The sequence below is a fragment of the Paramisgurnus dabryanus genome, chromosome 22, assembly GCF_030506205.2.
Source record: "Paramisgurnus dabryanus chromosome 22, PD_genome_1.1, whole genome shotgun sequence".
Taxonomy (NCBI): Eukaryota; Metazoa; Chordata; class Actinopteri; order Cypriniformes; family Cobitidae; genus Paramisgurnus; species Paramisgurnus dabryanus.
The window spans coordinates 8,678,418-8,822,596 of NC_133358.1; the positions used below are offsets into that span (position 1 = coordinate 8,678,418).

General features: G+C 37.9%; 3 protein-coding genes and 1 long non-coding RNA gene across 4 annotated transcripts; 3 read left to right on the plus strand and 1 right to left on the minus strand.

The window, feature by feature from the left end:
* Positions 1-51,296: 51,296 nt before the first annotated feature.
* Positions 51,297-54,437, plus strand: LOC141281446 (uncharacterized). Its single transcript, XR_012335792.1, has 2 exons — positions 51,297-51,903; positions 53,772-54,437. It is a non-coding gene; the product is annotated as an uncharacterized lncRNA (long non-coding RNA).
* On the minus strand, positions 53,342-55,651 carry LOC141281445 (uncharacterized). The gene is made up of 2 exons (XM_073813220.1): positions 55,358-55,651; positions 53,342-54,758 (listed from the first exon to the last, which is right to left on the minus strand). The coding sequence occupies exons 1-2, from the start codon at positions 55,590-55,592 to the stop codon at positions 53,533-53,535; spliced, it is 1,461 nt and encodes a 486-aa protein (XP_073669321.1). The 5' UTR covers positions 55,593-55,651; the 3' UTR covers positions 53,342-53,532.
* A 13,141-nt stretch (positions 55,652-68,792) lies between these two features.
* agtr1b (angiotensin II receptor, type 1b) lies at positions 68,793-93,155 on the plus strand. The gene is made up of 2 exons (XM_065294713.2): positions 68,793-68,992; positions 89,551-93,155. The coding sequence occupies exon 2, from the start codon at positions 89,627-89,629 to the stop codon at positions 90,614-90,616; it is 990 nt and encodes a 329-aa protein (XP_065150785.1). The 5' UTR covers positions 68,793-68,992; positions 89,551-89,626; the 3' UTR covers positions 90,617-93,155.
* Positions 93,156-93,306: 151 nt separating this feature from the next.
* On the plus strand, positions 93,307-103,797 carry cpb1 (carboxypeptidase B1 (tissue)). Its single transcript, XM_065294711.2, has 11 exons — positions 93,307-93,444; positions 93,548-93,623; positions 96,530-96,654; positions 96,766-96,865; positions 96,949-97,050; positions 97,249-97,353; positions 97,430-97,540; positions 97,628-97,715; positions 98,105-98,307; positions 103,254-103,338; positions 103,551-103,797. The coding sequence occupies exons 1-11, from the start codon at positions 93,380-93,382 to the stop codon at positions 103,733-103,735; spliced, it is 1,245 nt and encodes a 414-aa protein (XP_065150783.1). The 5' UTR covers positions 93,307-93,379; the 3' UTR covers positions 103,736-103,797.
* The last annotated feature ends 40,382 nt before the right edge of the window (positions 103,798-144,179 follow it).

Consider the following 144,179-nt stretch of genomic DNA (forward strand, 5'->3'; position numbering starts at 1 on the left):
AGTTAAGATATTATTACGTTTACAGGCTGGTGTTTTTGTTGTCATATTTAAAATATAATTCTATTATAATCCTGTTTGAAATTTGTATACAAAGAGAGTAGCCTATATATTTTAGCTTTTGAATCGTGTTTGTGTTGTGTTTTTGCACACTTGGATGCCTTGATGACAGGGAAATAAAATAATGACATTCATCTCTCCTTTCATTCATTTCATGAAGCCTCTAGTACTTTCTTTATTTTCAGGTAAACTAAAACTGGTTGCAAAGCTGGAGAGTTTTTGACTGAGTTAATAATTTAGCACGAGTATGGCTATATTACCCAACATCAGCTCACATTGTCTATTATCAAAGGCGAGTCCAGGAATCGTAAATTCAATATGATACAAAAATTAAGTGTTTTTTACCGTATTTATCGAATCTTGCTCTTCCAACAAACTCCGCGTGATAGGTGGATGACATTAGAACAGCGCGAGAGCGTTTTGAAATCAAACTCCTCCGTATGATTTCCCGAATATTTCTCACGGTACTTTGATGTCATGTGCGTTTCGGTTCTTGCATTGCTGCGTGAAGTTGAGAGAACGTCCCTGCCGTTGCCTTATTCATTGTTTTTATATGGGAAGAATGTTTTATTTTCAGCGTGAGAACTGGCTGAAATGCGTGTGTCTCACGCCGATGCGTGAGACTTGAGTTGTTTGCATCTAACGTTCTAGAAATGTTAATACACACAGACAGCAATAAACAAAAGCTGTGCATGCTCTCCTCACGTCGTTCTTGTAAAATAATAATAATAAGTAAGGTTAACATTAAGCATACCGCTTCGGTTCAATGCCGGCTCGACGCTCGAGGGGGATCCTCCCTGTTCTGCGCACCGTGTCGTGCATGTGTGGGCGCGCCGCTAGCGCTGTGAACTAGTGATCGTCCCTAAAGAGATTGTCCAATGAAAGGTCAATACGTCATCAAGTGACTAATTTTATTTACGGCTAAATTATTTTTTATTAATTTTACTAATAGTTAGATTGGGCAGGCCTTCACAAAAGGGCATTTAATTACAAAAAAATGCCTTGACAAAAAGGGCACTTTGGTCATCCAGGGGTAAAGGGGCAGGGGCAGGGGCAGGTGCTTGGGCACCCCCCCCCCCTCTGCACGTGCCTGATGATCGTCAAAGTCTGCAAAACAATGCTTCAAAAGTTGTATTTCATTTGGTTTAAAAAAAAACTTTGCTGTTTGTTAACTGTAAATGAACCCTGCTGCTATATTGTTTTTAATTTTATTTATTGTTTTATAAAATATCAAGTTAATATTTGTCATTTTCTTTAATAATTTAATAATTAACCACAAAAAATATGTCACGTGTAAAATGTGTGGTTGAGCAACTGTACACATGTACAGTATGTGTGCATCATGGTAGTAAAACCCCTTTCTGTATCAAACCTCTAATCAAGGTTTATTTATTAAAGGCACACCATTGAACTTTTTGGTCAGTAGGGGGTGCTAGACATGTATTTTTCATGTTTAGCGCCCCTAGAGGCCACAAGCGCCGCAGCACTGTCGCAAACGAAAAGAAGACAACTCTTTAGATCACAAAGTGTGCCTTCCAGCATGTCATGTGTCATATAATTTCATGGGATTTATATTCTTCAAACACCAAATTGCATAGCTCACGTTTACAAGCCAGTTGTAACGGTGGTCGCTTGGTTAAAGTTTATATTTAAAAAAATATTGCACTAAAGGGGAATCGAACCTGGATCGCCGTGTCGTAGGTCCATGACGCTACCACGGGGCCACAATGTCACGTGATATAAGTCTCTCTACTACTACTAGTACAAAAGCATGAGGGCCAAGTCAGCATCGGTCAGAAACCCCTCCTCCTCCTCTAGGTTCACGCCAGCGAGCGAACGCTGGCCCAATATAATTGATCCTCGTCCTACTTTTTATTCTGTCACTCTCCCCTTTTCTCTTTCTAGTCTCCTCCGACAAAACCTTGGGTTTCTTTTTCTTAGTTGCTGCTTCGGCCATGACAAAAACATCAGTGGCGTATGCCATAAAGCAGATTTTCGTGGTTTTTTGTTTTGTGCTCGGGTTACTACCCGAAACCCCAAGTTTAAAAGTACGAGTAAAAGCGATACAGACACCGTCAGGCTATGGTGGACATGTCATTCAACCTATTTTAAGTCGATGTACCATCACAAGGGTCTTGAAAATATATTATAAAGGTTGAAAAACTTCAAAGTGTCACTTTAAGGAATGAAAGTGTTCCCGTAGCTCAATAGGTAGAGCTTTACAGAAGCAACACAACATGGGTTTGGTTCACAGTGAACACACCTAATGTGTAACTCGCTTGGACAAAAGCCTCTGCAAAATGCAAAAAACGTGAAATTAGAGTATGTATTTTTTTCAGTATGTGTGTTTCCTGGGTTCAAACCCATTACCTTTTGTGCTGCTAACACAATGCTTTTCCTCTGAGCTAAACGGTTTTGAAATATTAATGTACAAATGTAGAATTAAAAATGTAATAAAATCCCAGCCCATCGTCTAAGTGAATACATCTGTTCTCTGCTGTAAATTACATCTTACACAATACAGAGACAGAAGAATGTTTGACAGAGAAGATCGTTTGCTATTAAAGTTCACCATAAACCATACAACCCCAGAATCGTTCTCATTCTTGAGAAAGACATAGCATCAATACTGTTGTGTGTTTCTGACCCAGGTCACTGAAGCTACAGTACAAATCCTCTTTCCTTCACAAACCGAGTGGAATGGCTGAGAGAAATCCGAACGAGCCGCAGTAAAACCTGAGCATCCGAGCTTGCTCCAGCCTTAACGATACTCAGTAGGGCCTCCTATGGTGCGAGTCCATATTTATGTTGGCAATATATGCAACAGAATTAAGCTTGTAAAACCTCGTGGCCACACAAAGCTCTCATTAACTTGGAGGGGCCTCCGTTCACCATGACCTCGCTTATTTATGTTTTGTGGATAGAGACGAAAACCGTCCTCGCTTTTAGACGTTCTCTTCTGCTTTCAAACAATATTTTTCTTTCATGCGTCACTTTGTACCCGCAATCAATAGACTGAAATTTATAGCTGCAAAATAAGCCCTTTTATTTGGATTGCAACAGAGTGATGCTGTGTCAATATTACAGGGATTGTTTTTCAGCTGTGCAATATTTTCATTTTTGGGAGCACACGAAAGAGATCACAGCTTTGTTGTCTGTTGTCTATAACACAATGACCCACTGTGTAACAATACATAAAAGCAATAAATATATTACACCCTGGACCTAATAAAGCAGTACTGTTTGTTTTCTATTAAATCTTAATTGACACATTTGTAATAATGGCACAATTTTTCCCAGAAAATTATGTCAATTGCTGATGTCATACTGGGAAATGCTGTGTCCTGGTTTGTTTACATCATGAACAATGAAATGTGTTCATGCTGCAAGTGCATTTAAATTCACCATCGTGACGCTAATGATCATTATGAAATGAAAAGTGAGGCCAAGCTCTTTAAGTGAGAGAAGGCACAGATGAGTAAATGAGACTCGTACAAACATTGCCCTTTGGCCCTGATATATAGACTGCCTGCAGTAACTGAAGATGGAGAGTTTAAAGTGCAAAGGTCAAATTTAATAGCATTGTGTCAGTTTAATTCCTCCGTTTTATCTCAAGGCAGATACATGTTTTGTTTTACATAATGTAAACAAACTTAATGCTTTCTGTTGTCGATGTGTGCGTGTTTTCTCATTGTATTGTATATGTATATTTATATGTGTGTGTGTGTATATATATTTCATATTCTGGGAAACATACATACTTTTATAGCTCATGGCAGTTGCTTCAATGCATTTAGGGGTGTGGTCCTGGTCAAGACAATCTTCTGAACTCTAAACTGAATGTCAGAATGGGAAAGAAAGGTGATTTAAGCAATTTTGAGCATGGCATGGTTGATGGTGCCAGAGTATTTCACAATCTGCTCAGTTACTGGGATTTTCACGCACAACCATTTCTAGGGTTTACAAAGAATGGTGTGAAAAGGGAAAAACATCCAGTATGCGGCAGTCCTGTGGGCGAAAATGCTTTGTTGATGTTAGAGGTCAGAGGAGAATGGGCCGACTGATTCAAGCTGATAGAAGAGCAACTTTGACTGAAATAACCACTCGTTACAACCGAGGTATGCAGCAAAGCATTTGTGAAGCCACAACACGCACAACCTTGAGGGGGATGGGCTACAACAGCAGAAGACCCCACCGGGTACCACTCATCTCCACTACAAATAGGGAAAAAAGGCTACAATTTGCACAAGCTCACCAAAATTAGACATTTGAAGACTTTAAAAATGTTGCCTGGTCTGATGAGTCTCGATATCTGTTGAGACATTCAGATGGTAGAGTCAGAATTGGCGTAAACAGAATGAGAACATGGATCCATCATGCCTTGTTACCACTGTGCAGGCTGGTGGTGGTGGTGTAATGGTTTGGGGGATGTTTTCTTGGCACACTTTAGGCCCCTTAGTGCCAACTGGGCATCATTTGAATGCCACGGCCTACCTGAGCATTGTTTCTGACCGTGTCCATCCCTTTATGACCACCATGCACCCATCCTATGATGGCTACTTTCAGCAAGATAATGCACCATGTCACAAAGCTCAAATCATTTTAAATTGGTTTCTTGAGTTCACTGTACTAAAATGGCCCCCACAGTCACCAGATCTCAACCCAGTAGAGCATCTTTGGGATGTGGTGGAACGGGAGCTTCGTGCCCTGGATGTGCATCCCACAAATTTCCGTCAACTGCAAGATGCTATCCTATCAATATGGGCCAACATTTCTAAAGAATGCTTTCAGCACCTTGTTGAATCAATGCCACGTAGAATTAAGGCAGCTCTGAATGCGAAAAGGGGGCAAACACAGTATGAGTATGGTGTTCCTAATAATCCTTTAGGTGAGTGTATATATATAGTGTGAGGGAAATAAGTATTGAATGTGTCAAATTTTTTTAAGTACATTTATTTCCAATGAGATTATTCACAAAAATGTTCACCAGACATCAGTATTAACTTAAGAAATCAACAAATATAAAGAATTCACAACATTAAAGTTCATAAATAAAGTTATGTGCAATAAAGTTGAATAACACAGGAAAACAGTATTGAACACGTTAAGAAAAAGCAAGTCACCAAAGCGAGAAACCAGCTGAAATCCAAAAGTATTTAGAAAGTTATTATTTTTTCTATCTGTGCAAATTATTGTCAGCTGGGTTAGTAAATTGATGAGCTATAAAAAGGCTTTTCGTTAACCAAGGTGTCACACAAGAAACATCTCATGATGGGTAAACACAAACAGCACTCCCAAGACCTTTGCAACCTTGTTGTTGCAAAACATATTAATGGATTCGGATACATGTGTATTTCAAAACATCTGAATCTTCATGTAAGCACCACTGGGGCCATTATCTGCAAGTGGAAGCAACATCACTCTATAATCAACCGGCCACGCACAGGAGTTCCTCGAAAGATTTCTGACCAGGAAGTCAGGAGAATAGTCAAAAGAGTAGCCCATAACCCAAGGACAACTCGGAAAGAACTCGGAAAGACTTGGAGGCAGCAGGTACCATTGTCACAGAGAAAACAATCGGCAATGCACTCCACCATCATGGCCTCTATGCACACCCTGCAAGACTTCATTACTGAAGAAAAGGCATGTTAAAGCTCATTTAAACTTTGCGGCAACTCATTTGGACAAGCCCGTGAGATACTGGGAGAATGTAGTCAGATTAGAGCAAAATTGAACTTTTTGGCTGTCCTGCTAGACACCATGTTTGGAGAAAAAATGTCACTGCATATCACCCTAAAAACACCATTCCAACAGTGAAGTTTGGAGGTGAAAGCATCATGGTGTGGGTCTGTTTTTCATCGCATGGTACTGGGAGACTTCATGTAATAATAATCTCTTTACCGGGAGACTCTTGAGAAGAATCTGCTGCCAACCCACCAGGATGATGAAGACGTGGTTGGACCTTCCAGCAGGACAATGATCTTAAGCATACAGCAAAGTAAAATCTTTCAATTAGTTTCAGAGAAAGAAAATCAATGGCCAAGTTAATCACCTGACTTAAATCCAATTGAACAATTTTTAACATTTTGTAAAATTTTTATAGCTCATCAGTTTATTAACTCGGCTGATATTAATTTGCACAGATAGGAAAATAATTACTTTCTAAGGTTCCTTGCCTCGGTGACTTTCTTTTTCTTAACGTGTTCAATACTTTTTTCTTGTCATTCAACTTTATTGCACACAACTTTCTTTAAGGACTTAAATGTTGTGAATTCTTTACATTTGTTAATTTCTTGAGGTAAAGAGATAGTTCGGCCAAAAATGATATTAAACCCATGATTTACTCAACCCGAAGCTGTCCGAGTTGCATATGTCCATCATTTTTCAGACAAACACATTTTCAGTAATTTTAGAAAATGTTTTAGATCTTTCAGTTAATTAAATGTGAAGTTACAGGGTCCACGTCCTTCAAGTCCAAAAAATGTGCATCCCTCCTTCACAAATTAAATCCAAACGGCTCTAAGATTATAAACAAAGGCCTTTATAAACGAAAAAAAACTTTATAAACGAAAATAACTAGCATCCGGTAACACCGCCATCTTAGTCGCGTCCGCATTCAAGATCAGAGCTTTACGCAGCTTACGAGGTTTCTCTGCTGCTGCTCTGTGCCCCCGCCCTCCGAATTTGTCATAAGTCACTAAGAAAAGTGCGTACACTACGCTAATACTCTCTCCTGAATACAGAGGAGTCTAAGATGGCGGCGCTGCAAGAAGCTAGTTATTTTCGTTTATAAAGTTTTAAATATGGATATTTCTACAACAAAACCATGCAGATTACCCTCAGAAGACCTTTGTTTATCATCCTGAAGCCGTTTGGATTTCTTTGGGGAAGGATAAATGCAAATTTTTGGGACTTGAAGGACATGGACCCTGTAACTTTACTGTTTAGCAGCTGAAAGATATAAGACATTTTCTAAAATAACTGAGAATGTGTTTGTCTGAAAAATAATGGACATATGCATCTCGGACGGCTTCGGGGCGAGTAAATCATGGGTTTAATATCATTTTTGGCCGAACTATCACTTTAATACTGAGGGGCAACCTTCCAATCTCTCTGAGACACCTCAGCAATATATATATATATATATATATATATATATATATATATATGGCCATAAACATCCATCTGACACCAATATACACAGACAACCAATTAAAACACTGTTTAAACAATAAAACGCTTCAAATAGCAAGTATGATTCCTGGGTGAGCAGCTTCTGTGTAAGATCACATCATCATATTTAATATTATTATCAATTTTCCTAGTAAATAAGTTGGCAGATTGCTTGCTGAGCAGAGGTTTCTCATTAAAGCATTTAATGGGGTCTTTGTTCATGATCTTAATGAGCAGTTACCAGCAGAACACTGGGAAGGAGCTGACCTACAACGTGTTAACAATTAACCTCTTCCTCCGCGTAACATCCCATCATCACAATGTTTGTGTAATGAGATGGATTTTGTCTGAAAACCTGCAAACATAAACAGGTAACACCTGGAAGCTGTCTTTTTAGTCTTTGACTGAAATTTGAGCAAGTATAATATCACTCTTTCAAAACATTTATTATCACATCTTGTTATAGGAGGAGAGATTGTGCTTTTTGTTATATTTATTTTTACTCAGAGAGGACTAGTTACTGCATTTAGCATCCATTATTAAACAATGAGAATATACAGATACAAAATAAATATAATGGAAATACCACACAAAATGCATTTGTTGCCCCATGAGTATTTTAAACGTTTCTTTTTTAAGTAATTCTTTAGTGTAATATCGTGGGATCCTTTAAATAGAGAAAAATGGTTTGAAGTTCAATCTCCACCTCTCAATCACATGATGTACCTGAGCCCACAGTCTGTATTTCACAGTACAACTCCATCCAATCTGGACATCTGTGTCTCTCAGATCACATGACCTGCAGCGGCCCCAATCCAAAAACAACTGTGATCTGTGAAAACGCTACCCGGTGTCTTCCACATACACACACATACACTGACACACACTTACTCACCTCCAAACAGAGCACTCAGCATCAGCGGGCGGTATCAGCGCCCCTCGTAAAACAAACACAGACGTCTCACTGAGCGTTTTACCTGCCCGCCTCTGCAAAAACAGCAGAAATACAGAGGAGAACTGAAAACATTTGCTCCTTCCCACAGGGAGCGAAACGGGCATAAAACGGAGACTATTGTCAAATAAAAATCTGTTATAAAGTCACAAAATAAAATTTTACATAGTGTTGATACTTAACATAGTTCATTTAAGAGGTGTAGGTCCCCCAAATATCAATTTATTTGTAATATCGTTTATTCAGACACATATATGCAAAAAAAAAAAACTGAAAGTAGTGATGCTGCTAACTATAGTACCTCAAAGATACATGTTGATACCAAATGTTTACATATCTGTACCAAAATGGTAAATATTAGGACCTTTTAAGGGGACCCCCCATAATCTTTCACATAATTTCGAACACTGTATTTGCTTCACTTTTGGTGTGCAAACACCTTTACTAGATAGCAAAACGAAGGTCCACACTATCAAGTAGGGCTGGCAAAAAATAAATTGCGATTAATCGTTTTGTTTTTTTACGTGGTCAATTCAAAGTCGATTCTCAAAGGCCACCAATGCGTTTTTTATTTATTTATTTCCGCAAAAATTGAACGTAAGATTAGCGTTAATCTAATTGGTAGTCTTCTCCACTAGATGTCACCCTCTTTTTTGTCTTGCGCGATGTTACCAAGGAGCGAGAGACGAGTCTGTCATTCATTTATTCAGTGCTTAAAATGACGGTTTCAGGTGCTTCATCAACAATGATGTCACCTTCACATAAAACATCAGAGGTATGGAACCATTTTAGATTTCGCAAGCAAGACGACGATGATAGTGTTGTGGTTCTTTTTTTAAATTTATTTATTACCACTTGTAAACTTCTGTTCACTGTTATTTTTTATAAATATTATATTTGTATTAAATCTATATTTTTTGAGTTGAATCGAGATTTGAGTATAAAAACCGGCTAGAGAATCGTATTAAAAAAAAATCTAACCAAGAACTTAAATCGAATCGATAGATTGTAAATCAAAATCGAATTAATCTGGAACATCTGAATCGATACCCAGCCGTATTATCAAGTACACTGTTTGAAAGTGTATTATTAAGTTTTTCTAATTAATTTGTGTAAATAACAATAACAATGTTTTTTTAATACTTAATGCAAAATGTCCTGATTGTATTATAATAAATAGACTGAGAAATAAATAATACAGATGTTTGCTCTATTTCTAAAACAACAGATCTAATGGTGTTATGTTATATTATTAATTATGCATATGATTAAAAATATATTTCCAACTCCATTTCCATACATGAAATTATTACTGTCAAAAAAATGTGTCTTGACTAGATTTTAAATACTGCAAATTATGAGAAACTTGAAGCTTAGCAATCTGCAGTTAGAGACGAAGCAGCTTCACTAATAAGTACAAGCACACAAAAGAAGCTTTGCAAACAATAGCCTGTCAAATATGGAAAATTAGTTTCACATTATTAAATGAACCAAGTCAAATCAAAAGAGAAATGTCATTTAATTATCCCAATCTTTTTCTAATTTATCCCAGAATGCCACGGTGTCCAGCTGCGACATTCCTGACAGGCGGAGAACGTTATAGCCTCAGTAGCTTCCCGTCTTCACAAACCGGAGGAGGGCAGATATATAGAGAGAGGCAATATATTTCCAATTTGGCATTGAAAACACAGTTTACAAAAATGTTCGAGTTTCAAATTAGAGACAAACAGACAACCGATTTACAGCACGGCATGACGCAAGCAGATTGCTCTTAGTGAGATTTGCCATCGCTATGGCTGGTTAATATTTTAGAGCTGTTTACCTTGGCTCTCTGCCAGGCAACTTTAGACTGGAGAAATTTGAAAACAGGCTCCTATTGTTACAACATCTACGCTCTCAAAACAAAACTACATTTCTTTTGTTTAAGTGATGCTATCAGGAGAAGCTGTCGTTAAATGAAGAACCGTCTGAGATGTTGGATGCCGACAGGACCAGCGGATTGGAGGTGGGACACAGTTGTGCTCATGCTAGGGGCATTTGATTGGCCTGCCAGGATGTCAGTGGGAAACTCTGATTTTAATTTCCATTACTGGTGTTACAGCTGTGAACTGCATGACATAACTTTACTACCTGTGCAGGCCCTTCAAATAACCAGGAATATTTTCTTTAATAATTTCCTTTTATATTTTCTTGCAATTTGGGGGAAATAGACAAAGAGATACATCTTTAATTCTGTAGCTCAACTGGTTTAATAATTGCGTTTTGCAATGTAAAGGTCATGGGTTCAGGTCCCAACGAGGACACATATTGATGAAAAAATCTATAAACTGAATGCACTGTAAGTCACTTTGGATAAAAGCCGTCTGCCAAATGCATAAATTAAATTAAGTCCAGGCCATCATTTTACAATCTGCCATATGATACACAGGGATTAATGGCTGAGGCTGAAAAAATAACTCAGGCTTGGTCAATGCCTTTTAGGCATCACTTAGGGCACTGTTTTTTGGCATGCATGTACTCCGCTGCATTAATTTGTTTGCCTTTGTCAGATCAAGACATTTTTAATTATTTGCATTTGTAGACGTAGAAATCATTTATTAGGTATTAGAGTTTAAAATTTATTTTAGGGCAGATATACCACCCCAGCCCTACATCTACCCGATTTTCAACAACATGAAATATAACAGGCACAAAAAATGACAGAAATCAAGGTACAAAAAAATAGTCCCTGGGATGGTCCCCTTTAGAAAGGCCCCATTATGTACCTTTGAGGAACCACTGTGTGTCTTTAAGGTAGTAAAATGCATCCATTATGTACAAAGGTATACTTTATGGAAGGAATCACTGTCCAATGACAGTTTTTCTACCTTTTTTATGAGATTGTCCAGTCAAACCAATTTATTGCAAAACCTGGCCAAAAATCTTTAAGCGGTGAACGACAATTGACTGAATAACCTAGAATGACTGTGTTAAACAGTGTAATGTAAATACAGTTATTCTGGCTGTAAAAGAGAACCTATTACATTGCTAAAAAACAATGTTATTTTGTGTATTTGGTATAATACATAGTTTGCGTGGTTTTAAAACATTATTTTTCACATACTGTACCGTAAATTGTTGTTCCTCTATGCCCTGAATCTAATCCAGAAAATGCAGATGACAAGCTGATCGTTCAACTTTGCCAGCACGGCTTGAGCAGAACATAACAGACGGGTAAGGTAAGGATACCAAACATTAAAACCATGTCTGCATTTGTGATCAGAAACAACAAACAACAAGTGTTACTTTGCACTGAATAAAACATGGTTAGGGATGCTCATATCAGTTAATTTTCCCGACCGACAAGCTTCTGAAGCGAACATTAACCGTTAACTTATAAGATTTTAATATGAAATTGTCATTGAGTAAAAATACAGTTGACAGTTGTCTGTGAACTAAAAAAAAAAAAAAAAATTATTTGAACGTGCAAACAGCAGCGACAGATCAACAACCGAACCAGGATTCATTCATTATCAGATATTCACGCAACATTACCTTATTAAAAAGCACACGATGGGTCCAGAGGATTAATATCCAAAAAGGGCAGATTGTCTCTGTTTCATCTACCACAGTGGTCATTTCTAAAGCAGGACGCTTTTCAGAAAGTTTTGCTTTTGCGTCGTCTTTCTCCGTTTGTGCAAAAAGAGAGATGTTTATGTTCAGGGTCAGAGGCCATCAGCGAACGTCTGCCCGATGTGCGCTAGACCGAGACGGACCGCGTCATCTTGCGTTTCAGCTTCCAAACACGCATACAAATGATTTCTCATACAAATGATTACTTTATCAGACCGTCAGGGCAGCAATAATTTGTGTCATTTACAGGAAATTCACAAATTAATGATAGAAAAATAGCGAAATGTCTGTCGGCTCATGACGACACGCACCATGTATTAACAAATATTTTTTTCTTTTAACTGATAACGTTAATCGGTCATAAATTCTTACCTTCAATTAACGGTTAAACGGTCAATGTGAACATCACTACAGTCAGTAGTAAATTCATTAAATATGAAAACATAACTACTTACAGGCTATATTTCAGAAGTGGGCGAAATTATGATAATGGCCACCATGTCCACGTCAACAGGCCGAGGAAGTATACTGTTGCCTACAATCTGATTTAAGTTGGAGACGATTACTCATGTGATCATTTACTTTGGGATTTGTACATTTGCATATCGTTAACATGTACTAATACACACTTACACAATAAAGCATGTGTAAAGTAAATTAAAATGTCTTTAAAATAGCTAATAAAACAAATACACCCACCTAAAGGATTATTAGGAACACCTGTTCAATTTCTCATTAATGCAATTATCTTATCAACCAATCACATGGCAGTTGCTTCAATGCATTTAGGGGTGTGTCCTGAACTCCAAACTGAATGTCAGAATGGGACATTTTTGAGCGTGGCATGGTTGTTGGTGCCAGACGGGCCAGTTTGGGTATTTCACAATCTGCTCAGGTACTGAGATTTTCACACACAATCATTTCTGGGGTTTACAAAGAATGGTGTGAAAAGGGTAAAACATCCAGTATGTGGCAGTCCTTTGGGCGAAAATGCCTTGTTGATGCTAGAAGTCAGAGGAGAATGAACCGACTGATTCAAGCTGATAGAAGAGCAACTTTGACTGAAATAACCACTCGTTACAACCGAGGTATGCAGCAAAGCATTTGTGAAGCCACAACACGCACAACCTTGAGGCGAATGGGCTACAACAGCAGAAGACCCCACTGGGTACTACTCATCTCCACTACAAATAGGAAAAAGAGGCAACAATTTGCATGAGCTCACCAAAAGTGACCAGTTGAAGACTGGAAAAATGTTGCCTGGTCTGATGAGTCTCAATTTCTGTTGAGACATTCAGATGGTAGAGTCAGAATTTGGCGTAAGAATGAGAACATGGATCCATCATGCCTTGTTACCATTGTACAGGCTGGTGGTGATGTAATGGTGTGGGGGGTGTTTTCTTGGCACACTTTAAGCCCCTTAGTGCGAATTGGGCATCGTTTAAATGCCACGGCCTCCATGAGCATTATTTCTGACCATGTCCATCCCTTTATGACCACCATGTACCCATCCTCTGATGGTTACTTCCAGCAGGATAATGCACCATGTCACAAAGCTCGAATCATTTCTAATTGGTTTCTTGAACATGACAATGAGTTCACTGTACTAAAATGGGCCCCACAGTCACCAGATCTCAACCCAATAGAGCATCTTTGGGATGTGGTGGAACAGGAGTTTCATGCCCTGGATATGCATCGCACAAATCTCCATCAACTGCAAGATGCTGTCCTATCAATATGGGCCAACATTTCTACAGAATGCATTCAGCACCTTGTTGAATCAATGCCATGTAGAATTAAGGCAGTTCTGAAGACAAAAGGGGGTCAAACACAGTATAAGTATGGTGTTCCTAATAATCCTTTAGGTGAGTGTATGTAATAATGGTCAAATTATACATCAGTATATGTAATTAATAAGGTATTCCAATCTGTGCTATATTGTGGAATAATTAATGGCTCAAGGGCTGCAAGGCATTACATGATGAAGCCGACCCAATACAACCCCTTCAGACTTATACACGATACAGCCCAGCCTCTAGTACCTTATTACTTTTATAAAACACTTACCACCACACAATACAAGTATTAAACCGAAACAAATTAGTGCAAGTAAAATCACTTAGTTTTTCCACAGCTGGAAAAATAATCCCCGACTGACTGTGACAACAACAGAATGTTTTACATGTGTTTACATTGCTATGGGTGCTACGCAAGGATACACAAAATTGTTGGGTGCAACGGTCATAGCTCAGAATCAAGGACTGGAACTAAACATTTTGTAAAATTCCATTATGATGGTGAAATTTCCATGCGCGATGTGTCTTGTATTGACTCCAAAGGTTTTCATTGAAAACAAACAAGTACTGAACCCTGCACATAAAAAACATGATGCAAAAGGGGTATTTTATGCTTTTAAAAGGGAACACCTAATGTAGTGGCACTAAACAAGCGTCAATGTGTGATGAGTTGGGAATGAGAACATTCAGAATTGGTATAGTACAGAAGCAAAAAAATAAATGCCATTAGTGCAAGTGCGTAGGTAGGTAGGTAGTAGGGATGTGCATTTATGTCATTTTTTTTTTATTTTGTTTAATCCATAGGTCTGAAAAAACGAGTACTCGATTAACTGGGGGCGGGGCAATCAAAGGGCATACACATCATGGTGAAAATGAAAATACTAAAATAAAACTTTATCTATCTGCATAAAATGCAAGACTTCAACTAAGTTTTTAACTTAGTTATGTACAAAAAGTTTAACTCCCTTTGTGAATGTGCACCATAAACCGCGCACTTTTAAACACGTCCAAGCTTCATTAAATTAGGCATCTTTAAGTGTTTTGCTATTATTTTAGCGATTAGCTGTGTCGTGTTGTCCTCTTACCTGTTCTCAGTCAAGATGTAATGTTAATGCTCATATGGCTCTGTGGTATCTCTTGACATTTGATGTTTAAATATGAGATGATAACCCATTGGACTTTTGATGGCGCTTTACATTTTGCACCTGACTGACTGTATTTCCGAAAATCAAGGCATCCTTTTAAACCATAGTGCCTCAGTGATGTGAGGTGTGGCCGGCTTCATGGGATCGGCAGGCTGCCGCCCATTGCGCGGATCGGCGGGTTGCGCGGATTTATCTGTTTGTTTTTGAATTATGCATGGTAAAGTTACTGATGTCATAAGATGGCCTGCATAGCTCAATACGACGTCAAACACGCATCTCCAAACCCAGTCTTTACTACCACATGCGCTTGTAACGCTAACATCTAAATGCCGCCATATCCACAAAGTCATAATTTTCCAAAAAATGGTGATGAAATATGAAAACTAAACTCAGTTTGTCAAGATTTTTATGCTTAGACTAGGGTATTAGTGTTATAAATACATAAAAACACTGTGGTCCCCCCATGGGCTCATGACCTGTTAGAAAATGACTCACACTATGTCAGTCTTTTCCCAAAATGATGATGATAATAACAACTACACTCTTAGAGCTTTCAAACGATATATAGTTTGTCATGATTAGATACGAACTCCTTTGCAAAACATTGAAGCAGTAGTAGGCGTCCCGTTGGTGGAACAGTGACATTTAGCAGGATTATCAATGTTTTAGGCGCACTCTTATAATAAATTAATCAATTACTCTCCCTACATAATTTATTTTTAAAAAACACTGAAAATATCTGTATTCTAGAGGCTTAGACCTTTCCAAAGATAAACATTTACATCCAAAATATTAAAGGAAAGTCAGGTGTTTCTCAGAAGGAATGGTGACAGTTAAGAGGTAACAATAATCGATCGCCTTCAGAACTGCCTTAATTCTACCTCGCCCATCTGCCTCAAGGTTGTGCGTGTTGTGGCTTCACAAATGCTTTTCTGTTGTAACGAGTGGTTATTTCAGTCAAAGTTGCTCTTCTATCAGCTTGAATCAATCGGCCTATTCTCCTCTGACCTCTAGCATCAACAAGGCATTTTCACCCACAGGACTGCCGCATACTGGATGTTTTTCCCTTTTCACATCATTCTTTGTAAACCCTAGAAATGGTTGTGCGTGAAAATCCCAGTAACTGAGCAGATTGTGAAATACTCAGACCGGCCCGTCTGGCACCAACAACCATGCAACGCTCAAAATTGCTTAAATCACCATTCTTTCCGATTCTGACTTTCAGTTTGGAGTTCAGGAGATTGTCTTGACCAGGACCACACCCCTAAATGCATTGAAGAAACTGGCATGTGATTGGTTGATTAGATAATTGCATTAATGAAAAATTTAACAGATGTAAATAATCCTTTAGGTGAGTGTAGATATATTATACATAAATTCAACATATAAATCAGTAGGTATAAATACTGTTTTATTCCAATTAAAAAGGGAAAAATCAGCCCATGTTTGATTTAAAAATAGTCCCTGCAGATGAAGGCAAGAACAGTAATATATGGATGGGTTGGGTGCTTCAGGGTCTGGAGGAAAGAATTAATTCATTAGCACAGTTCAACTTGGCTAATAAATTAGCACTAAGATTTTATTACGTCTCGCACAGAGGGCACAATATCACATGCACTTTAGAGCGGCTGTTTGTTAAAATGTTGTATTTTATTACAACCCCTCTAATTTACTACCGACAAGCCTGCAAGCCACCCAGCTACCGTGTATGTGTGTGTGTATGTGTGTGTGTGCTGCGTGTCGCTGGAACTTTTCCATGCATCATAATCGTTTGCTAATTCACTATGCTAATTAAGTAATTAATTCTAGAACAGGAGATCAGATGCAGCAAACTAAATAAATAAAGAATTAAAGTGCTGTGTGTAACCGCCGGGCTGCCATTTCAGTCAAGCATTAGATGAAACTCTGGCTTTGCTTGCCCAAGGCCAATAGCCCTTGTTGTGAACAGACACACAAATGGAGTGTGTGTTTGATGATATATTCTGTTCACTTTGTAATTAGTGGTGTTACTATAGCAAGCATCACAAATGCTTTTACTTTTACTTAGGTTTAGGGATGAATAGGCAAATCTGAATCTGAATATTGAAATAAACAGTAGCAACCACTCCTAACCTGCTAACCAAACAACTGTACAACAGGGCATAGCATTCGCATTGCAAAACACCACCCTGAAAATCACACCTTTGTATCAGTTTTTCACGGGCACATTTACATCCTCTGTGGGGGCACCATGTTGGAGACCACTGATTTCACATATACAATTTCTCATGTCATGAATTAAATTCTCTAGAAATTGAGCTACAGGTAAACTATTAATATCAAACTATGAATTCAACCACTAGATGGCAGCAGTGAGTGCTCTAAATGTGCATTTTCAAGACTGGAAACGATTTTTAAGATACTGGCTAGTTTAAGGTCAGTGAAAGGTTTGCAATGGTACATAAAGTCCTCAGAGATTGTTTACTACGCATACGTTTATCTTAAGTGAGTCTGTAAAAATTGCATCAAGGGAGACCAACAGCAACCCCACAACTGGTCATGTAAACATCCGCACTGATCTGATCACAGGAGGAGATCTAACAACTGAAGGGAGTATTTGCATGTGATTACATAATAGTGGGAAATGCATAACATTTGCTATTTGCGTCACACATTGGCCCAAAAATTGAATAAATGAACGTCAATTCATTAAGCCAATATCATACCAACCAAAATTTATTTTAAATAAAGTACAAGTACTTTTATTCAAACTCTTAAAAAAATAAAATTTGAAAACAACAGTTAAACTATAAAAGTGAAAATTAAAACTACGTTCTGATCAAAAGCATAACTGGAACACGTCCACTATGAACAATCCTTGTTTATTCTGCTAGGACACCTGTGTGAATTCAATGTGACTCGCATCTAAAAAGACATTAAAATGGCTCTGAGAAAGCAAAACTGCATAATACTGCAAAAATTCATGAAATCAATCATCTGCACCCTTTCCAACAAACATATTTAATCTGTTTGCACTGTAGTTTATATTTTACAAATTGCATTTGTGCCTGTTTGTGTCTGGCCTTCTGCTTTCCCTGAAGCAGCGCTATTAAATGTTATTTATCACTATTCACCTGTGTCCAGAAGTGATCTTGTTTTGCAACTGATACACCAGGTCTAAGTAAAGAGGCACAGAGATAAAACTGTGTGTGTGCGTGTGCGTGAGAGAGAGAGAGAGCGAGAGCGAGAGCGAGAGCGAGAGAGAGAGAGAGAGAGAGAGAGAGAGAGAGGTAATGCACTCATCTCATTTTCCTGCTTGACACAAATTTCTCTCTGTGGTGTTTTTAACTCACTCCCATACGGTTCTCCAACATCTTAAATTATTACTATTGTATATCTCACTGTTTCTCATATCAGTAAATAAATCCCAGTATTCACATTTCCCACCAGAAAATTGTTCTGTTGAAAAAAATCCTGTTGATAAATGTATTTCACAGCTGATTCTCAGCTTAGCGACTTTTTTCAAAGTAAATGTAGAAGCCATTCTAGGATCTTCTCACATTATTCCAGCTTATCAGACAATATTGAAATATTTCAAAAGGTCCTAACTGAGCGGTTTTAATGAACAGCTTCAGTAAAAATTCTGCCTTAATACATGTGTCTATTAAACCACAGAGATTAAACCAAAAGCAACTTTGGCTGGTAATGAAAAACTTCATAAAAAGTGGAGAATAAAAGTGAAGAAACCAGGATTGGTTGGATGGGGGCAGTTCTCATCTGCACATACAACAAAAGGGACATAAGAGATCAAATTTACTGTTCCTTATGACTTAAAAGTTCTTGTAAAATTAATTTTTAGCTGTAGTCGTTCTTCAAAGGCTGAAAGCTGTCAAATTTTATATACAGGATCCCAGACTTGAAGTACTTATTATGTGGTCTAGGTCTTAAAAATTCTTGAGACCAGTGGATATTGACTACAACATTTTCAGATATTAGGTAAAAATAAATACTGCATATAGGTATAAAATACAAATCTTTGTAATTTGTGAAACCTCTTGTGGCCAATAATGCTTGTTCTGGGTCTAGCCAAAAAAGCCAAAATTTTATATGAGATTAAATCGGAATGTTTAATTTCTACTATGTTTTAAAACCATACAATTATAATATAAATATTTAATCTGATTGCTGTAAGAGCTTCATGTTTGTTTTGTTTGATACTGTAACAAAACTCAACCATTTATCTTTAATTTAACGTCTGTGACGTCAAATAAACCGTTCTGGTCCACAGTCAGAGCAACATCAATGCAGCTTTACTGTGAAAGCGTGGGAAAGGCCAGTAAGTTTCTTATAGAGTGTTTCTTCTTAATGAACTGTATTTTCGGCATATCTGTATACTGTAGCTAAATCACAAACAAAACTTTAGCCAAACATGCATAACAGATCATGAAATAAACCAGTGTCTCCAGCAAATATTGCAAAACATTACATTATCCCTCATGACATGTAACTAGATGTTTTACTGTCATTACTGTTATTTTGTGGCATTTGTTCTCGAAGATTAAAAAAAAATTCAGTTACCATAAGATTTAAAGATTCCCGTATTTGGCTTTGAATTATAAAGAGATTGTTCTTATGTCAAAACATTTTGGTTTGGTTATGCAACCGCAGATGTCATATAACACAGGTCAGTATCAATGTTATAAATTCACTATGGTTAAAATTATGGTTTTAAGTGAAAACAGCAATGCTTTTGGTCTCTGATTCAGAAGTGCAGCCATGAAGAAATGGGTTGTAAATAGATTGGACAATTTAGAAATCAAAACACCACTCTGAAACCAGACTTGGCCGGATGGGGGGAGGTTCCCCTCCGGCCATACACCAAAAGGGACAAGGCACTCTTCAGATGTACTATTCTTAATGACGTTGGCGTTTTCAAAAAATTATTTTTAGCTGAAGTCATTCTTCAAATGCTGGAAGCTGCCAAATGTAATACACAGCATCCCAGACTTGCAGTCTTCATCATGGGATCTTGGTCTTACGTACTTTTGAGACCACAAATGCCTATAATAATGACCTTGGACCAGATTCCACATTTTCAATATTTTTATACTTTTTGTAAATAATATCCAGCCAGGAAATATTCTCAAATTTATCTAGAATGTATTACTTACAAGATTCATTTTCTATTGCTTACATACAGTTTCAAAAATTATGGCTATTTTTCTCTAATAGTTTGCCATAGCATCCAAATATGTGCATAATTTATAAAAATTCACAGATAAAGACTTTTCGGATATATGAAGAATGTAACACTACTCTGTAGTTACTCAAGATTAACAAGAGATAAGCGGAAACATTATTGGCTCTCTTACATAAACGGAAAAACAATGCGGGTTTGCTTATCACATACATCAGTGATTCCCAACCAGGGGTAGGCGTACCCCAGGGGGTACGTGAAGAGTTTCCAGGGGGTACGCGAAAAGATTTAGATTTTGCTTTGATCTCTTTTACTTTTAATAAATGTTTGTCCAGTCATTGACCTAAGATTGATTTTTGTGAGGAAAGCAATGTAAAAAGGACTACTTTAAATGTAATTTTAATTTTATCATTAATATTTTTCACCTGTCGTGAGTAAATACGCCGCATGCTCCAAAACGCAATAGCGATGTTCAACTCAAGAACAATCTGACTATTTTCAATGAACCTGAATAGTTTCTAAAGACACAAAATGTATTAACTATAAATAATGTTCAAATAATGATATTCATTCCCGCTGCCTTTGCATTTTCAAATGAAGCAAAAATATATTTGCATTGTTTTTGGCTAACATATTTGATGTCTTTTGTATTTATAGTGAATGTCTTAACACATTTTATTTCTCTTTATATTTGAACATAATTATTTAACTTATTTGCACATTTTAATTATCAGTAACTTAAATTAAGATTTTAGTAAATTTAGGGCATTTACTAAAAAGGACGTTAGAGCTCAATTCCAAACTTGCGACAATTTGCGTGTGATTTACTACAAAGGCGCAAATAAAATACACAGGCACAATAATGACATAAGCACATTTTCATAATGACCATTGCAATTTACTAAGAGCACCGCAAATTAGTAGAGGGTCACAAATAAGAGAACTTGGCAGGACATCGCAATGAAAATGCGGACTGCGGAGTGTGAAATTCCAGCTAAAAGTACACTAAGAACCAGAGGACGAAAGATGAAGGGTTAAAAGAAGTTTTGAAATACCTGATTTGACTTCTCCTCGTGACTTCTCCTACTCTTTTCTCCAGCAAATTAAACATAGCATGGCAAATTATATATATATATATATATATATATATATATATATATATATATATATATATATATATATATATATATATATATATATATTTCAGTGTTTCCCATACATAGGCTCTACTTGGGCGCTGCGCCCAGGTAAATTGCGACCCGCCCAGGTAAAAAAAAAATCACTTTACGAATTTCCGTATTTTCTGAACTCGACTGGATGACCCGTGTTTTGGAGAGAGAGAGAGAGAGCGCGTGGAAGAGAGAGCGCGAGAGAGAGAGCGCGAGAGAGAGAGCGCGAGAGAGAGGTGGGGGTCGGGTGACCGTGAAGATGATGCACGCGTCATAAACTCATCATCCAGCGCGGCAAACTGGATCAACTGCAGCAGCACATACGGAGCAGCCAGGGAACACACTGCGACCAAAATGGTCGCATATGCTTATGTGCATATGTGTTTATAGCATGTAAGTTGGCTTCATTTTGCGTGCAAGCACGTTGTGTCTCTCCGGTTGAGTGTCCGTTCACGTGCTCTCTGTTTCTCAATGAATTGGGCGCGACGCGAAGCAACCTCAGTGTCACATTGTATCCTTTCATGTTTCTGAACTTGAGCAGAGTTTTACCATTAGAGGTCTTTCTTCACTGAGGACGCGGGACCCGTACGGTTCCGGGTTTACATTTTAAATGGTCTGGGTCGGTCCTAGTTCATTACTTCGGGTCCCAAGTCTGATTAATATTGTGTGTAAAACCCGAGTCGATCGGAGAACGGCCGTGAGCGCTACCGCGCTAAAGCTCGAGTGCTGTTTTAGCGTGCCTCCGGTTTCTATGGCGATAGCAACTGGCTCTTGTCACGACCACGCACCGCTTCATTTTCTTTATCCCATTTTTTAATAATCTTACTATTAATAGACAATATCTTTACTAAAATCTAAACAGTTTGCACAGAGATTGTAGCAAAAAGCAGTGCTAATACTGAATGAGCAAAGCTCTAGCTGACTCAGGATATAAAAAACGCAAAGCTGTAATGTAAAGTCTGTCATCGGGACAGCAAGTAGACTTTTAAATCTGAAATAATTAGTGGATTAAGCTTTTTTTAATCGGCAAAAGAGAAATAGAAAGCAGAAGCAGTAAAAGTGCCTATCTTATAGAAGTTATTAACATTATAACATCAGTCACATTTATAATCTATAGACCTGCACTGTCTATATAGGCTATAGTATACATAATATTGTATATAATTGAGTTTGATAAAAGGGGTCATCAAATTGCTTCATATATCAGTGCAAAAACATAAAGTGTTTTCGTGGTGCTTTGACAAACAGTGTCAGCTTTGTTTATGGCAAAAAAAGTTTGGGGTGGTTAGATTAATGAACTATAATGTGAAATTAATATGAATGTTTTATAAATCAAAGTATTGCGTTGTGTCACACATTATTGGTTCTTTGTTACATGTACAGTAGACCATTTTTTGTCGGTGGATAATAATGATTGCCCTTTTCACCGGCTACCACCACAAGTAAATTTCAGATCTGTGGGAAACACTGTATTTTTTTTTTTAAAGTATGTTCCTCTGGCTTATAAATCTGGGCCTTAAAGGGGTCATATGATGATTTTTTTAATTTGTAAAATAAGTCTTTGGCGTTACCAGAGTCCGTATGTGAAGTTTTATCTCAAAACACCCTATAGATAATTAATTATAGTATGTCAAAATTGCCATTTTGTAGGCCTGAGCAAAATGTGCCATTTTTGAGTGTGTCTTTTAAAATGCAAATGAGCTGATAAAATGCAAACACTGATCGCAATGATAGGGGTTTGTTGAAATAAACATGCTTCATCTGTCAGTGCTTTTTACTTCAATGTTTAAAATGAATTAATTAATTAATATTACAAATTATTTGTCTTTAAAACACCACTTTGGATTAGTTTCGATGAAGGGGTACTTGAGCCTTACTGATAGGGCTGTGGGGGTACTTAGGGCTAAAAAGGTTGGGAACCACTGACATACATGAATGTGCAGCAGCACAAAAACGCTTTTAAATATGAAAGATTAAAGGATTGAATGTTAAAAATTAAAGTCTCTTGGACATAAATGAAGATCGATTATGAGACGTTAGAAGACACAAAGAGCAGCTTCACCTGTAGCCTGGTAAGTATATAAATGCTTTGCTTTAAACAAATGCATCTGTTTTTTAATGTTTTCTTTTTTTAAATGCTACCTCACGGATTTATTGTATATGATGACTCTGTACCTGTGGATATGGTGAGATGAGAAACATTTTTAAGTAATGCTTAAAAAAAAACTAATGGTGCTATTCAGGTGCTGAAACGGCTTTCCGCACGTGTGTAAATTCTTTATCTCCTGTTTGTTACAAATAAAGTATTTTTAGAGTACAAACCTTTTCTTACATACTTGTAAATAATTTGATGATATTGGATAGCCAAACATTTAAAGCAATTAAAAGCCTGCTTTTTACTTTCATGACTAAAAGAAAACGTGTTTTAAAGGTTTTAATTAAAAAAATAATAATTTAATACAAGTAAAAAAACAACAATTATTTAACATAATCCTAAACTGGGGATCTTCTTCCTCCGCTTAGTTGTTCAGTTTACAAAGTCCTTCTTCTAAATAGGGCTTAGACATAGCGCCAGCGCAACTGGCTTTTAAAGGGGATGAGAGCTGAGACTCTCATTGGTTTACTGCACATTACGTCCTAAATACTCCCTTTACTCATAAAAAAGGACCAACCCTTTTTGACCATGTGCTCGGCGCACAAATCATTTTTCCCGTCGTTAAAGTGGATTCGGACACGCCCATTTAGACGTTACGCTGTGCGCTTTAGACAATGCGCTGAGATCGATAAAATAGGGCCCTATGTGTTATGTGACCTTTAACCTTTTTTAGTTTTAATCATGTGACCTTTAACCTTTTTTTTTAGTTTAAATCATGTGACCTTTGAGGCATCTTGTAACCACATTAATGTTGCTCTGGTTTGGCTATAGACAAACACTAAACTTTGATTTGACATAAATGATGATTACACTGAGCATTCAGCTTATAACAATTAAAAATCTGGTTCTTTGCTGGTCAGAGTCATTATCTGGACGTTTTTTCTTAAACAGTCTAGTTTTGGTTTGGGTCTTGGAAGATCTAGTCTTGACTTTATCTCTACAAGTTACATTTAGTTGTATTATTATTTGTGAATGAAAACAGCGTCAGTCATGCAACTTGATTTCAAGTTCATCAAGGTCCTTTACATACAAAGGTTTTAATATAATAACTGGAATGCTTTCCTAGGACCAAAGCAAAGTCACTGCTTCTCAGGTATCAAGGGGAAGTATCTTTCTTCTAAAAACACACATACATCACCCTAACTGAAAGCTGGAGGACACAGTCTGTTGAAGCTAGCATCCTAACTCGTGTTTTGTTCATATCAAGAGGTTCTGATTGCGGCGTGTTAAGTCAATTGAAATCTCCGCCTGGTGTCCTGCTGAAGACAAGTAAATCACGACTGTAATTTCTATCAGCACAGACATTCAGATTTTTCAATTTCTCTGTTTTGATGACAGCCAAGAGGAAAAGAAACCAAAAGAAGATTCTCAGATGATAGAAATCACATCTAGAATTATCCTCAACAATGATGCTGTTTGAAGTTTGTTTTGTCACCACTGTTACGCTCATTGTCGACTTTTCTCTAAGCGAGGAGGCACAGTGGGTCCAGCCTTCAGTTATTTGACAAATGAATATATTGTTTAAATAATGTTAGGGCTTGCTGTGATATGGCTGGGGAAGAGAAGAGCGATCTGCCGTTGGTAAAGTGCTCAGCATGCAGACTTCTAAGGTAATGTGATTTCCACATGGCTTGTTTCTACACAGATAGCCGTGTGCGCTGTCCCCCCTTAGCTATCGCAGCAGGCACTGGATCTCTGATTTAATATAAACAATGGACATCTATCAGACAAAATGTTCACAGAGACATTACCAATGTTAGTTGTCCTAAACACATTTGTGATGTGCATTGAAAGGTGTGGAACTGAATGGAAAACAGTGTATAACATACACAAGATGTCCAACATAAAAAATAAAAATAAAAATAATAAAGAGCTCAGATGCAAAATCCACTAAACACCACCTCTGTCAAAAAAACTATAAAATGATTGAATGATCTCTGCATATTACTGCCCTCAGGGCATTCATCATAAACACACCAACGTAGTAGAATCACAGAGTCCTTTATATTGCATAATTTCACTACTTTCTTCCAGATCTTTAAGGAAACATTTAGCCAAGGGTTATCTTCACTCAGCAATTTATTTAATAGACCCATGACCCCAGAGCCACTTGTGTTGAAACTTTCTGGGATATGACGCTTACTATTTTTTTCCATCTAGATTTATAGACTGGATTGCAAAGACATATCAGTGGTTTAATCTGGGCAGAATAGTAGTAATCTTGAAAACATGGTAGAGCCAGCCCCCCCCCCGCCATATCCCCGCCATATTTTATTTTAGAAAAATCCACTGAATAAAGAGTTGGTAGAGCAAACAAAATAGGACTAACTGAACAGCCTTGACGTGTCCCACGATCTAAAGTAAGCTGTTTAGAAAGATCACCATTTACCTTAAAGGCGGAGTGCACAATGTTTGATAGCTAATGTTGATATTTGAAATCACCTAAACAAACTCGTCCCTACCCCAATAGAATCTGGACCGTCTTTTGATAGACCCGCCCCACACATACGCAACCCTGGCAGAAATGTCGTTTAGTAGACACGCCCCTTACTGCTGATTGGCTACAAGTGTGTTTTGGTAGTCAGCTCGACTCCCTTTTCCAAATCGTTTTTTAAAACATTGTGCACTCTGCCTTTAACTCTTGCTTGTGGTTTGTCATATTATGCTGAATCACTAATGAATTGAGTCATGAAATCCAAATCGTTTCATTACTGCAAAAAGATACTTTCAGCTAACCGAGTCAAATGTCTTCTTAGCATCTAGTCCAACTAATAATGCTTTAGTATGTTTAACTATGTGGTTTATAATATGTAGAGAGTGTCTAATAATATCTTGAATTTGTCTTTGCTTGACAAATCCAGTCTGGTCTAAATGAAGAAGTTCTGGGATAATACTGTCCATGCGACGCAGTAAAAAATTTGTAGTCAACGTTTAGGGTCTGAAATTACCACATTTAGTTGTATTTTTACTATCTTTAGTAGGGATGGGAATCGAGAACCGGTTCTACTTAAGAACCGGTTCCCAGTGAATCGATTCCTTTGAACCGTAAGCATGCCTGCTTAACGATTCCGCTTATCGGTTCCGCTCGTTGCAAATGACGACACACACACGCTGTGTTGTTTTGGTTTAGAACGCAGCAAACATTGCATCGAGGCAGAACGATCCAAAGTTTGGTTATATTTTGTGGTGGGCAGAGCGAGGCTTCGCGAAACACTGAAACAGTTGAATCAGTAACTTATATTTCACGCGAACATAAGACAATACGGTCGCGTTGCAGGACTGATCGCGTGTTTGATACACTATACACAACAACACCAGTGAGTCAAGCACCAGCGGAGCTAACGGGACGCCATCTGTTATTATTGCAGAAGGTAATGTGTTATTGTTAATGTAAGCGCCATTTCATTATGTAAACTTTTACTATACGGATAATATCCGGTGTCATTGTCCATCAAATTGCTGACGGCCAGAGTCTGGCTGGCCTCACACTGGCTCAGAAAGATTGCAGAAAGTATCTCTCGTGGACCTCTAGCTACTCCGTTTACAGAGGCAGGGAGGAATAAAATGACCGAGGCGAGGATAAACACATTTCACCGAGCAGTAGAGGCGGACACTACTTAAGTATTTCTACTTAAGAGTACATTTTCAAGTATTTGTATTTTATCAGTGTTTTTGTATTTTTTTGAAAACATACATTCCAAATATTATCATAATTGTAACTCCACTACATTTCATAATTTCAAGTTTTTGGTTTATATTAAATATTTAAGTACATTAAAAATCTAGTAATGTTTTTTACTTTTACTAAAGTAAAAAGTACTTTTACTCAAGAAAAGCAAAAGTACACAATTTTACGTAATTATGTATTAAATAAATTTTAATATGCAATATAAATACACAGTATGATTCTATGCTTTAGAATGTAGTGAACATTTGTTAGTAAAGTAAAGTAATTTTTTTCCAAGACAACACTCTGATAAAGCACAGATGCTTGGAAAATGAAACTAAAATACTCAAGTAGTGTCCCCCTCTGCCGAGCAGTGACTAAGTTTGTGGTAAAGGGTTTGCATCCGTTTGCCACAGTAGATGCCTCTGCATTTCGGTAGGTTAATTTGCTGTATTTTGTCCAGCATCATGTCTTTAAAAGAAAATAACAAATGCATGCATGACCAAAAGTTGCAGGTTTTATGTCAGTCTAGTTCTGTTTTATTAATTCCTAGTCCTATCACATTTACTGGTTGAGAAACACTGCCCTAGACTATAGGTCCCTGGACTTTACTTTAAGAAGTAGCTCACCTACTTTTAAGTTTGTTCATGAGGTTGCTACACATAATGTGTGTATAATCTGTTCTGTGTCTTCTGAACAGATATTAAAGCGAGTTAATACAAACACACAAATTTGTACTTATTCCCTCACCCAATGAGAATCGATAAGGAATCGGATCGATAAGCAACATCGATAATGGAATCGGAATCGTTAAATTCTTATCAATTCCCATCCCTAATCTTTAGGTATAACTTTTATAGCTGCTTCCCTCAACGAAGGGGGATATTGGCCCACCCTTTAATAACGAACTAAATGTGGCGAGTAGCATAGGGATCAGTGATTCTCTAAGGAATTTATACCATTCAGAGGTAAAACCTGGTGACTTATTTACTTTTAACATTTCAATTCACAAGTGTTCAGTTCTTCAACTGTTATTTTTTTTATCTTCTGCAGAGAATGTGGGTTGGTTCAACAAATCGAGATTTTTTGTGGCACTTAAATCTTGATGTGTTTGGAATATAGTTTCTTATAAAATATTTCAAAATTCTGGAGAACTTTATCTGGGCCATACTGTATAATTTTGGCAATAGGATTGCAAGTCCTGTGGACTGAATGGTCTGCTTGTTGTTTATGTAGTCTATATGGCAAAAGTTTCATCGATATACCTCCTACTTCATACTATTTCTGCTTAGTAAATAAAAACGAAACTCTTTTCGTATTTCCTGTATATATATATATATATATATATATATATATATATATATATATATATATATATATATATATATATATATATATATATATATATATATATATATATATATATATATATATATATATATACACTGTTAATTTCACCTTTTCACCTTGTGTCTTTTCAATCAATCTCTTTTATACTTCGGGTCTAAATTTGCAACACTGTAATTTTTTTTTTAATCAATGTAATAATTGCAATAATTTCCCCCGTCATCACGGCCACCTCAAGCGTCCCAGGGTATGTGTGGTAAGACCACACAATTATCATTGCTTTTCCAAAATATGTTTTTTTTTCTATCTTTATCTGTTCCTTCCTAGAATTTATATAGTATATAGTAAAGTGTTGCCTTTACTATATACATTAATATTCAAGAAAAATGGGGTATGGTCAGAGAGATCAACTGTACCTATCTCATAGTTTTTAACCCTATTTCTGTCTTTGCTAAATATGAAGAAATAATCAATTCTAGAATAAACTAAACGAGGAAATGAAAAATGAGAATAAACTCGGCTAGTAGTATTTAGATCTTTCCATACATCCATGACTCCAAGTTCTTTCATGATTGCATTAATTGTCTAACAGGTTTAGACAGAAATAGACTATTCTGATAAGAATCTAATCTTTGGTTTAACCTAACATTAAAATCTCCTTCACAAATTGTAATTCCTTGTGAATTAGTTGACCTTAACTCAAATATATGTTTATAAAAACCATTCCGATCCTAGAGGGGCATATACATAAAGTAAACAATCAGCCATTCTTGCCAGTTAACATAACACATCTACCCTCTTTATAAATGTTTTTTGATAAATATTTAAAATCAATTTGTTTTAAAATTAAATTTGCCACTTGTCTTTTGTGGCCAAATTTATAGAAAGATGAGAAAACATGTTAAAGCCTAACCTACTTAATTCACTGTGTTCTGTTAAACTGAAAGTAGTTTCCTGTAAGAAAGCTGTGAACTTCATCTTTGAGGTTTATTTTCCCAAAATGTTGCTTCTTTTAATTGCTAAGTACTACATTCACTTTAAAGGTTATCACATTAATATTATTTGACATTCTTTCACCAATCACCCAAATTTGGCAGACAACACCTTAACTGCAGCAAACAGCAGTTTAGCATGATCTAACATGATCGAAACATAGACAAACATTATCCCAACATAAACTTTGATGACTTTTAATAAACAGGTATCTGTCCAGACCTCTAGTGAGCCAAAACAGAATGGTTCTGAGGTAAATCCTTCCCCTTTAAACAGAAAATGGTCCCCAGAAAATGGTTTTTGCATCTTGCATTCATGCTACTGTTCGTTATCAACGTTCCGACAGTCTTTACTGGTTTCTTTGTACTAGGCAAGAGTTGAGCATGACATTTTATGTATATTATGTAGACAACAGAGTCATTTAGGAAATATTTTAACCGAATACATTCAATATTCAGGGTTGTACCGATTGGAGCTTATCCTTTTAACTTGACATGCTTTCTAACCACCCGTTTGCCAGGTGAGAGAGCAGAGTGGTGGTGATGGAAAATCCCCATCCCAGTTTATTCCTTTGTTGCTTCTTCCGCTGTACTCTATGTCTTTGTCCCTTCTGGAAAAAAACACTCGCAGTTTGGCCAAAAAGGGGGTTTGAAACCTGATGTTTTTTTTCTCTTTCAGTATTTTCTTTGCCTCAGAATATTCCTTATGCCATCTTAAGACATCGGGTGCATAATCCTGGTCATTGTTTACTCTCTTGTCTTGCCAGAGAAATCCCTTTTTTCTTAATGCAATTTTCAGGATTTCTTCTGTTACATTCTGTAACTGAAAAAGTTTACTATGATTGATCTCGGTGGAATGCTGTCAGGCGGCCGTGTGAGAGATTTTTCTATTTCCGGTTTTACCCACAGCATGTTCTCAACAAAAGTGATCATTGAATGCTATTTATCTTTTGGGATCCCTTAAATCCTGATGTTGTTCCGTCGTAAAACAACCTTCTTGGTCTGTTATCCTCACTTTTAGTTGTGCTTAATGTTTCAAAACTTCTGCAGAATATTTTCAATGTTTTGCGATCTTTACTCCAAGCCCACAATTCGTTCCTCAGCTTCTTCTAGCTGGTTATTGTTGTTTTGAATTTCCTCTTTTAATTCTTGTAGCTGAGTTGAGTTGTCTCTCCTGAAGTCGCACAATTCTTGGAGGATCACAGCTAAGCTAACTGTCTAATCCGGTTCACCGGTGTCTCCCCGCTGTAGCTCAGGGCTATAACGGTTGTCAGTTAAAATCTTATCTAAATCTAAAGTTAATATTCGAGTTTTTGGGCTAATTTTAAATCTTTTTTGGAGAACCAATCTTTCACACATCCATCAGTACGAAGCACCGAAAGCCCTCTGCAAACTACTTTTTTATGGCTGGATAATTGCTTTTTGTGGGATTTTGATCTTGTTGGTGAGCACAGACCTCTGTTAGTCACCAATGTTACCTGAATTTCTCATGTATATATCACATATACCAGTGAATACTAATATCACGTAGTTGACCTTTAGAGATAAGACTGGAGATGGCACCTGTAACCCACGTCACCTTGTCTTTACACTCGCTTAAAAACCAGTCCTTCCAGAGTTTTTTTGTGATTGTTGCTGGCAAAAATCCTTGATTTTGCAGCACGTTTTCTTAAAAAATGCAATGGAATATGCAGCATATTTGTGACCCGCCACGGAAACCAGTGACACAAGTCGGCAGCACAAGTTTCGAGAAAATGAGAAACAACGGGTTTTTTTTGTGATTTTCGTTTTTTTGCAGAATCTGTTAGTTGAGATCACGAAGAAGCCTCTCCATGTTTGAGATAGCAGTTTATGTATATTTAAAAGCGTACATTTTGCGGTTAAAATCGGCTTGTTTTTCCAGAGATTCTAGCGTGCAGCGGGGGGCGTCATTGTCTGTGTGTATATTTACATACTGGATAAGCTTGTGTCCAGAAAGGTAATAAAAACATCATCAAAGTAGTCCATGTTACATCAGTGGGTCAATGAGATTGTGATGAAGCATCGAAAATACAGTTTGGTCCAAAATAGCAAGAATTATGACTTTATTCAGCATTGTCTTCTCTTTCGGCTCGAGCGTGAAGTCACGTGACTGTAGTGAGGCGGCTGCCCTGTTCCTCAAACATGTTTGCTTAGTTTTAGTACTGTAAACGAACAGACTGTAAACGAAGCTTGGGCGCACAAAACTAAAGAAAAATAAAAGAGCTGGGGCAGAACAAATAACAGTCAGCCGCATCAAGGTTATTATAGTTTTGCTTTTTTAAATTAGTTTTTATTTTAGTATCGTTTTCAATTTTGCTTTAAATTTAAGTTTATTTTTAGTTAGTTTCATGAATGGTTTTGTTAGTTTTAGTTTAGTTTTTATTTTGCAAACACATTTCTATTTAGTTTTTATTTATTTAGTTTCAGTTATAGTTTTAGTAATTATAGTTTAGCAGCTAACAGCAGCTGGACTGTCTGACATATTTATCAGTTAAAAGCTCTCTAAGCGAATATGTTCGACGTCACTTATTGTTGATTTTTGGAATCTTTACAAACAAACGGAGCATAGCTAACTCCTCCCCCTCCCCCTCCCTTCCGTGCTTTCGTGAACGCAACCAACCCCCACCCCCAAATCCTTCTTGGCGTTTATTGGCTGTAAAACTTTGTTTTGTTTCATGGTGCAGGTTTGGCCACTGTGTGTATATTGAAGTTTGTAGAGCCTGGGCTGTCTACAGAGATCGCGTTTTTTTACAGTTTGATCAGCGGTCAGGTAGCAAGCAGATAGTGAGGAGATGTGTGCTGTATGTAACAAAAAAATGTTTTATGGTCTAAAACGCATGAATTCGCTTAGAGAACCTTTAACTGAGGTTGCTGTCAGCCTCAGCTAACCTCACATGCATAAAGCACCATCTACAAGTAAAGACTCCTTAAAAGTTTGTAAACATTGAAACGTCTACGGGTGGGCGGGGATTAGTTGGAGGCAAAAAGAGGCGCGGACGCAATGCTGACAAGCGTAAGCTAGGATGTTTATTAAGGAGGAATTTATTAAACATAGATGCAGAAGAAGGTTCGGAACTGTCCGAATATGTAAAGTTACTGACTCTACGTGACAGCAATTTTTTTGTTCTTGTATCTTGTTCTCATTGGAAACATTTTAACCAGGTTTTGGATATTTCATACATATGAAGTATTTTTGGCTGGTTTGGGGAATTTTGTCAAGGCTTTTTGTCTAATGTAACCTATCGCTGTGCTAACTATGATTAGCAATGGGGATTATTTTAAGAGATTATTTAAAGGATGGCACACACATCTATCGCTGTATGTTTGTTTAACCCTCTGGGGTCTAAGGGGTTTTTAGGGCCCTGGAGAAGTTTTGACCTGCACTGACATTTGTGCTTTTTTCAGTTGCTTAAAAACATAATAATGGCAAAAGTCTTATAACACTGCATTCAGCACAAACTGGGCTACTATATTATATGATTAACATGTATGTACATGTTTGTATTTTTGAGAGAAAAATGTTTATGCATGGTTTTTGAAAAAGAAAAAAATTTAAGTGACTGATATAAGTCCACAAAACTCATTTTAAACATGTTTTCCCGAGACTTTTCAAAACAGGATCTAGTAGTCTAGAGTTTTTTCTTTAAAATGATGTGAAAATCATTCTGCTTACTCCTTCACATAACACAATATATTGATTTACAATTTCAAAGTCACTCTTTGGTTAGGAAGGCAATATGCAAGGAGGCTGGAAGCTCTTGAATAATCTGTGATTGACAGCTGAAGAACAAAACAATTGCATAATGAGCTGCATAATGAGCCTTTAGGCAGGAATGTGAAGATGCCATTATTGTTACGTGTTTGTTTGTGAAAGCAACACAAAATAAATGCCTTCACATGCATGATCCTGCTTTAAATAAACTTACTGTGCAGAGATATACGCGAATAAACTGGGTTTTATATGTGTTTAGATGTGTCTTAATACAAAGTGGGTCAAATATGAGGCATTGTGTGTTTGTGTTTGTGTGTGCGTTTGGCCGTTGATCGCGTCTGACGGAAGCACAAAGAAAACATAAGCGCATGGAGATAACTTTTATTTACTAGGCGTTTTATAAGAATACCAAAAAGCGCGTCAAATGAGGCATCGTGTCTTTGTGTGTGCATTTGGACATCGCGTCACACAGACGAAGCACACACACTTGCATATTTTATAAGAATACCACAAAGCGCGTCAAATATGAGGCATTGTGTGTTTGTGTGTGAGTTTGGACATCGATCCCGTCACACTGACGAAGCACACACACTCGCGTCTGTCTGGAGATTTTAGGCGCGAGTAAACAGTTATGTGATGTGCAATCGCATCTTTTATAATGATACCACAAAGCGCTTCAAATATGAGGCATTTTGTGTTTGTGTGTGCGTTTGGACGTCGATCAAGTCACACTCGCATCTGGAGATAACTTTAGTTACAGTCACGAGTAAACAAGTAGATGTCATGTTTCCAGCACTCGGATTAAAACTCAACACAGCAGTGAATGGCTGCAGAGACGGAATGTCCATTGACTGTGGGGTTGACTAATGAATATGGATGATCTCTGCTCTTTTCTTCAATGGAGCGGGGCGTGGCTCATTATAGATAATGAAGCAACAGAAGAAAGACGGTACATCTCTCTCTTCTAATACAGTTAACAACGAATTACAATATTTGTTTTCGATTTCACTTACATCTTCCAAAAGCAGACATTCCAAGCATTATGTAGACATTTATCTTTTGTTTCTATCATAAATATTCGTTAAGTTACAGTTCATTTTTCTGACGTGTTTCTGAAAGGACTTCACTGAGGGAGAGAGAACAAAACGCACATCATGTTTATTTTCTTAATTTTGCGAAAAGCACAACATGCTGTTTTTATTGGGAGTGGACAGAAAAAAACTAGACAATTTAACGTTTTAAATGATGTATAAATCATATCTGTATGTCCAAAATCAGCAGAGTTATCTAAGTCTCTTTGGGGAGTGATCGAAAAATAAAGAGTTTGCGGCGCCCGCGCCGCAGCCGACCCCAGAGTGTTAACATTTAAGCTAGCTAGTGCACTGACGGTTGACTTATCGTCACCTATAAAACAGAAACTTTCTGTTTTGTACTAGATAAGACAACACACCAATACATGTGCATAGATTATTTTACCTGATATGAAGTGTGCACTGCAAACACGAGCATTATTTGCGATCGTCTCCGTCCATTCAACCACAATTGTCTTATTTCTGTGAAGGATCCGGTAAAACTTTCGTTTTTGGCAGCCAAAAACACAAGAAGACGACATTTTAAAGTCAAAACCTCAAACCTTTAGTGCGCCTGAGTTCTTATGTTTTGCCTCCAGCTGGAGCGGTGACGTCGGCGATTAAGGGGTCTATTATAAAGCCTGTTCAGATTTTCCGCCACGGTATGATAGCTTATTAATTACGAAAACGAATACTTATTTTTGATAATTATTACTTTATTTCAGTTAGTTTTTCAAAAACTGTTGCTCGTTTCGTTTTAGTTTTTCATTTATTATGAAATTTTTTAATTTTATTTCAGTTAACAAAAATGTTTTTAGCTTATAGTTTTAGTCTTAGTTTCAGTTTTCGTTTACGAAAATAACCTTGAGCCGCGTCACTGACTTTATGTGGCGCAGCAGTCGGATGACGTCAAAGTACCGCGTAGTTTAATTTTGACTCGCTCTCGCGGTACTTTGACGTCTTGCAGTGCAGCATGAAGTCAAACTCATTTAAGTTACACAGAGATCGTTGAATTCTTTATATAATTGGCTACATGTTTTGTCTATCAATATTTTCCATGAAGTCATTGGCTGATGGAGGAACGAGCGAGCAATTGGTAACATCTCTTAAGGACTTCACATTTTCGACGGTGCTGTTTTTGAATTATCTATTATACTACAGCCCTGTTTCACAAAACTTAATTTACAAACTTTGAAGGCGGGTTCATGTGTTTGACGGAACGTAAATACCGGAGTGTAATCTGATATACCCTTACATGTTACAATGTAAATAATCCTCAGATTGTATATTATATTGTATTACCAGAAGTTCATGCGAAATCTGATGTAAACAATAGACTATATATCTATATTTCACGGATTATACGCATTTGTAAACAAAAATCATTGGATGTTTCATCTGAAACAGACTGGATTCGACTTGTGATCCCCACAAAGGTAAAAATCCTGTTTATTTTTGCATGTTGTCATTCGGACTTCTGTAATAAAATACTACATATGATGCTAGAACATCTGTATCTCAAAACAACTTTACAGGGGGTATGGCTTAGCTAATGAGATGTAAATGAGCCCTATTGTCTCTCCAGCCAGGGAAAAGGGAAAGTGTAAACTTTTTTCTTTCTCAAATTTCTCAGCATTCTCATTCAAATGGCCACAACTTCTCCAAATCTTATCAGATTTCCATGTGTTACACATAGTTGGAAAGCTTAAAAACACTTTCAGAATCTGTGAATAACTCAAAATGCCCCAGATCCGACTTGTGTCCCTACTTTCCGTGACTGGTCACATTTATGCAATGAAATTGCAGGAACTTGCAAAAATTTAGAGAACTTGAAAAAACTGTTTGCAACTTTTCAATGATGTTCAAGTCACATAATCACGTCACTTCATAACGTTCCCATGGCAACAGGGGACATGGCTGCGCTTGTGTGAAGTAAATGCAACACTTTTCAACTTTCTTCTAAGATGATTTTTGCAACGAAAATTTGGGGATTATAAAATCATGCAAGCCCCACATATTTTGTGCACGGAAATCTGCAATTTATGCACCCTTACCCAACTTATAAAACACTAAAGAATCCATGGATTTAAAAACCCTTTTGAAAAAGCTTTGAATATGATCTTTAACAAAAGTCCTTTCCAAAAATGCAATAATCTCACCTTTTTGCTCAAAATATGGTCTTTTTAAAAGGAACCTACCCATATTTGAGAGGTGATTAAAAAGAGAACAAATGAAGATAGTATGAAACTTTTTTTCTGTTGGAAGCAGAGTGTCTGTTCTATATTTGATATATTGTGTGTTTATATACAGTATTTAAAGAAGAATATTTTCTGGAAGGCATTAAACTTTTGTGAAAATCATAAAAATGCTGGCGCTGGCAACTTTTTCTTAAAAATGCTGGCAGGAAAGAGTTAACAAAACAAAGCATAGTAGCAGGAAGCCAACAAATCTTTTATGATGCGATGATGCGGATTACTATAAAACAGGCAAGCCAAGGGAAAATCAGATAACCTGGCTGTGTTAAAACCCTAAGGGGCGGTATCCCGGACACAGCTTATCGTAGTCCTAGACTAAAATGCATGTTTATGCTGCTTCATTTAAACTCATATTATAACCTGACTAATTTTAACATATATATGTCATATTGTTTTGACTCAGTATGCACACCTGGAGTGTTTTTGTAAGGTATGTTTGTAAAAACTCCCTAATATAAATAAGGTCTAGATCACATTAACCACCAGGCAGAACTCATACCATTTCTAAAAGACATTTTGCACAGACAATCACTACTGAACAATGTGTTGTACCACATTGCATGGCGAAGACTCATCTTTAATTGCTCACAGGTTTATTTTTAGTTGAATAGGTAATGAGTTGTGTAATACAGTAGGGGTGCCAGTAATGTGCAATGAATAGATGCAAAACAAGTTCTTCAGAGCTGTTCAGCTTTATGGACTGTGTTTGGCCTTTGAACCTGATTCAGCCCAATGAAGTTTTGTGTTGGGCTTCAGTGACTGTGTATAATGTGCGAGGGAGAGTGTTGTTCGGGTTGGATCTCAGCAGCAGTCCTCCCCTGGTGTAATATCACTGTTGTCCTGGCCTGACACTTCCTTAATCTGTGTATGTGTGTATGTTTAATTAAGTAAAGTGAGCCGAGGATGAAGTCAGGGGCTCTTATTGTGTGTGAGAAGGGAGGGGGTGATAATATTTACTGAGTGGTTCAGTGGGGCTTTCATTAAATTTATCATCAAATGCACTTTTGCCATTCCATCACCATGCCAACCTTGTACAGAAGGGTCTAAAACCAGATCTTAGGTGTATCAGATATGTGGAACTAGGAGTCAAAACACTATAGCCCTTTTCACACAGTAATACTGGTAAGTTACTTAAAAAAAAAAAATATGACACAGTAAATACACAATTGTGCTGTTTACTCAAGCAGTGGCGTTCTTGGTGGTCTTTATTTCAGTAAGAAACCATTCACATAACTCAGTGATGTCATTAAGCATCAGATTTATATACAGTAATTGTTTTGCGTGTTTTATATGTTTGTAAGACTTCACCCAGCGCTTTCTTACAGTGTTGCCATGTTTCCTGTATTGTTTGGTGCTAGGCTGTTTGGTGCTAAGTGATTACGATGATTAAAGTGCACCTATTTCAATGCTAAAAACCATGTTACTTTCTTTATGTATTTGGAATAATATAATGTGTTTGCGTGGTTTATGGTTACAAAAACACATTATTTCCCACATACCAGACATTTTTGTAGCTCCGGAAATGTGATGCTCCTTACCATGTTTGAAAGATTTGCTTACAATGTAATGGTAACAGGAGGAACTATAGTAATGTCGGTCTTTACTACACCCCCAATCCCAGGAAGTAAACTGTTGCATATTGCTTTTCCATATTCTTAACATGTACTAATACACACCTACACACCAAAAGAAATGTAAAATCGTAAATCGGACAATAGGTGCTATTTAAATGTAATAAACTGAGCATGTGCAGATCAATATATTTTTTTTTTCTTTAGTACAAAGCATTTACATTTATTTCAGTTTATTATGGGATTTGGTTCGCTAACTTTTTTCTTACAAGATCTGGCAACACAAGTTAAATGTATACCCCCTTCCCTGTGATGTTGTATACAGAAGAGAGACTTCCCTGATGCATGTTTTAAATACAGTCTTAGGTGGTTAAATGTGTGGCTAAATGTATTCTGACATCATCTGAATATATCAAACATGCATTAATATTCTTCAACTTGGAATCATAGCGAGACAACAAAAAAAAAAAAACGTAGTCTATGCCCATCATACACTACGCAATTTTCAGTAAAAACAGTCAGAACCAATTTCCAAAAAATCGGAAGAGTGAGTAAGCCAGATTGCAAAAAACGGAGCAAAAGTCGTGTAGTGTACCCCAGCCTTGCTGGGGTGCGACTGATGTTTGTATTACCCAGTGCAATCATGGAAATTTTATAGGCACATTTAAAGATGCCGATGTAACTTCTAAATAATCATTGACTTCAGAGATCACACAGCGCAAACACGCGTGCAGACCGCTGGTAGGCAGGATCCATGCGTGTGACCACAGTAGCAGCAGAAGTCGTCACAGAAGAAGAAGCTAAGCAAGTTAACCCACAAACGAAGAAGAAACAGCAACTTGTTGTGTATGATTTGAGAAGACCAGCAATGATGGAAGTAAATAAACAGTGACTTTTGTTGCAGTTTAAGTTAAATCACTCCTCAACTTGGCCATTCTTTGTTTTCACAGTCGCAAACGGAAATACCTATGACACAGGTTTTTTACCTGATGGGAGGGGTTCTGGTGGACCAATCGCAGCGTTTGCGGTCTGCGTAGAACTGACACGCTGTTAAAAATTTTGCGAGGTGAACGTCAGGCTATGCAGAGCTACGCAAAGGCTACGGATAGCCTACGCTGTAGAATTTACGCACGACTATAAATCGGGCTTTAAGTGTCACCAAACTATATTTACAGTAAAAAAAATGGGTACATTATTTGATACTGTAACAGCATTCAAGTTAGATACAGTAAGATTTTCATCATTGATAAATCATGTGTTGCATCATAAAGAATAAAGTGTGGAGGTTGATGTGCTGTACAAACCTTCAAATCTCTATTAAAAATGTATTTTGATTTAAATGACGTGTCTGTTTTGTGGAAGGTCACAACCCACAACTCTGCCCACGGACCTAAAACATTTACAGAATGTTCCAGAAGCACCAATGAAACAGCTGTCAACAGGACACGGGATAATAATAGTTATCCAAGGGAGTCTATGTCTCTAGACAAAGGATTTCCTTTTTGAAAACTCAAATGTCTTCTTCAGGTTTGGTAATGTCATGTTAACTTCACTTTTCAGTTACACAAAATGTGCTCAACTTTTTATTTATAAACTCACAAATATCCAAGAAGACACAATGTTCTTTTGTGCATTTCGAAAACAAAAAATAAAAATATATCCAAGCAATATTATTTTTAATGCTGCTTCACACAATATCAAAGAAAACACCCAAAGATGTTTAGATATGACATGAAAGAAAGTCTTAAGAGGAACCAGGTCTCAGCAGAGAGAGTTCATCCTTCTCTAGTCACATGTTCACACAACTGTGCAAGGGCCAGTTATTAACTTTTCTTTGAAAATGCATAAAAATGGTACAAAATTATGATTATGTGAATATGTATTGAGCATTTTTCGTTCTGGCAAAATATTAAGATTCAGATATTAGGGTCAGATTTAGGGTTTTATTAACACTCAGGGGTCGACTGTATGGTATTTTTGGACTTTTTTAAATTAATTAATTAAATTATAAAATAATTAATTAAATGATAAAATAAAAAATTAAATCGCAAAATATGTCCCAAATTTGAAAATGAAATGCTAAAATAAAAATTAAAACATTATATTAAATTATTTCATTTTCATTTTTAACGTGATGAAGCATCATTCCGGCCAAATTGAAAAATTAAATTAAATTGTTGATTTGACATTTCATTTTCAAAATAATCTTGAGTCAAGACTGACAATATTAAAATAAAAAGGCAAGCTTGAAAAGAAATCTGTAAATACATTTTTTAAAGGCTTTTTATTCATGCTCAAGCAATAATAGGGACAAAATTAAAATGTAAAGTTCAGTTTTAATTTTATGTTCTGTTTTTCTTTTTCATTTTCGTTTTAATTTTCGTGTTCACTTTTATTTTCAACTTGTATGCAAATTCAGTGTTAATCAGTGGGTGGGGCTTACTTGCTTAAAAAAAGGGGATTGGCTGAGGCAGTGTTGCAAACTCAGTGACTGTGTTGCTTGCCAACTTAGCGAACTTATTGCTACATCTAGCGACTTTTAGACCCATTTAGCCAAACTTAGCGACTGTTTGGATGAATCTTAGCTTCACATCTGTACAGATAGGCTACTGTGTCGCTTGTACTGGCCCACGAGTGTCGGGTGTCGCTGTCACGGTGAAATGTGCATCTGGTGTCTCTGTGCATGGAGCTGGGCAGCGAGCAACATTTAGACTGTACGAGCTGATGCGTGGATGAGATTCAAGTACATTGTTTACATTTCAAAGGAGGAACAAACACTAAAAAGTGGCTGGTCCGCTGTTATGTATGTGCGTATTTTCACAAATCTGATCCGGTGAGGCGTCAGTTCAATGAATTGCAGACATACACAAACAGTCACTTACTTTTAAATGAACATTATCTGTGCTGTTTGTACCACCCCACAAGTATCACCCCTATGTGAGTCTTTCGAGGTCTACTCTGTACTGTACTGCACTGGACACAACATAGGCTGCAGTTCTGACCATAGCTGAAGCGTGAAAGACGAGCTACGCACATAAATGTGGTTCGGTGATGTCACGGCATATAGAAATACTATTATTTCATGTTGTTATTGCTGATATAATTTGTTGTTTTAATAATATATAAGATTACTGTTTCCTGGGGTTGTTGTGCTGTTAACAGCCTACCGCGTGATTTTGTTGCTTCTTCACCGCGGTAAAACAAAATCTTGTACCGTCACAGCCCACAAATCAGCGTTACAAATGAGGACCACTTATAAATATGCAGGGTTTAAAAACTGGGCCGAAGCTGAACCCCGTCACAAAGGCTGAAGTCTGCTCCGGTGTGCCTGCTGCAAAAGTAAGTTACTGGTCGCTGTGTATGTCCATTCTCATGAAATGCATACAAATAACACGCAGTGTGATTATCGTGCTATACGCCAAATTTCATTTTTGCGAGCTGATACACCAGTCCTTCCCGGATTTCGGCACATGTATTGCATGATTATCACACTGCGTGATACTGTATGTGTATGCATATGATATGAGAATGACTGACGCCTCACCGGATCAGATGTGTAAAATATTTTAAATGTGACATGTTGTATTGTGTATAGTCTGAAATTGCAATTTAATCTGTTTACTTCACATAGAGAGGAATTTCAGAAGTTTAATAGCTTACTCAGTAATATGTCATGAAACACAAATAAGTATTAGTGATAATATTAGCAAACATTTAACTTCCGTAATACATTCATTGTGAAATTACTTAACAACCAAAAGTCGCTCTAAGCGGGAGGCGAACCAATGATCGCTCCGTCATGGGAGTCGAGCGCTCCCAACCCGCGGGTACGCAGCGCTTTACCCTCTGCGTCAGTCTCTTGATTAGCGCGGGTCGCGGGAGACGAAGCCGTGGGCACGGAGAGTGAACCACGCACGCCCAGAGCGCTCGACCCGCAAGACGGACCAATTGGGACATTAGGGAATGATATTTACTCCGCACCACCTTAATAATAGCTGGCCTCTGTTAAAACAGCGAATAACATCCTCTATAGTCTTAATGCATCACTCGTTTGTATCGCGTTAATGATCGCAAGGTAACGAAAGATCAATAAGTTTATTACCTCATTAGCAGGGTATCATAATTCATTTCAAAGCTTGTCATTTTATTCTTAAGACACAAATTTAAGATATTCTTAAGAAAAAAAGAGAACTTCTTAAGAAATGTTCAAGAATTGCACTTGAGAAAATTTTTACGAACTTCTTATAATTTATCTTAAAAACTTTCTTATTTTTTGTCTTAAGAATGTTTTCGTGAATCCGGCCCCAGCTTCTTTTAATGTTTGTTCCTCCTTTGAAATGTAAACAATCCACGCGTCAGCTCGTACAGTCTAATGTTGCTCGCTGCCCAGCTCCATACACAGAGGGTAGACGCACATTTCACCGTGACAGCGCCACCCGGCACTCGTTGGCCAGTACAATCGACACAGTAGCCTATCTGTACAGATGTGAAGCTAAGATTCATCCAAACAGTCGCTAAGTTTGGCTAAATGGGTCTAAAAGTTGCTAGATGTAGCAATAAGGTCGCTAAGTTGGCAAGCAACACAGTCACTGAGTTGGCAACACTGCTTCAGCCAATCCCCTTTTTTAAGCAAGTAAGCCCCACCCACTGATTAACATTGAATTTGCATACAAGTTGAAAATAAAATTGAACACGAAAATTAAAACGAAAATGAAAAAGAAAAACAGAACATAAAATTAAAACTGAACTTTACATTTTAATTTTGTCCCTATTATTGCTTGGGCATGAATAAAAAGCCTTTTAAAAAATGAATTTACAGATTCCTTTTCAAGCTTACCTTTTTATTTTAATATTGTCAGTCTTGACTCAAGATTATATTGAAAATGAAATGTCAAATCATCAATTTAATTTAATTTTTCAATTTGGCCGGAATGATGCTTCATCACGTTAAAAATGGAAATGAAATAATTTAATATAATGTTTTAATTTTTATTTTAGCATTTCATTTTCAAATTTGGGACATATTTTGCATTTTTTTTTTATTTTATAATTTAATTAATTATTTTATAATTTAATTAATTAATTTAAAAAAGTCCAAAAATACCTTCCATACGACTGCGGAGCTACAACCTCTTCTTTTTTATGCGCAAAGACTCAAATTACTCGGATTTTGGACATACAGATATGATTATGATTTGACATGATACATCATTTAAAACTTTAAACTGTCTAGTTTTTATTGTGTCCACTCCCAATAAAATCAAAATGTTGTGCTTTTCGCTAAATTAAGAAAATAAACATGCCTTTCAAGTCTTTTCAAAAACGCATCACAAAATTAACTGTAACTTAGCAAATACTTGCAACACAAACAAAATATATGTCTACATAATGCTTGGAATGTCTTCTTTTAAATTATGTAAATGAAAGAAGGAGTGGTACCGTCTTTCTTTTGTTATTTCATTACTTGAATTGGTTGAGATCGCCACACCCCCGTGCCATTCAAAAGTAAAATAGTTTGGATAATCCATATGCAAAAGTCTTAGGCCACAACCACCAGACTTCTTATTTTATAAGTTTTAATGTCCATCCATATTTATTTTACCATCTATTTTATTAAGATACAAACAGAAAATACAGGTAATATGTACAAAAAAATTTAATTTTCAGGACTAAATGTCTTCTTTAGGCATCGGCGATGTTTAGTGTGACCTCTCTTGGTACATCTTGAGCGTTTTGGAGCAGAATTAAGTAAAAGACTAATTTCTTAAAAATTTGAATTTCATTTTATTTATGTTTAAGAGATTCTGCTGTATTGCTCAAGTGGAAGGGGAGTTTACCCTAAAAACTTGACACATCAGTTTTCATTTTTATACAGTTTTTAATACTATATACACGTTTTCTGTATTTTCTGGATGTATTCTATTAAAGAGACTGAGAAACAATTATATATGATCACTATAACATTGCAAAAACAATAAATCTAATTGTGGCATGGTGGCCTAAGACTTTTGCACAGTACTTTATATATAAGGAAGAGGTGTCCAGGTTAATAAACCATTGCAAAGCAGTTGTCTCTTTGTTTCTGCAGTTAAAAAGACAAAGGTATAAATCTTTTAAAAGTATTTAAAACAACAGTATGGTTGGTGTTCACTTTCAAATGATAGAAAAGAGATTCCTAAAACAAATGATAAGCAAGCAGGTATTTCTGTGCAAAATAATAAAGCGTGGTGTCAATAAAATCATACATTTCTGAATTTTTCTTGTTATAAATTGATGTTTAAGAAAATTCTATATAAAGCTTAGTTTTTTATCATTTACAGAAACAATCACACATTATATGTCACCTAAATACTTTGATGCGCTAAATCTTAAAATTAAATAAGATCGATGAACTGGCTTTCCAGGTAGAATCACATTTATTATTTTTTAGGTTTAGTTATCAAAAATGTTATATCTTTGTGTGATGTTCTGTACATCATGGCTTTAAATGTTACAAGGAATCTTTTAACAAATGTTTATCCTACTTGCCTTTCATTTTAACTTAAAAAAAGATTAAAATGTATCGTCAGTTTTTTTCTTCGTTCATCACTTGAAAGGCAGTTTTGGTCCCTTTATCAGAAAGTTGTTACTGTGTGCTGCTTGTGGAAGAAAATAAAAGTTAACCATGTGTTGACGTCCTGGTCTTGTCCGTCTCCCAACTCATGCACATACACATAGATGATTCAACTATCAGTCAACTATAGGCAAGATATGACAATTTGATTCAAATGTAAATCCGTAGTTGGGGACACCACTAGTTTTACGCGAATGAGTATAAAACAATCAATTTGTATGAAGAAAAGTCTCAAGAGTGATCACTACCTGCTGTAAATTTCAACAATGTCGTATTTGATTGTAAAGTAGCATTGGCTCTCGTGTGTCTCATGACGTCATTACATCAGGTTAAAATGTGAAATGCTATTGGCTCTCTTGACTGATTACATCGTGCTCTAATCAGGGCTCGAAAATGCAACTATTTTGGATGCATATTTAATCTGTGCGACCTTAAAATATATTTGGGAGCATTTATGCAACTGCCCATTTTGTTGTGGTGCGACTTTTATTAGATTGTGATGCTGCGTGCTGCTGTCCCAGGTTCAGTGTTCTCTCCAACGTTACATAACCAATCAAATTTCACCATTAAGTTCTTGCGTTTAATGAAGACTGAATATTGGCTAATATGAGCGTCAGTCATTCTTTGTTGCCGTGATACGTTGGTAAGTGAAGCGCGAAAATGTGAAAAAAACTAACCACCGGCATGGCGAGAACGAGCCGGTTACAGCAAATGTTACCAATGTAATTAATGATGACGATCCGGATTCAAATGCGACTCCACCACGACCTTTCAGAGAGAGTGGCTTAAAGGGATAGTTCACTCAAAAATGAAAATTCTGTCATCATTTACTCATCCTCATGTTGTTACAAACCTGTATAAATTTCTTTGTTCTGATGAACACAAAGGAGGATATTTTGAGAAATATTTGTAATCAAACCATTCGTGGACCCCATTTACTTCCATGGTATTCTTTTTTCCTACTATAGAAGTCAATGGGGTCCACAAATGTTTTGGTAACAAACATTTCTCAAAATATCTTCCTTTGTGTTCATCAGCACAAAGAAATTTGTACAGGTTTGTAACAACATAAGGGTGAGTGAATGATGACAGAATTTTCATTTTTGGGTGGACTATCCCTTTAAAGATTTCGAGTGTCTCCGCTATGATAATGGCTCGGTGTAACTTACTGTGTTTACTGTAAATCCTGTAAACGGCGTTGGTGGCAGAATCAAAACATTTTAAGCGCCAGACCTTGCTTAAACATGGCGAAAGTGCCAAAAACACAAGCTGTGTCGTGACAAATGTGTTCATTATTGATGGAGACACCGACCTGTCTGTCAAAGAGTGTTTGATAGTAGGGGTGGGCAAAAAAATCCTTCTTAAATGTTAGTTTACAAAATAACGTCACGTTATCAGAACCAAAAGGCGGAACTCAACTGGGGGAACGGTGATGCACACGGACAACTTAAGAGAGCGCGCACTGTACGAGCGCATAGCGGAGCTTACAAGAGCAGAAGAGAAAGAACACTTTAAACATAGGTGTGATTGGCAAAGGACAAAAAAGCAGGAAAATATACGACACACCTACCATGACGTGGCGACATACATACGCACGCATGCACGCATAAAATGAAATACAGTTGAAATATAATTTGGGCTCAAAATTTATCGATCTGAGTGGCCAATCATCAATATGCTTGGGCAAGTGCCACCCTGACCATTATGTAGTCTTGCCACTGCATCAGACTGAACAAAATCATCTTGTGCATTTAAAGGTAAATACATCAATGTGGTGCATTTTGAGAGTAAAAATAAGTGACTAAATCTATGAGGATTTTTTTGTTCTTGTAAACAAATTTGTGCCCTTTTAGTAAAATCTTTGGTTACATATTGTAATAATAATAATAATAAGGCACACAAACCACATACACAACTTGATAAATGAGATTCGCCATTGGTCAAAACATGTTTAATGTTTATAGAATAATTAGTGGGGGAATTTAATACAGATTAATTATTGATTACAACATTTGATCGCTGAATTTAAAGTGGATACGGTTACATTAAAGTTACTTAATTCAAATGATGCTGTGACTTTCTGGAAAGACAGTCAAGTGCATTTGTCTTATTTTGCATAGTTCTTTTGGTAAAGCATCTAACAGTCAAGAGCTAAGCGTTTCACAAACCAGATCCATGAATGTGTGTGTTTATCATTATATTATTCTGTAATCCCAAGCATTACTGCCCGATTCACAAACCATTAAGAGAAGCAAATGTATGCGTGTGTTCGTCAGGATGACGTTGGATCTGATTTGCGTGGATGTGTGCGTTAACGTATGTGATTACAGTATAATATAATGCAAGCAAACTTTTTGACACAAACGCAACTTTATATTGATATCGCGAGACCGCATTTCACCTCGATGAGAAATCTGATATTTACATTACTGGCATATAGCGGTCTGATTTGAAACGGACAGTTTTGTCAAAGCAGCAAACACCTGGCTGGCTCTCTTAATTTCTTACCACTAAAATGCTGTTTGTCTCTGCCTATTCCTTCCCATGCCCAGCGCCACTGATTTAAGTCCTTTATCAATTAGGTCGTCTTACCTAGGCTTCACTTTTCATCCTGCTGATAAAGTAAACTTGTTATGACTTCTCCGCGCCGCGACCGCGCGGCATCTGCAGCTGGATCTCAGCCACACCTCAAATACCCCTCCCTATTCTACTTCTTATTGGCTAGTTTGTTAGTTTGGTTGAGAGTGAAAGATGTGTCTCATATTATTTGTAGGCGAACGCATTATTTTTTTTATTCGCAGCGAACACCACACGCCGGAGATCCGACTGCAAGCTCTTTAGTGAGCTCTGCTTTGAATGAAGTTCCATCGTGACAAATAAATAGACTATTTGCGGAGTGATATGCGGTCATTTATAACGATGCCTTGCACCCCCCACACACACAAAAAAAATTGGATTTGCATGATTCACGAAAGCCTCATTTTCAGGTCGGAAAAGCCGGAATTCCGGATTTATCCGGAAGAATCACACCCCTGTTAAATGCTTGTAGGACTATACTGCATATATCTCTACATTGAATTTAGAGCTGTCACCATTACTCTATTCTTTTTGAGGAGTTTAAAAAAAAATCCTTGAGTACATGTCGAGTACGCCTTAAAATAGCGGAGATGCGGTTTAGTGAAACAAACAGTATCAGAAGCATACAAATCAGCGCTACGCTGCCTCTCTCTCCCTCTCGTTTGCCCGCTCACACACACCGTGCGTGTGAATCAGCAACTGCGTGAGGCAAGAATGCGCATCCATGTGAATTTTGGAAGTTAAAGACGACTGAGCCGCAGTGGCCTGGCAAAACACATTTGAGAAGAAAGGCGCAGCAACTCAAAAAGACCTGCATGTTTCACAATTACTCCAAAAGACCATAATGACAATTTTGCGCGTGGAGCAGCAGTTGTGCGATCTACCGGCATTGCCTTTGCGATCGACGTATTTGGACACCCCTGCCCTAAACCATCCGCTGACTGTTTAGATATAACATGAATATACTTCTGTAAAAATATGCACATAGTTTGTTATTCAGTCGCTGGGTGTGCTGCATTATATAAATACAGTAATACTGCCAATCACTGTGTGTAATGATGATGATTAGACGCTTAACGTTCGTGGAAGTTAATGCCGGTTAACATATAGACCGTTTCAGCGACCACAACATAAACAAACGTTACTGCGCATGCGCGCTTTCGTGGCCAGACCCTAACTTCCGGTAGACCTCGGCAGGTAAACAACAACAGAGCACCTCTTAAAACGATGTCTAATCATTACTATTTTGGGCTGCCAGCTGCAGAAAAGAGCCGTTACTTGGCTAAACTCGTATGCGACAACGGTACACTACCGGACCCGTTCGACAAATTGCTTAGAGAAAAATGTTTTTCTTGTGACCTGTCTGAATTGCCGGAGATCAGTCAGGTACACATATTTGAATATCTGGTAGAGAAGGAATGCGTGTACACAAGGGAGGCGTTCAAAGCGTATCGCAGCTTAGACGCATACAACTACTTTTATTCCGGAAAAGTCAGGCGCATATTAACACACATATGTCACAGGTAGGGGTGGACCCAGGTGTAAATAAGGCCACGCCCCTTTCTCCACCTCGAGGAGATTCCCAAAGCCACCCCAATGACCAGACACACAAGGTAGGCATAAAATTAAAATGTACTTTATTAAATTACTTAAAAATATTAAATAGGGAAGGGGAAAGGGGAACTTAAAATAACGGCCCCTCTAGGCTCTCTTCACAGCTCGGCTTCTCAGGGTTCACGCTGGCTCTTTCTCTCTCTCTCTCCACAGATGACTGCTGGGACACAAAGGCACAATGAATCGGTTTTCCAATGGTTCTCTCACCTCTGCGCTGACTACAGCTTTGGGTAGGTATGGCTCTCTGCACAGTTCAGTATCTCAGTGCTCACGCTGGCTCTCTCTCTCTCCACAGAGGACTCTGCGCTGACTACAGCTTAGGGTAGGTATGGCTCTCTCTTCACAGTCCGATATCTCAGCGTTCACGCTGGCTCTTTCTCTCTCTCTCCACAGATGACTGCTGGGACATAAAGGCACAATGAATCGGTCTCCAATGGTTCTCTCACCTCTGCGCTGACTACAGCTTTGGGTAGGTATGGCTCTCTTCACAGTTCGGTATCTCAGTGCTCACGCTGGCTCTTTCTCTCTCTCTCCACAGATGGCTCTGCGCTGACTACAGCTTTGGGTAGGTATGGCTCTCTGCACAGTTCAGTATCTCAGTGCTCACGCTGGCTCTCTCTCTCTCTCTCTCCACAGACGACTGCTGGGACACAAGGCACAATGAATCGATTTTCCAATGGTTCTCTCACCTCTGCGCTGACTACAGCTTTGGGTAGGTATGGCTCTCTGCACAGCTCTCACAACACACTCCTCTTCCCTGTTGATTTGGCAGTTTTAACAGGTCATATATTACTTTAACAGGGTGGCGGACTTACGGTAACTGGCTGCGCGATGCGTCAGCTAGACAGTGGTTTCCTATGTGACGCCGGGGGCCAAAACCCTCTCGGCGAGCTCGTTGGTCTACAGAGGGGCGAGAACGTCACGCCGGCACACCGGGTCGAGCGCTGCCCTTTCCTCGAGACCCGTTGGTCAATCGAAAACTGGACCGGGGCGCCCTTTCGTCGAGACCTCGGGGCGGCGGATCTCCTTCGCCTCCAACTCTGTGATGATAAAAGGACACAGGTAAGGTAGCAATATTATAGGTAATATCCACACACCGTCAATAGCACAGTTCTTCACCGCCAATCCTAAACTCAAGTCCGCCGAGCGTTTGGCTGGGAAAATACTTCGAGACGCCACTCTGAGATTTTAAGACTGGAACACACTCACAGCATATTTATATACAGGTCTTACTCTAGAACCGTTCTTCCTCTTCGTCGTCTCAAGAACGAGTGACTGGAGGCGGGGGTACGTCAGACAAGACAATAGCAATCTCACTGCAATACACAGCATTACACAGCACCACTTCAAGTGAAAATTTCTACATCCAAGACTCACCCACCACGCTCAGTGCTTACAATAGACGCCCGTCTTCCTTCACCTCACTCTGGACGAAGAATATGGAGATGGTAACTTGGCCTAGTGTTTGTTTTCGTCACTGGAGCTGTTTCAGCACAAAGACCCTTTGGCTCACCCACCGCGCTGGTTCAGGGGTAGGGCCACCCGCTCTCTTCCAAAAACACTCAAAGAGATATACAGGTCAAATATATGTACAACACATCCATAAAGAGACTCCGTTACTCACAGCTGCTGTACTTTCTTCGTCCCACGCTCCCCAAGATTTATCTCACACTGCTAGGACTCTAGATGCATAGACAAAATGGCTTTCAGCCACCAACACCACTTTTCCACAATCGTATACTCACAATGGTGCATCTTTCCTTCCTTCGTTGCTTTCATCCAAAGTCAGTATTCGTTTAATTCTTCTACCTATAAGGTCTTCGGTATCTTCCTCAATGTAAGGCTATAATCCAAACGAGAGAGAGAGCAAATACAACAATCCAAAACCGCATGCCCGGTGAGCCCAACTCAGCACTACGATACACACCACCAACAGGAATAATAAGCGATTTCGGGGTGCTCCTTTCAAAAGATCCACCGCTTGCCTTCCTTTCACCCTCTGTGACTCTGTCCTCTTTCCGCCCGCTTCAGCGGTCGCCGGATCAACAGAGCTTCGGGCTCTTCAAAAGGTGCGTGTCTTTGTCTGCCTTTGGCAAAGGAGCTTCCCCGTGTCACTCGCCTCTCGTGTCTGAGTCTCTCGTGTGATCTCCCAAACTGTGGTTTAAACTGCCCTGAAATACTCTCCTGAGTGTTGCCATCGTCCAATCACCCGGCGCTCCTCTTAATGACTCTCAGCTGTATGTAATTTGGCCGATTTCAGCGTTCGCGACGCTACCGGATGTCCGGTGTTTTCTCTTACCGGTCCGGGCGGAAACATCCGGGCGGAACCAAAACTTTCCAAATTTTTGGTTCCGCCTAAAAGATCGTCACCTTGTGACACATACATGGAACTACCTGTGTTGTTTACGGAGAAATCGAAGCGGGTCAGGCGCTGTCAAAGATTTACTCTGCCTGGATCGTTGCGGCGAAGTCTGGTCAAGTCCAGAGCGCATGGCAGGGTAAGTGGCTGGCTAGTTAAACAATACTGCTAACGTTACATTTTACAATGGCATACAGATAAGCTTTTTCAAATTGGCATTTAATCAGTTGTTAAAATGTCTTCACATAATTTATGCAGCAACGGAGAGGTGTGTAGCCATGTGGGTACGATTTTGGTTGCTGTGGAGCAGTGTATCCAGGATGGACTTCAGAGTGGCCCATCCGTCACCTCAAAACCTAGCGTTTGGTCACGAGTTACCAAGAAGGGAAGCATTTTAACAATTATTCTATTTATTATATGTATAATATATTATTAAACACAACATTTTATTAATTATATTGAAGTCATTTTAAAAATGAGTGTGAATGAACAACATAGTTTTTCAGCAATTTATTAATCTTTTTAATGTTAGTTAATGGCAATACAATTGTTAATGTTAGTTCACTGTGCATTAACTAATGTTAACAGATACAACTTTTGATTTGAATAATGAATTAGTAAATAATAAAATTAACATGAACTAACAATAATAAATGCTGTAGAAGTTTTGTTCATAGTTAGTGTACATTAGCTAATACATTGACTTAAATAAGTCATGTTAACCTTAAATATCCTTTGTAGGCTGATCCACAACCAGTAGCCCAGTGCAGTTTCTCCAAACCTGGCAAGAAGATTAGACTGCAAGCTCCCCTCTGCCTACCCCCAGTTAATCCAGATGGGTCACCAAAAAAGCTTTTTAAAGCCCTGAAAGTAAGTTATAGTTCATATATCTCCAACAAATCAACCAGTTAGTCTAATTTATACCACGGGTCTGTTGAATGCTTTATTGTGATTGGTTGAGAAATTTTCCACTATTGTTATTTTTCTGTAAAACGCACACCTAACCTGTCAAATGTCTTAAAATAAAGCCCAGAGTAATGTTTGTGGTAACCGTGGTCTAAGAGTAATAATTGACTATGATATGGTCCTTTTAATTATTTGAAAATAATGCACAACCAAGGTGTAACTACCACCTTGGGTGTGCATTACTTTTGAATAATTCAATGGCCCATTGTAAATTATTCCTTATGTAAAAGATTCAGTACTATATATGTATAGATATATGGTAGTGTATGTAAGTTGTTTTCATCATTTATTTTAGGAAGTTGTGCCAGACTGTGCTCTCTTTTCTGTCATGTGTGAGAGCAGTGAGACAGACACAGCCTCTGAGTCAGGAAGTCAAGAAGTCATCAGCAGTCAGGGAAAGCAGGATGGTCAGGGAGAGGAATTCAGTGTTCTTAGCAGCTTAGCTCAGCCCCACAGTGAGCATGGCAGTGCACTGAGCTGTCCGAAGTGCAAAACATTTTATGATGCCTTCATTAAATTAAACCCAGGTCAAGTGATGGAACTAGAGAGAAACACCAGAAAACAAGGCATAGAACCACTATGGCATGATGCACGCAAGCTACGCATAACAGCAAGCACAGCCAGCAAGGTGCCTCAGCGTGAGACAACTAACCCCACTAAGTTTCTCAGTGAACATCTCTACCCAAAGTTTGAGGGGAACGTGGCCACAAGGTATGGAACAGAAAGTGAGAGACTTGCTAAGCAGCAGATCAGGGAAAGGGGCTGCATAGTGCTGGACAAAGGGTTGGTGGTGTGTGAAGGAGACCCATGGCTGGCAGCAAGTCCTGATGGTGTCATTGATGATGAGCTATTAGAAGTAAAATGCCCAATCACACTCAATGCCTGCACATCCATTAATGATGTACTTACTGCCACAAAGTATGATATCAGAGTGGAGGGTGGACAGTATATTATAAACCCGAAAGGCCCCAGAGGTTACTACAGGCAGGTACAATTAGGGATGCACTGTCTTGGGCTGAAAACATCCCGTCTTGTTATTTGGACCCCAGTAGAGGACTTGGAGGTTGATGTGCCTTATGACAATGAATTTGTCACCACAAATATTCAAAGGCTACGTAGTTTTTACTTTAAACACATGTTGCCTAATATTGTGGATGCATTTGTACAGGGAAGACTGCAGTTAAGTGACAGCTACATGAAAATTATTTTAAAAGCAGCCCAATAGTGCTGAATGTGAAATTACTTAACAAGAAAATGTTTGTATGTTTTTTTTTTAAAGCATAGGCTGTTCCTGCCTTTTGAGCACCAAGCTTTTTCGTTTTTTTTTTTTTTTTTTTAACAGTAAATACATTAGAAACAACAGAAATTGTAATCTACAGTACTTTATTGATCAGTTAATACATCTACAATAATAATAAATAATAATAAAAATAATAATAATAAAGATAGCTTTTCATCACTGAATGTACAATTTCATTTTATAATAGCAGTCAATATAAAAACAAACCCTTTAGGTTGGGTTTCAGTCCTGCTTTATTTTGGTACAAGCGGATTCCCCAAATTTGAAAGTGCTGCACATACAATTACTATTTTATCTATTGTGCAAAGACCCAGATCATTTCTCCGTTTGACCATACTGACTGGCAGGGTGTTCTGCAGAATTCTGAATGACTTCAGTTTTCCTATGGCCCTTTCCACATGTATTCTCACTCGTGACATTTTTCTAGAGTGTGTCACCTCTAATCCTGTTAATTGTTGTCTTCCCTTTGTAGATGCTGGTACATGAAGACGGACACATTTCGTAGCAAAATATTCAGGAAAATTGAAGCCTCGATCTGCCATTACATGGTCTCCTTGTTCAAGGAGATCAATTAAACCAGAATTTTTTGTTATTACCTTGTCGCTAGCACGACCACCCCAGACTTTTGACAAAAATGAAATGGCTCCTGTTGGACTGATACCAACAAGGAACTTCACAGTATTATGTGATTTGTAGTGGGAGTAAGTGATTGCTCGTGTTTGCAAACTAGTTGGTCTCTCAATGAATACTTCGGTACAGTCTATTATACATCTGACTTGTTGAAAACCTGTAGTCTTGAAGAGAGTGGGGAGATTTCTTCTGATGTCTTTTCTGGATGGCCACCGGACAAGGCATTGTAACTCTTTAGCCATCACATCCAGCCAGTCATGAAAGATGTTTGACACAGTGCCAGAACTCACTTTGAAACGAAAAGCTAGGTCTTGATTAGTTAAGCCTAGCCGAAGTTTCATCAGGATCAGAAGAAACTGATCGGGAAGGGTAAGTATGGTGGATGATGCATTCCAGATAGATGTCAGGTAAGTGAGGAGGGTATAAAATACAGCAGCAGATGGTAGACCTGTGTAAAAATGTGTGTGCTTGTCATCATTTAAAATAAAATCAGACACACTGGCAAACATATGATCGTGTAGTCGTTTTTCTACAGATTCCAGATTCTCCTCCAGTGAAGCCATTTTCCTTTTTAATTCTAAGTTTTCATTTTGTAGCTTGTCAATGTCTGCCATTGACAGATCTGTACCCACAGCAGTGCATTGTTCTTTAGGGTCAGTATGGGTAATTTCTAAGGAAGGTGAATCAATGGACTCCACATCAGTGGAAACAGGCGTTTGACTCTGTCTCCTCTGGTATTGCTCCAACTTCTGTGAAACATTTGTGGGGTTTTTGTGTGTGAACAATGATGGAACATGGTCTGGATGGCATGGGTCCACTGATGGCGCACCTAAAATGAAACAAGTGACAGGAATAGTCAGTATTGCACTTTGCTAACCATCACACATACTTTGCCTTATCCATAAATGTTCTGGTTAAACATGGATAGTTGTGTAAAAAAAACATTCTTTCTTTGATATCATTAAAAATACTAGTGCAATACATTTACAACAAAGTTAAGTTTATTTATAGCATTTTGCACACTGTTTTAAAGCAGCTGTACTAATAAATATAATGGTGATATGCAGTTATTGCATCAGTGAAAATGTACAATTCCTTATTTAGAAAGTTAATTTAAAGCTGCATTAGAAAACCTGAGCATTTTTGTATTTATTATTATGTATCCAGGTAGTAAACCAGAAGCACTGACTGTTCAATACAGCATTGATGTAAAAACTTTGTGGCTGCATTGTTTGATAGCTATCTGGCATTATAACGTTATTGTTTTTAATCATAAAGCGTATCAGCTACAACACAGAGCTCACGTTGCAGTGTAAGATTAATGTTTACATTGTCAGCTACGTGTGTAATAAATGTAACTAATTACTTATTATTGCAGGCGTGTTACTGGTAATCTAGCTATTTTCTGTACTTAATATGAGTTGTTACCTGTAATGAAGTGAGTGCTACAGATCCGTGCACTTTTGCCTGGAAGCCAACCATCCCTTTGCACAGCGGCGATCCACGCTCGGCGTCTCCCCTCGTCTTTTGGAAAACGAAACATTTTAATTTTCGACAATTTATTTGTCCCGGAGGTCAAGCTGCATCCCACAGCACAACAACATGAGCCAAACTTTACTCTACTCATCACCTTAACTTGTAATACTTTCGTAGTCGGCGCCATATTATTAGCCACTAGTAAACAAACCAGACCGGAAGTTGACGGAACTTTTTTTTTTTTTTACCGGAAGTTAGCTTAGGAGCCAGCGCGTGCGTTCGATGAAACGGTCTATAGAATTAATTTGTCACGTTAAATTAATATTTTTACTGGTTTTAATGTCTTACAACAGAAACAGGACATGTATGTATATAAGAATGACATTATGTATCCCTAGTTGCATTAAAGTACAGTATATGACAGTACAGAGACTAGCAAAAGCGCAAACATTAACCTGGCTTTGAAAGCAATGCGACGTAATGACGTCACAGATATGCAAATTAGTACGTCAAGAATCGATTCTGAATCGAATCGGGACCCTAAGAATCGATTCTGAATCGATTCATGAGGGTCCAAGCGATTCCCACCCCTATTTGATAGTGTATGTGCACATGGTCCATGTTGATGTGGAACACGACAATGCTGTTGGTATGTTTTTGTTGTATTTTTTAAAACATTGCCTATTTAGTAGTAATAGCATCCTGGAAATGCACTTTTTAATACCAATATATATTAGCCTTCTATATTAAGGTCGCTTTTGTAATATCCCAATTAATCACTGTTTTACGTGTTTGCTAGATTTTCAATTGTAATCTTAATCATGTTACCAGTAATTGTTAAATTATTATAGCTGCTATATTCTTTAAACAGCATTTGGGTATTAATTTAGGAATCTATGCAGCAAAAATAAATAAATAAATAAAATAGAAGACCACATTTTAAATGTTGGCCATTGGATGTATAAAGCATATACATTGTAGTTGTGGTGCTTTTTAATTTTTGTATGGATGTGTCTAAAGTTTTAGCTGGTGCTCCTAACTCTTTAAAGTTGGGAGCACCAGTGCTACCAATTAAAAAAAAGTTAATTTTGAGCCCTGTCTAATGTTCCGGTTTATGTTTGAATAAGATCTGTGTGCATTGCGTTCACAGAGTTGAATATGAGGTTGCTATTTTTAGAGAACAGTCTTTACAAATTTCCATTCATCATCTGTAATTTCCATTCATGATCTGTTAAGTCTCTTTCCCATCTTATCGTCCATCTCTGAGCATTTCCTGTTTGATTAATAAGTTGACATTTGGGGAGAGTGACAAACATTTCTTTTGATCAAGATCAGTAGTTTGCACAAGGCAGAGTTGTTCTACAGACTGATTCAAAGCAAAGACCATGAGTGACATGACCTTTTAATTTTATCCATAATTAATATTTAGCCTTCATATCAAGGCACAACCAGCCATTTGTGACAAAGTTATATCCACATAGGTATTTGAAGCTTTCCCTCTCACAGACGCACATCGACTTTTAAGTTCTATAAAGCTCTGATTTGATTAATAATTTCCTTCATGTTGGTTTATGGGTTGTAACTATTAGATATAAACCATCTGAATCAAATTGATCAGTATCATGGTTACACAGCACAATAAACCGTTCACAGTACTGTCAGTTCCAGATAAAAGGCCAGACAGCCTGTCATGTGTCCCTTGTGAGAGTTGCTGTAAATATTTTCAAAACCTTGGTAGCAGGAACATGACTGAGGTAAAGATGTGATTTTTAGTCATTAGGGTAACAGCACACACATAAAAGTCAGTGTGGAATATTCCCAAAAGACTTCTTCCATAACTCTGATAGCATGTAAGTGTGGGTTAATGCTTCCCTGCTCGCAGATTACTGCAATATTGAACACCATTAAAGTGACATTATTTAGGATATTTCAACAGGAAATTACAGTATAAGACCTATAGTTAGTATAAAGAGAATGTGAAGCTGACATCACGCACATTGCATGCTGGGACGATGTGACTATGCTGGAAAGATCGCGCTCTACTAGTGTTGTTTTGTTGCCACCAGTTTAATGTTTTGTTTGTGTAAAGCATTAATATCTTGATAATAATAAATTACATTCTGAAGGGAAAGAAAAGAAAGTGTACATTTCCAGGACCAACTGAATGCTAATGTCAAACAACAGTATTTTGACAAATTAAAGACTAATTTGAGAAGAATGGATTACAGACTCACGCCAAAGACTCCGCTGCGTTACAGCTCCGCACTCCCCACCAGTTGTATTTGTTGCAGAGCGGCTGCGTACTGAAGTGACGAGGACCCATGAGGTCTTGCAAATTCACGTGATGATTGTGCAATGTCTAGTTCTGTCTCCCCCCATTATGACGGTGAATTATGACGTTTTTACAAACCAGCCACAACACGAGATCTCGCAAATTCAGGTATGATCACGCGATACAGTCATGGCTCCGCCTTGCGGAGCTGTCCGGCATCCAGCAAAAATAGAAGCTCTGCGTATTTGTTCCGGAGGGCTGCGGATGGCCGGAGCTGTGACGGAACGCAGTCAGTGGAAATACACACAATGTCTTGAATGGAAACCAATTGACTCCGCCGCCATTCTGCAGCAGATCCGCAGCCGCTCTGCAGTTGGTGGAAATCCGGCGTCAAAAACACATCTACTGCCATACCTGGATATTGTAAACGATGTGGTTTTAAGGATTAGTGAATAGGGAGAGCAGGGTAAGTTGTCACACTTTTCAAACTGTCAAAACACAATTACTGAGCACCACACATCACAATGTTATAAATCTCATACAAAATGAAAGAAGGAAGTCTTAGGTAAATATACTGTATTCATTAAATTTTCATATCTTATCTCACTACAGAGTTGTAAACTGTTAAATAGAGAATATTCATTTGTGACAATATGCCCTATCGGCGGGTAAGTTGTCACACTAGATTATCTAAAAAGAAAAACTTAATTGTGATTATTAATTTTCATTTTTAAATATAAACCAGAACTGGAAATATTAACTCTAGGGCTTTTCACACTGCGCTTAAAGGGACACTACACTTTTTTGAAAATGTTGTCATTTTTCAGCTCCCCTAGAGTTAAACATTTGATTTTTAAAGTTTTGGAATCCATTCAGCCGATCTCTGGGTCTGGCGCTAGAACTTTTAGCATAGCTTAGCACAATCCATTGAATCTGATTAGACCATTAGCATTGCGCTAAAAAATAACCAAAGAGTTTCGATATTTGACTATTTAAAACTTGACTCTTCTGTAGTTACATCTAAGACCGACAGAAAATTAAAAGCTGTGATTTTCTAGGCAGATATGGTTAGGAACTATACTCTCATTCCGGTGTAATATTCAAGGACTTTGCTGATGTAGCATGGTGGCAGCAGGCGTAGGCACTGCCCAGAAATAGTCCCCTTGGTTACTTTTAATAGCAGGGGACTATTTTCAGGACTATAAACAGTGTTGGTCCCCTTCCTGATTTGTATTGTCATCAAACTTAAATTTGTATAGCTTTGGAACTCCATCAAATTACATTGAGAGCCATTATCCACAAAGAGCGAAAACATGGAACAGTGGTGAACCTTCCCAGCAGTGGTCGGCCGAACAAAATTACCCCAAAAGTGCAGTGACGACTCATCCAAGAGGTCACAAAAGACCCCACAACAACATCCAAAGAACTTTAGGTCTCACTTGCCTCAGCTAAGGTAAGTGTTCATGACTCAAAGATAAAAAGAGATTGGGCAAAAATGTTCCAAGACGAAAACCGCTTCTGAGCAAAAAGAAAATAAAACCTTGTCTCAAAGCATCTTGATGAACCCCAAGACTTTTGGGAAAATAGTCTGATGAGACAAAAGTTGAAATTTTGGAAGGTGTGCCCCATTACGTCTGGACCTAGACGACTTGCTGTGATAAATGGAAGAATGAATTCTACTGTCTACCAAGAAATTCTGAAGGCCAATGTCCGGTCATCTGTTTGTGACCTCAAGCTGAAGCAAACTTGGGTTCTGCTAGGGATGGGTACCGAAACCCGGTTCTAAACTTGCCCCGGGGCTAAATTATTAAAGACCGTAGTATCAGTAAGATCTGACGCTATCGGTTCTGCTTTCGGTCCTGGAGAAAAAGATAAAAATAAATGTTCCATGTATTCTTGAATTATTATGTTTTTGTGCACATTTTGTCTCACCAAACATTTCTAATTTGAGATAATATTAAGATGTTTGTCTGCGCGCCGCGGAGGCTGTCTGTCACACTCACACACACACAACGACGAGCACCGCGCATGCATACGCATAACAGCACGAAAACTCCCGCTTAATAACAAGACTGACAATGGCGGATAGAGCAAACGTTCAAAAGTTCGGTTATACTTTACTAGAGTTGATGCAGACAACGCTCGTTGTCATACAGGTAAGTGCAACAAGATGTTTGCATGTAAGGGCGTAAACACAAGCAATCTGTCAAAGCATATTTTAAAAGTGCATTACGTGCAGACAGAAACTGTGTCCCAATTCAAGGGCTGCGACCTTCTAAGCATACGACCTTAAAAGGTGAGCACTCGGTCTGTCAAGGTGGCAGCCTGAGAAGTCCGCGAAGAGAACTGAAATGAGACGGTCTAATCCTCGGAGGACCTATAATTTGCGTCACCTGGTGCATGCGCCCACCGCGCCTGTCAGGCATGTACTGTATGCTAACATCATGTTAAATCAACGTTGTTCACGTCATTTAAAATAAATGTACAATATCCCTAATTGGTTACCTTACGTTGAAATTCTGTTGACTTCTTTTGGGAGAAATGACGTTATGCATTCAACATATTTTCTACTTGTTTTAAAATCCCAAATAAAGAAAATTCAGTATGTAAACATTTATTTGGCTAAATGCACAGCACTTCAAGTTAGTTTACAAAATAGCTTACAGATAAATATCCTATTTAAAGTATTTTTTCTGCAGCTTTCACGCTGGTGCATTAACAAATATATGTATATTATTTAGAAATGATATCCAAAAATGTATTTGTAATAATGAAATGCAGACACATAATTAACTTAATCATGTGAACAGAGGTTCATGATCAAATGTTAACATTGGCCAAAGTACCGATAAGAATACCGTTAAAGTACCGGACCGTTAAGCAGTATCAGTAGGAGTAGTAATACCGTTAAAATCTTAACGATACCCATCCCTAGGTTCTGCAGCAGGACAATGATCCAAAACACACCAGCAAGTCCACCTCTAAATGGCTCAAGAAAAACAAAATGATGACTTTGGAGTGGCCTAGTAAAAGTCCTGACTTCAATCCTATTAAGATGGTGTGCCGTGACCTTAAAAGGTGGTCCATGCTCGTAAACCCTCCAATGTGGCTCAATTACAACATTTCTGCAAGGATGAGTGGGCCAAAATTCCTCCATAGCGCTGTAACAGACTCATTGCAAGTTATCACAAATGCTTGATTGCAGTTGTTACTGCTAAGGGTGACCCAACCAGTTATTAGGTTTGGGGGCAAACACTTTTTCACACAAGGCCATGTGGGTTTGGATTTAGTTTTCCTTTTATAATAAAAAAACATAATTTAAAAACTGCATGTTGTGTTTACTTGTGTTATCTTTGATTAATATTTCAATTTGTTTGATGATCTAAAACATCAAAGTGTGACAAACGTGAAAAAAAAAACTTCAGGAATCTGTCCCAAACTTTTCAAACAACTTCAAACAACTGTTCTTTCTTAAACTTAGTGCAAGGTGCACAGTAACTACAAACAATGAGAAAAACAAACCTCACTAGGCAAATATTTTTATACGTCTTATCAAATCTTTGTGTGTTAAGCAAACTAGTGCTCATTGTCCGAGCTTGTTTTCTTTAGCTTCTTGTTTTCTTTATCAACTTAACCCACACCTCACACATAAGCTAAGAATGAATGTTTGTATTCAGCTTTATAAATGAGGTAATGTGAAAAATGTTTGTAAAGGTGATAAGGTGAGTCAAACATCACATCCTTGCAGAATTGTTTTTGGCTGGGTTTAATGTAATGCACTGTACCCCATTATGCACTTTTTCGAACAAACATCTGCCGTTTCTCAAGATTTGGCATTTTCACTGTGAATATACCTAGAAGTGTTTTGTGGGAATGCATTGGTGAGATTCTGGTTTCAGAAAATCACACTCCCATGTGTAATCTGTTCTTTTGTTGTGTTGTGGAAAACTAGCAGCTGTTAACGATGTCTTACAACATGAGGAGAATCTAGTTTGACATTTAGAAAACCAGAATACTCTACACAGACCTTAAATTAACTACCTGGTCCAAGTAGAAGGTTTAAAGTCAACATAAATTTAAAACTGATCTTACACACAAAATAATTTTGTTTCTTATAAGCACCATGCCAGCTTCTATGGCTATATTCATGGTGAAACTGAATTATTATTATGTGAAGTAAAACTAGAAAACATGTTTAAAATAAATTTTATCTAAAAATTGAACTATGTTTTGATTAACTTGATTAAAACCTTTTTCAAAAGTATCAACAGAAAAAAAGGTTTCTTACAGGAATAAAAATAATAATACAATATAGTAGAATATGTTTAATGGACACTGAATTCTGACAAGATGAACATTTTGGAGGATTTTCTCCTGAGAGTAAAAATTGATCTGTGATTTTTGAATGTCTAATTCTGCACTCTGCATAGATAACTTGATCACAATGATTCTCAAAAAAAAAAAAAAAATGCTTTTTCCCAACATCAGGATTTAATTAATGTAATTTATTATTAAGACATTGTTCCCATTCCGATTGCCATTTATTTCCGATGTATTCATGTATCATCCGTGAAAGGTATAAAGCACTTATGAGTTCTGTGGATAGTGCTTCTTTGGTTGCATTGTCCGCTTTCTCATTACCAGCAATTTCTGCGTGTCCAGGTACCCAGCAAAATATTATCTTAAAATCCTTTAGTTTGATCAGTGATAATTTAACAAAGATCTTTCCTATGGCTGGATGATCAGTTTTCTTACTTTCCAGTGTTTTTTTTTTTCAAATGATAACATCTTGCAAATCTCCTCTTCCACCACATTATGCTGCTTTAAGAAGCCATCAGAAGATGGATACACTGTTGCCATGAGGGGGTGAACATGGTCAGGAACAATGCTCAGGTAGGCTGTGGCATTTAAATGGTGCTCATAGTACCCCACGGTTTAGTTTAGTTTGGGTCCGGTCAGCTCACCTCACTTTGGCGTGGTTAGCTTTTCCATCGAGTTTACTATCACTTCGTAGTGGTAGGGATTATAAGCGTGTCATTATTTGTGCTGCTGCCTATGACATCATACAAGTGAGAGCGTTGTTCATCCCCATACATTAATTTATTTCTCACTCTACCACAAAATTAAAATTGGCCACCACAAATAGATGTTTGCACATCACGTTTATCACTACCTCTGTCTCACATAACAGTTTCTGTTCAAACACCCGTGGCGACGACGCGCTCCGCTGAGCCTCATTGAAGTTGCCTGAATGTTCCGCCACAGACTGAAAGTTTGGAAAAAAAAACTGTTATGGTGTCCCTGATTCTCAACCTGTGGATGTTTTTCGTTGTTAAAATGGAGTTTGGGAACTTATAGCAGAGCACAGATGACAACATGTTTGCTCGAGACAGCGCAAGCTAGCACTACAATGTAAAGCTAATTACATTATAGCGATGACACGTAGTGACGATTCTCTCAGACCAATCAGTGATCTACAGTGTTTCACGTCACGTTTGGTATCAGCTCGGGTTGCTTGGAACCCAAACCGAGGTATCGGGTACTATGTACTGCACCCAATGGAAAAGCTCCCAAAAGTAAGCTGACCCGACCCAAACTAAACCAAACCGTGGGGTACTATGCAATGGAAAAGCACCATAAGGGGCCCAAAGTGTTCCAAGAAAATATCCCCTCTATAAACCCTAGAGATGGTAGTGCATGTAAATCCCAGTAGATCAGCAGTTTTTAAAACACTCAGACCAGCATGTCTGGCTTCAATCAACCATCCAAATCCAAAGTACTTAACACTCTGGGGTCGGCTACGGCGCGGGCGCCGCAAACTCTTTATTTTTCGATCACTCCCCAAAGAGACTTAGATAACTCTGCTGATTTTTGACATACAGATATGATTTATACATCATTTAAAACGTTAAATTGTCTAGTTTTTTTCTGTCCACTCCCAATAAAAACAGCATGTTGTGCTTTTCGCAAAATTAAGAAAATAAACATGATGCGCGTTTTGTTCTCTCTCTCTCAGTGAAGTCCTTTCAGAAACACGTCAGAAAAATTAACTCTAACTTAACGAATATTTGTCATATAAACAAAAGATAAATGTCTACATAATGCTTGGAATGTCTGCTTTTGGAAGATGTAAGTGAAATCGAAAACAAATATTGTAATTCATTGTTAACTGTATTAGAAGAGAGAGATGTACCGTCTTTCTTCTGTTGCTTCATTATCTATAATGAGCCACGCCCCGCTCCATTGAAGAAAAGAGCAGAGATCATCCATATTCATTAGTCAACCCCACAGTCAATGGACATTCCATTCCGTCTCTGCAGCCATTCACTGCTGTGTTGAGTTTTAATCCGAGTGCTGGAAACATGACATCTACTTGTTTACTCGTGACTGTAACTAAAGTTATCTCCAGACGCGAGTGTGACTCGATCGACGTCCAAACGCACACACAAACACACAATGCCTCATATTTGAAGCGCTTTGTGGTATCATTATAAAAGATGCGATTGCACACATCACATACTTGTTTACTCGCGCCTAAATCTCCAGACAGACGCGAGTGTGTGTGCTTCGTCAGTGTGACGGGATTGATGTCCGACATATAAATCCTTATTTACTTGCGGATGTGTGTCAGTATCTCCAGACGCGAGTGTTTTCTTTGTCTTCTGTCAAACAGCTGAGGCGACGGGAACGCACATACACAAACACGTGAGTCAGGAAACTTGACGCGCTTTTTGGTATTCTTATAAAATACGCGATTGCAAACAGTACAATCCTTATTTAGTTGCGTCTAAGCGCATATCTCCGCACAGCAAGTTTATTAATTAATAATAATAATAATTAGTTACATTTATATAGCGCTTTTCCAGTGCTCAAAGCGCTTTACATATGAATGGGGGAATCTCCTCAACCACCACCAATGTGCAGCATCCACCTGGATGATGCGACGGCAGCCATATTGCGCCAGAACGCCCACCACACACCAGCTTATTAGTGGAGAGGAGACCGAGTGATATAGCCAATTAGTATAAGGGATGATTAGTAGGCCAATGGGCAAGTTTGGCCAGGATGCCGGGGCACACCCCTACTCTTTTTCGAAGGACATCCTGGGATTTTTAATGACCACAGAGAGTCAGGACCTCGGTTTAACGTCTCATCCGAAGGACGGTGCTTTTTGACAGTATAGTGTCCCCGTCACTATACTGGGGCATTAGGACCCACACAGACCACAGGGTGAGCACCCCCTGCTGGTCTCACTAACACCTCTACCTCTATGTATTAAACACAGGATCACTCGCATGTGCACACATTCACTGCTTTCATGATCAACACGTGAGGTAATGACGGGGCTGTAAACAAACATTGATAAGTTTTTCACGCGTGTCCCTGGTTGTGTTTCTACTATAATGTTTACAAAAACACAAATAGGAGTCCAGACAAGGATAGGCAGTTGTTCTTTTGAGCTTTTTACTGCACAAAAGTAAACCTCTCGCTGGCCAACCAAACACAAACCCTGTGTTCACTTTATGATGGCCAAACAGTACCTTTACCATGATTAGGCTACTATGGTTTTAAAGGGTAACTTATACTTGTGATATTAATAGAAAATATTTCTATATATATATATATATATATATATATATATATATATATATATATATATATATATATATATAATGTGTGTGTGCGTGTGTGTGTGTGTGTGTGTGTGTGTTTACATTATATTGAAAAGTAAACCTTATCATGGTTTTACTACAGAGAAAGTTACATTCCTGTTGAACATCCCCACAAGGCTCATTATGTGGCTCATTATTCAACTCTTTTGTTTCTCAGCTGTCAATCACTGATTATTCAGGAGCTTTCCCGCCTCCACGCATACAGCCTTTCCCAAGCAAAAGTGTCTTAGAAATTGTAAATCAATGTATTGCTTTATGTGATTGAGTAGGCCATTTGATTTTCACATCATTTTGAAGAAAAAACTCTAGACTACTAGATCCTATTTTGAAAAGTCTTGGGAAAACATGTTTAGAATGAGTTTTGTGGTGTTATATCAGTGACTCAAAAATTTTGCTTTTTCAAAAACCACGCATAAACATTTTTCTCTCAAAAATACAAACATGTACATACATGTTGATTATATGATATTGTAGCCCAGTTTGTGATGAACACAGTGTTATGAGACTTTTACCATTAATATGTTTTCAAGCAACTGAAAAAAGCACAAATGTCAGTGCATGTCAAAACTTCCCCAGGGCCCTTAAATCCCCTTAGACCCCAGAGGGTTAAATAACCTGTGTTCCCCATTCGGCGCTCGGTATAAACTTCAATCGTGAGCTCCCATGTGATTGGCTAATTAGCAATTTGTGTTAACAAGCAATTGAAGAGGTGTACCTACAGTAATAAAGTGTCCAGTAAGTGTATATTATACACAAACACATTGGAACTTGCTCTTTACATCATAAATAGGCTAATGTCCAGAAGTAGTTTACATTTGTAGAGATAACAGCTTTAAAATGTAAACTTATTTTGACTGATCTCTGACGACTGTTTGATTTTAATCAATATTTTGTGCGTTGCCAAATGTAATATGCTTTTTGTTAAAATTATTATTATATATATATTTTTTTGCTGCTGATAGCTGTTTGCAGGTTTATTTATAGGGACTTTTTTTATAAACTGGAAGGTTCAAATGGTAGCCCAATTTTACACTTTAAATATGTTTGTATATATGAAGAGTTTCGTTACAAAATGAGATAAATCCATTTTTAACATTTTTGTCAAAAGTTTATTATTATGTTTTCATGTTATTATTTTGTCTTATGGTGCTACATAGCTGTATTTTTAAGTTATGAAGGTTTAAATCAAAACAAACCAACTGCAGTTGAATTGATATTAATTGAAATGCACAACCAAAAAACGAGATTTCTGGAAAAAAACGTTATCTCGTTTTGCAACGAAACTCTTCATATATTACATGATATAAATTTACGTTAGACTAATTGTAGGTTTAAGTAAATTTTTGTTTCTGAAATCCATCCTTCTACAGGGATCAGAATAATCTTTTTTCCTCACATCAAACGTATTCCAATCCTAATAAATGCTTTACTAGATAGATGTTAGTGCAGGCAACCAGCATTACGATGAATTAGACTGCTACCACACCTCTGTTTCACTATGTAACACATGTTTTTACAATTTAATACATTTTTTATAGATAAAATCCATCCTGGATCTTTTATTGAACTTGTTTTTCAGACAAAAAATGGTTGTAATACTTATTCAAGTTGTTCTAAATGAAGGAGTAAAATGAACGGTTTTTATTTTCAATTAGAGGTGGGCGATATATCGTTTAGACGACAATATCCAAATTGTTGTCTGGGCAATATGCAACATTTGGATAACGAATATTTAATAATTTGTACAATCTGACCACCCAAACATGAAAAGAACTGAAGGGAGTTAAAGAGAAAACAAATAACGCACACTATAACCTTCTAAACAATTATTTGTAGCGATTTTAATCATGTAGGGGTTTGTTTGACTGTATTTTATGTTGGGTTTCTTTTTACAAAATCAAGATCGTTCCTCAATTGCACGAGATTAAGCTGCTACTAATTTGCAATACAACTACGGATTTCTTACCTGTTTTGACGTTTCTTACTGTAGGTTGAAGCAACAATCCAAAAACTTAAAAAGTAAAGCTGATGTACGATTAATAAAATATCTGCTGGGCAAAATATGTGTTGTTTGCGGAAAACTGAAGTGTGAAGTTAAAAAGTTTTTCTTAAATGTCTGTGTCGTCTGCAAGTGACGAGCTTCGTTATTGCCTCATTAGAAAATTGCGTTGTTTAATGATGAGTCCAAAAGATGGAATAAATTTTCCCAAGAAGAACGAAAGAACGAAATTATTATAATTCCTCCTGCTTGGGTTCACAGCCTGTAAATTTACTCTTGTCAGCATTGTGCAAATTTTTTTAACCATGGTAAGGAGCGTCACATTTTCGGCTGACGTCAGAGGTATTCAGGCCAATCACAACGTATAGATTAGCTGGCCAATCGGGGACATTTCAGATCAATGAGTTTTGTACAAAATCAATTCGCTTGAGGAAAGCAGAATATCTGAGCTACAAAAATGTACGGTATAATACAAAATAATGTATTATACCAAATACACAAAATAACGTTGCTTTACCAATGAAATAGGTGCACTTTAAATCTCATTTGTAAAAGCTATACAAGGCATATATAGTCCTTACTTTAGATGAGCCCACAAAAATACTGTAGATATATAGGTTGAATTTCTTAAAATAAAATTCACAGAGCTTTACATCCTCTCTTTGGTTTTGTATCCTGTTGCTCATTTGGTAAAGCATTGTTTTAGTGTTAGTTTTGGTTTCCAAGGAAAACATGTACTGTAAAAATGTATGCTTTAAAAACACCTGAAATAGTTTTGAATAAAAGCATACTGCAAATTCACAAATGTCAATGGTAAAAACAGTGGTAAACTAAATCTGGACCAGAATGAATGAACATCCACTGACTGTAGCAACAGATCAAGTGACCTGACCTACAGGGTCAGTTCATGTACTTTCTCAAAAACAAGTTCGCCATGTTCTTTCTCATGTCTACATGCAGTCCTTTCACATGTCTGTCCTACCAAACCAAAGCTCTGCTTTCATTTTTGTTTTCTCTGTCTCAAATATCAGATCTCTACAGTAAACTTCTCTAGTTTGGACACTCAGTATGTTAAATGGCTTATACGAAACCAGTTTTCACTGGCAACACTGTCCAGTGACCTACATTCAAGCACACATACAGTACAGTACTTTTATGTGACAAATTGGGGGTCAGGAATGACAAAAAAGTCATATTTGAACTTAGTAGGATGGATGTGAAAAGAGAGACAACTAATTTCCTCTTCATTCACAATAACTGATGTTGCTATTAATAATATATGGGGAGGGCAAATAGTGACCATAGCTTGCCTTGGCAAAATTCAGGGAACAGGAGGACAGCTTGAGATAACCGACCACAGAGCGTGAGACAGAGCAAAGGCAGTGCCACTCAAATGTGAAGGGTCCTAATGTTGTGGGTGTATACTGAAGGGGGTGGTCTTAACAGTCAGATACAGTATTGTGGAAACACAGACGAGATGTTTTCATCAGTGGGGGGAAGGAGTGTGTTTTTCCGTGTTTTGACATGTGTGTGCGCTTGTATCATGATGTTTTACATCGTGTTTGTCTGGTTCAGTATCAAGGCACATGTCTGCACTTCACACTCTTTGGCTCAGACTTTGATTTTCTTATCTGCTGCCTCAGGTAGGACTCTACTGCTTTATTTGTGTAATTGTATGAAGAATTTGAATCATGATTTAGGAGTAAAATCGTAGCATTATAAACAAGGATTTGCTAAAAGTTAAAGCTAGTAAAACAGATGTATGAACGGTTAAATTTACATACAGAACAACTGTACAATAAAGAAAGAAAGAGAAAAATCATATCCTGATTATTACCTGTACTACAAGTCTCTTGAAATCAATTACTTTAGTGAAGATCTGAGGAGTGAGGGCAGAAGAAGATGCTTGACTGATATCACTAATCAAGTTTCTTTGTTGTTTAACATAGACTAAGAATCTGTTCAGTTTATTCAGGAAAATGTTATATCTAGGCGATTTTACTTTAGGTCAGAAGTGTTATACTTTATGATTTTCTTCACGGTTTTTTATTTTAGTCAAATGCAGTAATAATACAATATTACAGACTTGATTTGATATAGTACTAAATGTCTAATAACTAAACATAACAAGAGAATACAGCATATTTGATGCTTATATCAATTATCTGACTTTGATCAAGATAAACTACATACAACACACTGATTAGATTGTATATGTTGCTTGCTTTATATATATAAGTGTGTAATGTCCATTCAGCATGATCTCAGGGCATTCATATGGCTTTAACAGCCTGACTGTGTATTATCAGACACAGGGCCGTTTCCCAAAAACTTTGTAGCATTTGAAAATCATCGTAGATGTATGAGTGCTCTGAAGTAATCGTTCATTCATAAATGCATCGTAAGACAACAGAGTTACAAGGTCACCTGCAGGACAACCAGCAAATTGCACTCCTGCAATGACAATAATGTAATGTTTTAAATGTATATTTATTTATTGGGTTCTTCTTTGTTTGTTTGTTTAAATTACTAATATAATTTTTTTTAAGTTCAAATGAGAAATCAAATTTTGATAACTAAACATAAATTAATAAAGGAGGAAAACGTATTTGGTACTAGCAAATTGATAAATGTTCCTACCAATTGCTGCTATAATTCATCTACGGTAAAAAAAAAATTAAGGGAAATGGCATCTGATTGGAGAAACCAAATAAATATTTACGGTACAATGCAATAATCAATAATAAAAATAAACATAGATAATAAACAACAAATAATAATAATAATAATCTAAACTATAATATAAAATGCAGAACGCATTTCGCAGTGGGACAAGTCCTAATTAAATACGGAAAATAATATTTCATTATGAACAAATTATTAAAAATTAAAAAAGTCATTGAACAATTATTAATAATCTTATAAAAACTTATTTTAAAAAGATCATTAGCTTAAACAAGATTCTGCTTCAATTAGTCATGACATTTTAGCACTTGACAAACGGATAGTGACTGCGACCGACCGTTTTACATGCATCTTTGGGAAACACACGTAAATGAACAAAAAATGTTCGTAATTAGCTCGTAGAAAGCGCTCTTAAGTGCTAAGTTCAATCGTTATCTGGAAACCCAGCCCAGGATGGTCTACTATTTCCAAAGGAATATTTGAAGTGCAGATCCATGCTAATGGTTGATATTGCACACAAGTTATCATGAGAGGGAGAAGTGTGCCGATGCCCGATGCTACACTGAATTAAGTTAAACAGTATGGTGAACATTACATAACAAAATGAAGAGCTTAGATGCTAAATCATCTAAGTGCATCTGACATGTTTTCTTGTAATTTAGCCCTTTTTTATCCGGCTCTTAGGTTTAGGTTCAGTAACTTCACTTTAATGGCAAGGAAAAAGTTTTTAGTCAGTAATTGGAATAACTTTGTCATAAATGTCACTTCAGTAATTTCATTGATATGTAACAAATTTGCTGCAAAACCATCCAATTGCATACAAGCTTTTTGGTAAAAACCTCCACTTCTAAAAACTACTTTTTCTGACATGACATATACAATTGCCAAATCACTAAAGATTTAACTTGAAACAATACAAGACTACAAAATGAAGAAATTAAACAAAACATTTTGTGATGCAAAAAACATTCGTGTTGTATTCAGGTCCAAGTACACACAAGTTTTTCCAATTCTGAATGTGATCCACGGTCATCTTACAGTATATCCGTCTTCTGTGCACTTTCAACCATTAAAACTCGCACTGATTTCAGATTTTTCAAAGTATTTTCTGAATGGTGGATTTGAAGCGAAAGTATTTGATGAACATATAATACATGCTGAGTGCATTCAGTTAATATCATTATCTTATCTTTGAAAAAGGTGGCATTTAACAGCTTTTGCATCTGAGCTCTCTGATAAGGATGTGTTGTATTTTGAAGTGTGTGATTGTTAATGATCACAATGCGCCTACAGACATCCATTGTCCCCTTCAATTGTATTAGTGTGTCTCAATACTCGCATACTTTTTGCTACGCACTAATATGTACATACTTTCCCGGCTGGGCGATATGGCCAAAAAAAATTATCAAGAAAAAGTTTTCCATATCAATTCAATATCGATAATTATCATGATAAATTAAATGTTTATTCCTGGCAAATTTAAAGGGAGATTTTTGTTCCTGGATGAAAGTTGTAAAAACCAGTTTGTGATAAAGCGAACACCACCAGTTCGCTTTGAGACGTGGGTATGTCCCAAAATACCACAATAACGATGGCCCAAACCGTAAGAGTACTTTCGTACAAGGTGAAGTTTATTTACAGTGTATGAGAAGATAACCAAAAGTGATATATTTATATTTACAAGTGCAGACAAAAAAAACAAAATACCAAATAAATAAACAAAAAGGCAAAATAATGATGAAAACGTATACACAAGCAAATATCAACAATATATCAAACAACTTTTCTCCACTTCCACTCACTTTGGTCGACTTGGTAAACAAGTCCTTTGGATGAGTCTGGCCTCTCTCTTTATAGGCCAGACTCCTCCCCTAAATCGGGAGCTTAATTCACAGGTAAGTATAAATTAATTAAAACCCTCCTTCATCTTCAAGGATTTTAAATACACATATTCATTTAAACATAAAAATAACATTTATCTTTTAAAAGATAAATACACATATTAATACATAAATCAAACGCAATAAACACTTAACATTAACATACACAAAATAACAATACCCCTTTAACAAAAATAAATGGACTCGCCAACCTTCGGGTGTACTGCGCCGGCGCGGCGCACTTTGATGACGTCATAAGCGCGCGCCGCTCGATCGCTCAGGTTTGCCGGCACAGCGTGTCAGTCCGAAGGCAGCTAACCAAAACAAACAAACAAAACAGCGTGGGTGCAAAGACAATGTATGTGTATGAAGGGTCCAAGTTTTGGATGCTAACAGAGGGGAAGAGTGGTGTGAAAACATGTCCATGTGCCATCAGAGTGTGCGTGCACTCACAGCTTCGACAGCCGGGGAAACGGGATGGATTATGAGAGGTAAGTGAATGCGATGTGTGTATGTGTGTGTGTGTGGTTGCCAGTAATGATTACCCAGCGGGGAGGGCTAGTTCTCCTCCGTCACATTATCCCCCCCCTCTCTAAGCCGCGCACTGGCCGGGAACCGAGACAGGTAGTCGGCGACCACGTTCTGCTTTCCAGGACGATGCCGCACCTTGAAATTATAGGGCTGTAGGCTGAGGTACCATCTTGTGACCCTGGAGTTTCGGTCCTTCATGGAGTGTATCCACGTTAATGCCCTGTGGTCTGTCTCCAAGTCAAACTCCCGTCCCAAGAGGTAATATCGGAGACTTTCTAGGGCCCACTTGATGGCGAGGCATTCCTTCTCCACTGCAGAGTAACGTGTCTCTCGTGGCAGCAGTTTCCGGCTGAGGTAGGTGACAGGCCTTTCTTCTCCTGTTGCTCCCTGTAACAGAACTGCTCCCAGGCCTGTCGCCGAGGCATCCACCTGTACGAGGAATCGCTGGGTAAAGTCTGGACTTTGCAGCACAGGATCAGCACATATTCTCTCCTTCAACTTGACGAAGGCATTTTCGCAGTCCTCCGTCCAAGGTATTGGATTCTTGATCCCTTTTGCAAGCAGGTTTGTGAGTGGCACTGCTAGAGTGGCGAAGTCTGATACAAATCTTCGGTACCAGCCGATCAGTCCCAAGAAAGACCTCACCTCCTTCTTCGTCGTGGGTCTGGGGCTCCTCCTTATGGCTTCCACTTTGTCCACCTGAGGACGCAGCTGTCCATTTCCCAGGTGGTATCCCAAGTATCTTGCTTCCTGCCTTGCCCACTCACACTTGTCCACATTTAGGGTCAATCCTGCATTCTGGATCTTCTGTAGGGTGCTCTTTAAATGTTGCAGATGCTCACCCCAGGAGTTGCTGTAGATGACCACATCATCCAAATAAGCAGCAGACCAACCTTCACAGCCTTGTAGCACTCGGTCCATCAGCCTCTGAAAGGTCGCTGGTGCCCCATGAAGGCCAAATGGTAAAACCGTGAATTGGTGCAGCCCAAGTGGTGTCCTAAAAGCGGTGTACGGTCGTGATGCTGGGTCTAGGGGTACCTGCCAGTATCCCTTGCAGAGATCCAAGGTTGTAATGTATTTCGCCTTCCCGATCCTCTCCAGCAGATCATCAATCCGAGGCATCGGGTAAGCATCAAATTGAGACTGTGCATTCAGCCTCCTAAAGTCTATACAGATTCTCAGTGTTCCATCCTTCTTCGGGACGATGACCACTGGACTGCACCATTCACTGGTCGAGGGCTCAATCACACCAAGCTCCATCATCAGCTCCACCTCCTTCTTCAGTGGGTCCACAAGCCGTTCAGGTACCCGGTAAGGCCGTTGTCTTGATGGTGTTGGGTTGCTCAGATGGATGTAATGTTGAGCCAACTCAGTCCGCCCAGGCCTCTGGCGGAAGAGAGCAGGGAACTGATCTAGGAGGTACTGCAGGTCTTTACGCTGGAGGTCCTCTAGGTGACTCAGATCCACCACAGACGCTCCTCTCTTGGCTATCGACTCCGCAGGTTCTTCCTCCACACAGTCCACCTCTTGTACCATCAATGATGTTTCTGCTGCTTCCTTACCGGCTGGCTCTCTCCACTCTTTTAGCAGGTTGACGTGATATGTCTGCTTGGTCTTACCCTTATCTGGATGGTGTATCTCATAGGTCACCGGTCCCATTTTCCGGATCACACTGTATGGTCCTTGCCACTTGGTCAACAACTTATTTGCCGATGTCGGCAACAGGAGTAGAACCTTCTGTCCAGGTAGGAACTCGCGCTTCCGTGCATATTTGTCGTACCATAATTTCTGCTTCTTCTGTGCCTCTTGTAGGTTCTCCTTCGCCTCCTCTCGGTATCGCTCAAGCCGATCTCTCATCTCCAGTACGTACTGTACTATCCCTTTCTCCTCAGCTCCACTTGTAGTGCCTTCCCATCCTTTCCTCAGAAGGTCTAAGGGTCCTTGCACCTGCCAGCCGTATAGGAGTTCAAAGGGCGAGAATCCTGTTGACGCTTGGGGAACCTCTCTGTAAGCAAACAGAACAAACGGTAGCCACTTGTCCCAGTCTTTACCTGTGTCGTTAACAAACTTCTTCAGCATGTTCTTCAGAGTCTGGTTGAATCTTTCGACCAGTCCGTCGGTTTGTGGATGATATGGGGTTGTTCTGATTGCTTTGATGCCTAGCTGGCGATTCAGTTGACCCATCAGCTTCGATGTGAAGTTCGTCCCTTGGTCGGTGAGAATCTCCTCTGGAATACCAACCCTGGAAAACAACTGTACCAGAGCCTGGATGACCTTCGGTGTGGTTATAGACCGAAGAGGGAATGCTTCTGGGTACCTTGTAGCGTAATCGCTGACCACCAAGATGTACTGATTTCCACTGCTGCTCTTCTCCAAGGGGCCTACGATGTCCATCGCTATTCGCCTGAAAGGACCAGAGATCACAGGGAGAGGTTGCAGGGGTGCTCGACCCCGCTGGGATACAGTACTGGTCTTCTGACAGATGGCACATGTATTGCAGTATGTTTGTACATCAGTGTATAATGTGGGCCAGTGAAAACGTGAACAGATGCGTGCATGTGTTTTCTGTTGGCCGAGGTGCCCAGACCAGGGGACTGTGTGTGCAAGATGTAATACCATAGGGCGACAACATGTGGGGACAATCAAACGTGTAACATCATTAGTTTGTAAATATAACACATCATTCAACACCACATATCTCTCATTGCACACATTATCATTTTTCCCACATTCAACTTTTTCAAACAATGGCTTTAATGTTACATCACCCCTTTGCAAAGCAACAATATTCTCTGGGATCTCCCAGCCATCAACACTGAGACCTTCCACAGAAGATTCAGCGACTGGTGTACCCAGGTACTTTTCAAACCGCCGTTGTTGGCGTGACTTTCTGGGGCCCTTGGTTCCACCCTGCAGCAGACTATCATCAAAGTCTGGCAGTGGTTGGAGACCTGCCTTAGCTTGGGCTCTAGTTAACACAGGACATGACAGGTTAGCAATGGCATCCTCATAAACATTCACATTCTTGGTTGGTAACAGATCATATATGACAGGTATATCTCTACCAAGAATCATGTCAGCAGGTAAATTGTCAACTATTGCAACAGTCAATAGAAACATTTGATCACAAATACCCACAGTAACTTCAGCTTGAGGATACTGCTTAATATCCCCATGAACACATTGAACAGATGTTGTCATCAGATAATCAACATTATGAACATAACATGGTTTAATAAGGGATATCGAACTCCCAGTGTCCACAAGTGCCTGTAAGGTTTGTCCATTAATAGTCACATCACAACAATTTCTCAGGTTCCCAACAGAGTCTCGTACATTGTCCTCTTCCCTTGGAACGTAACAATAACCAGTCAATTTTGCCTTTCGTGCAGGGCACACAGATGCTTTGTGACCTGACTGCTGGCAATAGAAACAAATCAACCCCTTCCCCAATGATGGGTGTTGTCCCTGGGTGCTCGTATGCTCCACACCACTTCTCTGAGCCACAGCATCAGTATTACTCTGTGTGAAAGTGCGTACAGTACCTTTGGGGTTTTGAGTGCGAGGACCACCACGGTGAGCATTGAGGTACCTTTGTGCCAGCTTCGCCGCCTCCAGGCCTGATCTTGGCTCGTGCTCCTTCACCCACGTGCGTGCATCATAGGGCAGAACCCTGAGCAGCTGCTCGAGGATGACGATCTCGCCGATCTCCTCCTTTGTGTGATCCTTCGGCCGCACCCAACGATTGAAGAGATTCTTCAGCCGGTTATATGACTCTGTGGGCGACTCACCAGCAGGAACTGTAGCCGCCCGGAACCGTTGACGATATGTCTCAGCCGAGACGTCAAACTTTGCAAGAAGTGCCTCCCTCAGCTCAGAGTACTGCTCCGCCTGGTCCTCGTCCATGGCCAGATACGCCTCCAAGGCCTGCCCTGTCAGCAGCGGTACCAGACGACAACTCCACTCCTCCTGAGGCCACCTCCATGTCTTAGCAAGACGCTCGAAACGTCGAAGATAACTCTCGATGTCCTCCCCTTGTTGAAAGACAGGTATCTTCGGCACTTTGATGACGTCATAAGCGCGCGCCGCTCGATCGCTCAGGTTTGCCGGCACAGCGTGTCAGTCCGAAGGCAGCTAACCAAAACAAACAAACAAAACAGCGTGGGTGCAAAGACAATGTATGTGTATGAAGGGTCCAAGTTTTGGATGCTAACAGAGGGGAAGAGTGGTGTGAAAACATGTCCATGTGCCATCAGAGTGCGTGCGTCAACAACTTATTTGCCGATGTCGGCAACAGGAGTAGAACCTTCTGTCCAGGTAGGAACTCGCGCTTCCGTGCATATTTGTCGTACCATAATTTCTGCTTCTTCTGTGCCTCTTGTAGGTTCTCCTTCGCCTCCTCTCGGTATCGCTCAAGCCGATCTCTCATCTCCAGTACGTACTGTACTATCCCTTTCTCCTCAGCTCCACTTGTAGTGCCTTCCCATCCTTTCCTCAGAAGGTCTAAGGGTCCTTGCACCTGCCAGCCGTATAGGAGTTCAAAGGGCGAGAATCCTGTTGACGCTTGGGGAACCTCTCTGTAAGCAAACAGAACAAACGGTAGCCACTTGTCCCAGTCTTTACCTGTGTCGTTAACAAACTTCTTCAGCATGTTCTTCAGAGTCTGGTTGAATCTTTCGACCAGTCCGTCGGTTTGTGGATGATATGGGGTTGTTCTGATTGCTTTGATGCCTAGCTGGCGATTCAGTTGACCCATCAGCTTCGATGTGAAGTTCGTCCCTTGGTCGGTGAGAATCTCCTCTGGAATACCAACCCTGGAAAACAACTGTACCAGAGCCTGGATGACCTTCGGTGTGGTTATAGACCGAAGAGGGAATGCTTCTGGGTACCTTGTAGCGTAATCGCTGACCACCAAGATGTACTGATTTCCACTGCTGCTCTTCTCCAAGGGGCCTACGATGTCCATCGCTATTCGCCTGAAAGGACCAGAGATCACAGGGAGAGGTTGCAGGGGTGCTCGACCCCGCTGGGATACAGTACTGGTCTTCTGACAGATGGCACATGTATTGCAGTATGTTTGTACATCAGTGTATAATGTGGGCCAGTGAAAACGTGAACAGATGCGTGCATGTGTTTTCTGTTGGCCGAGGTGCCCAGACCAGGGGACTGTGTGTGCAAGATGTAATACCATAGGGCGACAACATGTGGGGACAATCAAACGTGTAACATCATTAGTTTGTAAATATAACACATCATTCAACACCACATATCTCTCATTGCACACATTATCATTTTTCCCACATTCAACTTTTTCAAACAATGGCTTTAATGTTACATCACCCCTTTGCAAAGCAACAATATTCTCTGGGATCTCCCAGCCATCAACACTGAGACCTTCCACAGAAGATTCAGCGACTGGTGTACCCAGGTACTTTTCAAACCGCCGTTGTTGGCGTGACTTTCTGGGGCCCTTGGTTCCACCCTGCAGCAGACTATCATCAAAGTCTGGCAGTGGTTGGAGACCTGCCTTAGCTTGGGCTCTAGTTAACACAGGACATGACAGGTTAGCAATGGCATCCTCATAAACATTCACATTCTTGGTTGGTAACAGATCATATATGACAGGTATATCTCTACCAAGAATCATGTCAGCAGGTAAATTGTCAACTATTGCAACAGTCAATAGAAACATTTGATCACAAATACCCACAGTAACTTCAGCTTGAGGATACTGCTTAATATCCCCATGAACACATTGAACAGATGTTGTCATCAGATAATCAACATTATGAACATAACATGGTTTAATAAGGGATATCGAACTCCCAGTGTCCACAAGTGCCTGTAAGGTTTGTCCATTAATAGTCACATCACAACAATTTCTCAGGTTCCCAACAGAGTCTCGTACATTGTCCTCTTCCCTTGGAACGTAACAATAACCAGTCAATTTTGCCTTTCGTGCAGGGCACACAGATGCTTTGTGACCTGACTGCTGGCAATAGAAACAAATCAACCCCTTCCCCAATGATGGGTGTTGTCCCTGGGTGCTCGTATGCTCCACACCACTTCTCTGAGCCACAGCATCAGTATTACTCTGTGTGAAAGTGCGTACAGTACCTTTGGGGTTTTGAGTGCGAGGACCACCACGGTGAGCATTGAGGTACCTTTGTGCCAGCTTCGCCGCCTCCAGGCCTGATCTTGGCTCGTGCTCCTTCACCCACGTGCGTGCATCATAGGGCAGAACCCTGAGCAGCTGCTCGAGGATGACGATCTCGCCGATCTCCTCCTTTGTGTGATCCTTCGGCCGCACCCAACGATTGAAGAGATTCTTCAGCCGGTTATATGACTCTGTGGGCGACTCACCAGCAGGAACTGTAGCCGCCCGGAACCGTTGACGATATGTCTCAGCCGAGACGTCAAACTTTGCAAGAAGTGCCTCCCTCAGCTCAGAGTACTGCTCCGCCTGGTCCTCGTCCATGGCCAGATACGCCTCCAAGGCCTGCCCTGTCAGCAGCGGTACCAGACGACAACTCCACTCCTCCTGAGGCCACCTCCATGTCTTAGCAAGACGCTCGAAACGTCGAAGATAACTCTCGATGTCCTCCCCTTGTTGAAAGACAGGTATCTTCGGCTCTGCCCGTTGTAACGGCTGATTGGGAGCAGGGAATCTCGGAGAGCCTACGTCAGGATCTGCATCATAATGACCCGTAACTCTCCGTGCTGCCGGGGTTGGTAGATCCATACGCAGACTTCCCATGTCCATCGATGACTGAGCAGGAAGTGCAGACTGCATTATGGTCTCCCGCAGACCTCGAAGCTCCAGCATGTGCCGCTCTTCCCTCCGCTCTTGTGCCTCCAAGAACTGGCGCATCAGAGTCACCATCCCATCATTAGCCTTAGACCCTGGTGAGACGGGCTTAGGTTGTGGTAAGTTGCGCTTTGGTGATGTACCGGAACGTTCAGTAGGCGACCCCTCGTCCTCCACTGACTCCGCAGCGTTCCAGGTCACATCCTCCTCCACTGCCTTCACCTTAGACCGTGCCCGGCCTTTATGCTTACGGGGAGCCATCCCACCGCTGCCACCAACTGTGATAAAGCGAACACCACCAGTTCGCTTTGAGACGTGGGTATGTCCCAAAATACCACAATAACGATGGCCCAAACCGTAAGAGTACTTTCGTACAAGGTGAAGTTTATTTACAGTGTATGAGAAGATAACCAAAAGTGATATATTTATATTTACAAGTGCAGACAAAAAAAACAAAATACCAAATAAATAAACAAAAAGGCAAAATAATGATGAAAACGTATACACAAGCAAATATCAACAATATATCAAACAACTTTTCTCCACTTCCACTCACTTTGGTCGACTTGGTAAACAAGTCCTTTGGATGAGTCTGGCCTCTCTCTTTATAGGCCAGACTCCTCCCCTAAATCGGGAGCTTAATTCACAGGTAAGTATAAATTAATTAAAACCCTCCTTCATCTTCAAGGATTTTAAATACACATATTCATTTAAACATAAAAATAACATTTATCTTTTAAAAGATAAATACACATATTAATACATAAATCAAACGCAATAAACACTTAACATTAACATACACAAAATAACAATACCCCTTTAACAAAAATAAATGGACTCGCCAACCTTCGGGTGTACTGCGCCGGCGCGGCGCACTTTGATGACGTCATAAGCGCGCGCCGCTCGATCGCTCAGGTTTGCCGGCACAGCGTGTCAGTCCGAAGGCAGCTAACCAAAACAAACAAACAAAACAGCGTGGGTGCAAAGACAATGTATGTGTATGAAGGGTCCAAGTTTTGGATGCTAACAGAGGGGAAGAGTGGTGTGAAAACATGTCCATGTGCCATCAGAGTGTGCGTGCACTCACAGCTTCGACAGCCGGGGAAACGGGATGGATTATGAGAGGTAAGTGAATGCGATGTGTGTATGTGTGTGTGTGTGGTTGCCAGTAATGATTACCCAGCGGGGAGGGCTAGTTCTCCTCCGTCACACAGTTAATAATGATTTTAAACTACTATTAATTCATAACATGACAAAAACTAAAATCTTGTTTTACTTTTCAAGCATCTGTATTAAATGCAAATATATTTGGTATGTTAAGACCCAAGACAGACTGCTTTAAGTTTTAATATACTGATAAACATCCAGCTGTTTATGTTTACCTAAACAAGTAAACTTAATTCAGTGATCACGTGTGTGTTATACATACTGTATACGAGCTATACACGCTGATAAATTAATGTCAAGAGCTTTGCAGTGCTGTGGGAATGCACAGTCGCACACTCATACAGTCAATTCACTGCAGTGGTGGATCTGCTGTTTTTCCTCAGTTTTCCTGAATTTGTGAATGTCCTGTAAATGTACTTTGCACCAAATGCACTAGTGGTCCGTGAGGGTACTGCAGGAGGTCCGTGTTAAGGCAAAATTAAATTAACAAGAAAAAAAAAAATTTTAAGAATCTGTTGTACTGATGTGATGACCAGTTAAGTTTTAGTGCTAGTAAGCCTAGTAAACCTTTAGAGGTGCAGATAAATTCAGGACTTTTATTATGAGTAATATGAGGTGGTCCGCAAAAATTCTTGATTACAAATAGTGGTCCACACACACAAAAAGTTTGAAAACCCCTGGTATACTGTATCTATTCTGTCTGCTGTGTTCCAGCCTGTTTGCGCGTCCAAAATTACACAAAAGGAAAATGTTTCCGTGCATATGGATTTCATGATTTCGTCTGCGTTTCGTCGCGGAAATCATATGGGCACAACTAATAAATTAACAACTTCCCGAATCTTACTCCACACCTGCAGGGTTTAACTGACACTGTGATTGTAAACAAATACCGCATGCGGCATCTGGAAATGCTTGTGCAGCATTACACAGAGTGCGTCAATTTATCGATAACTCATTGAGCTGTCATTATTGTTTTATCGGGAACATTAATATCAGGAAAATTACCGTTATCAAATTATCGCCCAGCACTAGTTTCCCATAAACAACAGTGCATAATTTTAGGGTATACCTTGGTGAATTAGGATTCAGCATACAGTACGTCTTTGTTACTAATTCAAATACATCATAATGGAACTAACAAAGGTAGCATCAGCTGTTTGAGAAGATACATTAGAAAATAAGCCTTTCAGGACCACAAAGATATCTCAGAAAAGCCCTCACTCCCGACACGTGGGTTTTCCCGCATACTAAGGGCGCACTCACATTATCCAAACCAAACCAAACCAAGCCCCAGCACGATTGTCACCCCTCCCTACTCCCCCAGATGCACGCACTCACACTGTACTTGTATCGATCCGAGTCCAGGCGCGCTTTCGTCATTAAGATGCGATTGTTTTGAAAAAAGCAGGAAGTAAAGCTCTCTCTTAACACTGGAACCCACCGTAATGATATGTCTGTGTTTTTTATTCTGAGTCATTTGGTGCGCGATTACAGACAGCCCTCTCACATGTCATCATATTGCTTAGTTCATCTGTCACGTGCGCAGCTCGGACATTCACGTTACCCCGCGGCGCGCATCAAAAGGTTTTTACGGAGGCAGATGAAGGTGAGTGGTCGCGCAACTGACGTCTTCACCTTTTGAATCGCGCTCAGGCGCGAATGCGCTCACACCACAGCCTTTCGCGCCGGAGCCCAAGTGAACCGCGCTCCGGCCCACCTCTGCAACCCGGCCGCGGCGCGAATAACCAATCCGCGCTCGGGCGCGGAACAGAGCGATCACACTAGTCAAACAAACCAGGCTTTGGGGGTCAAACGCGCCCGAGCGCGGTTTGGTTTGGATAGTGTGAGTGCGCCCTAAGAGACCAAGGGGTGCCTACTGAGGGTTCATTATTAGCTATAAGATTGGTGTTTTTAATCCCGTCTGAATCGGCCACGTCTGTGTTTTTCTCTGATGACCTCCGTAAAAATTCCAGAGCAATTTACAGGGTTCCCACACCTTAGTTAACTTCAAATTTAAGGACCTTTCAAGAACTTTCCAGGTCCAATACCCTCAAATTCAAGGACTAAATGTGGGGACAGATTTCAAGTGAGAGCAAGGTTACATCGTGTTACCTTTAAAGATACATTGTTACAGTTCACTTTCGAGGGAACTTGTGCTGCAGTGACACTTTGGGGATGCCTCCAGGGGTAAATGCGTCTGAATGTGTATATCAAATTCAACGAATAGTGAGGCTTAACGAGAAAGACAGGGTGACGCGGGAGTCAGGAAGTATATCGCTATCTGAAATATTGCCAAAGAAGGCGTTACAGGGATGAAGGGAACAATAGTTACATATGTAACCCAAGACGGTTTAATGTGTCAAACACAACTATGCAAAAAAGCATTTTGGTATGAATCAACATTCGCATACAGAAGATATAAGCATTTAAAGAACAGTTTAGCACGTGTGGTTAAAAAGTCTAGAAATTTTATGATATTCATTTTTTTACAGAAAACTTTTTGCAAACAAATATATTCAAGCACTTTCAATAACATGTATCTATGTACTGTATGTATATTTTCAAAAACTTCCCAGGGCCTTGAATTTTTTTCCCCAGATTCACAAACTTTCAATGACTTCAAGGACCCGTGGGAACCCTGAATTTACCTACGCCGGACTCAGAGGTCTTCTGAGAAATGTTATCCTGTCCGAGTGCAAATGTCTATGTATGCCTGCAATACATTTTGAAAACACGGTTCTTGTCGTGTTTTAGCCAACGTGATCTGCCGCATATATTTTCACATTCATTCAGATATGGATGTTTTTTTTACATTCTGCGAAATAAAAGAATTAAATCAAGACGAGCTGAATATCAAAACATTTAAGACTGGCCACTGTGATATCAATATAAGGTAAACTCCACAATATTTTGTTCAACTCCAGAAAGGTAATGTTAATTAATAAAGATAATAAATTATTATGAATCATTATTTCTTAATTTCTTTGGGTTTGTTATAAGCAGCCAGTAATTTTAAACACGTAGGCTACTTTAGTAGGATTTGTATAAGTTATTTTGATGTTAAATTATATATGGTATACAATGTTAAAATTAAATTAATAAATTGCATATTCTGTAATAATTTTACATTTAAAGCAAAATATCAAAAATTACAAAAACACGCATATCCAGAGCACTTGATCTTCTGCAACGTCCAAACGCATGAAACAGACACTCCCATCTCTAGAATAACCTGAGAATTTTAATCCTGTCCGAATCGGTACATAAAATCACAGACATGTCGTGGGGGACATGTTGAAACTCAAAAGTCTTTTGGAAAACTAATCCCTTCCGAATAGTGCTATAATAGGAATAAAAAATCATGAAAAATATAATGTGCCTCTATAGAGGGAGGTCCCAAAGAGTGTCCAGGACCACGACTGTGGCTAGCAAAGCTATCGGGGGAAAGGCATACAGATGGAGCCTCAACAACACCTGTAGGGTCCAGCCCTAGGGGGCTGTAGGAGTGAGGACAAACCTATTGCACCTTCGCTCTAAAACAGATGTGTTAAAAACAACACAGTCAGTGTTATTTTTGGGACAACACGCTAAATGTGTTGTCACAAACTGGACACATCTGTGTTATTATTGGAACACATTTTGTGTTACTTTTAACAGAAAAACAGATTTTTAAATTACACATAATGTGTTAAATAGCAAAACATAAAAAATTTAAATGTGTGAAAAGGGTTGCCAAACACAGCTCAATATTGAAGTGTCATGCTGATTTCCTGCTAATTCTTCCCTGGCAGTTCAAATTTCATAATGCTTTATTATAATATTCTTGTGAGCTAAGGCAACAGTTTTGAACAATGATTTGTAGCATCCTTTATATGTTCATTAATACTTTTTTGGTTTATTTTTACCCCCCCCCCCAAAAAAGAGAAAAAAACCGTGTAATACACTGTAAGTCGCTTTGTATGGATTTATATTGCATTTGGCAGAGACTTTCATTCAAATAAATAAATGCAAAAATTATGTGTTTTTTTTTTGACAACACAACATTGTTTATGAATACTTTTCCTCAAACGAAAACATCTCCCACACAGATTGTGACATATCTTGTTAAAAAAACATTAAGAGAGATTTACCACAAATAAGGATGAGCAGTAGACTCAAGAATGACTAATATTTGTAGTCCACATTCCCCATAGCAGCAGTCTGCATTTTACTGATGAGAATGCAAACACCACAACAGAAGCTAAATAGCCGTGTTGAGCTTTACACTTGAGCTCAGCTAAACAAAATGTCCGACAGATGTCTATGTCATTCCATCTGCTGTTCATCCAAACAGCCGTTTACTTTAAAAGCCCAGTCAACGGAAATAGACAAACTTTGTCTCTGCTGTCCCAGCAGGAGACAAAAGAAGATAATTGTTTTTTAGTGGCCATAAATGTGCTGATAAGGTAGATTACCAGGCAGCACCTCTCCAAAGTGGGAGGGTAGGAGATTGAATAAATCATTAATGTGAGATCACGGAGGACTTTAAGTGGCCAGTCTGCCAGATGGTGGTGCTCATGCTACACTTCTGCCCTTTTACAGTTTCTACCAGATAGTTGTGTTGAGTCATTTAGCAGATGCTTCTGTACAAAGCATTTTAACCATGTTTTATCAGTAATGGTACAGAAAGGTATAGAATGCATCACTATTAAAAAAAATGTTTTATAAAACGGGCAGTTCTGGTTCTTCATTCTGATTGGTTGAAACGCGTTCTAAGCCGTGATAAAATACACCGGTAACCTCACGGTTCAGACCACATTACATAAGTATCACTGCGCCACTGACTGCGTATTGATTTATGAAAATAAACACCACAGTCTTAAATCATATTTTTAATTTGTCTACAATTGCACTATTAATGGCGATATCCAGATGAATGTCAATAAATATTGTTGAGTCATCTCGTCGATAAAGAGAAAACGTTGTCTGAGGAGTTTATAAGTCAAGTTCATACGTCCGCTATTATCCACTGGGTGGCGATCTTACCCAACTTAAACACTGACGCATTCACTGAAAACACCGTGTAGTACTGTTCATGGCTCCGTCTGAATCTGATCTCTTACTAAAGTTCTTCACAAAAATGGAATTATCTCCGCTTTTAATAAAAAAATTTGAGAGGTGATAAGAGATCAAATGAAGGTAGGATGAAACGTTTTTTTGTTTGTTTTTGTTTCAAAGCGGATGGTCTGTTCTTTCATTTGATATTTTATGTTTATATAAAGAAGATAATTTTTTGGAAGGCATTAAACTATGGCAACTTAAAAAAAAAAAAATGCTGACGGGGAAAGAGTTCAGCATGCTTCCAAGCATATTTGATCATCACTTCAACAGTTGCACGATATAAATGTTAATGTATAAATTAGATGAATGGTGATTTATAAAATAAACACCACAGTCTTAAATCATATTTTCATTGTGTCTTTGCTGTGTCTGTGTTGGTTGGGAACTGCGCTCTGTTTCAGTCACACTTGATTCTGAGGAACTACTTTGTTTGGCGGAAGAGTAATATTTGTACTAATATAATTACAACTTTTTTGGGTTTTATTTTATAAAATCCCGCTAACGTTATGCATATGAAGTAACCGTTTTATAAACGCAATAAACCCCTCGAAGCGTTGGGTTACCAGTGCATTTTATAACAGCTAAGGGGGATTTTATAACAGTGCCTAACAACGCCCCTTAGCTGTTATAAAATGCACTGGTAACCCACTGCTTCTCGGGGTTTATTGCTTTATTATACAATAGTTTATTTTCTGACTTGTTATTTTGAGTTGTGTGTGTGCATGTGTTCACAAGGAAGAACAGGCCCAGAGTTAATAATAAGAATATACTGCTTATCACTGTCCAATAAGATCATTTCCCAGTTTACAGTATGTCAAATAAATTGTATTTATTGACTGGAAGAAATTCAGCATATCGATTGAAATATCTGCAAATATCCAGAGAAATGGCATAGTAACATGTGGATAACTTTAAAAGAGAGCCAACACATTTCTCTTTTGTGATCCCTGTACAGTCAAATTTACTGCCGCCTAATGTTACACTCATTTCAAGAAGAAAACACGGTTAAATCAATCGCTGACATGTGCAGAAGTAGTCCACTGTGGCAGACCTAAAGAGCAGAAATGCTCGGCTGATATTTCATTATCCTGTTTCTCTCGGCAAACTGATGTTGTTCTGCTCTCGCAACGAGCGGCACATCTGCAACCGATATGGCTGTTGCTTTTACACAAGAATGTCTTGCTTGTGAAACCAAAGAAACTCGGGGTTACTTCATACAGTATATAAAAGAAACACTTTGATACTGTAGGACTGTAGTGTAAATAACAGTTTGTTTAAACAGATTTTTTTTTTATGCTACACATTTTCTAGCTGAAGTTATTTTTTGTGATTTATTGTTTTCTACATATGGGCTGCACGCTTTGGGAAAAAATCTAATTGTGACTTTTCTGATCAAAATTGTGATTTAAAGTGCAATTTATTAGTATATAATAAAAGAGCTACATCCAGGTTTGTTGTGGTGGTCTTAACAGCATCAAAGAAAGACGCTGTGTTACTGTTTATTTAAAGCTTCTTAAACATTGTGCCAAGTGTAAAATGAGCATGAAGCAAACTGTCAAAAACTGCGTACTAGACTGTTATATGATAGTTCTGAATTGAAATAATCGCAGCTCTTGCAATTCGAAAATCGCATCCCTTCAAATCGCGATTTCGGATTAAAAACAATTAATCATGCAGGCCTAATCCTATGTAATAAAGAACATCCTGCAAAAAACTAACCTTGATATCTTTAATATTGACTGAGTAAAGTCACATCAAATATTGAAATTAAAGTGAAATCAATGAGTGAAATCAAACTTTGTTGCCGTAATCTCAAAATTTGATTATGATACTTTAACCAGGCTTGCAGACAGGATCACATTTAAGATTTTTCAAAGAAGTTTTGCGACAGGTTATACACAATTTGTTCAATGTTTAAAATGTTACCTTTAGAAAAATTAAGAATCTGATATATGTTTTTATCAGGGGTCTCCAACCTTTTTGCGAGGAAGGGCTACCACAATGGATAAAACAATCTGGAGAGCTACTTTTTGATATAGTCTACTCAAAAACTTTTTTGTTGTTTTACTTGATTTTATTTTCCTTTTAATATGTTTTAGTATTGTATAAAATATGTAAACCAAGCCAAGCTAATATAAAAATATGTAATAAATATTACAATTGAGACTATTAATAGAATGTCTTTTGGCGGGCATCTCACAGACTCCACCACCTTGGAGACCACTGTTTGATATAATTGCATAAATAACTTTGATTTTATGAACAATGGTGAAAGAAAAAATGTTTTCACAAGATGTCTTTAAAACTGAGTAAATCAACAAGTAGTTTCATAAGATGCAAACTTTACCTAAACGCCTAAGAAGTTTTTCTTAGCAATTTCTTGGTAATCAGGTACACTGTCAGAAATAAAAGGTACAAAACTGTACCTTTTCTGTCACTGGGGCTGTCCCTTTCAAAAAGTACAGCTTTGCACTTAAGGATTTTATTTTAGTACCTCAGAGGTACATGCTGGGACCAAAGAGAGCTTATTAGTACCTCAAAAATACATATTAGTATCTCAAAGGTACATATTGGTACTAAATGTTTACATATCTGTCCATACAATGACCTTTTTAAAGGGTGCTGCCCCACTTACAGTAGATATTTTGACTTCTTTCTAACAATGTAGGTCCTTAAGGTACGGTAATCTACACAAAATTGTATTCTGTTTTATATTCCTGTAAATGAACCAAACTTTTTTGTACCTTTATTTCTGAGTGTGTAATAAACATACTTAGTTATAATCAAGGATGTCTTTTTTTGTCTTAAAGCTAGTTTGGACTGTTAAAATTTGTTTTCATTAGTCCTTCAATCATTCTAATTCAACATTATGTAGGGTTTGGTCAGTTCAATTTAAATTTAAAATCATTGACATTAAAGGGAGACGATTCTAAAATGATTCATTTAGTTTATTCCTTGTTTGAAGTTCAGTCTGATATTGCTACCTTGCAGAAAAGTCATAAGAGTCCACCATCTAGTGGATGTTTGAGGTAAAACTAACCAAATTAAAAGAAATAGCTGGAACAAGTTGCATTATCGGAAAGTTTTGGGTACAGATAAACAACATTTCTCATTCTATTCTGGTAGGAGCAAGAAAACAGATTTGATTTTCTCACAGATACTTTCCACTGCCTATACCTGAACTGATCCGTTTATTTAGGTGTTTGCTGATTAGAAATTCTCATGCCGAGCTCTTTTTCAGTATAGTATCTTGTAAAACTTTCCACTAGATCCTTTCTCAGTTTATGGTGTAGTTGCATACTCACTGCCATCATTAGTAAACAATTTATATTCTGCTACTTAAAAAAATAACATTTGAATGCGATTCAGTATCCGTTTTTCATAATTAAAATCATTTCCGATTTTAATTTCCACTTTGCCAGCATAAGGATGGTTGTGGTCATTTTCTGTCTTAAAACTTGATTGATAAACAACCCCAATACTGCGATATGGTTAGATCAGAACCATATCAGAACAGACCTGTGTTTAGCAACCCAACCGATCAAAACCACTGGTCCTGCAATTTTAAGTACACAACGCAACTAAATGTTTCTATTACTACTGCAATTTCCGTAGTAATGACTCGTCCATGACCTTTAAGAATGTATTCATTTCCATCAGCTTTCAAACCTGGAAATCACAATTTTACACTTCTCTGAATCACAACCATGGGATACCTGTAATAAACACTGTAGTTGCCACTAATTAAGTAAGGAAGCATTTTTGAGCGGTTCCAGGTGGTAAATTGCGTTATTTCAAAAGGTCGTATTTGAATGCCGAGTAACATTAAGCATCTTTTTTTAATGGTGTCTTGTTTAACAGAAATAGCATGAACATCAAGGACAGTTTTAATGTGCTCATCGTAATGAGAGTCCGTAGCATGAGCTCTTTCATGCTTGTGCGTCACAGCCGGTGTTTATGGCCTGAGCCTATGGTAATGATGTCTCTTCCTCAGGACTGTGTCTGACAGTTTTGTTGCCCTCTTTTATAGGTCACATTGAGGCCTTTACCCTAAGGCTGAGGTTGGTCCCTACAGACACAACGGATCCCTACTTTCAGTCACAAAAATGGACAACAAGACGTTGGTTAAGAGTGATAGCTTCTACGTGAACTGCAGCACGTCTGGACGGCACAACTTTATCTTCCAGTTCATCCCTGTGGTCTACGGATGCAATTTCTTCATTGGGATCATCGGAAACAGCATGGTGGTGGCCGTCATCTACCGCTACATGAAGCTGAAAACGGTAGCCAACGTGTTTGTGCTAAATCTAGCTATTTCAGATCTCACCTCCCTTATCACGCTGCCATTGTGGGCGGCCTACACGGCCATGGGTTACCACTGGCCCTTTGGAACTTTCTTGTGCAAGGCAAGCGCTGGACTGGTCATGTTCAATCTCTACACTAGTATATTCTTCCTGACAGCTCTTAGCATCGATCGATATCTCGCAATAGTACACCCAGTGCGTTCTAGACGTCAGCGCACCCTCCTCTATGCCAACCTTACTTGCATGTTTATATGGGTTTTCGCCTTAGTTCTCTGCATGCCCACAGCGCTAAGCAGGGATGTGTATGACAGTGGCAACTCTACGTTGTGCGCCATTTTGCACCACAGTGAGCGAATCCACTTGCTCGTTACCCTTAGCGTGCTAAAGAGCGTGCTAGGGTTTCTTGTGCCTTTCCTCATAATCATTACCTGCTATTGGCTTATTGGTCAGTCCCTGCTGGATTCTCAGGGACTGCTGAGAAAGAACGTTCGCTCTCGGGAAGACGAGACTCTACGGATGCTAGCCGCAGCCGTGCTGGCTTTCTTTGTTTGTTGGGCTCCTCACCAAGCTTTTCACTTTATGGAACTGCTGGCCATGCTTCATGTGGTGACAAAGTGTCAAATTCTTGATATTATTGACACCGCTATTCCATGTACAATATGCATTTCCTATCTGAACTGTTGCGTCAACCCCATCCTTTATGGTTTTGTTGGACACAACTTTCGTAAGAACTTATTAAGGTTGCTGGGCTGTGGCTCTGGTAAAGCAAACGGCGTATTAGCTCAAAGTTGAATATACATTCTCACTGCATCTCTGGACTGCTCAGCCCAAAACGGCTGATTCAAGAAAGATTCGACATACTGTTAAGATGTCTTCGGGGCAAGATCCAGCTTTAAATATTCATAGTTATAGTGGTTACTGCTAGTTTTAGTTGACCTAAAAGAGAAAAACTTACCATGTTAGAAACCAGTTCACAATGGGGCCTGTTATAGCTCCTCATGTGGCGATGTTGAGAGATGCAGTCTGGACTATGACAAGAATGTACCAAATTAGGCTTCATGTACTTATGTAGAGTAGTAACTTACGTTTATGAGTAGTAAGAGTTCTGTACATGAGTTCTGTAAATTATTATATGTGTTCTGTAAAACTATTATTTCCTCATGTAAACCCTTCGCATGCAAAAGATCGCTGAAAAAAAGCCCATCTTAACATAACACAAACTCTGACGTTACAGTCGTAATGTACGCCCCCAACAATTAATTACACATTAAATTAATTACAATGTTGTTACAATGCTAAAAACAAAAGTTGTGACTGCTGAGTTATAACTATATCTTTTTTGCTTTATGCAAATGTTTAGGATGAAAAAGTATTGACGTTACAGTTACGTTTTGCAGGCCCATACTGAAAAAAACTAACTTATTAATAGAAACCCCTATGACCAATCTCCAAAAAAATTCTTATTCCTTAAATCTTCGTCTGATACAAGCATAAATAATACCTGTAAAATGATAAAGCTCAAAGTTCACTGCCAGGCGATATATTTTCTTTAACAGAATACAGCGAACGTCCGGTTTGGACTACAGCCCTTTACTTCCTGCTTTAATGATGTCAGTAGAACAGTTTTTTTACTAAACTCCTCCCACAGGAATACGTCAGTCGCCAGCTAAGCTAACGGCAAGCTAAGCTGCTATCGAATCACAACACACTAAACAAGCTACACAATCAGAACTCGATATGTATTTCTTAAGGAGGGACTTCATAGAACAAGGAAGACATCAGCCTGTTTTAAGGACAGTGAAAACAGCAGTATACAGATAAGTAAATAGTGTAAAAAATACCGTGTTTTATTACACACAAAACTTGACCGCATGTTATATTGAGTACTGTAAACACAAATCAAAGCTTTAAAAACACAGAAAGAACAGGATCTTTAAACATAAGTTCTGTTTACACGCACAGAGAGCTACTGAAATGAGCTGCTCTGAGAAACAACCAAACAGAGCAGAGCTTAACATTATTATTAATGACCCTTTCAAATAAGGTAATAATAGACAATTGCATTCTAAAGGCAAATCCTAGGGTTGTAAATGGACATAGCTTCTATGTAGATATCAGAGCACAATTTAAAATATTATTTTAATGCATTATTTGGCACCTTTATTGGAACGTAATACAACTATGTATTTGAGTAATCTGGAAATTACTTGGATAGGAGTGATTAAAAAATAATTATATATTTGTGCTACCTTAAAATCATCCAAAACAGAGCCTTAAAGATTGTTGTGGAAAAAAAGTTTAAAAAATAACAATAATATCAAATTAAAGCTCAGGTGGTAGAGCATGACCGTGCCAAGGTCAGTGGTTTGATTTCCAGGCTATGCACATACTGATAAAATTGACTTGCCAAGTGCATGTAACAGCTGTTAGTATCAACAGATTAGTCATGGATTTGTGCAATGATACACAGGAAACAATGGACCATATGTACTGTATGAAAAATGACAGAAATTCAGCAAATGCTGCAACCAACGAGATTCTGTATAAATATATTTTTTGTTGGTATTTCTCTGAGCAAAGTTTATGCCTTTTACTATTTTTTCCACATCGCAAATGTATAGTTTACATAGTTTAGATCTGTTTTGCAGTTGAACAGCAACTTGAGATTTTAGACACGCATTGTACAAACATTACACACATTTACACACAGTTTAATGGTTATCTGAATAACTTAAATACTTGACATTTATCTTAGTAAAACTGTAATGTTTCACTGTAATGACATTATCTACACTATTAAAAAATCCTTGTTGCTCTTAAATTTTTAAGTTTATACAACTTGAATTAACAAGTCATTTCAACTTTCTTTACTGGTGAGGAGTTGGTAAAAGTTGAATTTGCTTAAGTTATTACAACTTTATTTTTATAATTTATAGCATCTTTAAAATAATCAAAAAAGTTTAAATGACTAATAAATTCAAGTTGTTTAAACTTAAACATTAAGTTCAGAGAATTTTTACAGTGTAAGGAAAATAAATTGAAGGCCGTACTGTAGCGTAAGATATGAACTACTTCTGTTCTGAACGAATGTAAAACCTGTACACACTGAACACTACTTACTTTAGATATAGTGAATGTTTTGTTTGTTTTTAACTAATTGTGTAGGTTTTGTTTTAAGGCCTGACTTTAGCCTTTTAAAACCCTTTATTTTTCTTTGTACAGTTAATGGAAATAAATTTGTAAACATATGAACTGCTGTAAATAAATAGTCTAGTTGGTTTGGACTTTGTTGAAGAAAGCTCTGAAATAAAAGCAAGGTATTAAAATGGTAGCCTGTAGTCTCTTTGAAGGTTTGGAAACCAACTTAACAGGTTAATGATTGAAAGACTTATATTTAAAGCCCTGTCACCAAAAGTAGCTAAAATTATCTTGTACAGTATGTGTGACAGGTAAATTATGCAAATGAAAAAATTCAGGTTGTTTGTGATTGGGTGGTCCCTAAAGGCCAGGCATTATAAAGTGAGATCTGTGTAAAGGACACGTTCATCAAGAAAGATGAAGGTTCTGTTGCTCTTGGGATTGGTGGCTGTCGCTCTCTGTGAGCAAACCAGATTTGTGGGGTAAAAGTTTGATCTCTTTATTCTTAATTGGAAAGTTTTTGGAAAGAACTGTCAGTATGTGGAACTAATATCTATGATGGCATTAACTTTGACACTTTAACAGAGAGAAGGTCTTCCGTTTGAAACCTGAAACTAATGAACATGTTTCAATCATCAAGGAACTGGGCCGCAATGTTGAGGTAATTTCAATATGCACACATTACACATTTAGCACAGAAAGTATTCAATCATTTACATACTGTAACAAACGTGGACACACTCTCACAAAAAAGGTATGAAAGTTGTCTCTGGGATGGTACCTTTGAAGTACCAGTATATGCACCTTTTAGGTACTTCTAAATTCACACAATGATTCTGTCTTCTGGAGACTGGGGCTATTATTACTTTTAACTAGGGCTGGGTACCGAACGTCGATACTTTTATGGTATCGAATGAAAAACTTCGATACTTTGAGTATCGAAAAATGATTTATCTTTCGATGCCAAATTTCGATTCCAAAAGCGGCTGTGTCTGTGAGCCTGTACTTGCGTGTAAGGACCTAAAGCGCCGGTGATTGGCTGTCCACCACCAAGTGACGGGAGGATTTCTGAAAATACTCGCAGTCCACCTCGCAGTCACCCAACACAAGTGTAGAAAGGATACAATATGAGAAGAAAGTCTTTGTGACAGTCTTACCAATAAGAGTTAGCGCAAGCATGGCCGTGTTGTCTCCGTGAAAGGCACGTCAACCAAAACGGCGCTTCTCTGGCTTTCAATTTAAAGCATGCGCACAGCCTGTGTCTCAACTTGATTTACTCGCGTCTGGTTCCGCATGGCAAGGCTTTGCGCGCGCGTCTCCCACAACAGTTTCGACAAGGTGTTTAAACTTGACCCACGCGCAGCTTGTGTCTCTCAATGCTTATGAAATACTCATGCCTGTCACTCCGCATCGCAAAGCCTTCATGCCCTCGTCTCGCAAAATGGAAGAAAAGGAAGACCTAAACTCGTTATTTAAAACAAACTAAAATTCCATTTAACTGGTTTGCTAATTTCACTTGAATGAAATGACATTGAATGCATTTTCTACTCATTTTAAAAATCCCAAATGTATTTAATATTTTGATAATTATGAAGTTGAGTATTGTTTACAAAAAACAAACATGCATTAAAATCTTTCCAGTAAAACTCAGTCACCCATTTAAATATTTTAACTTTTTGTCAAAGTTGCAGCTATAATGAACCCACAAATACTGTTAGTCCAAGCTAAAAACCATTTTACATTTCATAAAATAAAGCAGTGATAATTATATTCTTAATTTCTTTATTTTTGTTTCCTTATTTTTATAAAAAAACTGATAAGTGTGTCTGCTGGCGCACCCCTATCCAAAAAGCACAACCAGTTTTATTAATGTTACCCTGAGTGAGAAGTGTTACCAGAATTTGTTTTAATAAAGGTGAAAAATAAAAGTTGTGTGTTTAATGTTTTTTGTTAATGTTTCAATGGATTTTAAAACGAAAAATCCAATTAGTATCGAAAAAAGTATCGTTAGGAACCGGCATCGAAACAGAGGTATCGAAATTGGCACCGGATCGAAAGATTTTAAACAATAGCCAGCCACACTTTTAACTCAAGTTAATATTTTTTTGACTTAGCAGAGCTTTTCTGTATAAACAGTTTAAAGTCCTTTAGAGAATTTTCATTGTAAAACAGTAAAATAATAAAATAAAAAGTTTTGAATAACTGCAAAACCATTAAACTATGTTTTTGATACAGATACATAACACAATACATTTTAAGTTTTAAACTATGGATGCTCATATTGACCAGTTAACCGTTAACTGAATGTATGAATTTACGACCGATTAATACTATCAGTTAAAAGAAAAAAGTGTTAACACACAATGTGTGTCAGTGAATCAGCGCTGCCCTAAATAATTTGTACTGCCAGTCCATTCTCAAGATTTGCATATAAATAGCACGCAGTGTGAAAAGTTGTGCAATACATATGCCAAATTTAAAATTTGCGGGAATATAATAAGCCAGCCATTCCGATTAACTTCATACGACGCATCTTTTCATTTGGTTTTATTTACTGCTTTCTAATTTTTCAATTTTACAGTTTTTTTTACCATTGTTGCTTGGATTTGGGGTTAGAACAACTTTTTCTAACCACATTTCTAACTCCAACTCCAAGTGACCATGGTTTTAAAATAGACAAAAAACATGAAGAAACTAATATTAAATGATATCCTAAAGCAAATCCCAAATCTAACCCTAAACCCAAGCGACAATAGTTAAAAAAAAACAAATATATCAATTGGATATCAGTCCTGTTGCGTAAAAAAAATTGATAATGTATGAAATTAAATCCTGGTTCTGATGTTGGTCTGGTTAATGTTTGGTTAAAAAGCTGCGGTTGTCATCGGGAAAAAATCTCTATTTTTAACGTTTAATTTAAACAACTGGTAACATATTTATTAAGTGTGACAATCTATCCAAACTGTTCTTTCTTTTGATTTATATATCTCTTCATATGTTTTTATCTAATTCATTAGTCAATATTTGTCACAAATTATATTTAATTATAACATACTATAGTTTAGAATGATTTTAGTTTAGAGGATACAATTCCTCAAAAATATTTTGTTTGGAATAACAATTTAAAACCAACCCATAAACTCTCTGAACAGATACATTATACAGTAATTGGACCCTTCACTTACTACCTCCCCATAACTAGCCTTATTTTCTTTAATGTTAACTAAACACATATTTGCTGAACAATGATACTAGTAAATAAATTGGATATCGGACCTAATTCATTACCGGACACAATTAAATTGGATACCGGATTGTTTTTATTAAGACAGTTCTACAATCTAATTTTTGTGTTATGCTTTGTGACACATTATGTGTTATTTTAACACATAATGTGTCATTTTGGATTGATTTTGTGTTCAAAAAACAACTAAGACGCATAACACAAAATGTGTTATAATATATTTAATATGTTGTCCCTAAACTAACAAAGAATGTGTTGTTTTTACACAACAGTTTTTAGAGTATACATGCACACCTCATTAAGTCAAACTGCACCCTCTGCAGGTGGATTTCTGGAAACCAGACAGTGTTGAAATCGTGACCGTTGGCATGAATGTTGACATTCATGTTCCTGCAGCCCAACTTTCCATGGTCTCCACAATTTTACACCAGAGTGGCATGGAGGTTGAGTAAGTTTGTGTTTAGCTCACAAGTGTCAGATATTGATATAATTTCTATAAAATCATCAGTTTGCTAGTGTGCTTTGTAAGCATCTAGCATTAATGAAACTTTTATTTCAGGGTCCTGATTGAAGATCTTCAGGTGGCTGTGGATGCTCAGACGGACAACAATAGGTTCACAAAGGCTCATGACTACATGAAATACAACAGCTGGGACACAGTAAGAATTCACTTGGACTTGTTATTACCCATAAGCATTTTTGTTTCATTTTGGATGTATAATGTAATCATTCGCACCTTCAGGTCAATGACTGGGCCATTTCCATCAGTGCTGCCAATCCTGAACTGATCACCAGGGAGGTGATTGGAAACACTTTTGAAGGGCGTGCCATGAACCTTCTGAGGGTAAACTTCTGCCTTTATGCTTAGTCAGTTGATAAAAGTTTATGATCAAGTAAGCATGATTTAAAGAGCACAGCATTTTTGTGCACGAGTCGAGTAATGTAAGGTTATGTTATTTTAGTATTAAAAACCTGTGTCAGCCACTAACTTTAAACTACTAAAATAAAAAAGCATTATTTTGTTAAACATTTTCTTTCATAGGTTGGTAAGAAGACAGGCTCTGCTAAGCCAGCTGTGTTCATGGACTGTGGCTTTCATGCTAGAGAGTGGATCAGTCCTGCTTTCTGCCAGTGGTTTGTACAGGAGGTACACAATCCACTTTTCTTCCTTTCTTTCTTTTTCTTTCAGCAGATCCATTAATCTTTATTTACTCCATGCTCAGGCTTTGTCTACCTATGGCAGTGATGCTGAGATGACCAATCTTCTTGATAAAATGGACTTTCTCGTTCTTCCCATCTTCAACATTGATGGCTATGCATACACCTGGAGCAATGTATGTTTATATTGTTTGTGCCAAAAGATATACTCGAAATTTCTATGGTCAAACTTTTGATCTGAAAGGTCTTGTTTGCGCCCTTAGAACAGGATGTGGAGAAAAACCCGCTCCAAATCTAGTGGCAGCTGTGTGGGCACTGACCCCAACAGAAACTTTGATGCTGGATGGTGCAGTGAGTACATGCTTTCTGAAAATATCATATAAGTACATAATATTTTTGCTTATGTAACCAGTTTTATTTATTGCCTAAAGTCAACTAATCTGCATATGTAGCCACTATCTTAACCAGCAGAAGTTTATTGGTCAGCAGCAGAAATACCATGTTGGTCAACAAGTCTGACAAGCCAAGTTTTTTGTTCAAACATGACTGCCTTGTCTATCTGCTAGACCAAACTATCATTCACCAACATTACCATTCATGCTGGTCCTTGCAACAGGGCTTAAGTTTATTTCTAATGTGCAATGGTATAGAAATCCTATATTAAGTTGTTTTGTCATGACAACCCATCATGACATATTACAATAAGAAAAACATTTCTAATGTGCTTTTTCATTTTCAAGCCACCGGAGCTTCCAGCAACCCTTGCAGCGACACATACTGCGGAAGCCGTCCAGAGTCTGAGATTGAGTCCAAGAATCTGGCCAACTTCATTCGCAGCAACAAGTCCATCATCAAGTCCTACCTGACAGTCCATTCATATTCTCAACTGCTCCTTTTCCCCTATTCCTACAAATATGAACTGGCTGCTCACCACTCAGAACTGGTACCAGTGCACACACACTACTCACGCTACAATAGTGCATCTTCACCAAGATGATTCATTTTAGTATTGTAAAAAGACCTACTTGTAATAATCACATTTTTATTAACATACATAAGTGACCCGTGCTGTCTAAATGAGTCCGAAATTGGTCAAAATTGAGGTTTTCATAAAAATAAGTACATTAGGTCCTCATCTAGCGATCCAAATGCTCTTAATAGTAATTAAACATCTAAAATTATATAAAATAGGTGTACCTTCCTAAATTCCGAACCTAATACAGGAGGCGTGTCCATCCATATGCGCGTATGAAATTTTGGTTTCCGTTTTAAAACATGGAATAAAACTGTATAAAACAGGAATTAAAAAAATATATAATGCAGGACTAGCTTAATGTTAAAAGAGTTAGTAGGAGCGTCTCGAAAACAATCGTCCTCATGCTGACTGACAGATCCGAAGCATGCACATATTTTAAAAATATCTGTTTTGACAAGAATTCATGCAGATATAATCTGTTATGTCTTAAAGGTGCAGTGTGTAAATTTTAGCGGCATCCAGTGGTGAGGTGGCGAATTGCAACCAATGGCTCAGTCCACTGCTCACCCATCCTTTTAAAACGCATAGAGAGGCTATGGTACCCGCCACTGGAAAAACATGTAAACGTCAGAGACAACTTAGTAAAAAAAAGTTTGTCCGTTAAGGGCTTCTGTAGAAACATGGCCGCTCAAAATGGCGACTTCCACGTAAGGGGACCCTCGGTGTATGTAGATAAAATATCTCATTCTAAGGTAATAAAAACATAACTGTTCATTATAAAAAGGTCTTTACACACCCCTGAAAATATAGTTTTGTATATTATTTAGCATTTCTGTCAAGATATCCTTCTAAAAATTACACACCGCACCTTTAAGTGAATTTTTGGTTAACTGTTGGGGGAAAATATCTGATGTGTAAAAACTAGGGCTGTGTATCGCCAACAATTTCCCGATACGATACGTATCCCGATACAAGGGCCCCGATACGATGCGCATCACGGTACAAGACTGTTTTGAATTACATTTTTGTTTATAATTTAGTAACATTATTATTATTATTTTTATTATTATCTGTTTATTGTACATTGAATAAGCAGTGTTGTAACAGTTGTGTTTTTGCCATTCATTTATTAGGTATTAGAAATACTTAAAGGTGACATAGAATGATTTAACGGGGTATTTATCCTTGTTCTGTGATGTGACATGTAGACAAAATTTTTTTTTGGGGTCTGTAATGCCTTAGAAGCTTCCTATAAACCTCTCTCAGATAGCTCTATTAGGGTGGGGGATTTTAAACAAGTGGTTTTGCACCTACTTGGCTCCCCCTACTGGCTTAACTTGCAATCTCATTACTGATTGGCTGACTTTGCTGCCACTCAAAAAATTTAGCCAATCATTTTAAAGTGGAGGGGCAGTGAGATTCCTGTGATGTCATAAGCATCAGTTTTTCAGATTGGGCCGTTTCCTGGCTGACATTTCTAAAAGAGGAATTTCTATGAGACTGAGATGTTTAGCTCTTCTAGCACTTTTTGTATGTTCGTGAATGCGGGTAGACTACCATTATTCAACAAAGACAAGGTAAAAATGGTTTTTCATTCTCTGTCCCCTTTAAAATCCCAAAGTAAGTACTTAACTTATGTTTTTTTAAAAGCAGTTTTACAAAGATGGTGCCTTACTCTTGTCTCTCATTATTCTACATCTATGAATATATCTATAAACATGCAGTCAGACTTAATACTATTTAATAGAAATCAGATTATTAATGTGACAGTTATAGTTTGAAGTAGCTCTGTATCTCTTCTCTAGACGTACACTTTTCACATGCAAATCTTTGCCGTGTTTCTTTTCAAATGCGTTAGTACTTTTTTATAAGAGCGTGGCTAATAAAGCCCTTTGCAGTAGTATAGGCTAAGATATCTGCGCTTTCATACTGAACTCATTGACTTTAATGCGCGCGCGAGAGAGCGCGAGTACGCGGCTCACTATGCAGACACGTGCGCAAGCGAGACAGACACGCAAAGTGAAAGTATACCCCGCTACCTTTAAGTCAACGTACTCCGCGGGACACATGTGTCCTTTCCATATGGATCGCGGATCAACAGCAATTTGTCATGTTTACCTTCAAAAGTACACACGAATCGATACGGAAGGTGCTGTATCGATGCGCGCATCGTCAGGCGTCCATGACGATGTATCGTCGTATCGATATTTTGAACACAGCACTAGTAAAAACATTATATTAGATCAGGGGTTCTCAAAGTTTACATTCAAAGGTCCAAATATGAATTCTCATCATTTTCATAGGTCCGGAAAAAATTTATGTAAATCATTTGTTTATATAACAAATCAACACAAATAGTTTGGGAAAAAAATAAGTGTTTTTTGCATGTAAAGTTTTTTTTTTTAAACAAACACAAAAAATATGCCAAAAGTAACCAGGTGCAAATACAGAGCAACCTAATTAGAGAAATGGCACAGTTTGTTCTCCATCAGATGCATAAACCATGGCAAAAAAGTGTGGTTGGTAGGCAGAGACACTGACCAAAATTAGGGGTGCACCTATAAATTGGCTGATGATGCTTGCTTTGCTTCTCAATGAATTACGGTGAACTGCCGCTACATCCAAAAGCCAGCTATTTGTAAAGTAGCAAATGCACACATTTAATCAATCACATAGAATTTAATGCACTTGTAATATGAAGTGAACGCGGGTCCGGATCAAGTTCCCGCCGGGTCCGGATCGGAGTCCGGACTTTGAGAACCCCTGTATTAGATCATTCCATTACAGTAGGTATAAAAGCTGTCTCTCACAATGTCAAACAATAAAAGAAAGAAAAAAGTGTAACATATATTGTTCCCTGTAGATATTGTTTTTGACTTTGTGTGTACTAAATCTATTAGTTTTACAAGTGATTATAAGGTATGGATGAAGTGATTTTTCAACTTCAAACAGGTGTAGCTCTGTCATTTTTTGTCAGATTTCAACAAAGCGTACATCGTTTTGAAGTTTTTAATTGAGAAAGTCAAAATGTCATGCTCATTAAGACTCAGTTTGCCAGCACGGGTCATATATATATTAGCAATACTAAGTGTTTTAAAAATTGTCTGTTGAATTGTACAGTATTCAGAACTTCATAGTAGGGATGCACCGATACCGATATCGGCCTCGATACCACATTTTCTAAAGTATTCGTACTCGTTAAAAGTTCCCCGATACCTGGAATCGATACCACGGTTTGAGAAATGTCTATGTTTGAGCGGCGTGTAAGGGGTTAATGCCTCGTGTTGTCCAAAGAGGCAGAGTTTACAACAAACTGGAAAACAAGTCCTTTGTTTTTTTGTTAAATTATATGACTAAAGCTGTTACCTGTAAATTTAAATCATGTTTTTTTATTAAGTACTCGGTATCGGCAAGTACTGAAATGCAAGTACTCGTACTCGTATTCCAAAAAGTGGTATCGGTGCATCCCTACTTTATAGTGCTATTAAGCAAATATGATTATCACAATTTTCATAAGATTTGTAGCCTATTAGCAATGCTAACAGACCAAGATACTCAATTAAAATAAACATATAACAACTAGGGGTGTAACGTTATGTGTATTCGCGGACCGTTTCCAATCTTTTGTGTGAGGACAATAAGTAAATGTTCCTGTTTCCACACGAACATATTAAGTGCCGGAAGTCTACGCGTTCTGCGCAAGTCTTCTGTCAAACATATAACATAATTCGGCCCACAGAAAGATCTTTATTTACTTAGTTGTATATTCGTTTGATTATTGATGTAAACGTTTACGGGGCCGCTTTAGTGTCTTGTCTTAAAGCGTGTGTTAAACGGGTGTCAACGCGCTCTTTTGTTCTTTCAAAAGTGCGTGAGAGGTTGCGCGTCTTTCATTGCTACGCAACCATGAGCCGCGGATTCTGTGACCGCGAGAATAACGGAATGCGTGATCAGATTTTTCATCTGCACCTCACGTCAATCATATCATTGTCACAATGTGATCAGTTAATCTGGTTGGGACAGAGAAGAGCTGTAACCCGGGCTTACTCAGCTGCGGAGGGGTTCGTTAGTTTAAGTCACAGCTTACAGGTGACACAAGCAAAGATTAGGAGAAACGTGCACAAGATAAAAGATGGCTATGTATGCAACTCATTCATCTCAATATGAGTGTATAATAAGTAAGTATAAGTATCATGATGTTGCTTGCTATGCAGTTACACATACAGCAGTAATATTATTTTATACAGAGATGTTACAAACAATTCAATACTGTGACTTAAAAAAAATCAAAAATAAATCAAAAATTCATAAATGTATTCAAGAATTGAATTTGTTAGTTTAGTGCAAGGTTTTAGTAGAGAATGTTTAAGAGAAGGTTAAGAAAAGATTTACCTACTGTTATAAAATAAATATTATTATTATTTATTTATTATTATTCTTTTTTATTTTATATATATTTTATTTATTATATTTTAATAAAAAGTGCTTAAAAAAGTGTAAACCAATTGTTAAAAAAAAGTTTATAGTAATAAACAACCTGCAGTTTAACGTTTGCATTTTTTCCCTTACTGAACCGAAAATGAACCGAATCGTGGCTTCAAAACCGAGGTATGCACCGAACCATGATTTTTGTGTACCGTTACAGCCCTAATAACAACTACAGTTAATGAATGTAAACCATTTAAGAAAGTTTATCTAGACAGTCTTTGGTCTTATTCTGATTTTCATATACTCCATGGTTCAAATAAAAGTACTCATTGTTGTGTTTTAGTTTAAAACTGTCTGTTTTGGTTTTCTGCGTATAACCCTTCATTAAAATCCATTCTAAAAAGTCTATGAAGAAAATGTTTGGTAAACAGGGAATGTGGCATGGCTTACTGAAGTTTACCATTAATGCATGTCTGTTTTTGCAGCTCAGTGTGGCTAAGGGAGCTGTTGCAGCGCTGACTAGCCTGTATGGCACCAAATACGAATATGGACCTGGCGCTGTCACCATCTGTGAGTACAAAAAAAATCCAATAAATGCCATGTTTACTATTAACATATCGTTAAGTTGATAATGTTCTCTTGTATTTACTATTAAGTGTGCTTGCAAAAGTATATTAAGCAAAATATCAAATTTCAATTTGTTGGATCAGCACCATTCTGTATTGAATGAAAAAGTAATAAGATGCTGTCTAGGTACGTAAATATGAGTATTCTCATTGCAGACCCTGCTGCTGGTGGATCTGATGACTGGGCCTACGACCAGGGCATTAAGTATTCATACACCTTTGAGCTGCGTGACACCGGGCGTTACGGTTTCCTGCTCCCTGAATCTCAGATCAAGCCCACTTGTGAGGAGACCATGCTGGCTGTCAAATACATTGCTAGCTATGTGCTAAAGAACCTGTAGTGAGAGAAGTGTCTGACAGAAAGCTCTACAAATAAATGAGGGCTTATTCTTAGAAAATGCAATGTTGTGTGCAGTGTTTTGATTTCTTTTTTAATCTCTATTCCAAAAGACTGATATCAACAAATGGAGGTCCATTTCATTACCAACTTTAGTGTTTGTTATTTTACTGGAATCTACAGTCTTTCAATCTGATTGGTCAATCACTGCATTCTGTAATGCAGCTGGAATAATCTGTTCTGATTGGTCAATCATGCCATACAGCAGTCTCATACCCCTCAATAGAGATCAGTCCTACTGAAATGTGTTTTTTTATATATAAAATAAATCAACAACTAATTAAATATTTAATCTTAAACCAATACATTGTGTCCAATTACTTATATGGAAAGTGGCTGTCTAATAAGCATAACATACAGTCGGACAGTCGTTTATCACAAAATAAATCTGTGCATTATTCCTTATATACAGCAATTACTCTTGAGCTTTTTTGAAAAGCTCAAGAGCTCAACTGAAGCAAATGATGTACTGGTCTGTTCCGTTATGCCACCTTTACAACCAAACATGCCAATGATATCATAATGTATGTTTTAGTTGACCAAATGTGCTTATGGACCATTGTAATTCTCTGAAAATCTGTATAAGAAAGACACAGGTATCTAAATATAAATATCAGTACTGAAACCTAAAAATGAAACCATACAAAATCCAAAACCTCCAGCTATACAGAATATAAATCTGACCACTGCATGTCTCACTTCCACACCCAAACCAAACAACATAAGGTAGGCAGGCCAGTGCAAGTTTGGTCTGAAAGGCAAACATTTCAAAATGTAAAGGCATTTATGGCAATGAAAAACTTAGGTGCACCTAAAATAATGACTAAAATAATGCATTGTTTGCATTGTTTTTTAATGCAAACAATGCATTATTTTAGTCTCGAGCCCTGGAAATTATTAAACCTACACCTGGGGTCGTATTCACAAAGAATTTTAAGGCTAAAAGTAGCTCCTAACTGGCGAATTTAGGAGCATCTCCTAAAAATACTGGGCGTGTCACTCCTAAATTTAGGACTCCTAATTTTTTTTCACTAAGAGTAATTCACAAAGCATTTTAGCCCTAAAAGTAAATAAATGCTTGTCTTATTTGAAGCACAATTATATATACAACGAAAAATAAAGTGTTTAAAGTGCTTCACTAAGCTGACATTAAACATTTCAAACTTAAACACTAAGCAAAATAAAATTTCCAAATAAAAGTGCTTGTGCTTACATTGCTTCACTCAACTGAAATTGAACATTTCAAGTAAAATAAAACATTTCGAAATAAAACATTCTACTTTTTAAAGAGCTTCACTGAACTGAGACCTAACATCATGTCTCATGTCTACTACCTACGCTGAAATGTTGAAATATTGGTTTAGAACACGATATGATCCCACCATGAGTGTGTGAGGTATGAATATGATGCGCTTGCAAAATAAATTTTTGCCCGGGCAGCGTCAGGTGCACCAATGCTACCTAGAAAAATTATTAGGCGCACTCGTACAAAATCTACGCACTCTCGAACCCTGTTTTCATCCTATGTTCAATCTGATTTTGTCTGAAAAATTCAACAATTGTTTTAAGTCAATTTGTGTTAAACCCAGAGCTCTAAGGGCCCTTGACTGAAAATTGTAGAAATGCAAACAAAAAATTGGGGGCACAATTTTTGTGGATAGGGATACTACGGACAAATATCAAAATTATCCCATGATTTACTCATCCTCCAGCACTTCGAAATACATATCTACATCATATTTCAGACAAATACATTTGGGTTGTAACGGTATGGTGGTGTATCATAATATTGACATATATGGTTATCATACCGTGAACATTTGCTTATCCATGGTTTTGGAAACAAAAAACTATAATAAAGGAGATCTGACCTGCTGCGCATATGCAACTCCATTTCACGTGACTGCTAGACTTCACTTGTTTATAATAATAATAATTAATAATTAATTTGTTACATTTATATAGCGCTTTTTCTGCAGACCTCAAAGCGCTTTACATATGAATGGAGAAATCTCCTCGACCACCACCAATGTGCAGCATCCACCTGGATGATGCGACGGCAGCCATATTGCGCCAGAACACCCACCACACACCAGCTTATTAGTGGAGAGGAGACCGAGTGATATAGTCGTTTAGTTTACAGGGACTGCAGAATTATTAGGCAAATGAGTATTTTGACCACATCATGCTCTTTATGCATGTTGTCTTACTCCAAGCTGTATAGGCTGGAAAGCCTACTACCAATTAAGCATATTAGGTGATGTGCATCTCTGTAATGAGAAGGGGTGTGGTTTAATGACATCAACACCCTATATCAGGTGTGCATAATTTTTAGGCAACTTCCTTTCCCTTGGCAAAATGGGTCAAAAGATGGACTTGACAGGCTCAGAAAAGTCAAAAATAGTGCGATATCTTGCAGAGGGATGCAGCAGTCTTAAAATTGCAAAGCTTCTGAAGCGTGATCATCGAACAATCAAGCGTTTCATTCAAAATAGTCAACAGGGTCGCAAGAAGCGTGTGGAAAAACCAAGGCGCAAAATAACTGCCCGTGAACTGAGAAAAGTCAAGCGTGCAGCTGCCAAGATGCCACCAGTTTGGCCATATTTCAGAGCTGCAACATCACTGGAGTGCCCAAAAACACAAGGTGTGCAATACTCAGAGACATGGCCGAGGTAAGAAAGGCAGAAAGTCGACCACCACTGAACAAGACACACAAGCTGAAACGTCAAGACTGGGCCAAGAAATATCTCAAGACTTTTTCTCAAGATTTTTCTAAGGTTTTATGGACTGATGGAATGAGAGTGAGTCTTGATGGGCCAGATGGATGGGCCCGTGGCTGGATTGGTAAAGGGCAGAGAGCTCCAGTCCGACTCAGACGCCAGCAAGGTGGAGGTGGAGTACTGGTCTGGGCTGGTATCATCAAAGATGAGCTTGTGGGGCCTTTTCGGGTTGAGGATGGAGTCAAGCTCAACTCCCAGTCCTACTGCCAGTTTCTGGAAGACACCTTCTTCAAGCAGTGGTACAGGAAGAAGTCTGCATCCTTCAAGAAAAACATGATTTTCATGCAGGACAATGCTCCATCACACGCGTCCAAGTACTCCACAGCGTGGCTGGCAAGAAAGGGTATAAACGAAGAAAATCTAATGATATTAGGGCTGGAACGACGCGTCGACGTAGTCGATTACGTCGATTACGTAATTACGTTGATTTGCCGGAAATGCGTCGATGCGTCGCACTGTTTACATTTTGAAATGAAGGCGGCTTCAGCTCCGACCGGGTGATACAAGTGTTATACCAAACAGACAGAACGCGATCAAAAGTGTGGGAATACTTTAAGCAGAGACCAAATAAAACACATACTGTGTAAAACTGAAATGGCATACCACAGCAGCGCAACACCTGTGTATGATCATCTTAAAAGAAGAAAACCTGGAGCTCTCCGACCTCAAAATGACGAGACGTCAGCGTAAGAATTTGAACTATTACAGTAAGTTTTTATACTTACTCTATAAACAATAGAATCAATACATATTGTGCTTAATACAGCTGCGTTTACATCTTCGTTTAATACGAGCTGCGAGACGCCTGACAGACGTGACATTGCATCGCTTCTGGGCAGTATGTTGAAACAGTAAATAAAGAGCAGGACATGTTTTTATATTAAGAAGTTATGAAATAATAAGTTACTGTCACATTGAGAACTGATAGGCATGTGCCCGCGTGCCCTGAAAGCCAGCTGGCAGTGCGGAGTTCCCAATGAACGTCTTTTTTGCGAATATGTGCGCAGATATTACAGAAGCTCGTCTTGTAAGGTATTCCTGACATGCGTTTATTTAAAGTAACAGCGGCGTAAACGCTGTTTATAAAATATTAGAAGATCATACTAACTGAACTTGTTTTTTACCCGGAACTTAAGAAAAGTTAAATGTTAAAGTTAAATGAGAATGCAGTACTACTAATAGTAATAATATTAACAGTAATAATATAACCATTACATCTTATATAAGGGTTCATGAATCACAATGAACTTATTTTTACTTCAGTCTGAACTAATGCTGAGTTAATGCATGTACTAATCATAAACTAATGTTTAAAATATTAATATATGCCTATTTTATTGTTTAAGGTGAATAATGCCTCTTTTAAAGTGGCACTGCCACTTTATTTTTCATGTTGAAAATTTTGGTTTGTGTGTTTGTTTAATTAAGAAAATGCTTAAATAAAATGTTGGCGTTAATGGCAGATGTTACATTTATTATTTGTTGGGGAATTATATGTATAAAAAAATCATTAGACTATTCGATTAATCGAAAAAATAATCGATAGATTAATCGGTTGAAAAAATAGTCGATAGTTGCAGCTCTAAATGATATGGCCTCCTTGTTCACCTGATCTGAACCCCATTGAGATCCTGTGGTCCATCATCAAATGTGAGATTTACAAGGAGGGAAAACAGTACACCTCTCTGAACAGTGTCTGGGAGGCTGTTGGTTGCTGCTGCACGCAATGTTGATGGTGAACAGATCAAAACACTGACAGAATCCATGGATGGCAGGCTTTTGAGTGTCCTTGCAAAGAAAGGTGGCTATATTGGTCACTGATTTGTTTTTGTTTGGTTTTTGAATGTCAGAAATGTATATTTGTGAATGTTGAGATGTTATATTGGTTTCACTGCTAAAAATAAATAATTGAAATGGGTATATATTTGTTTTTTGTTAAGTTGCCTAATAATTACGCACAGTAATAGTCACCTGCACACACAGATATCCCCCTAAAATAGCTAAAACTAAAAACTACTTCCAAAAATATTCAGCTTTGATATTAATGAGTTTTTGGGTTCATTGAGAACATGGTTGTTGTTCAATAATAAAATTAATCCTCAAAAATACAACTTGCCTAATAATTCTGCACTCCCTGTATGAGGGGCTGTTTAGTAGGCCAATGGGCAAGTTTGGCCAGGATGCCGGGGCACACCCCTACTCTTTTTCAAATGACATCCTGGGATTTTTAATGACCACAAAGAGTCAGGACCTCGGTTTAACGTCTCATCCGAAAGACTGTGATTTTTGACAGTATAGTGTCCCCTAGTGCTGTGTTCAAAATATCGATACGACGATACATCGTCATGGACGCCTGACGATGCGCGCATCGATACAGCACCTTCCGTAATGATTCGGATGTACTTTTGAAAGTAACGTGATGAATTGCTGTTGATCCGTGATCCATATGGAAAGGACGCATGTGTCCCGCGGAGTACGTAGAGTTAAAGGTGGCGATTGCTCTTATAAAACATAACTAACACATTTGAGAAGAAACACGACAAAGATTTGCATGTGAAAAGTGAATGTCTAGAGAAGAGATACAGAGCTACTTCAAACTATAACTGTCCCATCACATTAATAATCTGATTTCTATTAAATAGTATTTAGTCTGACTGCATGTTTATAGATATATTCATAGATGTAGAATAATGAGAGACAAGAGTAATCTTTGTAAAACTGCTTTTAAAAAAACATAAGTTAAGTACTAACTCTGGGATTTTAAATATTTATAATAGCTAATAAATGAATGGCAAAAACAAAACTGTTGCAACACTGCTTATTCAATGTACAATAAACAAATAATAATAAAAATAATAATAATAATGTTACTAAATTCTGAACAAAAATGTAATTCAAAATAGTCTTGTATCTTGATGTGCATCGTATCGGGACCCTTGTATCGGGATAAGTATCGTATTGGGGAATTGTTGGCGATACACAGCCCTAGTGTCCCCATCACTATACTTGGGTGTTAGGACCCACACAGACCACAGGGTGAGCACCCCCTGCTGGTCTTACTAACACCTCTATGTACCACAGAGATAATGTCAGAGACAGCGACTACAAATTATGACCTCTATCCCCCACCAAAAAAAGTTAAAATCTGCAGTATGGGAATGCTTTAGGAATCCGAAAAACGAATGTGGGGTTGTATCTGAAGATGCATATCTAGATTGCAAGAAATATAAATGAAGAGTTGCTGCAAAAGGAGGAAATACGATGAACATCTGCTAACATATTCACGAACACATCCCTCTGTGCAAGGTGTGTTTTCCTCTATAATTTAAAGCAGTATTATTTCTGTGATGAGAGGGAATCCCGAAATCCAGTCATGAAAAGGGGCCATACATCGGAACTGGATTTGTGTTTAATTTTCAGCCAATCTGTATTACGGACACAAAGCTGTAATATGAATGCGCCTCTGAAGGGAAATGCCTTGAGAAAAGTCTTGATGGTATTTTCTCTTCATCTAATCACAGTGTAATGCCTGATAAAGCCCTGTTCATAAGCGTACAGGGCTGCTTTTTTTGGCTGCATGGTAACCCTGGTACCCCTCTCACTTTCTCTTACTCTCTCTCTCCATCTCTTTCTCTCAATACACTAAAGCACATTTAAGTGAAGTCAATTTTAAGTTGATTATATGTAGGCTATATTATATAATATATTATATAAACAATACAATACAACAAGCCTCTAAAGTAAGGTGACCAGACATCCCCGTTTTCCGGGGACAGAACAACAAAAAATGGGACTGAAGCTGTCCCCGGAAATGTCCCCGTTTTACAGCATGTCCAAAACAACCAGCAAATACACTGAAAAACCCGATCAACATAGTGTTTGTAGTACCAGAGTGCAGCAATCATGTAATGATTATTTTCAACAGCAGAGGGGGCCGCAAGCTACTTATTACTTGCGCACGCCACTGCGATGAAGAATTTACTACGAGACACACGAGAAAGCGTCATTATCATCAATCAAGTTATCATAAGATATGAAAACAGTTTAAGTTATGGTGGCTTAAGGTACTAAATATTCATGTTAAATTAAAATAATAAACCAATGAAGTGAACTGATCACAGTATGTTAAGGAGCATTTGTTTTGTGTAGGCTAAATATGTTTACATTTTGCACTATTCCTTCTGTTCTTTACGTTTACAATGTTATGAAATCAGCTGAAGTAGTACCATACAAGTCATTTTGATGGGGTATGTCTCTTTTGTAAAAAAACGGGAAAAAATAGATTTTTAGGATACAGAAATTGTTCAATTAATTGAATTAGAAACACCGCAAAAATTACTTTCTTATTTGTATTTTTCTCTTGTTTTCAGTACAAATATAAAAAAATTCTTAAGTCAAGATGCATTTTCTTGATGGGCAAAATGACCTAAGAATATAAGTCTAATTTTTAGACCAAAATATCAAATTTGTGCTTAAAACAAGCAAAACAAATCTACCACTACTTAATTCAAGAAAAATACTTTTTGCATGTTTTAAGCACAAATTCACTTAAATTTATTTTTGTCTTAAAGCTAGATTTTTCTTAGGGGATTTTGCTTATCAAGAAAATGCATCTTGATTTAAGATTTTTTAGATATTTGTACGGAAAATAAGACAAAAATACATTTAAGTAAAAAGTCATTTTTTGCAGTAAACTCACAACAATAAAAAGAAGAAAACTTTCAAAAAACATTTTGTCCCCATTTTTTAATTCATAGATAACAACAAATGAGATTTTAATGATATTTTGACCATTTAACTAGGAAATGTCCCTGGTTTTCATTTTAAAAATCTGGTCACCTTACTCTAAAGAGCGCAACAGCTTTATAATGGATTGCTTACAAGACAACATGCAGTCTTTTTTTGCGCTACTTTAATGACTCGCCTTTGCAGCAGTTAAGGTTCATATAGCTGTGCGTTCATATTGAACTCACTTTCACTTCACATGCGTCCTTTCCATCTGGATCATGGATCAACGGCGATTTATAAAGCTACCTTTAAAAGTGCATCAGAATCGATACAGAAGCTATTAACAACAACCCTGGTGATGATGGCGCAAGTTACTCGTCATATTAAACGTATTGCCTTGAGCATATGGCGCTCGCGAATTTGACAGTTTTTTCCATGTTTTCTTAAGCATCGCTGCTGCTGTAGACTTAAATGAAGCTGGCAGTGCCTCTATTACCGTGCTTTTCGCCTTTGCTTGTCGCGCTAAACGGTCTGCAACACACACACACCAACACGTGATGTGGAACTGTGAGGTTGGAAACAGATTTGTTGCGTTGTTTTTTTCATCAAACTATATTAGAAATGCATGGTCGAATCAAACACGGTACATGTGCGTGCCGAACCGTGGGAGGATAACGGTTACACCCCTAGTAAAAATAACATTCAGTTGTTTTAAAATGCAATATAATGTGACAAATCAAACAGTAGAAGTACACATATTTCAGGTGCCAATACTGGATAAAACGTAAACACGACTCTTTGACATCAAATAGATGCTAATTAGCATGTGATGTCATTACTGCCACAGTCTCTAAAAATTCTGTGGGATACACCACACGGTATAGAGCAGGGGTCACCAAATGGCAATATTAAACGCCATTACGAAACTAAACAGAAACTTACCCTCAGCAGATAAGGTTGCGAAAAATAAATGAACTAAAAGCCCAGTATGAGTGACCCACACGGGTCCTCAATCACCACCCAACAACGAGTCGAGTGTTCACTGAAAATACAGTTAATTTTAGGAAAGAATAACAAGCCCGTTACAGATGGGGAAATACTGCATGGATGCTGCATGTGAAACATTTTTAGATGGAAAAGAAAGACTGAGGGAAAAAATATTTTAAGTGTAAATTTCTGGCACTAAAGTTCTCAGTCAGATTAATGTATGCAAGTTAACATAAATGTAATGTAATTTTTTAACTAGGAAGATTATGCTTGCATCTTTAAGTTAATCTCAGTTTAACCTGTTTTATTTCATTTGAGCTTATTTACATTTACATGACAACATTACATTTTGTTCAATAAAAGAAAATATTTACACTAATTCTTTTAGTCAGGCAAAAGCCGTCAATTTATGTTTTTACGTGCAGTACATAATTGTCCGGACCTCGACTTGGAGGAGGTTTCATTAACTGGACCTCAAGCAATTTTAATTGAAGATCCCTGGTATAGAGTATCATTAAGAAGTGAAAAGTGAATGGCATCACCAGCACATTGGCTAGCTCAGGCCGTCAATCCAAACTGGATGCCTGAGCCAGGAGGACGTTGATAAGAGAGGCTACCAAGTGGCCAAAGGCAACTTTGAAGGACTTTTGGGTGGGTCTTGGCAGTCTGAGCATGTGACAACTATCTCACAAGACTTTTGACACAAACCTGGCCTGTATAGCAGGGTGGCATGAACGAAGCTTTTTTGGATGACTCTAATGTCCGCTGGCAAAATGTGCTAGGGTCGGATGAGACAAAAATTTACCTTAAAGGACAAGTTCGGTATTTTAGACTTAAAGCCCTGTTTTCAGATTGTTTGTGGTGAAATAGAATGGTTTTGACTGAAATTTCGACATTTGCGGGTGCCCTGAGAATTTTCGCGTGTTTGTGTTTCAGCTCAGACCTCTGCAATGGGTTTAATGGTGCACTGGAACAATCCTTCCTAAAATGCATTAAACTTTCGTTTACAAAGATGTGAAACTCACCGAGTGGTCAGGGGTGTTCACTGATATGCTCACACAAAAATTGCTGCAAAAGATGCTTTCCAACAGCTGTTTTAGCATTCGTTGTTAACTTGTGGACCTATTTTTCCAAACGCCTCACACCCGTACATTCTTCCGCTTAGAGCTTGAATAATAGACACTCCAGCCCAGGTGGTGGCGCTAATCCAACTTTGCCTATTGCAAGAATAGAAACAAAGTTCCCGGCGCGGAGTAATACCGTACCTCACAGGACATCTAATACAAGTCCATGGGGCTGGTAAAAACTACGATAAAACCTGTTGGAATGCGTCTTTTGGAGCGATTTTTGTGTGAGCATACCAGTGAACACCCCTGACCACTCGGTGAGTTTCACGTCTTTGTAAACGAAAGTTTAATGCATTTTAGGAAGGATTGTTCCAGTGCACCATTAAATCCATTATAGAGGTCTGAGCTGAAACACAAACACGCAAAAATTCTCAGGGCAGCCGAAAATGTCGAAATTTCAGTCAAAACCATTCTATTTCACCATAAACAATCTGAAAACAGGGCTTTAAGTCTAAAATACCGAACTTGTCCTTTAATGCAGAACTGGATCAGGGATTGAGTGCCCATTGACTGTGGGGCGTGAGCTACGCATATTCATCGTCTCAGCTCTTTTACTTGTCAATGGCGTGGGGGCGTCTCAGCTCATTTTAGTTAATAAAGTAACCGGAGAAAGACAGTACCTCTCCTTCTTCATATACATTAACACTGAATAGGAAAATTTGATTTCACTTACATAATTTAAAAGTAGACATTCCAAACATTATGGAGACATTTATCTTTTGTTTTTCTGATAAGTATGCATTAAATTACAGTTAATTTTTCTGAAGCGTTTCTGAAAGGACTTCACTGAGGGAGAGAGAAACAAAACAGAATCTAAACACAAAAGACACATTTCTTCAGCCTTGCATACACAATTGCATACTGTAATTTTGCATTATTTTTAAAAATAACTTAATTACTATCCCCTACCTAAAAAGCTATGAACAGCAGCTACGCTTATATATTTTTTTCTCGATATGCGCCCAGTCTGGACCCTGCCTTCATCAAACTGCTTACAATTTTTGAATGTTCTGAATTGTGTTTTGTGTGTATTTTACATTGTGTCTTCCTGTAAAGCTGCTTTGCTTCAGTTAATATAATAATGTGAATGGAACTAAAGACAAGAAAAGGCCCACCCTGCATGCTCATTCGGGTTTGTGATGTAGAAAACAGGGGCAGTTTTATAACACGTTTTTAAGACCGTCTTTAGCAAAATGCAGCTTCATGGAGCTTAAATACTTTACATCTTATATAATTTATCTTAAATTATATTTAAAAAAAAACACAGTTATATTTACAACTTTTAGATTTTCACCACAAGGGTCTTTAAGTAAGCAGCCCCACTGAAATTAGTGATAATCTGACACCTACCTAGTTGCCTTGTCCTCCCTATGCTGCTGGGGTTGTGACTCCAGTACTTTGACTTGTTCTGAAAAGCAAACCATCAGCTTAATGTTATGTCCTGCATGAGGTAAATAAGGCCTAACTTGTAGCATACTGATAACTTTAAGAAGCCACATTCTTCATGTATGGTTGGAATTTAAGGAGATGTCTATTGTATATATGAAATGTTACAGGAAAAACAAAACTTTTTTTTTTTACTTTTCTGCCTCAGAGGAAACAACAAAGACTCATGAAGAGCTTAATGATAACTTACCTGTGCCATCACTAGTGAGGGAGTGCCAGGGGTGACAGAAGGGCCATAGGGGTGAGGGAATTCAGAGGAGCACCTTCATCCCAGCTATTCTGCCTCAGCAGACACAATGACAACATTCAGACTGCAGTGGCCGATTAGCACCATGAGGACATCCAGACTGCTGGCCTGCAGTTCAAGCAGCCTTCCCATGGTGACCTCCCACTGCCCCTTCTAGTTCTTTGGTCTACAACAAATGTGTTAACATTGGCAAAGTTAAAAAATTGTGACATATGGATTTTTTTTGGCTAGAAACTAGAAACATGTCTGGGTTTTTACCACAAATTTAATTAAGTATTTAGTATCTAATTAGTATTTTTCAGTAATGCAGTTATTTTGGGGAAAATGTTAATAAGGTGTGCCCTTAATTTTCTGCTTGTGCTCCTAAAATTTTCAGTCAGGGAGTACGATGTTCCTATTAACAAAAAAAGTTAGTCTGGAGCCCTGAATGACTACACTTTTTTATTATTAAGTTTTTTAGAAAACTTGCAGTTTACAGTAAACTACAATGTGACTGTTTTCATTTCAAGCAATGTGTGCTTAGATTTCAGTTGAGGTCAAAATGTTCAATAAATAACCTTAACAACTAATACTTTCTTCTTCACTCAATTCTTTTAAAATCACAAAGATAACAACAAATGCTAGCCTGGTTAGCCAGACCTACATCAAGATGTAAGGTCTGGCAACTCTTCACACAAACGGCTCAATGCAAGGGGCGGGATATAAGGTTGTCCCTCAAAATGCCTCTGCACGCAATAGGATAGCGCTATGACGGATCAGAGCAACGAAGAAGGTGACGTAGTTACCGTAACCAGTCGGCAAAACTCCAAACACATCTTTCTTGCTTAAAAAGGACTTCAGTAGGGTTTATTTGCTCTTCTCTCAAAGAAAAACATAAGTCTAAGTCCTCCAGAGTCGCGGCCAAAGCCGCTTCAAAAGATAGCTGTTCGCCAGCAGCAGCAGCAGCCATTCTCTGTTTTCAAGTAGGAATCGTTGCAGCTCTGTCGTCATCATGTTAAGCCCGCCCCACAGACGCTACACACGATGTGATTGGCCTGACCAAATTTTGGTTTTTGGACAGGTTAAGTGTATTGTGAGTGCCTAGACTAAACCCTGGCAGCAAATATATTTTGCGGCCGCTAGGGTGCGTCTAGATTTCTAGGCTAAACAAATGCCCTTTCAATAGAAAAAATATATCCCACCTTCAATATCTGAGCATATTTACAATACCATACAAGAAAAGTGAGGAAAACCTCCTCATCCACCCATGTATGGAACATGACAAAGGAAAATAATTTTCCGTAAATTCTAACAATGACGTTCCGTACAGAGCGCAAAACTTGATTTTAAGCTGGGTAAATGGATAATTAAAGATGAACTAATGTTTTATCTTACTTGATTGTGATGTTTTTAATTTGTTTAAGCAAGTTAAGTTAAACAATCACTGCATACAGGATGGTGACAGATGTGCTGCCTGAGTGTCTCAAAGCGGCCATTGGCCGCAAATTACTTTAACATATAAATATTCCAATTTCAAATTTTTTCCACAAAAGGCAATATATTTTACAATTTGTGATAACATATTATTCATTGTATAAAGACATCAATAAAGTGTGAAGCATAAATTAAATCGAAATCCAAATTTTTGCTGCCCCCGAAGCTGCAGTCTGTTAAGCCGCCTTTCCACTGCACACGACAAACGACAGCCGTTAAGCTGGAAGTCATTCATTTCCTATGGAGAGTCGCAAAGGGTCTGCGTGAAGTGCCAACCATCTGCGGATGCGTAAATATCAGATCCGTTTTGAGCGTTGGATCCGTTAAAAAAATTTGAACTCGCGCGACTAAACCGCATGCGATATGCCGACCGGAAGTTATGTATTTCATTGTATTCCAATCATAAACTGTTTGTCAGGTAAAACTGATTAATCCTTTTTATTTAACTATATTAGTAACACTTAAATCCTTTTAAAAAAAACTTTTGATTACTGATAACAAATACATTATTCATTTAATTTGTGTATGTAATTATTTTAATCTTGTCTTCATATGTTCTCTCAAAAAATATTGGCAATCTTTGTCATATATGCATAGCTGTTTATTGTTTCATTCATTTGCATTCATTTATTTATTTCACCATGGTAAATATTTTAGAATGAAGCCTCTTGCGCTGGAATGAGCTTCCCTCCCATATACGATTAAACTGAAACTTCATTAAGACTACCACTAGGGGGAGAACTCCGACTGTCGTTTCCGTATGTCGTGTGCAGTGGAAAGGCGGCTTCAGCTTGCCCACCGTCCATTTTCAAATACAGAGGGCGCACCCTGCAGACATACCGGATAACCCTAAAGTCACATTAGCTACAAAGTGAGCGACACCGTGCGACATGCACTCGCTTGATGGGCGTTCCTTGGCTAGTCTCTAAAAGCGGTATCAAAAGTCACTTTAGAGGTATTGTTAAGTTACAAGAACGATGTTTTTGGATTTAAAAGTATTTATTTCTCGAAGTTAAACAAAATATATGGTAGCCTGTCTCTCTCTCTTGTAGCTAATGTGACTGGGGGGTAATCACGGTTACAAATTGAGTCTCTTTCCTGGTGGGGGGTGAAAGAGGGAGACATGAGGATGGAACAGATATACATTTTGGGGCAGTTTCCCAGACCGGGTTTAGATGAATCCAGGACTAGGCCTTAGTTATATTAGGACATTTAAGTGGTTTTAACAAACAAACCTTATAAACACAATACTGCTGTGCATCTGGAGACAAAACAATGGCAGTAATATATGTCAAGATTGGTCACTGCAAGAGGTTTTTTAAGTTAAGGCAGCTCAAACATGCATTTTAATCTGGGACTAGAATTAGCCCTGTCCGGGAAACCACTCTTTTATGTGTGACCTCAATTTATTTATTGAGTTATTGGCGGTAAAAGGTCGTCTGTACTGAACAGTGTTGTGTACAGAACATAGTTAGTCTACGTTAATATATTAGCTGGTTTGACCTTAAGGTCTTTGTAAGATTCTCTAATACATTTTTGTAACGTTACTCAGAGGTGAAAATTGTTTCTATTGTTATTGATTCTTTGTGGAAGTTTACCGTAAATTAGCCTACGTTTGTTCCATGAAAGCTGTTTGTTGTTACGGATGAAACACTCAATACACTCTCTACAATAACACAATATTGCCAATTAATTAATTTCTTCCACATATAACTTTTTTCCTCACAGTCCATCTGTTTCACCAACTGTTTTACACAACCACACATAGGCCTACTATCGTGCACGTGTTTCATCTCATTTCACTCCTTTCTTGTTTCAGCTCAAGTACAAAATTGTGTATGAGCATATAATATTTTTACGTTATACTTGTGTCAGAAGTGCACATTTAAAAATCTTTTAATCACGAAATGTTATATTACGTTTGTGAAAATTGTTTAACGTGTTATCATTCCCACACATTATCACTCGGTATATCTTAATATTTTCTCCCCCTTATGGACGAGTCATTCGACGCCAAACCTAAGGAAACTATGTACTTGCATGTTTTCACATAAGATTTAAATCAAAAATTCACTTTTGGTGACAATTTACCTGAATTATCAAGAGTAATAAAACACGACGAAGCATCAACGGCTGCCCTCAGAATTTGATGTCAAAAGACCTGTAGTGCATCACCTTAATGACCCGCAGCGCCCCTCTCCTGCAGAGGCCGGAACTGCACTGCTCCAAAACAGTGATAAGTAGCTCAGAACATAGTCTTTTATTTTTTATAACATAGTCTTTTATTTTTTTATAACATTACACAGACCATATAAAATTGAATACATAATACATATAATTGTATCATAAAACATACATAGATGGGAAAAGAAAAACCATAACATTGTTTAATGTTCATAGACCTAACGTTACTTTGACTATAATAGTAGCTAATCTGTGACCATCTTAATGCAAAACACATCTGTACTGTACTGTAATTAGGGAAATACCTATCGAAAACACCACTAATCTTCATGGACCATGCTCATGATTAAAGTATTAATAATTGTTGAAATTTAATAAATGTTGTATAAGTACAGTTCATTATTAGTTCATGTTAACTAATGTAGTTAACTAATACTAAATACTAAAATACTAAATCTGCAATAAATTTATTTATTAAAGGACGACAATAATTGACGAGAATACATAATGAGTACAAGCACTACTGCTCTCTGGCCAGTAGATGGCAGAACAACACAATAAATTATTGTCATGTTACACGATTCTTGTATTTTTGGTCTGTCTCATGAGATGCATTTATATCATTATTATAGGTATATCGAAAAAAATTACCTCATTACCTCCAAATTAATGGCTTTTTCAGAACAGCAACACGTGGAAGAACATCTACTCTCAAGCATATGCCTATCAATTTGATATTTGTGGCTTTTTCGAGCAGCATTGCCCACACAAAGCAGTGTAGCAGCTGATGCAAGCGATGGCAAAAGTTTTGCAGATGCTCACCAGCCTGCAATAGTACATTGAGAAATGTGCAATATAGTCTCGTGCTCCACTGTGAAAATTATAACATTTTCACGGTATAAATAATCACTATCTGTTTGAGCCTGGCCTGCACTCTGTCCTGTTTGTGCTTTTCTGTTTGTATAAATCTGTAGCAATTTCAAATAAAATGCTTAAAAGAAACAAGACAAATAGGTTTAAAAATACATGCTAGACAAAAACAAAACATGGTCACATATTGTGCAACTGACATTAAAAGTAACATACCAAAAGTATTTCCACAGTTCCAGGCCATCTAACAAAAACAACATAAGTTGTATCTAAATGAATTTGACATTCTCATGAGAATACTTGTGGGTCTCCTTTGTTCTTATTAAAGTGGGTAAACGGCCCCTTTTCTTTCTGACCAGAGGTTTCTAGCACACTCCCCGATTAGTGAATAAACTGGGGCTAAATGATCTTTACATAAGACTTTGGCTGCTTTTGTTGGCCTGTGAAAGCGGCCATTGGTGGTTTCTGAGGTCAAGCTGTTTATAAACCCTGGATCAACTCAACTGTATTCATTTTGCCCAGTTTAGCCTTTTAATTCTCAGGGCACCTACATATCACACTGAATATTCATTACCACAGTTATATGCAGTTATATGAATAGAAAAATGTATAACTTATAGTCAACAAGAAATTAAAATTGACCAGTGGTATGTGGTTTTTTTTTTATATTTACAGATTAAAAGTGTCCAGTAACACCACTGACCTATTTCTTATTGTTTATATTAACAAAATACATTCTTTTACCAGGAAGGTCTCACTATAAAATGTCTTCTTTCGGGTAATCCTGCTTAGTACAGATGATCTCAATGCATATGTTAAAAATGTTTGCATAAAAACATCTAATAAAGTAATATTTTGCATAGCTGTAGCTGTTATTTAGCTGTTACTGTTGTTATCAGAGCCGATCCTGGCATTCTGGGGGCCCTAAGCAACTCAGTGAGGGGGCCCTGTCATCGCGCTCATAAAAAAACATTCACTGTCTCTGCTTAAATGTAGCTATAAACAAAATGTTAACTAAAACACGTATTATCTTATAGCTGTACATTTTTGCCACATGAACATTACTGTGACACTCATCAGAATACTTCTTAATTATAACATTGACACATGTTGTCTGAAAAGCCCTTTATCTGTTACATTAGTACTTAGAAAACAAGATCTACTGCCAGAAATATTATTTTTTTTAAGAGATGTAGATTATCAGGGAAACAAATTTAAAATTATGAATAAAATAAAACCAAAATAACTGTCAGATAAATTATAACAAATAACTCCAATTTGTTTAAAAACTAAGGCATGATCAGACTCCACAGATAAACACACCAAAATATATCAATCATTCTTTAAATATGCAAACATTAGACCTAATGTCCATTGTTTTAAAATGTTAACAGAAGTCACAGAACATCTTGCATGAATAAATGTGTTTATTTTTTTTAACACCTATGAAAGATTTGGCTGTTTCTCAATTCTAAGAACGCAAAGAACGGACTTGCGTTCTTGTGGAGACTGGTCTTGCCAGGTGAGCTTGGAAGAACAAACTCAGAAGGTCGCGAGAACACAGAACGCACTTCTGAGATTTGAGATGTGTGCAATCTTCCTGCTGGTCACGTGACCTCCCCAGATTTCAATGCGCAAGTCTGCACTCGATGCATCCTCGATATCAAGAACTCATCCAGGTATTTTCATGCGTCCTCTGTACTTGCGTTCTTGAGAATTGGAATTGTCAAGAACTGTTGATGATGACATAGAGCGAGGACACAAGGACGCAAGATCTCTGAAGAACGCATATTGAGAAACAGCCTCCTATAATTACCAGCTTGTCTATGCAGTTAAGAACAAGGGGGCCCCCTAGTGGTGCGGGGCCCTACGCAGCTCTTGTAGCCTGCGTATAGGACAGATCGGCTCTGGTTGTTAGTCACCTGTTTTCCTGTTTATGCATCTGGCAGTGATTTAAAGTGCATTCAAGTTGTATATCTATCAGTCTGTGTGTTCACTGGGATTACACCAAAGACCTTTGCATCGGTAACGCCCTACCAACTGAGTTATGGGTATGCATCACTTTTCCACGTGACCACGAATGGGGTAAGCAAAAAATCTTGAAATTTTTCTTATTCAAGAAAAATTAATTGGCAATTTTTTTTGCTTGTTTTATGCACAAAATCACTTAAATTTGATATTTTTGTTCTAAAAACTAGACTTATTTTGTTGGGTCGTTTTGCTCATCAAGAAAAAAACATTTTAATTTAATTAAATTTTTTTTAACTATTTTTTACTGAAAACAAGAAAATAATACTAAGATTTTTTTTCAGTGTACTTTTGTGCCGACAGGAACTCCTGACATTGAAACCAGATTTACTTTTTTTTTAACACTGAGAAGGCAAACTTCAGGATGTGTTTGAGCACTAAATAATCCTTAGATTGATCAGTACTGTAACACATGAAACCTAACATAACACATTATAAGAAAAAAACTACCGCTTTAGGAATTTACTTATCATGGTCGGAAACAGCTTTCTGGGCATACGTGTGCAAAACGATGCAACACAATATTTGTTGGCTCTGTCAAGGGTTGTATGCTAAAGATATTGTCATAGTTTGGAATCCAAATGTAGTCAGGGCACTGAGAAAAAAAAACTTATATATTGGGACTTTAATAAATAAACATGTAAGCATTGAGCAAGAACTTTGTAAATGACACACATCCAATTCTGTAGAAATCTGCCGAGCTCCGAGTGGGCCTGGCTGTGTCTTTCCATCAGTAAACTCTCTTGCACAGCAACACACTCCTGTTCCAGGATTAACACGATCTCGCTTTCTCTTTTACCGACCCCCTCCACTTTCTCCTCCGCTCCCCAAGCAGCTCAGGGCAATGACAGCTATTACGGGCCTCATTAGTGTTGTTACAGTGGCAGTGAGGTTGAGAGGAGGGGGCCAAAGCCAGCGTCAGCTCCCCAGCTGTCAGGACCAGAGACACGGTGAAGAAAAGCTCACCTCTTCCCAGCACCACTTCATCAGAGCTCCAAACAGAGGGCCAGGCTTACTCCTGGCTAATGAGAACATACAGGAAAGTTGGTTTCATACATTTTGGAGCCGGTGCTGGGGGAAAACATTGCTGAGGCCAAAACATCATTTGGAAATGCGCCCTCCTGACAAATTTTAAATTCTTTTCCAGTCTATTATTTATAACTTTCTCTCACCCTCCCTAATGCACTTATTTATTTGTCACAAAGCTTCTACTTTTAGAGGACATCTCTGAACATTATTTCCAATCGAAATAACTCAGTTTGGATGTGCTTGACGTTTCTGAACAGGCGGAAGTGGCACAAACATTTCATTGTTTGCAGGATAATCCAGACTTGCCTCACTAACAGCACAGCTGTTACAGCCTAATGAAATCATATTGTACACGGTGCACCTAATTGCCTTCGGTTAACAGCTGACAGTCTGCACACATGCCTAGATTTACCAAACTTGAGATTTAACTTGACATTTGTTAAAGGAATTTTCTGGATTAATTGTTTTAACCCCTTACCTGGCGCAGCCCTTTTTGAGTGGGGTGTGAGTAGGTGCTTACAGTATGAATACCTTCAAAAAGAAACTGGCTGATGTCAAAATATTAAATTAAAAAAATTTGTTATAGCAGTTCACATTTCTTCAATAAATTAAAATAATGCAATAAATCACATATTGTTTACATAAAATTATCAATGAAAATATTTCAGGCCAGAATACACTGAAAAAAATGATTCATTCAATTTACTCAATTTTTTAAGGTAAGTGGTTGCAATCAATTTATTTAAGCTACGTTTAAACAAAAGTTTATTGTTTTGTTTTGTATTACTATTTTTTTAATGTAGAATAAATAAATTGATTGCAAACACTTACCTTAAAAAATTTAGTAAATTGAATGAATAATTTTTTTGAGGCACATTATTTTCATAAATTAATCGATTACTCTCCCCACATACAGTAATTTATTATATAAAACAGTGTTGAAATATGTATTTACACATATTTTGTTTGTTATGATTAGATGAAAAAATTTACATGATAAATACTGAAGTAGTACAGTCAGGTGTCACGCTCAAGAGGTGACGCCAATTGGTTAAATTAAAAGGAATGGTTCACCCAAAAATTAAAATTCTGTTATCATTTACTCACCCTCATGTTGTTACAAACCTGTATAAATGTCTTTATTCTGATCAGCACAAGAGAAGATATTTTGAGGAATGTATGTACCCAAACCGAACATGACCCCATTAGTCCCTTTCACACATACAGTCTTTACTGGTAATTTACTGTTAAATGGCAGTTAATAGTTAATGTGTAAACAGAACCTTTCTGGTACACTGAAAAAAATGATTCATTCAATTCAGTAAATTTTTTAAAGCTACATTTAAACAAAAAAAGATTAGTAAAGTAAAAAAAAAAAAACTTTTGTTTAAATGTAGCTTAAATAAATGAATTGCAACCACTTACCTTAAAAAATTGAGTAAATTTAATGAATAATTTTTTTTTAGTGTAAATCAGTGTTGCCAATTTACCAGTAAGAGAGGTTGTAAGATTACCAGTAATTTACTGGTAAGCACTATGTGGGAACAAAAAGTTTACGGTCATTTAGAACGGACGAAGTCAGACCGCGCTGACAGCTTTGGGCCAATCATAACGTTTTAATACAGATGACGCGTTTACCCCCGCACTGTTTATGGACATTTCCACACACCTGAAGTTAACATCCACATTTCTTCACCAAAGTTGGATAAAATAGCTTACCATCTATTTGCCGAATTGTCGACGTCCTTAGCACACTCTCTGTGAAGCCTAATGTGCAAACATTACTGTTGTTTAAAGGGACTTTCCACTTTTTTTGTAAATATGCTCATTATCCAGCTCCCCTAGAGTTAAACATTTGATTCTTACCATTTGGGAATCCATTCATCTGATCTCCGGGTCTGGCGGTACCACTTTTAACATAGCTTAGCATAATCCATTGAATCTGATTAGACAATTAGCATCGCGCAAAAAACCCCAAAGAGTTTCGATATTTTTTTCTATTTAAAACTTGACTGTTCTGTAGTTAAATTGTGTGCTAAGACAAACAGAAAATAAAGATTTGTGAATTTTTTAGGCAGATATGGCTATGAACTATACTCTCAAACTGATTTAATAATCAGTGACTTAACTGATGTAACATGGCTGCAGCAGGCGTAGTGATATTATGCACTGCCCTAAAATAGTTCCCTTGGTTACTTTCAATTGCAGGGGACTAATTTTTGGGCAGTGCGTAATATCACTACGCCTGCTGCAGCGATGTTACAGCAGCAAAGTCACTTATTATTACGCCAGAATGAGAGTATAGTTCCTAGCCATATCTGCCTAGAAAATAACAACTTTTAATTTTCTGTCGATCTTAGTACACGATGTAACTACAGAAGAGTCAAGTTTTAAATAGGAAAAATATCGAAACTCTTTGGTTAGTTTTAAGCGTGATGCTAATGGTCTAATCAGATTCTATGAATTGTGCTAAGCTACGCTAAAAGTGCTAGCGCCAGACCCGGAGATCAGCTGAATGGATTCCAAAAATGGTAAGAATTAAACGTTTAACTCTAGGGGAGTTGGAAAATGAGCATATTTTCAAAAAAAGTGGAATGTCCCACATTTGACGTCACCTAATGCAATGTTATTTGGTGACGAGCAACTTCGCGACCAATAGCGTTTGCCACAGATATGAAAACAACAAAATCTCATTACTGATTGGCTGACTTTGCTGCCACTCAAAAAATGAAGCCAATTATTTTAAAGTGGAGGGGCAGTGAGATGCCTGTGATGTCATAAGCATCAGTTTTTCAGATTGGGCCGTATTCTGGCTGACATTTCTAAAAGAGGAATTTCTATGAGACGGAGATGTTTAGCATGTCTAGCACTTTTTGTATGGTATATCTATTTAACTGTATCGAACTCCACTTACAGGAAAATAGGCAAAATATCTAAATATTTATTGTTTATTTACCATAACCCATTATTACAGGCAAGAACCGGTTTATCTACACACAAGTAGGGAAAGGAAATTTTGGACCTTCTTACTGTGAGGCAACTGTGCTACCCATTGAGCTGCCCACATGTTTTCTAAACACTGTCATTGGTCAGCTAAATACACGTAGTCTCTTCCTACCTCATGCAATTTGTTGAGCTTATATAGATTTAAATTTTGGGGTTAGAAAAGTAGGAGAAAGGGGAACGGAAGCAGCAAATGATGTCAAGTCGAATCTAGGGGCGCTGAGAACAAGCCTGGACTGCCCACTACATCGACGGCTCTGACTTGATAGCATGTTGAATATAGGGAAATAACTTTCCTATGGCTTACTTATATGATAGGAAAAGTATTTTATAGGATAGGAAAATTATTTTAACATAAAAAATCAACACACATCACCTTTAAATGTGGTGCATTAGGGTTTATAGTACCGCCATGAGGCCTGTTTAAAACTAAGAGACAAGAGAACAACTTCATCACAGCAGACAGAAACCCCCCTCATTCCCGGTTCCATCTGCCGACGCTTCTGTTTGAAACCATGACGGATGGGTCTCGTAAATGTTTTTCAGTTATAAGCGGGACTCTCAATTGGGCTGTATTTCAGAAGTTCATCCGGTAGAGTCACAGCTCAGCTTTAGGAAGAATGTGACTGTTTCCTCTCTGGAATCACGCCAGACTCATCCATCAGGAGGAAACTTTTCCATGAGAAACCGATTGACTAGTACCCAACACTGTGCTTTTTTGTCTTTTTAATTTTTTTTATTTTTCTCCCTTTCCCACTTTTAACATTCGACTCGCCATACGCTAAACGCATTCACTCTGACAGATATTTGGCATTGCGGGGAGAGCATGAAGTGCCATTAATGTTATCCAGTGCATTTCCACGTTCCTGTGTGTCACTATATTGGCTGAAATATTAAACTTACAATTTTTTAAGATTAAGGCGTTTTAATTTCATCACATGTAATTGACCATATTTAAGAAAGATGTTGCCAATTGTGATGTTGTCTGTGAAAACCAAGCTAAAGTCTCATAATCTAATTCAGTGGTCTCCAACATGGTGCCCGTGGGCACTCACAGAGTCTGTATATCAAACATATCAACAAGTAAAATAAAATAAAATCAACAAATAAAACAAAAACATTTTGGAGTACATTATGTCAAAAAAAAGTAGCCCACCAGCTTTTTTATTCATTGTTGTAGCCATGCTCACAAAAAGGTTGGAGACCCCCATCTAATTATATAAGAGATAGGAGCATCAAATTTAAATAGGAGCCTTATTCAGTCAATATTAAAGATATCAAGGTCATCTTTCAAAGTATGTTTTAGCATCATGTAGGATGATTTTATGTAAAAAAACAAAACAAAACAGTAAATCACACAAAATGAGTTTAATGAGTTTTCACAGACAGGGTCACATCTTGTCATGTCCGGCGTGTAATATGGTAATCTTTCAGTTTGTTCGGTGTCCACAATTTTACTTTACATCCATGTAGTTTATTACAGTATAAATTAATTTTAAAGGATTAGTCTAATAATTTACTAACCACCATGTCATCCAAAATGTTGATGTCTGTCTTTGTTCAGTCGAGAGGAAATTATGTTTTTTAAAGGGAAACATTCCAGGATTTTTTTTATTCTAACATCTAGCGGTGAAAGTCTATATGACAAGCAACTGAATAATACTTTCTAGCCCCCCCCATTCGGAACGCGTTTTAACTCGTACGGTGGCCCGGCCGTGTCATGCCAAGGTTAACATGGCTTCCAGTAGCTACAAAGCAAAAGCAATGAGAAAAAAATGAACAATTTGCAATGTCCTTTGCCTGTGATCCATCAAAGCACACAGATTTATGTTTAACATGAAAAAAGTCTTATTGTCATGATATGTCCGCTTAAAATCACATACAAAAAGCAACCATGACGGGTTTAAATGGACGCGAATTAATATTATGTCAAAGTACAATACTTATGTTTTAAGTAAACGTTACATGTCCGTGTATATGTAAGAGCTTTCTCTCATATTGGTGAAAAAAGATCGCGCAACTTTCACACGCTTGTAAAATGAAACAAAATACGCGCAGATCAGACGCTTTTATCAGAGTATTATGTCAGACATTATGTCAGAGTACAATGCTTATGTTTTAAGTAAACGTTACATGTCCGTGTATATGTAAGAGCTTTCTCTCATATTGGTGAAAAAAGATCGCGCAACTTTCACACGCTTGTAAAATGAAACGAAAGACGCGCAGAGCAGACGCTTTTATCAATGAAAGGCTAAAAATAGCGCTGTCACCGTGTGTTTGTGCTAGAGGTCAGAAAAGATGAAAAACATTTATCTCAGTACCTCAGATTACATAAATGGGCGGAGAGACGGCGTGTGTCTGTTTGAACACATTAAACCACATGCGTGTTTACACTAACAAGTGTTATGCATAATCATGCTAAAGTTAGCCAAGGAACTATAAAACTTCAAGTTTACAACATAGACTGTATCGATGTAAACGAATATGCTGAATTACCTGTGGAGAAGATAGAAAGTGCAACTTCAGTGTCCCTTGAGCTCCCTCTTGGAAAACTAACTCCAATAGTGACTTTGGTCTTGATGTTTTTCCTGTCACGTTGTCGTTTAAAATCCCCGTTTCGCATCCTTGGCGATTTGTTTTAATGTCCTCGAGAATATGTCTTCAACAGTTTCAAATCAAAGCATTAGATCGCAGGTTCATCACGGTGTGCGGTTGTTGTAAAATCTGAAGGATTCAGCTACGCAACGCAGGTCACAGGCTGGATACGTCATCAAGCCTGGTTTATTTAAATCAACTGAGCATTACATTCGCAAGTCATACGCATATTACATCAATTTACAATTAACTAAGAATAATTGTCAGCTTTATAATTGTTAATATTCAGAAAAAAGACTGTCTTGATGACGTATACCGCCTACACATGCAACCTACGGAGGCTTCAGCTATCGGACAGCATGAGTGTAGAGTGAAAGCGCGAAAGGCGGAGCTTGAATTTCAGGAATGTCCTTCGTCGGCGAATGTATTTCAAAGATGGAGGCACAACATGGATTCAGCCAGAGAGCGCTTTGACGGTATGCATTTTAAATAGCAGATTCTACACTTACGAGAATACTTTCATTAGTGGGTGGGAAGTAATTACACATGAATGAGCACATACTTTTGAAAGAAAACATGGGTTTTTGTTAAGAATTAACTCAATAAAGTACACAGTAGAGCTTTAACACTTAACTCAACACTTAACAGTTTTTTTCAACGGAGTTTCAAAGGACTCTAAACGATCCCAAACGAGGCATAAGGGTCTTATCTAGCGAAACGATTGTCATTTTAAACACGAAAAATAAAAAATATGCACTTTTAAACCACAACTTCTCGTCTTCGTCCGGTCCTGAAAAGCGCCAGCGCTACCTCACGCAAAACGTCATGACGTCAAGAGGTCACGGATGATGTATGCGAAACTCCGCCCCAGTGTTAACAAGTGTGGAGAAAGAGGACCGTTCCGATGTTGTTGTATGTGGAATGATACTAATTAATGTCTTTGTGTCAGTTTATTGTTTAAAATGGTCCGCAAATGTGCGTTTCATATAAGTAACACATGACCTTTCTACGTCACTACGCAATTACAGTACGTGAGGTCGCGCTGGCGCTTCAGAGGACCGGAGGAATACGAGAAGATATGGTTTAACGATGCATATCTTTTATTTTTCTTGTCAAAAATGACAATCGTTTTGCTAGATGAGACCCTTATGCCTCGTTTGAAATCGTTTAGACTCTGTTGGAAAAAAAACTGTTGTGTTGAGTTAATGGTTAAGTATTGGGGTCCATTAAAGTCCATTCAAATGTTAAAAATCCTGGAATGTTTTCCTCAAAAAACATAATTTCTTCACGACTGAACAAAGAAAGACATCAACATTTTGGATGACATGGTGGTGAGTAAATTATTAGACTAATCCTTTAAAATTAATTTATACTGTAATAATTATCTGGATTTTTTTTAAGAAAATGGACTAATCCTTAAAGTCAGAACCCTAAAATTAAATAAAGTTATACAAAAAAGTACAAAAGTTGTCAATGGGACGGTACCTTTAAAAAAGGTCCTAATATGTGCCATTTTGGTACAGATATGTACCTTTACGGTACCAGTATGTATCCCTAAGGTACCAATGTATACATTTGACCTACCAATATTCACCTCTTAGGTAAAAAAAGTGTACTTTTTTGCCCCAGTCACAACTTTTTGTACCGTTTTTTCTTAAAGTGTAAAGAAAAGCTCAGTTATAATAAATAAAGTGGAACTTAACCAGAACATATTTCTGAAATATGTCCCCAAATACCCAAAAGATACACATTTACTAAAATGTAAAGCGGTCAAAAGGTACTGCATAAACAGTCTGAGTTGTTTGCATGTGTATGTTTGTGTGTGTATATCTAGACTCTCAGCAGGGAGGGTGAGAGCTGTTGATATAACTCAAAGCTCTGGCCAAGAAGAAGTATCTGCTAACTGTATTAAGCGGGTCTTTCAAACACCCCATCCCCCCCGCCATCCTAGTTTGCCAACTTCACGGCTCGACCAATCCCAGTGAGCCATCAATCTGAATTTAGCCGGCAGGGTCTGCCATGGAGCGCAACAAGCTTTCTCGGGTTTCCTGCTGGAACCCATGCAAAAACTCCAGTAGGGAAAAACACCCACCCGTGGCTCAAAGTTTCAGCAGATGTGAGGTATAAGTCAGGTTCAGAACAACTTGACGGCCTTCAATCTCCTCCGAGTAAATCACGGCCACGTCGACGACGTGGACTTCTGTGCAAACTGTTTGCATGCCAGAGGGGAATGAACGGATGCCCGTTTGCTCTCGCGGTGACCTCGAACAAGCCTTGAAATACTTGGCACATAGCTGTGGGTGAATATGAAGGTGCCTCACATTTATTCACCAAGACATCATCGCTTAAATAGCAAAGTGCATCTGACAAAGCTACTGCACAATGTTTACTGGAAAAAAAATTGTTTTGTTTCTTTGTGTAGCACAGAGACAAAATGGATAAAAAGTATTCAGCTTTTTGTAAAGAGGTGACTGTTCATAAATTTTGTATAGTCGGGAAAGACGTAAATTGAGAATTTAATAAATGCTACCTAAATGATTAAAATAAATTATATCTTAATAGATTGAAGTACTAAAGGAAATATTGTAAATATAACAAGCTGAAATTGATACTTATATATTTTTCTCTTTTTATAAAGGTATGGTTGGTATTGCTTCAAAGTAACAGCAACCTTTAGCATATCTACATATGTCCACAAGGAGGAAGTATTTCACCACACTAAACTTTCTGTTGTTTTTTGCCGGTGTGTATTGAACTCAACGTATTCATAGTAAACAGGCTGTATAGACTTCCAATAAAGTATAAGAAGCAAACCACTCCATAGACTGGCACAGCTTTGTCTGCTATCACGAGCAAGACATCTATGTAAACATCCGCATGGTGTTAAAATGTTTGCGGCCTTGAAATTTGATTTGAACGCTAAGTTGTTTTACTCTCATCTGACATGAGTTGTATTTGTTTGGTAAAAGACAAGGTTTTGTTTATGTCCCAACAGGTCGGTGGGGTTGGTTTCCTGTTTGTAATGCTCTGCTAGCCGCTCTGCTCACCGCATGTGAAGGTTTATCCTGAATCCCTGTGGCAGGCTGCTGGCTGGCCTCAAGCAAATCAATATATTCAATCAAATAATCTCCCTTGAGAACAGAGGATGAGCAGAAAGTTAGGGAGGGGGCATGGTTTGTTTTTGTGTATTATTAATCACCTGCTGGCAATAACAATCTTAAAATCATCAGATGGGTGTGTTTGGAATGGTTAAATGGGTTGGTGAGATTTCACCGGTTGCAATGTGGAAACTTGCAGCATTTGCTGATGGTCTAAAATTGAAATTTTGTCACATCTGGTAACAGGGCCGGAGTGGGACCACTTTTCAGCTCGGGAGTTTCAGGCCCAAGACCGGCCCACTTTTTCCATAGTGTTATTCCAAATTAGCACTTTTTTCAAATTGGATAAATAAAGCAACAGTTCAGCTCTTACCATAGTTTTTATTAATATCATGGTTCAACAAATAAGGTAAAAGTTAAATAATATTTCACTTAAGAAGTTAACAAAAATATTCCTCTACACTCTAAAAAAGGCTGGGTTACTTTTTACCCATAATGGGTAAATATTGGACAGAACACATGCTGGGTTAAAAATAACCCAATGTTAGGTTGTTGTTATGCAACCATGGATTATAATAACCCAACAGGTGGGTTAAAACAACCCAGCACTGGGTCAATTTTAACCCAGCTGCATGTTCTGTCCAATATATAAAATATATAAATAACCCAGCCCTTTTTATAGTGTATTCCACAAGGAAAGGTTGATAAATTATTTGCATTGCTAATGCTATGAGGCCGATGATTAATGCAAATAGAAATATAAAAGTCCTAATTAAAAAAGAAAACAATTTGACAAAAATATTGAATACAATATTGGTTATATAGCATAACAAGTGATTTAAAAGCTTTTTTAGGCTGGTCATTTTTGACTGGGAAAACAAAAGGTGTTATAGGGTTGTGAACACAACCTGAGGGTTAAATAACTTTAATTCATATTGTTTACTCATGGCCTCCTCATTTTCAGCGGGGGACTGCTCAGAAGCTGCTTGCATAATATTTGCAAAGTCTATGAATCGCCATGTATACACAAAAGGGTAATATTTTAACAAAAAAAATTTTGGCTTGTAAATAGTTTGACAACGGCATTAGCCGAATAATTACATTTCTAATGCTAATCATTACTAGGCTTATTTCTCTTTAAGTTACCTGTTGTCACTTTTGTTTGTCCTCTTGAAAATAAATCTGTAGGTTTGGCACATTTGTGCAGCATCCTCCTCCAATGCCCTTCTTTTCTTCAACTTGGCTAAAAATGAAACTACGATTGTATATCTTATGTTTTTAACTGAATGGCGTATGCGGTCAACAAATACGACTTCCGGAAGACGCACCGAAATCCTGGACGGGATGTGTCCGGGAAGAATGGCACGTATGGTCACCCTAATTTTTACTAAAATTTCCTACATATTTTTGTCCATTACATTGCATTGTGAGTGTCAGTTTTGGACCCTGTGTCTGTCCATCACAGAAAACACTGCTAAATACATTTGATTGGCTTCTCCTTCATAAATGAAATGTAATTAACTATAACATTTGATAAAGAAGCACAGTCATGTGTGTGTTTATTTGTGGAGAATCCGATTACAGTACAATCAGCTAAACCATTTAATCCCACAACCCACAATCAATCTGACCTGAAAAGGATATGTTCAGTCTTTCTGCATTATCTGAATCACTTAGTTACAAGTTCACACCCACCAATGAGTCCCAGCACATAACAAAGTTTGCATTCAGATAATGTGCATAGTTTTATAATCCTTTTCTTTTGTGTAGTAGCTTTGTCTTGTCTGGCTGTTGGCCTACAATGATGCAGGAGTTGGAGCATGTACACGTCAATCAACAGTCTAACATTAGGAGAGATCTGTGTTGTGGGTTTGGTGAAACAAATTGCCAACTAAAACAAACATGTCACTCACAGCTTTCACATCGTCTGGCACTTAATAAGCTCAATGGGTCCATACAAGGTGTGCTTAAATGCAAGGGTGGGCCAAAAAGATGACAAGCATATGTTTGTTTGCAGATATCAACTGGATCAGCTGGATTTTTTGTTCACATTACAAATGTGGGTAGAATATAATTAAGTGATTTAAAGGTGCCTGGAGGGAAGGTTTTTAATGGGATTGAAAGCGATGTTTAAACCCATGACTGGTAGCACAGTTAGGGAATTAAATAAGCTCAATCATACAAGTTTTTAAAGGAACACAACACCGTTTTTCAATATTTTACTGTTCTTACCTTAACTTTGACAAATTAATACATACCTATCTTTTATCAATGTGTGCACTTTTAATCTTTGTACAGCACCTCGTAAATATGTTAGCATTTAGCCTAGCCCCATTCATTCCTTAGGATCCAAACAGGGATGAATTTAGAAGCAACCAAACACTTTCATGTTTTCCCTATTTAGAGACTGTTACATGAGTAGTTACACCAGTAAGTATGGTGGCACAAAATAAAACTTTTGTTTGGAGCCGAATTAATTGGGCTAGGCTAAATACTAACACATTCAAGAAGCGCTGTACAAAGATTAAAAGTGCACGCATTGAAAAAACTTAGGTATGTATTAATTCATCTAAGTTGAGGTAAAAACATAGTAAAATATTGAAAAACTGTGGTGTTTTCCTTTAATGTAATTATTGGAAGATTTAGATTATATATTATTATATTTCATTAGATTTTAAAGCAACGACCGGACAACCTTCCTATTTTTTGATCTGTCTAGCTACAGTACAATGTTATTTTGCAGATGAAGGTTATAATATGTGGAGTTTTTCATTAAATTACCTCCACAAAACAAATGCATATTTAGTAGTGTACGCATTTTATTAGTATTACGAAGACTTATTTATTAAATACATATTAAATATTATTAGTGCTGGGCATAGATTCATCTAGATTAATCTCATACAAAATAAAAATATTTTTTTGCATAACATAACATATGAGTTTGTGTTGTGTATAATTATTATGTATACGTAAATGCACACGCATTCAAGTATGTATTTAAGAAACATTTATATATACATTTATATTTTTATATATTCTATATTATATATAAATAAAAAACAATATATAAATAAAACATTTCTTAAATGTATATATATATTATTTATTATTATATATAGATTATCTAGATTAATCTATTTATCTAGATTAATCACTAAATATTATATTAGAATAAGTATTTTACAAGTTAATAAGTATACATTTTTACAAAGTTAATTATAGAAAAAATATGTACAAATTGTCATGAGATTGCATTTTTATTCTTTTTCTTGTGTAACCAAGCTTTTCTAATTGAAACAGGAGGATTTTCTCAATCTGACAAACAATGATACGCCCGACTTGGATAAGATCAGAACTGTCATGCAGCATAAAATGTTTCATCACTAATAATAAAACAGGCCTACATCATGCCAATCTCTCTGTATTTACAATGGCAACTTCAGGATGTTGATTAAAGGAAAGTCTATGTCCAGACTTCAAGTTGACAGGCGATTCATCACAGAAGGCTTTATCAAAGCTCAATGTGATCTGACATAGGGGCCTGAGCGCTGCTCTGAATCATGTGTCACTTTGGGACATCTGTCATCTTCTCATAACCTTGTTACGGCACCATTTCAAGCGCAGCTGCGGCTTATCCGACAGATCTTTCAAAGAACACACGAACGGATTAGAGACCATTTAGAGTGACATTGGATCTCATGCTGTAGATCACGATCATTATCTATGACAAACTTATTCAAGACCATGTTTAACTAAATTGACGTCAGTACATGACTTGATGCTCTTTGTAAGTGGACTTTCCATGAAAAGACCAGCTTAGACCAGCATCAATTTGCACTGGGTAGTGATGTAAATTATGATGTCATCACTGAACTGGCTGCCTACAACACCTTATAAAGCTTTAAACGGTCCTCTTAATCTTCACCAGCTACTATCAGGGTAAAATCCATCAGGTGCAGTGCACCCACAAAGTCGCTTAATAATTTCTAGAATATCCAAATCATCTAATGGTGGTAGATATTTTCCTACTTAGCTTCTAAACTTTGACACAGTTTAAGTCCAACGACTTATCTCTTTAACCAATCATTCACCTAACTCCTAAACATTTATCCCACAATCTCAGACAATAAAAGGTACTTTTAAAAGGTCCTTAAAAAGGTCCTTATATGTACCATTTTGGTATAGATTTGTACCTTTGAGGTAGCATTACAGTATGTATCTCAAGGTTACCAATGTGTACCTTTGAGGTACCAATATGCACCTTTAGGTACAAAAAGTGAATTTTTTGAAAAGGTACAGCCCCAGTGACAACTTTTGTACCTTCTTGTACCTTTTATTCTGAGAGTACAATGGCTGGCTTGACCGTATCCAAACACATCTCCAAATCTGACTTTTTCCATGTTTAGGTGCTATAATTGGGTCCCCAGTGCTTTTATCAACCTAGAAAATGTGAAAAAGATCAACTCAGTAACTTAGTTTTGGTAAACCATTCTCTGCAAGCATGTGAAAAAATAGGTCATTAAAATTTGTCTCCCCTTGTGATGTCAGAAGGGGATAATACCGCCCCTTAATCTCCACTATCCAACAACGTCACTGTCATTTAAAGGCGCTCTAAGCGAATTGAAGCGTTTTAGACCATAAAACATTTTTTGTTACATACCGGAAACATCTCCTCAATATCTGCTTGCTGCCTGTCCGCTGATCAAACTGTAAACAAACGCGATCTCTGTAGACAGCCCAGGCTTCACAAACGGCAATATCAACAAGTGGCCAAACCTAGCATCACAAAACAAAACAAAGTATTCCAGCCAATAAACGACAAAAAGGATTTGGGGGTTGGGTTTGGGCGCGTTCATGAAATCACGGAAGGGAGGGGGAGGAGTTAGCTACGCTCCGTCTGTTTGAAAACAGTTTCAAACGTCAACAATAACTAACGTCTCGCAGATTCGCTTAGAGAGCCTTTAATGCAGAGATCAGCTCATTTGCATTTAAAAGGACACACCCAAAAACAACCCAGTTTTGCTTACATCTACAAAGTGGCGATTTAAACATGCTATAATAAATTATCTATATATTTTGAGCTAAAACTTCACATATTTAATCTGGGGACACCAAAAATTTGACATCTTAAAAAAGTCTTGTGAAATGTCCCCTTTACATAAGCTGCCTCTCTGCTAACATCAGCTAGTTTTGTCTCATTGGGCCCTATCATACACCCGGCGCAATGCAGGGCAATGCGCGACGCAAGTGTCTTTTGCTTGTTTCAACCCAGCGCAATGACCTTTTTCACGTTTAGCGGCATGTTGTTTAAATGGCAAATGCATTTGTGCCCATGGTCCGAAAACGAGGTGTGTTCAGGCGCTTTGCTGGCGCGTTGCTATTTTGAGGAACTAAAACATGGTCTTAAGTCAATGGCGCAATATTGCTTTTGTTATTTAAAGCAGAATTGAACCCTACACATTTTAGCCTGTTATCACGGGTTATTTATGTCCATTTTGCATTTTACATGAGAAAAAAAAAGAAATTTGCATGATTTCGATTATTAGATTGATAGTGTGTTGAAGCGGAGTTTTCATAACAGTCTTTGATGGACTTAATAAACTGCGCGAAACTGAGTCATTAGCTCCACCCACTGCTGCAGCCTTCAGGTTTGTTCGATTTCATGCGGTGCTGCAAGAGCGATTACAAAGCAAACTCCTCCTTATGATTTTGCAAATCGCTCTCGCGGTACTTTGACGTCATCCGGCTGTCGGAAAACGGTAAGTAAAACATACTACGTATAAAGATATTATCATGTTGTTGTTATTATGAACACGAGCAAAGCAAGCTAACGTTAGCTCATCCTGTGCAGCTGTCAATCAAAGAACGTTATCATCTACTGTCAATCATCTCGCCTCAAGACCTGCCCCCATTTAGAATGTTCAGAATTATGTAGACGTGCATTTTTTTACATTATTCTTAAACTGGTGGGTCTTCTTCCTCCGCTTAGTTTTTCAGTGTCCAAAGTCTATCATCTAAATAGGGATTAGATATAACGTCAGCACAACTGGCTTTTAAAGGGGATGAGAGATAAGACTCTCATTGGTTTATTGCACGTTAAGCCCAAAACACACCCATTACTTATTAGGAGAATAGGGACAACACTTTTCAACCGCAAACAATTTTTCCCATCGTTAAATTAGCAAAAGTGGATTCGAAAACACCCCTTTAGACCATGCGCTTAGATTGTTAAAATGGGGCCCATTTTCTCATCCTTAGGTCCAAGAGGATACCTGAGACCGATCCAATTCAAACCATCCGGTTCTGTCCAATGCCCTTGCCTCCTACTGCTTGCTCAGCTTCACTGTAAAAATTCCTTGTTGCAATTAAATGTTTAAGTAAAAAAAAAAAATGAATTTATAAGTAATTTCAAATGTTTAGGGTTGCAGAAGTTGCTATAAATTATAAAAATGAAGTTGTAGTAACTCAAGCCCATTTTACTTTATTATATATATTTTTTAATTATACCAACTCTTCACTATTCAAGAAAGTTGAAATTACTTGTTAAGAATTTTTCATTGTGTATGCTGATTATAAAACTAAAGACTAATGACATTAATAGGCGTTGCAACATATTTATTGGCAATGCAAAAGTAGCTACTGTATGAGGTCAAATTTTAGCAGAGATGGAGTTAAATCATATTTATGATTTCCAAGAAAGTCTAAAAAAGGCCGCTTGCATGCATTTGCTCTTTTAAATGGAGCGGGACTCTTTTGACAGGCATAGGTGGTGTTTTATCATTTCGTTTCATTTTGTTTGTTTGAGAGCTATAATTACTTACGGTGGCATGGAAGCCTCCATTTAAAATTACATGTCTGTCATACAGTAGAGCGTAGTGTTCCCCCAACGTATATTTTTACTCGCTCTATTTTAATCCTCTGTTATTATTTTTCATTTTGAATTCTTTTCTTTAATCATTATGTCCTGCTCAGTGTTTTCATCGACCAAGCCAAAAGCGATCTGAAGTGCAGTCAAGTTATTTTGCTGTATATTTGACCTGCCATGGATTGGCATGAATTCAAAATAGCCAAAAATAGCCATATATATATATAAAATAGTTTAATGCTTTTACTATTTATTATATAGATATTATACATTTAATTCAATTTTTTATGTAATATTAAGCATATTTGCTTCATTGTAGCAAAATTAAGTTTTTCATAATTTCAGCCTCAGAATTGAACGACTGACAGATTTTGGAAACGTCACTTTCCTTTGTTTACAGCTGGATGGCCACAAATTAAGATGACGGCTGCATAAATATTCCAACCAAACTGCTCATTCGTCTACCGAAATATAACAAGGCCGTCTGTCCGCTCCACCGCCCTTTCTAATTCTAATTCTGTTTCTGATTTCAAGCCAGTCCACCATCCGACCTCATCATGGCATGGCGGGCGACCAAGGGAGGTGCTTGTTGAGTTCCCGTAATTGGGGGAAAAGTATTAACTGCACATACACAAGTACACAAGCGTCCATGAATCACAAATGCACACACTGTACCCAGCTACCGCATTCACTGACAATTACTGGCCCCTCTGGTTGCTCTTATATTAAAAGCTTCCTTTGTCGTTGCCGCCCACTAAATAGCTTGCATGTGTTATCGTTTTCCTAGGTTTATTAAGCGCAGCTGTTGGGGAAATGAAGGGACAAATGGGGCCATCATTACATTAACCTGCCCGTTAACCCTGTCGCTTGCTGAAGGGCCCAACATGGGCGTGGTGACAGAGACGGTTTTGTCTTGGTCCCGATCTTTTACTCACACCCAGTCAACAGTCAGTATTATGGTTAGAACAGTTAACATCAGATATTAATGTGTACAGAAGTTGATCTAGTATTGAAATCTGTATACAACATATTTACTGGTCCAAGGGACTTTAATTGTAACAGAAATAGCATGTTTCATGGCAATTTCCTAACTGTTTGTTGGATAAGGATTTCGATCTCATTCATACTTTTTGGTACAATTTGCTTTCACTCCAGTGCCACTGTGTTTAGGGGTGAAGCTTCATTAATGCTTTTTTACTAACTATCATACAACTCTATTGCAATTCACGTCATAGAAATTCATATGGATTAGCCACCTTGTAGTTTCAAGATAAGGTTGGTTTGATATTTTTGGTTGGGGGAAAACATGATTTGAACGTTGATTGGTTTTAATACAAAAATAGTTTTTAATTGTTACTAATCTTCACTTACTGTGGTGATATACTGTTTACCAGAATCAGCATATGGCTCATTTCGTGGGCTATAATGCTTTTTTTTACATATTTTTCTATGCAGTTTACACTCACCTAAAGTATTATTAGGAACACCTGTTCAATTTCTCATTAATGCAATTATCTAATAAACCAATCACATGGCAGTTGCTTCAATGCATTTAGGGGTGTGGTCCTGGTCAAGATAATCTCCTGAACTCCAAACCGAATGTCAGAATGGGAAAGAAAGGTGATTGAAGCAATTTTGAGCGTTGCATGGTTGTTGGTGCCAGTATCTGAGTATTTCACAATCTGCTCAGTTACTGGGATTTTCACGCACAACCATTTCTAGGGTTTACAAAGAATGGTGTGAAAAGGGAAAAACATCCAGTATGCAGCAGTCCTGTGGGTGAAAATGCCTTGTTGATGCTAGGGGTCAGAGGAGAATGGGCCGACTGATTCAAACTGATAGAAGAGCAACTTTAACTGAAGTAACCACTCGTTACAACCAAAGTATGCAGCAAAGCATTTGTGAAGCCACAACACGCACAACCTTGAGGCGGATGGGCTACAACAGCGGAAGACCCCACCGGGTACCACTCAACTCAACTACAAATAGGAAAAAGAGGCTACAATTTGCACAAGCTCACAAGAAATGGACAGTTGAAGATTGGAAAATGTTTTGTGGTCCGATGAGTCTCAATTTCTGTTTAGACATTCAGATGGTAGAGTCAGAATTTGGCGTAAACAGAATGAGAACATGGATCCATCATGCCTTGTTACCACTGTGCAGGCTGCTGTTGGTGGTGTAATGGTGTGGGGGATGTTTTCTTGGCACACTTTAGGCCCCTTAGTGCCAATTGGGCATCGTTTAAATGCCACGGCCTACCTGAGCATTGTTTCTGACCATGTCCATCCCTTTATGACCACCATGTACCCATCCTCTGATGGCTACTTCCAGCAGGATAATGCACCATGTCACAAAGCTCAAATCATTTCAAATTGGTTTCTTGAACATCACAATGAGTTCACTGTACTAAAATGGCCCCCACAGTCACCAGATCTCAACCCAATAGAGCATCTTTGGGATGTGGTGGAATGGGAGCTTCGTGCTCTGGATGTGCATCCCACAAATCTCCATCAACTGCAAGATGCTATCCTATCAATATGGGCCAACATTTCTAAAGAATGCTTTCAGCACCTTGTTGAGTCAATGCCACGTAGAATTAAGGCAGTTCTGAAGGTTAAAGGGGATCAACCACAGTATGAGTATGGTGTTCCTAATAATCCTTTAGGTGAGTGTAAACTGTATGTTTTTGGCAGGGTATAAGACTATCAGTGTGGAGTAAATGCTCCCTTTACATTCTGAACTTCTGTCCGTACCTGTTGTTGGATAAAGAAAGACAGAGTTTTATCAATGCATTCTGACCTTCTTCACATGTTCAATTACTATCACTTGTTTTTCTTCTTTTGAATCATATGTAGTCATTTTGCTGCCAAACCTTGAGCCACATGGAGATGTGACTCGCTCAAAAAAACTTTAGCTTATAAACATGCAATTACTATGAACAGCTGTCATTATTTATTACACATGGCTCTGGAATACCTGATTCTGATTGGTCATCATTCCGTGGTCAAATATTTGAGTATAATGACCGCTGACCATCATCTGGAAGAATTTAATTTATATCTGTGATAGTTTATGACTAGTTTAATTTATTTCAAGTCAAAATAAACATTTTGGGGCGGTTTCCCAGACAGGGCTTATCCTAATCCCAGACTAAAATGCACGTTTGGTATTACCCTGTCATTTTCATCTATAGGGAGAGTTTAAAAATGAACATCCAAATTACCAATTACACACTAGGGGGAGCTACTGGACAGGTCCACCCTCCAATAACAAACTGAATACAAACTGGATCTAAAGTATGAAAAAAACTTCCTGTCGTTCTTTATTAGAGGAGTGTGATGGCTGTAATTTTTGTCAGGGATGTCAGTGATGCATGGAGTGCCTCTTTAAAGTTTCGGGAAGGGAGGAAAAATGTGCTTTTATAAGTAAAGTGCACTTCAGAAGCAAGAGGTCTCTGGCACTTAGCAGTGGACGGCGTCTCATTAGAGTCTTGCTTTTCAATGGTTCATTCAGGATGTTGTGCTGAATACTCAATGAAGTATGTGACCACACATTTCACTTTAACTTTCTTGGTTTATTTTTCTTCTCTTGTTACTGCTTCTGCTTTCTCTTAGGGCTCTACTGTTTGTTGTACTAAGAATGTATGCAGCAGCCTTCCGTTAATGTTTCTACCTTTAGGACCTTGTTGGATATTGATTGAAAATAAGGTAGGTTGTAATAAATAATTTCATAAATTATTAAAGAGCCAGGCACAGCAGCTCAATATGGTTTGCGTTGCGAAGGTAGAATACTAAATTAGGGTTTAGTGCCACAAGTGTTAATACATATCACTTTACAGATATCAGTTACACCGGTTGAAATCCATTCTCTCATATCAATGCATATGACATTTTAATACAGTTCAATATTAACCTTCATAAATAAACATGAGATAATCAACTTTTTAGCATGTTTGCCCACACTGTAAAAAATACTTTGCTGCCTTAAAATTTTTTGTTGAATCAACTTGGATTTACAAGTCATTTCAACTTACTATTATTTATCTTGACTAGAGATGAGTTGTTATAACTACAGGTGAGTTGTTATAACTTATAAATTTAAGTTGACTTTTCTCAACTATATTTTATAAGTTGTGACAACTAATTTCTGTTGACATTACTTGTAAATCTGAGTTGATTTAACAAAGAAGTTTAAGGCAGCAAAGTTTTTTTTACAGTGCATACAGTGTATCCAAACTGCTTTACAGAAAATAAAAGACAACATATACAAAAATCTAAATCATTTACCTAAAGACTTTATCTTTTCTTGAAAGAGTTCACTTGTTATGATATGATTATGAGAATGTTGTATTAGTTTATAATAAAATACGTTTATATATTTCATTATGTTGTTTAGTAGATATGTTTGTTTTTGAGTAGTTATGGACACATAATCTGAGGACTTAGGGAAAGGGTTAAGCCTTTTAACAATACACTACATTTTGTAAAAGTAAAATGTATATGCTGTATTATAGGAAGAGATGGATTGACATAATGCTTGATGTTTATATATACTGTCAGAATAAAGGTATAAAACAGCAGCCCCCCTTGTATACAGTCCATCCTTTCGTGGCCCACCAAAGACAAATTATGACATAAAACATTGTAAAACTTAAAATTTAATTTTAAATTATTATATTTTTCAGAGATTTAATTACAGAGAATTTATGATAAAATAATTTATTTTATAACCCCCCCCCCCCTGGAATCATCTTGGGGCCCCTCAGTGGGCCATGGCAACCAGTTTGAGAACCACTGCCTTAAATCTGATTAGACCATTAGCATCACGCTAAAAAATAACCAAAGATTTTCAATATTTTTCCTATTTAAAACTTGACTCTTTTGTAGTTAAATGGTGTACTAAGACCAAAGTCTTAAGACCTTAGTACTTTGCTGCCGTACCATGGCTGCAGAAGGCTTAATAATATTAAACAATGCCCCAAAATAGTCCCTTGTTTAGAAAATCCCAACTTTTAATTTTCCATCGGTCTTAGTACATGAAGGTACTACAAAAGAGTCAAGTTTTAAATAGGAAAAATATCGAAACTCTTTGGTTATTTTTTTAGCATGATGCTAATGGTCTAATCAGATTCAATGGATTGTGCTAAGCTATGCTAAAAGTGCTAGCGCCAGACCTGGAGATCAGCTGAATGGATTCCAAAACGGTAAAAATCGAATGTTTAACTCTAGGGGAGATGAAAAATAAGCATAATTTTAAAAAAAAGTGGAGTGTCCCTTTAAGGTTATGTACCCAAAAACGTAACCTTAGGGTTCCACTTCAGCGACAGTGTATAAGAAAACTGAAATACATAATGAAGCTGTAAATGTTGATGTGCTTAGAAAAATGTCAATATAATCACACAGGCGTCGCTGTAAAAGTAAATTTTTTACACATGTACTATAAACCGAGAAGCACAAATGGAAACTGTTGGGGAAAATAACCCTGAAACACTTTTGAAAACTGTGAAGTGAGATGTCCTTACGTTTCTAGAGGTGAATGGATTTCACAGTTGCATTCCCAGAATGTTAATGCTTTCTGAAAAAAAAAAAAAAAACTGACAGGAGTGAGTCATGAATTCAGCCTCTCTTTATGGAAGAAAAGAAAAATTCATTAAAGCGGGACAAAATTCTTGCAATGAAAAGTACTGTGAACACAAATACACTGAATGAGGCATTCACTGAAGCTTTTGGTTATGGTCGTTTTGGGATCTAACATAGCGCTGTTAATAAGCCAAGAGAATTGTGTTCATTTACACTGTTTTGAAAGGTTTGCACTGTTCGAAAGCCTTGCACTTGGTATTATGAATCGAGCACATGGCGGTAATTTGATCATGCAGACCTGCCTTTTCCCAGGCCTCTAGTCTGGACAGCTCCTAGAGGGACTTAT

Coding starts and splice junctions, on each gene's coding strand:
- LOC141281445 (XM_073813220.1), bottom strand. CDS start 55,592: ATGGCGCCGACTACGAAAGTATTACAAGTTAAGGTGATGAGTAGAGTA. Junction 54,759..55,357: donor TAGCACTCACTTCATTACAG/GTAACAACTCAT, acceptor GTTTCATTTTAG/GTGCGCCATCAGTGGACCCA.
- agtr1b (XM_065294713.2), top strand. CDS start 89,627: ATGGACAACAAGACGTTGGTTAAGAGTGATAGCTTCTACGTGAACTGC.
- cpb1 (XM_065294711.2), top strand. CDS start 93,380: ATGAAGGTTCTGTTGCTCTTGGGATTGGTGGCTGTCGCTCTCTGTGAG. Junction 97,541..97,627: donor ATGCATACACCTGGAGCAAT/GTATGTTTATAT, acceptor TTGCGCCCTTAG/AACAGGATGTGGAGAAAAAC. Junction 97,716..98,104: donor CTTTGATGCTGGATGGTGCA/GTGAGTACATGC, acceptor TTCATTTTCAAG/CCACCGGAGCTTCCAGCAAC.